Raw genomic sequence first — 144179 nt, 5'->3', positions numbered from 1 at the left:
CGTGAGGACCTCTCCTTTCCAATATTCACAGTATCCGGTACATGCTATGTGTATTTTTTTTAGAATGTGTACAACCTGGTACTTGAATTTATTCCCTTAATCTTGATTTTAAAATATGTTTTTTACATACATTATTTCAATAATGTTGTTCTTCATCTCAGCTATTTTTCATGCTCAAAAATTTACGAATAACGAGGCTGATTTAGTAAACGTGTTACTAAGAAAAGACTTTTTAATATTTACAAGATTTTGATATATTATAAAAATTTATATCGAGAATTCAGTGATTTTGTTTATAGCTGATATTACACATAGATATATTGACAACTTCACTAAATTTTATTCGTTAGGCAAGTGATGATTTGACGTTTTGTTAATTTCGGAGTTGAAAGAGATTTGTTATTCTGGAAATTGTTGTACTCAAAATTAAGCTTTTCAACTCCAAAATATCGTACTCAAAAAGGAAAAAAAGTTAAAGTCATAATTTAGTTTAATTTTTCCCTCAAAATAAACTCTTGAAAAAAATACACCAGATTTGTGAGTATTTGCAATTACAAAATCATATTCAGTCAATTATCATTTTATTCATGATATTTCGAAACAATGACTTTGTGCTCATAATTCTAACTCATTTTTAAAATCAATATTTTTGGCGAGACAAGTCAAAAATTGATTTTGCCGAAATTACAATTTTCAATATGAATAAATTGATGGGATCTAGTGATTATTATGTTAGATTTGCCTACATATAACTTCTGTTATTTCAACTATCCGTGCAAGATGTCTGTTTAATAGAATCTAAAATACCCATATTTATAAAAATGTTAGTCGATGCGAAAGTTATTGCAATGTTTTCTATACATTTGAAAGAAAGTTTCAATACTTTGGATTACAAAGATTCTTGAGTAAAATTTCACACGATGTCTGAAATCCGTAATTTGAAAATTATGAAAGAGATACCTATGTGATAGAGTTCAGCATGATACAATTGATTAAACTAATTATATAACATAAGAATGATTTTGCGGAGTTTTTCAAGTCTCATATTTATTGCCTGATGAATGTCAGAAATAATGTTTATTACTTTTTCATCATAAGAAGAAGAGTAAGGTTTTGATTCGTATAAACTAAAAAATCAACCTTTAGATAATTCACTATCTCAATTGCAAAACAGAGTTTGCCTTATTGAATACCATGCTGTCAGCGCCAATGCGCATAATAATTGATGACCGTTTTTAGTCTCTTATTTCCATTTGAACTTGTAACATCAATTTTAGAAAAGCAGAGTCACTAATAATATGTGTAATGGGCAGCGTGAATACAGATAAAGATACAGAAATGAACTGAAAAAATGAACAAATATTATTCAGAAGTGATTATCACTTCTAGAGTGGAAGACGTAAACTGCATTAAGATCGTTTGCTTTCTGACCAAAACGACATCAAGGCTAAAAATACACATCGAATCCAATTTTTATACCAAAAAAGCTGAGTGGCGGTTTGTTTTTCGTTCAAGAATTTAACTTAAGCAGACGGGCATCAAGATATAAATAGGTACATAAACAAACATATGTCATAAATTAGTTGTTACCAGCAATAATTTACTAGATACTGAAATGATAATTTTTAACAAAAGTTTTCAGTAAAGCTTGTTGATGAGAATTGATATTAGCGCACCACATTTTTCTTATGTTTTGAAAATGACATATCAATGACATCATTCCTGAATATAATGGCACAAACAAATTATACACCAATTTTATTGATGAATTGCTATATTATGATGTTCCGTCAATGTTACGGTCATTTATTTATACCATAACATTTCAGCATACTCAGCATGACGTAAAATGTTTAATTTGTTAATGTAAAGATGTTCTTATTCTGATATCATTGTCAGGTTGGTTCTAAACATTGATATTATTGCACCACATTCCTTTTTTAAATGACATATCAATAACATCATTTCTGACTATAACAGCAGAAAGAATTATATACGTCAATATTACTGATGAATTGCTTTATTATGATGTTCCCACAATGTTACGGTCATTTATCTAAAGTCTAAACCGTAACATTTCAGCATAGTCAGCAGGACAATTTGTACGGTTGTTTAAATTTACCAGACAATAATATTTGTAGATTGTATATTTGTGTTTCGATCTTTTCAGAAAGTTAGAATTTGTTACATATATATGTATAAGCGATATTAGCAAAGTATTTGTAAAATACTATAAAACATTCAAATATATGTTTTATATTGGAGATTATATTTGATTTAGTAAATATGTAATACGGCCTTGCTGAAAAAAAAACATATACGGACCATTTGGGTTATGCAAATTTATTAGCTATTAAAAAGATATCGGATTCATAAAAATATAACTCTTCTACATTTTCTGTCGTTTGCGTTCAAAAAATTATCCCCAGAATTCGCAATTCCTCAAAAAGAAAAAGATATCGAGAGTAAACTGAATTTTTATTTAGCAAATAAAATTGTAAAATATTGATTGATCATTTTAAATACTTATCGAAGTTTGTCTAGGGTTACAGATGAAATACTTTGTCTATATAAGAAGGCACATTCAGTATCGTTTACGTATGAAAAAGTTTAAATGAATATAAAACAAAATCTATGATTTTATTAGAAAATTTTTAATCAGTAACCAAGTAAACCAAATTGAATTACCGGAAAACATTATTTAAAGGCAGCACCTAACTAATGCAATATATTTTTCTAATTTATTATTTTGTAGTCTCATCAAACGAATAGAACTAACTTATTTTTATATAGTTTTGGTAAAGGTAAACGTCCATTTGTACATGCGAACATACATGAACAGTTTTAGGTAAAATTATATTCAAGATGACGCAAATGAAAACGTACTTCATGAAACCCTTTTTTCCGTTTCAAGTTCATTAAATTGTTGTTCAATTAAAAAATTTGACTCTAAAATTAACTTAAAAGTCTGGTTTAATAGATATTCTCTTTAATAATTTTAAATAAAGCTTCCAAAGTAATATTAATAAATTTGGTATACAATTCAATTCAAGAATTTTGGCATCAACAATTATTAATTTCAATAAAAAATTTGCACCCTCACTTACATTCGTTATACGCTTTGGCAGACCGTATCGTTTAGCTTCGACCTGTGTGTTCTTTATTATTTTTTGCGTATGATGGGTTGAACATGAATGCATGGAAAGAATTTTTTTTATACTAGTTAATAAATTATTCAAAATTAGATGAGAAGAATAAAACGCGTAGTATGGTAGAAAAAACTGAATTGTCTCCTATAAACCCATAATATTTCACGGAATCGTTTATTAGAAGAACAATACCATTTTAAAGCTTATTGTACTGTATAATGCCGAAAAAATTGTTAGATGATGGGATTAGAAATAGACTTAAACAGACTGTTTTGTACCAAACATAATATATATTAACTGGTACTGGACTCATAGTCAAACCCATTTGTAAACGTTTTGTAATTGACCACTGAAGTGCGTGATATGGGATTCCAATTTAAGTTTTAGTTGTTTGCAACACTGAGAGAGTACTATGAAAGGAAACTTAGTGCTACATTTCTATATTCTTTCGAGAAAATTCTGAACTAGTCGCAAGTTTTCTGCTGTCGTAAATATAAACATTTTGTATCGGAAGCCGAAGCGTGGCACGATAGTTACATATTTTCCAACAAGCAATATTGTGATGGTAAATACAAGTGGATTAGAGCAAAATGAATGGTAGAACTTTCTAATTCTGAATTTGGTATTTGAAAATTATGAAAAATATGATTACTGACTATTTGTAATTCAATCCTATTTCTAAGTCACTAGCAAAATAAGATTGGCCTGGCTACAAAGTAAAATCGATCATGTGATAGTTTTAGAAAAGAAATGTATCTTGCAGTTGCTGACCTAATGAATTTATTGATTTAAACAAACGCAAAAAAGAAAATGAATGCATGCACAAAATATTCCAATATAGCGTATTTTATAATCACCTTACTTTTTTTACATAAAAGAAAACCACAATAAAACAATCTCAGAATAAAATCCATTAATGTAACGAAGGGTGAAGAGCTCTGTCAACGAATATTTTGTGAATTATTAAAATAAAAATATATTGTGTGAAAAAATTGAAAATTGATCAATCTATTACAACAATTGCTTATTTGCCTTGCGAATAATTAAAAAACATCAAACTGAACGAACATTTTTGTTAGTAAAAATTATTCAAAAATTGTTTTTTTTATATACAATGATATGTGTTAAATGCATGCAATATATTTTAATGGTAATTGCTGTTTAATCAATCCATTGGTTCTTGCTCAAATATGTAGACATATTATCTTCTCACACATCTGCAATAAATAAATATATTATCAGAATGTCGCTCTTATAAATTCAGCTAACTAACTGATACAGTATAATTTCTAAGATCAAGTAGTATTTAAATTAATTAAAAATGGTATAATTAGTAAAAAAAAATCTTGACCATTTATATATATAGTAAAATATTGAATGAAAATAAATCCAGATTCGTAAAATGCCAAAATCACGTCAATTCACTGTTTGTAGACTCGTTACGAACTTGTCAGCCAGCTACAAGCGATTACTCATCATGAAAAGTTTATTTACGTAAAACAACAAAGCTACATAAATATTATAGTTATGGGCACCGTTACCATTGAAAAATAATTGCCCGCTTTAGGTATTATTATCAATAAAGTTAATGTACTTTTTAGAATGTTTGAAAGTTTATACCTGCAAGTCTGCACTGATGTGATAGTCTCAGTTTCAACCCTATTGCTTTTTCGAACTTCAAATCTCATTGCGTATTTGACTTCTTTAGTTGTGTACAGTTGTGTGCTGAGGTCATTGCCAGTAACAGGATCCTTGCATCGAGAAGAACACTTCGCTCGTACAAACATCGAAGGGTATACATTACTAGGGCAACGAATCCTGAAGTCGAATTTATATATATCAAAGCACTGAGAATTTACCAATACTTTACAATAAAAAAACATCAAATGAAAACGTAGTTATCATTTAAACATGTTATCAACCTGTTTGCAAAAACGACAATTACTGTTTTCTTTATTTTTTTGTTCAATCATCAAAAATCAAAGCTGAATATTAAACAAAAGAATGCCTCCACATTTGATAGATTGAAAAATGAAAAAAACTTGACTAGATGTTTCATTAATTAATGCATAGTGCGACAATTTCATAACTCGATTAAAAAAATGAAATATTTCCAATATTTCTCTATTATTTAATAATCTTTATACCAAGCGACGGTACGAAAATGATTGAATAAGGATAAATAGTACGCAAATAGTATTTTTATTCAAATCTAACACGTGGTCATATCGAAAAAAATGTATAAACCAATTCAATGTTACTGGAACGAATCCATCGTAGTCATATCTTGTAGAATGAATGTAGCAAGAATTATTGGTAATAAATCTGAAAAATATTTAAGAACTTACAGGTATAATGAATCTTGTTATATTACTACCTATAAAACATCTTTGAAATTGTATATATTCAAAATTGCAATACTTCAAAGCTTAAATTCAATTGATGGAATTGTAGTCATAATTTACAATAATAGAAAGATATACACGGATATATGTAATTATACTCACTGTTCCACACTCAGTGATTCGCAGTACATGGAGAAAAATAGGACTGTTGTCAAAAATATCTGAAAAACGAGAAATTTAGTCCCAGTTAAACCCTTTTCCAATTGCTTTTATTACCCGCAATTAGGAATTTCTTACCGTAGTGAATGAAAGTTTGTTCATCCTAATATTTCTTCTATCAATCTTTATACACGTTCTGATGTGATTCTTCAAATATATCGACAATTTTATGATTCGTGTCTCTCATTGTGGTCATTTATTTACGTGTACGAACATTAAAAATTGTTTAAACTTTTTTTCATTTAATTTCGGAAAGGATGTGCACAAAATTGTGATTTTTTACATTCGTGCTTAGAAAAAAATTTATTGCTGCTGAATATGCGAAAAATTGATACTGTTGTATCGAACTTATTTTCCATTCGTGAGGACCATTCCCTTTTAGGAATATTTCCCGTATCAGGTACATGCTGTTTATCAGTCTGTCTGTTTAGAAGGAATTTTACAATAATATTGTTCCGCATCTCATCTATTTTTAGGAGGAAAAATTAACGAATAATGAAAGCTGATTTATTAAAACTTGTTACTGAGAAACGACTTTAAAATTTTTACAGGACTTTAATAATACATTTTATTTCTCCAAATTTTAGTGACTTTGTGTATAGCTGATATTACATATAGATATATTGACAACTCCACTAAATCCTATTCGTTAGGCAGGTGGTGGTTTAACATTTTCCTTTATTTCAAATTTGAAAGAGAGATGTTATACTGTAACTCATCAAGTACGAAATCAAGCTATTCAACTTAAATAATAGTTAGTAATGCTAGAAATATAGGTCATAATTTAGTTCGAATTTTCAAAAAAAATCTTGAAAAATAATAAATCAGATTTGTGAGTATTTAGACTTGGAAAATCATATTTAGTCAAAACATCATCTTTCCTATGATATTTCGTAACAATCGCTTTGGATTGTTCTTTATTATTTTTAGCGTATAATGGTTTGAACATATATACATGGAAAGAGAATTTTTCATGCCAGTTAATATTTTATTCAAGTGTACATCAGAAGGAATAGTACGCGTAGTATAAAAGAAAACTGAATTGTCTTCTATAAGTTCGATAATATTTCACCGAATCGTTTATCAGAAGATCAACAGCATTTTAAAGCTTAGAGAGTGTAGTGTGTGACGCAGCTTAAAGTGTTAAGTTGGTTTAAAAAAAAGACTTAGACAGACGGGTTTGTACCAAACAAAATATATATATATTAACGAGTACCAAACTTAAATTCAAAACCATCTGTGAATATTTTGTTATTGGGACAGATATGATTGGCTAGGGTGAGTATGATGGATTAGATTAGCTAGGGTGAGTCACGATTTATTCCGAATGTTTTTATTTCAGCTTTTGTTTACGTGACCAAAAACTAAAAATTCATTGTATATAAAACTCTCATATAAACATGAAAAGGTTAATTCCAAAAATACACGAGTTAATACATTTTTATATAAATAATGATTTATTTATATTTGTTTTACCCTGGAATGTTATCACTACCAATATTACAAATTGGGTTATTTTCGGCTATTTCAGAGTCCTAAACAATTTCACAAAGTATTATCTTTTAAGTATATCAAATGTGATGGATTTGTCTAATGCCCTATTTTCGTAAACAATGTGCCTGGCTTTAATAAATCCAGACCTTTCTGGATAAATACTTATTTCTGTAGACGGTAATATTAAATTCAATTGGAGGCATTATTAAATTATTATTTTTTGTTATGTGTTCCCTTATTACATCAGCAATAAGTTCTGTTCAGAAATACACTAAAATAATGTATTATTTTGACCTAATGAATTTTCACCGAAATGTTTCAATCAATCATTCCAATTTCTATTTTTAATATTAAAATTAACGTGAAAATATGGAATTATAACAGCGTAATATAACAATATTTTAGATGTTTCATAAATCTTACGCGAACTTTAGTTTAAATAAAAATTAGATTTCTGTTCTGAAATTATATTTGAAAACAAGATCAATGGCACATCAATCATGACTCAAAAATTTATTGATAAAATAAATTTTAAATCAAAACGATTGTTTGAAAAATTATAAACAAATGATATTTGACTCTCTGACTTTTCTTATTTCAAATTCTCGCAATTGTGACTAAATACTTTTATTTGTCTCAATGCAAAAATCAATGAAATGTTAATTTTATATTTTTGGCGTTGACACTTTTTGAGCAAGCATTTTCAACGTTGAATAGCTTGATTTCGAATTTGCTAATTTCCAATATTATAACTAGCGGCTTACACTCCGATATCAACGTCAATACCAAGACCTTCTTAACTGAGTGAATTTGTTAATATAACCATATGTGATATCATCTATAAACAAGGTCAGTAATTTTTATAAAAGTAAATTTTTAACATTGTTTTCAGGCTATTGAAAACTAGAAAAATCCCTTAAGAGTACCAAACTTTATTTTAGGTCAATTTTTCATCATAAAAAAGTTAATATGCCCAACAGCAATATTGTAACTTTGAAAAAACGTGTACCAGATTGTGCACATTTTAAAAATATCTGACAGATACGGATATATTTATAACATAGGGATGGTCCTCGCGAATCGAAAATATATTCAGCGAAATGAATACTCAACTCAATTTTTTTATAACTTTTCTAAAAACAGAAGAATCCTAAAGAAAAATCCTAATTTGTTTACCCATATATGAGCTCAATGAGATACACAAAATATAAACTGTTCGATTCATTTGAAAAACCACATCAGAACCTTTATAAAGATTGACAGAAGAAATATAGGAATTGAAATAACTTTTATCTACTACAGTAAAAAATTGAATGAATATTTATAACATACGAATAGGCCTCACAAACAGAAAATATGTTCAACAAAAAAACACTCGTTTCTTTTCTAGTATTCATAAACAACAGCATATTATTCACTCATGTATACGCAAATTTGAAACAAAGTAGCCTAATGAAAACACAGCCTATCTGAGAAAATTTCATAAGAAATATTCGGATTTCATTTTTTCTCACATGATAGAAAACCAGAATAAAATTAACTCAGAATAGTATCTGTCAAGCCACAAAGTGTGAAGAGCTCTGTCAACGGCTTATTGATCGAATTGAAGTACATAAGTGAATACTATGGAAGAAATTAAAAATTGCCCAATTTGCTACAGCTGTTAGTTATTTGCGCTGCAAACCATTAAATATATTAAACTGCAAGCACATCTTGGTTAGTAAATATCATTCAAAAACCTTTTTTTCGAAAAACAATGATATGTATTAAATGCATGCAATATATTTTAATGATATTTGCAGTTTCATCAATTCATTGGTCCTCGCTCAAATATGTAGACGTATTATTTTTTCACACATCGACAACTTCACCAAAATCTATCTGTTAGGCAGGTGGTGGTTTAACATTTTTGTTTATTTAAAGCAAAAAACATAGGTCATAATTTATTTAAAAAAAAACTTTGTGAGTATTCAGAACTGGAAAACCATATTTAGTCAAAATATCATTTTACTTTGCAATTTTGAAACAATCGCTTTGCGCTTATTGCTCTAATTCCTTTTATATTGTCATATTTTTAGCGGAAGCAGTAGAAAAATGATTTTGCCCAGAATACATCTCTCAATGGGAACTGTTGTTTCTAATGATATTTTTGTTAGATTCGTCTACATATACCTTCTGGCACTTTATCTGCCTAGGCACGATGTCAGTTTAATGTGACAACCAGATGGCCGTATTTTATGGGAATGTTTGTCGAGGCGACATTGAAAATTGTGGTAGGGAAATATACATATGTGATAGAGTTCAATATAATAACAAATGACTAAACTAATTATATAACATGAGAATGATTTTGCAGCATTTTTTAGGGCTCGCATTTATTGCATGATAAAGGCCAGGGCTCGCAGCCGCCAATTGGCCATTTTGCAGGGGTATTTTTTAAATTATTTTTTGTGACAACCATTAGGAATAAAAGCTTGACTCATGCACTATTAAAAGCATGAACCAGAGTTCAATTCAGCAATATATCTTTAAAACACACTTCTCTAATATTATTTTTTTTATGCTACAAATTTTCGAAAATTTCTAATAAAAACCTTGATCTTGAGAGATTTTGTGTCCAGTAGAGCGTTAATAAATACACCTAATTATTTCTTTCGATTTCAACCTTTTTCTTAAAGTTTTTGTTCCAACAGATCAATACCAAAATCACTAATATAGCAAGAATGGTTACTCTGAAATTCACAATTGTATTAACAGAATCTTCAATTGACAGTTTTGATGACGTCAAACCTCTAATTATTACTGCACAGGTCCCCCTCAATGCAAAAAATGTTACATTTTTCAACGGAAATGCGCGTAGGAAAACGTAAACATTATAATGCGCGCCGTTACGCGTGAAAATTATCATTAATTTTACCTATGTTTCACATTTGAAATTTCTCCATACCCACATCAAGTAGGGTGCAGTGGAAATCATATTTTTCAAAACACCACAGGGCCAGCGATGGAATGTATGACTGAAAAAACATGCTAAACCAATACTAAGACATCAACCGGCCGTGAAACGTTATCTGGGTCACATCTGCTATTTCACATGTCTGATTCAGAATTTTCAAATCGATGCTATTTATTCAACTCGAACTTTGAGTCGCGTTTTTCTTTTCTCTCGCAACGGTACAATGAGGAAATAAACAGATGAGAGCGATATTAACAGAACGATGCCAATTCCGTTTACTTATATTTATCATAAATATTCGAACCTTTCTCTATATAACTACACGGCCCCCTCGATGAGAATCGGCACCACTGAAAGATTAATAATAGGACATCCACGAATAAATCAAAAAGTAATGGACACTTTTTATTCTTAAATGATAGAGCTCTAAAATAAAACCATCTCAGAAGAAGATCTGTCAAACCACGGCTTATTCAACGAGTAAATTAAAGAATACTATGAAATAAATACAAAATTGTTCAGTTTGCCACAGCTGTTATTTATTTTCGCTGCAAATCATTAAAAACATCAAACAGTAAGATCATCTTGGTTAGTAAAAATTATTCAAAAACATTTTTTTTGAAAAAACAATGATATGAGTTATATGCATGAAATATATTTTAATGATATTTGCTGTTTCATCAATCCATTGGTCCTCGCTCCATTATGTGGACATATTATCTTTTCACACATCTGCAATAAATAAATATATTATCTGAATGCCACCCTTATAAAATTGAATAATGAAATGGTACAAGTATACTTTTCAAGATCAAGTAGTTTCGAAATTAATTTAAAATAAAAATGTACTTAAAAAATTGATAAAAATTGATGGCCATTCATAAAGCAAACCATTGAATATCAAAACACTGAATGAAAAGATCCTAGATTTTTGAAATGCTAAAAACATGTCAACTAAATAATTTTAGACTCGCTGCTAACTTGTCAGCAAGCTACAAGCGATTACTCATCATGAAAACTTTAATGACGTAAAACAACAAAACTACATAAATATTATTGTTTTAGGTATTTATATCAACGAAGTAATTTAATTAATGTACTTTTTGGGATGTTTGAAATTTCATACCTGCAAGTCTTCACTGATGTGATAGTCTCAGTTTCAACCCTATTGATTTTTCGAACTTGAAAACTCATTTCGTATTCGACCTCTTCAGTTTTGTACCGTAATGGGCTGAATTCCTTGCCAGTAACAGGATCTTTGCAACGTGAAGAACACTCCGCTCGTAGAAATATCGAAGGATATACATTACGAGGGCAACTAATCCTGAAGTCAAAGTTTTATATGTCGAAGCAGTGAGAATTTACTAATAATTTACAATAAAAAACATCAAATGAAAACGTAGTTGCCAAGCATCTAAACATGTTATCAACCTGTTAGTTAAAACGAAAATTAAGGTTTTCTTTCTTTTTCTCCGATCATTGAAAATCAAAGCTGATTATGAAACAAATGAATGAATTCACATTAAATTGATTGAAAAATACAAAACTTGACAAGATGTGTCAACAAATAATGCTCAAATGCATACCTATTTTATGATGCGAATGAAGAAAAGCAAGATTTTCATCATTTGTCTACTTTACAATTTTCTTTATACCGATAAAGAGTAGGCTACAAAGTAATATCTTTATTCGAATCTAACACGTAGTCATATTACAAAAAGGTGCAAACCAATTCAATGTTACTGGAACGAACAGGTCGTTGTCATATCTTGTTAATACAATGTAGCAAGAATTATCGTTGATGAATCTGAAAAATAATTTGAAATATATGGAATAATGATATATTACTACCTACAAAACACTTTCAAAATTTTCAATATTGCAAATTGAAACAGCTCAAAGCTTAAATTTAAATGCTCGAATACACTAGTAATAATTTACTACAATAGGAAAATATACACAGATATATGTAATTGATACTTACTGATCTACACTCAATGCTTCGCAGTACACGGAGAAAAGTAGGACTGTTGTCAAACATATCTGAAACACGAGGAATTTATGAAAAGTTTGAAATTCAGTACTCATAAAAGATTTTATGAAAAGCAATCAGGAATTTCTTACCGTAGTGAATGAAAGTTTGTTCATTTTTTTTTTATTTCTTCTCTTAATCTTTATACACGCTCTGATGTGATTCTTCAAATATATCGACGATCTTATGATTCGTGTATCTCATTGTGCTCATATATATACAAGTTTAGGAACAATTAAATTTTTTCGAATATTTTTAATTTTATTACAAAATGGCGTTCACAAAATTAGGGCGTGCTTAGAGTAAAAATTTATTGCTGCTGAATAGGCGAAAAATGGAAAATATTTTATCGAACATATTTTCGATTCGTGAGGACCTCTCCTTTCCTATATTCACAGTATCCGGTACATGCTATGTGTATTTTTTTTAGAATGTGTACAACCTGGTACATGAATTTATTCCCTTAATCTTGATTTTAAAATATTTTTTTACATACATTATTTCAATAATGTTGTTCTTCATCTCAGCTATTTTTCATGCTTAAAAAGTTACGAATAACGAGGCGGATTTAGTAAAACGTGTTACTAAGAAAAGACTTTTTAATTTTTACAAGATTTTGATATATTATAAAAATTTATATCGAGAATTCAGTGATTTTGTTTATAGCTGATATTACACATAAATATATTGACAACTTCACTAAATTTTATTCGTTAGGCAAGTGATGATTTGACGTTTTGTTAATTTCAGAGTTGAAAGAGATTTGTTATACTGGAAATTGTTGTACTCAAAATTAAGCTTTTCAACTCCAAAATATCGTACTCAAAAAGGAAAAAAAGGTAAAGTCATAATTTAGTTTAAATTTTTCCCTCAAAATAAACTCTTGAAAAAAATACACCAGATTTGTGAGTATTTGCAATTACAAAATCATATTCAGTCAATTATCATTTTATTCATGATATTTCGAAACAATGACGTTGTGCTCATAATTCTAACTCATTTTTAAAATCAATATTTTTGGCGAGACAAGTCAAAAATTGATTTTGCCGAAATTACAATTTTCAATATGAATAAATGGATTGGGTCTAGTGATTATTATGTTAGATTTGCCTACATATAACTTCTGTTATTTCAACTATCCGTGCAAGATGTCTGTTTAATAGGATCTAAAATACCCATATTTATAAAAATGTTAGTCGATGCGAAAGTTATTGCAATGTTTTCTATACATTTGAAAGAAAGTTTCAATACTTTGGATTACAAAGATTCTTGAAAAAATTTCACACGATGTCCGAGATCCGTAACTTGAAAATTGTGAAAGAGATACCTATGTTATAAAGTTAAGCATGATAACAATTGATTAAACTAATTATATAACATAAGAATGATTTTGTGGAGTTTTTCAGGTCTCATATTTATTACCTGGTGAATGTCAGATATAATATTTCTTACTTTTTCATCATAAGAAGAAGAGTAATGTTTTAATTAGTATAAACCACAAAATCAACCTTTAGATAATTCACTATCTCAATTGCAAAACAGAGTTTGCCTTATTGAATACCATGCTGTCAGCGCCAATGCGCATAATAATTGATGACCGTTTTTAGTCTCTTATTTCCATTTGAACTTGTAACTTCAATTTTAGAAAAGCAGAGTCACTAATAATATGTGTAATGGGCAGCGTGAATACAGATAAAGATACAGAAATGAAATGAAAAAATGAACAAATATTATTCAGAAGTGATTATCACTTTTAGAGTGGACGACGTAAACTGCATTAAGATCGTTTGCTTTCTGACCAAAACGATATCAAGGCTAAAAATACACATCGAATCCAATTTTTATACCAAAAAAGCTGAGTGGCGGTTTGTTTTTCGTTCAAGAATTTACCTTAAGCAGACGGGCATCAAGATATAAATAGGTACATAAACAAACATATGTCATAAATTAGTTGTTACCAGCAATAATTTACTAGATACTGAAATGATAATTTTTAACAAAAGTTTTCAGTAAAGCTTGTTGATGAGAATTGATATTAGCGCACCACATTTTTTTTATGTTTTGAAAATGACATATCAATGACATCATTCCTGAATATAATGGCACAAACAAATTATACACCAATTCTATTGATGAATTGCTTTATTATGATGTTCCGTCAATGTTACGGTCATTTATTTATACCATAACATTTCAGCATACTCAGCATGACGTAAAATGTTTAATTTGTTAATGTAAAGATGTTGTTATTCTGATATCATTGTCAGGTTGGTTCTAAACATTGATATTATTGCACCACATTCCTTTTTTTAAATGACATATCAATAACATCATTTCTGACTATAACAGCAGAAAGAAATATATACGTCAATATTACTGATGAATTGCTTTATTATGATGTTCCCACAATGTTACGGTCATTTATCTAAAGTCTAAACCGTAACATTTCAGCATAGTCAGCATGACAATTTGTACGGTTGTTTAAATTTACCAGACAATAATATTTGTAGATGGTATATTTGTGTTTCGATCTTTTCAGAAAGTTAGAATTTGTTACATATATATGTATAAGCGATATTAGCGAAGTATTTGCAAAATACTATAAAACATTCAAATATATGTTTTATATTGGAGATTATATTTGATTTAGTAAATATATAATACGGCCTTGCTGAAAAAAAAAAACGGGCCATTTGAGTTATGCAAAGTTAGTAGCTATTAAAAAGATATCGGATTCATAAAAATATAACTCTTCTACATTTTCTGTCGTTTGCGTTCAAAAAATTATCCCCAGAATTCGCAATTCCTCAAAAATAAAAAGATATCGAGAGTAAACTGAATTTTTATTTAGCAAATAAAATTGTAAAATATTGATTGATCATTTTAAATACTTATCGAAGTTTGTCTATGGTTACAGATGAAATACTTTGTCTATATAAGAAGGCACATTCAGTATCGTTTGCGTATGAAAAAGTCTAAATGAATATAAAACAAAATATATGATTTTATTAGAAAATTTTTAATTAATAACCAAGTAAACAAATTGAATTACCGGAAAACATTATTTAAAGGCAGCACCTAACTAATGCAATATATTTTTCTAATTTATTATTTTGTAGTCTCATCACTTATTAGAATAGAACTAACTTATTTTTATATAGTTTTGGTAAAGGTAAACGACCATTTGTACATGCGAACATACATAACTGTTTTAGGTAAAATTATATTCAAGATGACGCAAATGAAAACGTACTTCAATAAACCCTTTTTTCCGTTTCAAGTTCATTAAATTGTTGTTCAATTAAAAAATTTGACTCTAAAATTAACTTAAAAGTCTGGTTTAATAGATATTCTCTTTAATAATTTTAAATAAAGCTTCCAAAGTAATATTAATAAATTTGGTATACAATTCAATTCAAGAATTTTGGCATCAACAATTATTAATTTCAATAAAAAATTTGCACCTTCACTTACATTCGTTATACGCTTTGGCAGACCGTATCGTTTAGCTTCGACCTGTGTGTTCTTTATTATTTTTTGCGTATGATGGGTTGAACATGAATGCATGGAAAGAATTTTTTTTATACTAGTTAATAAATTATTCAAAATTAGATGAGAAGAATAAAACGCGTAGTATGGTAGAAAAAACTGAATTGTCTCCTATAAACCCATAATATTTCACGGAATCGTTTATTAGAAGAACAATACCATTTTAAAGCTTATTGTACTGTATAATGCCGAAAAAATTGTTAGATGGTGAGATTAGAAATAGACTTAAACAGACTGTTTTGTACCAAACATAATATATATTAACTGGTACTGGACTCATAGTCAAACCCATTTGTAAACGTTTTGTTATTGACCACTGAAGTGCGTGATATGGGATTCCAATTTAAGTTTTAGTTGTTTGCCACACTGAGAGAGTACTATGAAAGGAAACTTAGTGCTACATTTTTAAATTCTTTCGAGAAAATTCTGAACTAGTCGCAAGTTTTCTGCTGTCGTAAATATAAACATTTGGTATCGGAAGCCGGAGCGTGGCACGATAGTTACATATTTTCCAACAAGCAATATTGTGATGGTAAATACAAGTGAATTAAAGCAAAATGAATGGTAGAACTTTCTAATTCTGAATTTGGTATTTGAAAATTATGAAAAATATGATTACTGACTATTTGTAATTCAATCCTATTTCTAAGTCACTAGCAAAATAAGATTGGCCTGGCTACAAAGTAAAATCCATCATGTGATAGTTTTAGAAAAGAAATGTATCTTTGCAGTTGCTGACCTAATGAATTTATTGATTTAAACAAACGCAAAAAAGAAAATGAATGCATGCACAAAATATTCCAATATAGCGTGTTTTATAATCACCTTACTTTTTTTACATAAAAGAAAACCACAATAAATCAATCTCAGAATAAAATCCATTAATGTAACGAAGGGTGAAGAGCTCTGTCAACGATTATTTTGTGAATTATTAAAATAAAAATATATTGTGTGAAAACATTGAAAATTGGTACAACAACAATTGCTTATTTGCCTTGCGAATAATTAAAAAACATCAAACTGAAAGAACATTTTTGTTAGTAAAAATTATTCAAAAATTTTTTTTTTTATAAACAATGATATGTGTTAAATGCATGCAATATATTTTAATGGTATTTGCTGTTTAATCAATCCATTGGTTCTTGCTCAAATATGTAGACATATTATCTTCTCCCACATCTGCAATAAATAAATATATTATCAGAATGTCGCTCTTATAAATTCAGCTAATAAACTGATACAGTATAATTTCTAAGATCAAGTAGTATTTAAATTAATTAAAAATGGTATAATTAGTAAAAAAAATTCTTGACCATTTATATATATAGTAAAATATTGAATGAAAATAAATCGAGATTCGTAAAATGCCAAAATCACGTCAATTCACTGTTTGTAGACTCGTTACGAACTTGTCAGCCAGCTACAAGCGATTACTCAAAAGTTTATTTACGTAAAACAACAAAGCTACATAAATATTATAGTTATGGGCACCGTTACCATTGAAAAATAATTGCCCGCTTTAGATATTATTATCAATAAAGTTAATGTACTTTTTAGAATGTTTGAAAGTTTATACCTGCAAGTCTGCACTGATGTGATAGTCTCAGTTTCAACCCTATTGCTTTTTCGAACTTCAAATCTCATTGCGTATTTGACTTCTTTAGTTGTGTACAGTTGTGTGCTGAGGTCATTGCCAGTAACAGGATTTTTACATCGAGAAGAACACTTCGCTCGTACAAACATCGAAGGGTATACATTACTAGGGCAACGAATCCTGAAGTCGAATTTATATATGTCAAAGCACTGAGAATTTACCAATACTTTACAATAAAAAAACATCAAATGAAAACGTAGCTACTATTTGAACATGTTATCAACCTGTTTGCAAAAACGACAATTACTGTTTTCTTTATTTTTTTGTTCAATCATCAAAAATCAAAGCTGATTATTAAACAAAAGAATGCCTCCACATTTGATAGATTGAAAAATGAAAAAAACTTGACTAGATGTTTCATTAATTATTGCATAGTGCGACAATTTCATAACTCGATTAAAAAAATGAAATATTTCCAATATTTCTCTATTATTTAATAATCTTTATACCAAGCGACGGTACGAAAATGATTGAATAAGGATAAATAGTACGCAAATAGTATTTTTATTCAAATCTAACACGTGGTCATATCGAAAAAAATGTACAAACCAATTCAATGTTACTGGAACGAATCCATCGTAGTCATATCTTGTAGAATGAATGTAGCAAGAATTATTGGTAATAAATCTGAAAAATATTCAAGAACTTTCAGGTATAATGAATCTTGTTATATAACTACCTATAAAACATGTTTAAAATTGTAAATATTCCAAATTGCAATACTTCAAAGCTTAATTCAATTGATGGAATTGTAGTGATAATTTACAACAATAGAAAGATATACACGGATATATGTAATTTATACTCACTGTTCAACACTCAATGATTCGCAGTACATGGAGCAAAATAGGACTGTTGTCAAAAATATCTGAAAAACGAGAAAGTTAGGTGAATTTCGAAATTTAGTCCCAGCTAAACCCTTTTCCAATTGCTTTTATTACCCGCAATTAGGAATTTCTTACCGTAGTGAATGAAAGTTTGTTCATTTTAATATTTCTTCTATCAATCTTTATACACTTTCTGATGTGATTCTTCAAATGTATCGACAATTTTATGATTCGTGTATCTCATTGTGGTCATATATATACCTGTACGAACAATTTAAATTGTTTAAACTTTTTTTCATTTAATTTCGATAAGAATGTGCACAAAATTGTAATTTTTTACATTCGTGCTTAGGAAAAAATTTATTGCTGCTGAATATGCGAAAAATTGATACTGTTGTATCAAACTTATTTTCTATTCGTGAGGACCATTCCCTTTTAGGAATATTTCCTGTATCAGGTACATGCTGTTTATCAGTCTGTCTGTTTAGAAGAAATTTTACAATAATATTGTTCCGCATCTCATCTTTTTTTAGGATGAAAAATTTACAAATAATGAAAGCTGATTTATTGAAACTTGTTACTAGGAAACGACTATAAAATTTTTACAGGACTTTGATTAATAGTTTAGTGAAATTGTTTAGAACTCCGAGATAGCTTAAAATGACCCAAATTGTGATATTGGTAGTGATAACATTTCCGGGTAAAACAATTATAAATAAATCAATATTTATATAAAAATGTATTAACTCGTTTTTTAAACCTCAATATTTCAAAATCTAGAGGTGATATCTTTTAAACTGTTTTGAAGACGATTTAACCACGACTCACGTAATTCGTGTATTTTTGGAATTAACCTTTTCATGTTTATATGAGATTTTTTTATACAATGAATTTTTAGTTTTTTGTCACGTAAACAAAAGCTGAAAAAAAAAACATTCGAAATATATCGTGACTCACCCTAGTTAATCTAATCTATCTTTTTTTTCGAAATGTTTTCTGTCACAATAACAAGACATTCACAGATGGTTTTGAATTTAAGTTTGGTACTCGTTAATAAATATTTTGTTTTGTACAAACCAGTCTGTTTAAGTTTTTTTCTAAACCCACTTATCACTTAAGCTGCGTCATACACAATACTCCCTAAGCTTTAAAATGATGTTGCCCTTCTGAAATATTATTGAACTGAAATATTACGGAACTTATAGAAGACAATTCAATTTTCTCACTATACTACGCGTACCATCCCATCTGATGTACACTTGAATAAAATATTAAATGGCATAAAAAATTCTCTCTCCATACATTTCTGTTCAACCCATAATGCGCACAAAATAATAAAGAACAAGGTTAAAGCGATTGTTTCGAATATCATAGGAAAGATGATGTTTGAAACTAAATATGATTTTCCAATTCTAAATACTCACAAATCTGATTTATCATTTTTCAAGATTTTTTTTTTGAAAATTTAAACTAAACTATGACCTATATATCTAGCATTTTTAACTATTATTTGAATTGAATAGCTTGATTTCGTACTTGATGATTTACAGTATAACATATTTTTTTTTTAATTTGAAATAAAGGAAAATGTTAAAACACCACCTGTCTAACGGATAGAATTTAGTGGAGTTGTCAATATATCTATATGTAATATCAGCTATACACAAAGTCACTAATTTTTAAAAGAATAAAATGTATTATTAAGCTGGAACTTGAGACAATTCCAATACATGTGCTTTGCAGAGTCTATACCAGTACATGAGTGCCACTGACATATTAGCAAAAGTAGCTAGCGAAATCATGTTTCAAAATACACAATGGTATGAAAGCTTGTTTAAAAGTGTTTACATACGGTGTGACAATAAATTTGAATAGCAGTTTTCTATAGAAATTTATGCGTTGCAACTATCATTTTTGCAAGGACACAATGCCGTTAGATCAATGAATGAAAGAAACAATTTTTTGCGCATGCAACTACTAGAAAGGCTATCTTAAATAAAGGTCCGCAGCTTCCCCCAGTTCCTTGTATCTGGCCCTCCTGTAATAAAAATTGCACACCCCTGCTCTACAGAACCGGTATCGTAGTCTATGATATCCTAGCAATTACTTCCGACTTAACCACGGAAATCACTGCAATTAATTCTCAATCTTGTTGACGCCACCATATAAAACGTCTAAAAAAACGAATCAGATTCAGATTTCAGAATCTCACAGAGTCCAGAGGATCTTTTGAAATAAATAAAAGTAGCAGTCTTCTAGCAACAACAACAATCTTTAACCACTGAAATTTACAAAACAATTGGTCTGGTAGTTAATGAGAGTTTCACGAAAAGAAGGAAATGAATAAGAACAACAAAAATATAATAACAAAACAATTCATATGTACGATACATTTCGTGTCCAAAATTAGTGAATTAAACAGTAGAATAAATTGTTTAAATCACGGTAGCTATTTTAGAGATTTTAATTGAGCAACACAAAGTGTGATAGGTCGGTGATAATTACCAATATTACAATTCGGTACCAGCGATGTCATACGCTGGCACATTCGGACAAGATAAGAAGGACTAAAGTACGTTAATCGTTCAAGATGTATGTATCTTATATTCGAAATCACACCAGAATTAGCTCGAGTAATGGTTTTAATAAGAGCAAACAAGTGAGCAACGCTCATATATTTGGACACGAAAGCCAAAATAAAAGTAATACCCTCTTAACGACAACAACAATCTTTAAATTTGAATGAAATTAATTCATTAGCCCCGTTGTTCTCAACCAATCTTTTTTGCCTCGAGCCCCCTTTTAAATATTTTCCAACATGCCGCGACCCTCTTCAAAATATATATGTGCTGAATTTGAATATAGATTAGTAGACCCGACAAAACAAAATGATATTAAGCTTTAACGAGTTTAGTCTAAATTGTTATATTGAATCAATTCAAATATTATCAATTATTTTATTATCCCGTTATCACCAAAATAGAACTGTATATCTCGTATAGTTTCATTGTCAATTGAATTTTTATATATTAGAAAATCAACGCGAGGGTCCGCAACACTGCTACGAAAATTTCCTGCCGCGACCGCTACGTTTCTTATTAGGGTATATTTTATTGAAAAAAATCAAAAATAAAATTACTTTGTTCTGCGACCCCCCGAAAAATGTTTCACGACCCCTCGTGGGTCGCGACCCCCAGGTTTGAAATCACTGCATTAGCCGAAGAGAAAAGCGGCCTTTTCATAACAATAAGAAGTGAAATTCTAGCAACAATAAACAAATGGTTCATATGTTCATTTCGTATCCAGTCAACGGCTTATATTTACTTTATGAGTTTGTAAATTGCCTGCACAATGCAGTAATAGATGGGTGTATCCACCGGTGATATTAATGAAATAAGATATGTCTCAAATATTCGGAACGATTAGATTGCACTGGTATAATCGATTAGACTCTTATCAGCTTACACATATCGAGAATAACACAAAAGCAAATACAGGTGAGTTATCAATCATTTTCTCACTTTATAGACAACTGACTAAACTAATCAACCACTAAGGTATTCTTTGTTAAACAAAGAAGAACGCGGATCTCTGTCATCAGTTTATTCTTCAAAATAGATCAGGAGAAATAATGTCCGAAAAAAATTGTCCGATTTGCTTCAGCACTTTATTTGGGCTGCCTCTAATAATTTTAAACCACCAATCTGTGGTATATTGTATGTAGATTGTTTCATGGTAAAGATAATTTATAAATAAATTTTCACTCAATATAACAAGTATTAAAGTAAAAGCATGCAATATAATTTAGTGATAGTTGCTGTTTCGTCGATCCATTGGTCCTTAGTCGAAAATGTAGACAAACTATCCTCTCACACATCTGCAGTAAAAATTTAAAATATATATAAAGAGAATATTGTCAGAATTTAACTCTTATGGTACTTTCACTTGAGACTATGTTAATCTTAGAGTTAGATTAAAATGGTATTACACGTGAACGCATTGTTTTCGATTAATGATTAGTAAATATTTAATGAAAGGAATTGGCGAAATACCAAATCCTCCAATTAAATATGTTTTACATTTTCAAGAATATACAGGCAAATGCATTACAAAATTAGCCCCCTACCTTGTTTTAGGGGAAAGTTGGTAAATCGACAAAGTATGTTGTTTTACGCAATCCAAGTTTTCCTTGAAAATGTTCGATTGAAGAAAGCTGATTTTATAATGTAAGGATTTTGTAACTATATAAATATATATAGGTCGTATGTGCCCTTGTTTGTTATTGAAGAACAGTAGTCCTCATAGATTCAAAAATATAATTTAGATAAATTTACTTTTTAGGATTGTTTGAAAGTTTATACCTGCAAGTCTGCACTGATTTGACAGTTTCAGTTTCAAGGTTCGTGCGTAGTAGACCTCTTTAGTTTTGTATCGTAATGCTCTGATGTCATTGCCAGTCAGAGGATATTTGTATCGGGAAGAATACTTCGCACGTACAAACATCGAAGGATATACATTAGTTGGGCAACGAATTCTGCAGTGAAATTTATAAATGTTATGCCAAAAGTGTCCAAGTTACTAACAAAGACTTTGCATACAAAAAAATCAAACAAAAACTTTCTTACTTTTTAAAGATGTTATCTACTTGTTGGAGGAAGTAGTCCATCGTAGATAAAAATGTCTATTCTTCTTCTTCTTTTATTTTATTTTGTCAATATTCGAAAATCAAATCTGATTACAGAAAAAAAGTTCATCTTTGACTGATGCAAAACTTAACAATGTTTTCCATAAATTAATGTTCGAGTGCATACCTGGTTCAAAATTAACCTTTAAAATAACTTTCAAACTGGCCGATATGTTCAAGTCCTATGATTGGATACAGTAAAAAATTATATACATGGTAATATTATGAAAATGTATAGACCAATCCAGTTTTATTGAAACAAATCCAGCGTTGTCATATTTTACTGTTGAAACGTAGCATGAATAATTGTTGATGAATCTGAAAATTAATTTTACTTTCGCAAGATATAGGTGGTGTTACATTATGCGCAACAGAAAAATATCGAAGATCTTCAATACTGCAGATTGGGAAAATATAAAAATTAGAGCTCGAATTGAAACAATTGAATACTGTACTCATTGTTTACAATATTATTGAAATATACATGGATATGTGTAATTTATACTCACTGATCGAATCTCAATGCACCACAGTACATAGCGCTACAAGTGGGACTGTAGAAGTGGACGGATGAGGATTTTCCCTGTAAATTTATTTTGTTACAATATTTGCGTATACATGAGTAAATATATTGTTGTTTATGAATACGAGAAGAATCGAGTGTTGTTTTTTTGAACCTATTTTCGGTTCGTGAGGACCATCCCTTTGTTATAAATATCACTGTATCTAGTACAGATTTTTTATCTGTCAGATATTTTTTAAATGTGCACAACCTGGTACAAGTTTTTTCGGTCGTCGACTTGAAATGTGCTTAAAAGCAATGTTACAATAATGCTGTCAGGCATATTAACTATTTTTATGATGAAAAAATGACCTAAAAAAAAGGTTGGTACTATGAAGGGATTTTTCTAGTTTTCATCAGCCTGAAAATAGTGTTAAAAAATCACTTTTACAATATGAACTAACGTTGTTGATAGATGATATTACACATGGTTATATAGATTTGACATGGTTAGATAGACACCTTCACTGGAGGCTCTACGTTAAGAATGTCTTGGTATTGACGTTTTGTTGATATCGGAGTGTAAGCCGCTAGGTATAATATTTGAAATTAGTTCGAAATCAAGCTATTCAACTCTGAAAATGCTCGCTCAAAAAGTGTAAACGCCAAACATATAAAAATAACATTTCATTAATTTTTGCATTCGGAACGATAAAAGTAATAAGTCACAATGGCGAGAATTTAAAATAAGAAAAGTCAGAGAGTCAAATATCATTTGTTTATAACTTTTTAAACAATCGTTTTGATTCAAAATTTATTAAAATAATTTTTTTTTTAAATAATTTTTGGTGTGCCATTGATATCGCTTTCAAATATAATCTCAGAACAAGAATCTAATTTTCATTCAATAAATTAAAGTTTCCGTAAGATTGAATGAAACATATAAAATGCTGTTATATTACGCTGTTATAATTCCATATTTTCACGTTAATTTTAATATTAAAAATAGGAATTGAAAGATTGAATGATTGAAACATTTCTGTGAAAATATATTAAGTCAAAATAATACATTATTTAAGTGTATTTCTGAACAGAACTTATCACTGATGTAATACGGGAACACATAACAAAAATAATAACTTAATAGTGCTTCCAATTAACTGTAATATTACCGTCTACAGAAATGAGTATTTATCCAGAAAGGTCTGGATTTATTAATGCCAGGCACATTGTTCACGAAAATAAAGCATTAGACAAATCCATCACATTTGATATATTAATAGTTTTGTGAAGTTGTTTAGAACTCTGAGATAGCCTAAAATAACCCAATTTGTAATATTGGTAGTGATAACATTCCAGAGGGAAACAAATATAATTAAATCAATATTTAAATAAAAATGTATTAACTCGTTTTTTAAACCTCAATATTTCAAAATCTAGAGGAGATATCTTTTAAACTGTTTTGGAGACGATTTAACCACGACTCACGAAATTCGTGTATTTTTGGAATTAACCTTTTCATGTTTATATGAGAGTTTTATATACAATGAATTTTTAGTTTATGGTCACGTAAACAAAAGCTGTAATAAAAACATTCGAAATAAATCGTGACTCACCCTAGCTAATCTAATTCATCATATCTTTTTTCGCAATTTTTTCTGTCACAATAACAAAACATTCACAGATGGTTTTGAATTTAAGTTTGGTACTCGTTAATATATATTTTTTTCGGTACAAACCAGTCTGTTTAAGTCTTTTTCTAAACCCACTTTATCACTTAAGCTGCTTCACACACTATACTTCCTAAGCTTTAAAATGCTGTTGCTCTTCTAATAAACGATTCGGTGAAATATTATCGAACTTATAGAAGACAATTCAGTTTTCTTACTATACTACGCGTTCTATTCCTTCTGATGTACACTTGAATAAAATATTAACTGGCATAAAAAATTCACTCTCCATGCATCTATGTTCAACCCATAATACGCTAAAAATATTAAGAAACAAGGTTAAAGCGATTGTTTCAAATATCATAGGGAAGATGATGTTTTGAGTAAATATGATTTTCCAATTCTAAATACTCACAAATCTGATTTATTATTTTTCCATTTTTTTTTTTGAAAATTTAAACTAAATTATGACCTTTATTTCTAGCATTACTAACTATTATTTGAGTTGAATAGCTTGATTTCGTACTCGATGAGTTACAGTATAACATCTCTCTTTCAAATTTGAAATAAAGGAAAATGTTAAACCACCACCTGCCTAACGGATAGAATTTAGTGGAGTTGTCAATATATCTATATGTAATATCAGCTATATACAAATTCACTATATTTTGGAAGAATAAAATGTATTATTAATCAAAGTCCTGTAAAAATTTTAAAGTATTTTCCTAGTAACAAGTTTTAATAAATCAGCTTTTATTATTGATAAATTTTTAATTCTAAAAATAGATGAGATGCAGAACAATAGAATTGTAAAATTTTTCTAAACAGACAGACTGATAAACAGCATGTACCTGATACGGGAAATATTCCTAAAAGGGAATGGTCCTCACGATTTGAGCATATTCAGCAGGAATAAATTTTTTCTTAAGCACGAATGTAAAAAATCACAATTTTGTGCACATCCTTTCCGAAATTAAATGAAAAGAAGTTTAATTTATTTTAATTGTTCGTACACGTATATATATGACCACAATGAGATACACGAATCATAAAATCGTTGATACATATGAAGAATCACATCAAAACGTGTATAAAGATTGATAGAAGAAATATTAGGATGAACAAACTTTCATTCACTACGGTAAGAAATACCTAATTGAGGGTAATAAAAGCAATTGGAAAAAGGTTTTACTGGGACTAAATTTCGAAATTCACCTGAATTTTTCGTTTTTCAGATATTTTTGACAACAGTCCTATTTTGCCCCATGTACTGCGAATCATTGAGTGTGGAACAGTGAGTATAAATTACATATATCCGTGTATATCTTTCTATTGTTGTAAATTATTACTACAATTCCATCTATTGAATTTAAGCTTTAATGTATTTCAATTTGGAATATTTACAATTTTATTGATGTTTTATAGGTAGTAATATAACAAGATTCATTATACCTGAAAGTTCTTAAATATTTTTCAGATTTATTAACAATAATTCTTGCTACATTCATTCTACAAGATATGACTACGATGGCTTCGTTCCAGTAACATTGAATTGGTTTGTACATTTTTTCGATATGACCACGTGTTAGATTTGAATAAAAATACTATTTTTGTACTATTTATCCTTATTCAATCATTTAATACCGTCTCCTGGTATAAAGATTATAATAAAATAAAGAAATAATGGAAATATTTCTTTTTTTAATCGAGTTATGAAATTGGCGCACTATGCATTAATTAATAAAACATCTTGTCAAGTTTTTTTTTTATATTTCAATCAATCAATTGTGGAGGCATTCTTTCTTTTCATAATCAGCTTTGATTTTTGATGATTGAACAAAAAAATAAGGAAAACAGTGATTGTCATTTTTATAAAACAGGTTGATAACATGTTCAAATGGTAACTACGCTTTCATTTGATGTTTTTTATTGTAAAGTATTGGTAAATTCTCAGTGCTTTGACATATATATATTTGACTTCAGGATTCGTTGCCCTAGTAATGTATATCCTTCGATGTTTGTACGAGCGAAGTGTTCTTCTCGATGCAAAGATCCTGTTACTGGCAATGACCTCAGCACACAACTGTACACAACTAAAGAGGTCAAATACGCAATGAGTTTCGAAGTTCGAAAAAGCAATAGGGTTGAAACTGAGACTATCAGATCATTGCAGACTTGCAGGTATAAACTTTCAAACATTCTAAAAAGTACATTAACTTTATTGATAAAAATATCTGAAGCAGGTAATAATTTTTCAATGATAATGATGCCGATAACTATAATATTTATTTGTTGTTTTACGTAAATAAACTTTTCGTGATGAGTAATCGCTTGTAGCTGGCTGACAAGTTCGTAACGAATCTACAAACATTGAATTGACATGTTTTTGACATTTTACAAATTTAAATTCATTTCATTCAATATTTTACTATATATATATATATATATATATATATGGTCAAATTTTTTTTTACGAAATATATCATTTTTATTTAATTTAAAGAATACTTGATCTTGGAAATTATACTGTATCAGTTAGTTATCTGAATTTATAAGAGTAAAATTCTGATAATATATTTATTTATTGCAGATGTGTGAGAAGATAATATGTCTACATATTTAAGCGAGGACTAATAGATTGATTAAACAGCAAATACCATTAAAATATATTGCATGCATTTAACATATATCATTGCTTTTAAAAAAATGTTTTTGTATAATTTTTACTAACAAAAATGTTCTTACAGTTTGATGGTTTTTATTTTTTCGCAAGGCAGGTAAGCAATTGTTATAGTAAATTGACCAATTTTCAATTTGACCACACAATATATTTTTATTCAAATAATCCACTAAATAATCGTTGACAGAGCTCTTCACCCTTTGTTAAATTAATGAATATTATTCTGAGGTTGTTTTATTCTGGTTTTCTATTATGTGAAAAAAGTAACGTGAATATTAACTACGCTATATTGGGATATTGTGTGCATGCATTCATTTTCTTTTTTGCGTTTGTTTGAATCAATAAATTTATTATGGTCAGCAACTGCAAAGATATATTTCTTTTCTAAAACTACCACATGATGGATTTTACTTTGTAGCCAGGCCAATCTTATTTTGCTAGTGACTTAGAAATAGGATTGAATTACAAATAGTCAGTAATCATAGTTTTCATAATTTTTAAACACCAAATTCAGAATTAGAAAGTTCTACCAACTATTTTGTTTTAATCCACTTGTATTTACTTACCATCACAATAGTGCTTGTTAGAAAATATGTCACTATCGTGCCACGCTTCGGCTTCCGATACGAAATATTTTTATACGACAGCAGAAAATTGCGATTAGTTCAGAGTTTTCTCGAAAGAATATAAAAATGTAGCACTAAGTTATCCTGCATAGTACTCTCTCAGTGTTGCAAACAACTAAAACTTAAATTGGAATCCCATATCACGCACTTCTGTGGACAGTAATGAAAAGTTTACAAATGGATTTGACATGAGTCCAGTACCCGTTAATATATAATATGTTTGGTACAAACCAGTCTGTTTAAGTCTATTTCTAAACCCATCACCTAACAATTTTTTCTGCATCATTCAGTACTATAAGCTTTAAAATGGTATTGCTCTTCTATAAATAATAAACGATTCCGTGAAATAATATAGGTTTATAGAAGACAATTCAGTTTTTTTCTACCATACTACGCGTTTTATTCTTCTAATCTAATTTTGAATAATTTATTAACTAGTATAAAAAATCTTCTTCCCATGCATTCATGTTCAACCCATTATACGCAAAAAATAATAAAGAACACACAGGTCGAAGCTAAACCATACGGTCTGCCAAAGCATATAACGAATGTAAGTGAAGGTGCAAATTTTCTATTAAAATTAATAATTGTTGATGCCAAAATTCTTGAATTGAATTGTATACTAACTTTATTATCATTACTTTGGAAGCGTTGTTTAAAATTATTAATGAGAATATCTAATAAACCAGACTTTTAAGTTAATTGCAGAGTCAAAATTTTTACTTGACCAAAATTTATTGAACTTGAAACGAAAAAATGGGCTTCATGAAGTACGTTTTCATTGCGTCATCTTGAATATAATTTTACCTAAAACAGTTATGTATGTTCGCATGTACAAATGGTCGTTTATCTTTACCACAACTATATAAAAATAAGTTAGTGCTATTCGTTTGATGAGACTACAAAATAATAAATTAGAAAAATATATTGCATTAGTTAGGTGCTGCCTTTAAATAATGTTTTCCGGTAATTCAATTTGTTTACTTGGTTATTAATTAAAAATTTTCTAACAAAATCATAGATTTTGTTTTATATTCATTTAGACTTTTTCATATGTAAACGATACTGAATGTGCCTTCTTATATAGACAAAGTATCTCATCTGCAACCATAGACAAACTTCGATAAGTATTTAAAATGATCGATCTTTTACAATTTTATTTGCTTAATAAAAATGCAGTTTACTTCCGATATCTTTTTATTTTTGAGGAATTGCGAATTCTGGGAATAATTTGTTGAACGCAAACAGCAGAAAATGTAAAAGAGTTATATTGTTATGAATCCGGTACTTTTTTGATAGCTAATAAAATTGCATAACCCAAATGGTCCGTATTTTTTTTTCAGCAAGGCCGTATTCTATCTTTCCTAAATCAAATATAATCTCCAATATAAAACATAAATTTGAATGTTTTATGGTATTTTGCAATTACTTCGCTAATATCGCTTATACATGTATATGTAATAAATTCTAACTTTCTGATAAGATTGAAACACAAATATACCATCTACAAATATTATTGTTTAGTAAATTTAAACAACCGTACGAATTGGAATTACTTATTTTTTGACAATGATATCAAAATAAGAACATCTTCACATCAATATTATTAAACTAAACATATTACGTCATGCTGACTATACTGAAATGTTACGGTTTAGACTTTAGATAAATGACTATAACATTGTGGGAACATCATAATACATCAATTCATCAATAATATTGGCGTATATAATTCTTTTTGCTATTATAATCAGGAATGATGTAATTGATATATATGTCATTTAAAAAAGGAATGTGGTGCAATAATATCAATGTTTAGAAACAACCTGACAATGATATCAAAATAGAAACATCTTTACATTAACAAATTAAACATTTTACGTCATGCTGACTATGCTGAAATGTTATGGTATAAATAAATGACCGTAACATTGACGGAACATCATAATAAAGCAATTCATCAATAAAATTGGTGTATAATTTGTTTGTGCCATTATATTCAGGAATGATGTCATTGATATGTCATTTTCAAAACATAAGAAAATTGTGGGGCGCTAATATCAATTTTCATAAACAAGCTTAACTGAAAACATTTGTTAAAACTAATCATTTTAGTATTTAGTAAATTATTGCTGGTAACAAGTAAGTTATGCCATATGTTTGTTAATGTACCTATTTATATCTCGATGCCCGTCTGCTTAAGTTGAATTCTCGAAGGAAAAACAAATCGCCACTCAGCTTTTTTTGGTATAAAAATTGGATTCGATGCGTATTTTAAGCCTTGTTGTCGTTCTTGATGTCGTTTTAGTCAGAAAGCAAACGATCTTAATGCAGTTTACGTCTTCCACACCAGAAGTGATAATCACTTCTGATTAATATTTGTTTATTTTTTCAGTTCATTCCTGTGTCTTCATCTGTATTCACGTTGCCCATTCTATTATTAGTGACTTTGCTTTTCTAAAATTAAAGTTACAAGTTCAAATGAAGAAAAGAGACTGAAAACAGACATCAATTGTTATGCGCATTGATATCATTGGCGCACACAGCATGGTATTTAATAAGGAAAACTCTGTTTTGCAATTGAGATAATAATTTATCTAAAGGTTGATTTTTTGGTTTATACGAATCAAAACCTTACTCTTCATCTTCTGATCAAAAAGTAAGAAACATTATATCTGACATTCATCAGGCAATAAACATGAGGCCTGAAAAACTCCGCAAAATCACTCTTATGTTATATAATTAGTTTAATCAATTGTTATCATGCTGAGCTTTATCACATAGGAATCTCTTTCATAATTTTCAAGTTACCGATCTCGGACATCGTGTGAAATTTTTCTCAAGAAACTTTGTAATCCAAAGTTATGAAACTTTCTTTCAAATGTATAGAAAACATTGCAATGGCTTTCGCATCGACCAACATTTTTATAAATATGGGTATTTTGGGTCCTAGTAAAACAGACATCTTGCACGGATAGTTGAAGTAACAGAAGTTATATGTAGGCAAATCTAACATAAATATCACTAGATCCAACCAATTTATTCATATTGAAAGTTGTATTTTAGGCAAAATCAATTTTCTACTTGTCTCGCCAAAAATATTGATTTAAAAAATGAGTTAGAATAATGAGCACAAAGCCATTGTTTCGAAATATCATAAATAAAATGATAATTGACTAAATATGATTTTGTAATTGCATATACTCACAAATCTGGTGTATTATTTTCAAGAGTTTTCTTTGAGGAAAAAATTTAAACAAAATTATGACTTTATATTTCTTGCATTTTTGAGTGCGATATTTTGGAGTAGAAAAGCTTAATTTTGAGTACAACAATCTTCAGTATAACAAATCTCTTTCAACTCAGAAATTAACAAAACGTTAAATCACCACCTGCTTAACGGATAAAATTTAGTGGAGTTGTCAATATATCCATGTGTAATATCAGCTATAAACAAAGTTACTGAATTCTCGATATAAATTTTTATAATATATCAAAATCTTGTAAAATTTTAAAAGTCTTTTCCTAGTAACAAGTTTTACAAAATCAGCCTTCGTTATTCGTAAATTTTTAATCATGAAAAATAGCTGAGATGAAAAACAACATTATTGAAATAATGTATGTAACAAACATATTTTAAAATCAAGACTAAGAGAATAAATTCGTGTACCAGGTTGTACACATTGTAAAAAAAATACACATATCATGTACCGGATACTGTGAATATAGGAAAGGAGAGGTCCTCACGAATCGAAAATAGGTTCGATAAAACATTTTCCATTTTTCGCATATTCAGCTGTAATAAATGTTTACTTGAGCACGCCCTAATTTTGTGAACGCCATTTGGAAATAAAATTAATCTTTGAAAAAATCTAATTGTGCCTAAACTTATATATATATATGAGCACAATGAGATACACGAATCATAAGATCGTCGATATATTTGAAGAATCACATCAGAGCGTGTATAAAGATTAAGAGAAGAAACAAAAAAAATGAACAAACTTTCATTCACTACGGTAAGAACGGCTTTTCATAAAATCTTCTATGAGTAATAAATTTTGAACTTTTTATAAATTCCTCGTGTTTCAGATATGTTTGACAACAGTCCTACTTTTCTCCATGTACTGTGAAGCATTGAGTGTAGATCAGTAAGTATCAATTACATATATCTGTGTATATTTTCCTATTTTTGTAAATTATTACTAGTGTATTTGATCATTTAAATTTAGGATTTGAGCTGTTTCAATTTGCAATATTGAAAATTTTGAAAATGTTTTGTAGGTAGTAATATATCATTATTCTATATATTTGAAATTATTTTTCAGATTCATCAACGATAATTCTTGCTACATTGTATTAACAAGATATGACAACAACCTATTCGTTCCAGTAACATTGAATTGGTTTGTACATTTTTGTAATATGACTACGTGTTAGATTCGAATAAAGATATTATTTTGTAGCCTACTCTTTATCGGTATAAAGAAAATTGTAAAGTAGACAAATGATTAAAATCTTGCTTTTCTTCATTCGCATCATAAAATAGGTATGCATTTGAGCATTAGTTGTTGACACATCTTGTCAAGTTTTGTATTTTTGAATCAATTAAATGTGAAGTCATTCATTTGTTTCATAATCAGCTTTGATTTTCAATGATTGGAGAAAAAAAAAGAAAACCGTAATTGTAATTTTTACTAACAGGTTGATAACATGTTTAGATGGTTGGCAACTACGTATTCATTTGATGTTTTTTATTGTTAATTATTAGTAAATTCTCACTGCTTCGACATATATAAATTTAACTTCAGGATTCGTTGCCCTCGTAATGTACACCCTTCGATATTTCTACGAGCGGAGTGTTCTTCACGTTGCAAAGATCCTGTTACTGGCAAAGACTTCAGCTCATTACGGTACAAAACTGAAGAGGTCGAATACGAAATGAGTTTTCAAGTTCGAAAAAACAATAGGGTTGAAACTGAGACGATCACATCAGTAAATACTTGCAGGTATGAAACTTCAAACATTCCAAAAAGTACACAAGTTAAATTACTTCATTGATATAAATACCTAAAACAATAATATTTATGTAGTTTTGTTGTTTTACGTGATTGAAGTTTTCATGATAAGTAATCGTTTGTAGCTGGCTGACAAGTTAACAGCGAGTCTAAAAATATTTGATTGACATGTTTTTGGCATTTAACCAATCTAGGATTGTTTCATTCAGTGTTTTGATATTCAATGGTTTGCTTTATGAATGGCCATCAATTCTTATCAAGTACATTTTCATTTTTAATTAATATCGAAACTACTTGATCTTGAAAAGTATACATGTACCAGTTCATTATCCAATTTTATGATTCAGATAATATATTTATTTTTTGCAGATGTGTGAAAAGATAATATGTATACATAATTGAGCGAAGACCAATGAATTGATGAAACAGCAAATATCATTAAGATATATTTCATGCATTTAACACATATCATTGTTTTTTCAAAAAAAAAATGTTTTTGATTGTTTTTTACTAACCAAGATGTTTTTACTGTTTAATCTTTTTAATGATTTGCAGCGAAAATAAATAACAGCTGTGGCAAACTAGACAATTTTATATTTATTTCATAGTATTCTTTAATTTACTCGTTGAATAAGCCGTGGCTCGACAGATATTATTCTGAGATGGTTTTATTGACCATCATAATGTTGCTTGTAGGAAAATAGATCACTTTAGTCCCTCCATTCGGTTTTCCATACAAAATTTGTACATATATATACGACAACGGAAAATTTGAGAAATTGGCGACTAGTTGGAAATTGTCTCAAAATTTACAAAAGTATAGAAGTAGTTTTCCAGTAAGTTTTCATACAGTGTACTCTTTCATTGTTGAAAACATCAAAAACCTATTATGGCTTCGCTACCACGTACTTGTGTGGGCATGACAAAGTTTTCATTGTTTTTTGATTTATTCTTGCATGTCCCTTCATTAATCTTTCAGTGGTGCTCATTCTCGTTGAGGTGGCCGTATAGTTTTTTAGAAAATGATTCAAATAATCATGATGCACATGAAAAATCTTAAATGCAATAAAGTATGTAATTGTATAGCTGAGCCGTCGTATAATTCTGAGATTTTTATTAATTTGTAGAATACTATTAATTTCAATAACACGAATTTCTCACAAATGAATTCTATGAACGGACCTTGAAGAATTAGAACTTTACGTGAATGAGCTTTTTGCCATGGTATTGGTAGCAGTGTCAATAAAAAATTGAAAAACATGAGGTTACTTAAAATTGAATATACAAAAACTGGTTTAGTATATTGATTGCAAAAAAATTGACGAGCTCGACCTTTCAGCCAAGATCATGTGATGGTGCTGCTATACACACTTCTCTCGGTTGTGCTTAGCCTGTGCTAGATGTGCTAAGGTCCTAGCATGCAACATGATCTATTCATCCAGACCTTTACATCTCTCGTACAAACATCGAAAGGTATAAATTAGTTGGGCAATCAAATTCAGATATATATATATGTTAAGTTAAGGTTTCTAAGTTACCAACAACGACTTCGCATACGAGAGAATAAAACGAAAACTTTCTTGCTTTTAAAGATGTTATCTCTTTGTTAGCGGAACTCTATCGTGGATAAAAATTTCTACTTTCTTTATTTTTCTTTTGTCAATATTCAAATATTAAAACTGATTACAGAAAACGAATTCACCTTCGACTGATAAAAAAGATTTTTTTTATATTTAAGTGGTCGAGTATATAGCTTGTCAAAATTCAATTAACCAAAAGGCAGATTTGAATAATTTCACAATTATGAGATTATTTTCATATCATATTTTTGAAATTTACATAGACATGTGTAATTTATACTCACTGATCGATTGTCAGCGCTTCGCCGTATAAATTTGAGATTTTCCGGGGAAACTAGAATTTTTTACTGTAGTAAATAAAAGTTGGTCTATTTCTATATTTCTGGAATCAAAATAGAACCTTGTAATGTGCCTACAGTCAAATTACAGTATGTGCTGGATGCTACATCATTGTATATTACTACTTGTTTCCTTCCTGATAGGTAGCCTTTGAACCAATTATAACTCTGACCTTAAACGCCAATATGATGCAATTTGGCTAGTATAAGTATAAGTATAAGTATAAGTTTATTTCGACTCCATAATCAGCAATAGACGATAAAAAAATAGATAAAAACAAAAGTAAAAGTAACTGATTATAGAATCGGGAAAGCGAACAAAACCTCGAATAAGGTTTGAAACGTACAGATTTTAGATGGAAAGGTATTGATAAAAGAAGTAGTACGTGTTTGCTCACCCAAAAGTAAAAAAAAAACTCACACACACACACACACAATCATCGAGACATGATACTGTCGGAAGCGAAAAAAGCGAGACTTAAAAGTAAAAAGGAACGAAAATATACAAACAAATAAAAAATAAAAAAATGAATAAATTCTTTTGCCACACCAAATTAATAATTTTATGAGGATTGCCAAATTGGATACCTAATTAGTCAACAAGAGTAATGTATTGTGGATAGAAAAGTATTCCTCAAAAGATATCGTCAAGCTGATTATAATTGGAGTCACCTAATGTCAAATTGCCCAATCAGAATTGCCAAGTTGGATGTATGAAGAGGTGGGCTAGACCTGCTTCACTCATCAAATAGAAGCCACAACAAGCCAAATAACGTCCAAATTATTTTAAATACTATTAATCAATAACAGTACCGGTAATCATAATTAAAATTAATTAGGGCGGTATGATACAGAGGTAGGAAAATTGGTTAAGGGAATATATATGGTGTTTAAGGTTCAAGTAAAGTTTCTAGGGTCATGGATTATAGGCAAGTAACTTTAATTGAGGTTGTTGATCACTGCGGTCAGTTCAAATTCATCACGGATGATTCATCAGTCTGCAAGTTTTGTTGATGTATACACCTTTCATGTTGACATAGATAGCATTTGAATTGATCATCATGACGTCCTGAAAAACGAAAAATATATCTGCGAGTACAATATTCAATGATTGCAAATAAGGAATCAATAGAAAACTACCCTACACCTTTGAGTGGAAGTTGTTGAATTGTGTAAATATTGATTAATATTAATTAAATATCATTAGACTGCTAGTTGAAAGACCTGAGAAAGAAGAGATTGTGGTTGGGACACAAGAGAAATTGTTCACAAACCATGCAAAAACCTTTCGATGTCGGTCAAACCACACACATGTATGCCATTATCTTCATTAGTCATTAACATCACACTAACCCTTACACATTTGCATGCTATACACAGCATAAATTCGACCAAGGATAAAAACTTTGTACACACGCAGGACACAGCATAATGTAGGGGAGAATCCAAATATACCTCGACTGGTCACCTAATTACAATATTAGGTACAGGAGTTAAATTATACCGTCTACAACCCTCACAATAAATCACACCACCCAAACAGAAAACAAAGTACACGCATGTGGAATATCAGAAACCCAACATTGAAAAAAAAGGAAACATGCGCATGCAGATATCAGAATGTGAACAGCCATATTGAGGAAAATCTTATGCTATAGAACAAAATAAATGGCCAACTAGAATGCAAACAGATGGAGAGAGCTCAACTGCTTGTTCAAAATTAATTAGTGATCTCAGAAACAATAACAATAGGGGAGAATCCAAATATACCTCGACTGGTCACCTAATTACAATATTAGGTACAGGAGTTTAATTCTACTGTCTACAACCATCACAAAGAACCACACCACCCAAATACTGAAATAGAAAACAAAGTTCACGCATGTGGAATATCAGACACCCAACATTGAAAGAAAAGGAAACATGCACATGCAGATATCAGAATGTGAACAGCCATATTAAGGAAAATCTTATGCTATAGAACAAAATAAATGGCCAACTAGAATGCAAAACAGATGAAGAGAGCTCAACTGCTTGTTCAAAAATAAATTAGCAATCTCAGAGACAATAACAATGTTATGGCTGTTCAACATTCTCATGAAAACAATAAGTATGTGCAAGTGCTGAGTGTCCCAACTTATGTCATGGTCTTTCTTTTGAAGTTGTAGCTAATTACATATGAAAAATATATAACAGTGTGATTCTAATAATAAATTTTAATATTTTGATACCAAGTAGGACTTGACTTTTTTCTGAAAAGATTTTTTGGATTTCAATGTCTTTAAATTCAAGGGGAGAGAATTCCACAGCTTGGGCCCAGTATAACATAAGGCATGCTGGCTCACAGATGTACTCATAAAAGGTATGAACAGGTTGGAACTACTTCTTCGATTGGAAGTAATTTTAGTTAGTATGTCGTCGAAGCAGTTTGGCAAGGAATTGTTATGGAAATCATGGACTAATGATAATACTTCAAATTTCATTATATCTTCAACTTTGAGTATATTTAGCTTTTTATAGAAATGGTTTACACTTTCACGTTTAACTTTCCTAAAAAGAATTCTTAAAAAATTATTACAAATACTTTGCAATTTTGAGACAAGTGTTTTATTACCATGGAGCCAGACAGAGCAACAATATCGGATATGGCTGAGTAGTAATGATTGAAACATTGCTAGTAAAGCTGATTGATTAACACACTGGGATACTTTGGCAGCAACTGCCAAGTTTCTTTTTGTTTTACCAATAACATGCAATATGTGTGATTTCCAAGACAGATTTTCATCGAAGATAACTCCTAGAAATTTTATTTCTTTCACTCTTTCAATTTCATTGCCATTGAGCAGCAGTGGTTTTGTACAACTCACACTTTTATGCTTGCTTGGATGGAATAATACAAATTTAGTCTTGTTAGCATTAAGAGATAATTTATTAACTAACATCCAGCTATGAATGTTGGCTAGTTCGTAGTTTGCAACTGTGAACAGATCTTCAAGGTTTTCCCCATGAAGAATCAAGTCAGTGTCATCAGCAAACATGATTGACTCAGAGGATTTCAGACACCTGGACATGTCATTAATGTAAGCTAGAAAAAATAATGGGCCAAGTAAAGATCCTTGTGGAACTCCGTGCTTCATGACACAAATATTTGTAGAGAATGAGTTGTCATATTGCACAATTTGTTTTCTGTCTTGCAGGTAGCTCCTGATCCAATTGAATGGGACGCCTCTAATTCCATAGTGATAGAGCTTACTTAAAAGGATGGAATGGTCAATGGTGTCAAATGCTTTTGAAATATCAAGGAATATTCCAATTGCATGTTGTTTGCCTTCAAAAGCCTTGGTAAGTTTGTGTACCAAAACATTAGCAGCCATAGCAGTGGAGTGTTGCTTGCGGAAAGGTTCAAAAACATACTAAGAGTATACTCATTCTTTCCAAATCCTTCTAAAATTTTACTGACAAGTAGGGATGTTGCATGACATGTTGAGTAATTTTGGCGGAAGCCAAATTGCTGGGAATAGAATAAATTGTTTTGGTCTAGGAAATGGTTGAGTCTCTTGTACAAAGTTTTTTTCTAGAATTTTGGAAAATGCAGGAAGTGAGCTGGTTGGTCGGTAGTTTTTTTTCACATCCTTTGCATTTCCTTTTTTTGGCAACGGAAGGACTCTGGAGAATTTGAACTGGTCTATGTGTTTACCAGATTGTAAGGAGCAGTTATGCAGATATGCGTGAGAGCACAAATACAATTCCAGGGTATCATTCGTATAACTCCAAAGGGAATTCTATCTATTCCACAACTGGTTTGGGGTCGATAAGATTTCACAGAACATTTTGGACTTCAAAAGCTGTTGTCGTGGCAAGGAACATGGGGGTTTTACTGGGATGTCCCATATATTGCTCAAAGTCATCCTTTCTAGTATAAGTAAACCGTTCGATCATTTTATTTCCAATTGTAGAAAAGTGCGAGTGCATGCATCAACCCTGGGCGTCGCTGTTCGGTAACCGGTTTAGTTTTTTCGACTTTCCTATGGCGGTATGGAAGCATATCAGCAGTTCTCGTGGTCAGAAAGTCGGCAAATTTCGTACGGCGAAAGTGGGAAATTTTTCCATATCCTACCATATATTGTAATACAGAAGTGACTCGGAACAGTTGGTATTTCAATATCATGAAGAATGGGTCATCGTCACAGGACCCGGAAAAGTTATGACATTCGCGAGTTGTCTATTATGAAATGTCCGTGTACCGGTACCGGTAGTCGAATTGTAGGCCACCCGATGAGGCTGCTAGTACAGTAATTTACCAGTACCGCTCATGATTTTCGGGTAATTGATGATAAAATATTTGGGTTTGCCTTTCGTCCGCGGCAACCTTGCTGCCGGTCCGCCAAATATATTTCAATATTTATATATTATAAGTAAATTGCAAAATACAAAGTATGGACCTTTCCCCGACCTTTGATCCCGAAAAATTCTTCCTATACTTTACCATTGCAAACTTTCGGGTCTTATTTTAAAAGTGATTTCGCGAGTCACGGTAGCGCCTGTAAATTGAACTATTTGTTTCAAACCATACGGTACCGCTATAGGATAGGATTTACATATTTATCCCGCGGGAGAGGAAAGCCGATAAGACGGCTTATCTATATGCCGAACCGCGGCCTCTCGTCCGGTCATCATTCCAAGTCGGGTACCGTACCGGTGTGCAGGTATGGGATTAGTTTAGTCATATTGTTTGTTTTCGGAAGCATGGACTTCAGGACTTGGTGGTGGAGGAAGCCGTACCGTAACCGACCAGCGGTTACCGTACCTGAACCACCCAACGAACGACGGCGAGGAGTCCAGCAATCCTCTCGCACATACCCATCCCTGCATGGGATTCGAACCCGCCAACCCACGCAGAGTAATTAGAGGTGCGGTCGCGAGCGTATTTCTAACGCTTTGCCCGTTCAGCCACACCGCCGCACCAACTTGTTAAGCCAGGCCAACTAGAAGTGCATGGGGTACTAAACCCCAAAAACCTATAATAAATTGCTACGGTAATGCCCAAGAAAGAATATGGAACGACATTCATCGTGACAAAAATTACCCTCCGGTGAAAGAAGTTGACCTAGGTTTCTTGGCTGTCAAGCGAGCTAGGTTTGACAAGGAAGCAACATTGACCAAGTTCGGGTTTCTGTCGTAGGAAAAGTCCGCTCTCGGATGCAGCTATGAAGTGGCATATCAGAATCTCATTCACTACTTAACAAGAAAGCCGAGGTCAGACTTCTTCACACAAGCATTTTACTGTACAACAGTTACCGGCAGTTAAAAAGCATTTAGTTCCTAGTCTGGGGTCTGGTTTCGCATTCCATAAAAGGTCGTGAAACATAATACAATCCAACATGTTTAGGTTTTTGAAAAAGCGAACAGTGGGCCACGAATGCAAAAATGATTCGGAACGGGGCCATAAAAGGTTGAAACCACTGCTCTATGGGGTGTTTTGACGTCCTAGTAACTAGTGACGTAATTTTTGGATAACTGACTCAGGAGGGAGTTAGGAATACATATGCAAAAATGTTTGTATCACGCCGACTAGAAGTAGGTTACCGGTACGTCGTTTGGTAAACATGTGCCCATCCTGCCTGCCATCTGCCCATTGAGCCAACAGAAATTTTTGAAATAAATACCTGAATACGGTATAGCCTATAAATATTATTCATCTAGCAAAAAATGCAATCTGTATCGTGGTATGAAACTACACGAGACCCACGCTTTGGACTGTAGACCTAATTCAGAATTTCTTGTTTGTAAAATCAGTCGTTCAAAGTAATTATATTCTGATTCTAGAAAATAACCATCTGGTATTATATAATATTTTTCGAGGTTTCTGATAATCAGATAGATTTTTTTTTTTATGGAGTTCGGAGATGGATGAACTTGCGGTGGCGAGCGTATTCTCAACGGGCTAAGCGTTAGGAATACGCTCGCCACCACACCTCTAATTACTCTGCGTGGGTTCGCGGGTTCGAATCTCATGCAGGGATGATTATGTGCGAGAGGATTGCTGGACTCCTCGCCGTCGTTGGGTGGTTCACGTAACCGCTGGTCGGTTACGGCTTCCTCCACCACCAAGTCCATTCTTCCGAAAACAAAACAATATAACTAATCCCATACGCGACTCGGAATGGTAACTGGACGAGAGGCTGTGGTTCGTCATATGGATAAGCTGTCTTATCGGGTTTCCTCTCCGCCGGGATAAATATGTAAATCCTATCCTACATAGCCTTATGGTGATGTATTTCTGTCACTGCAATATTATATGAGTCAGTGAGTGTATGATGATGTATGAGCCATCTCTTGCTCAGGCAATATGCATTGTTCATCGATCAACAAAATATTTGCATCAATTATTAAGCCTACCAGAGAGGGCTTTTTGGATTACTGTTCCTATTTCATCATCGTCATTGCTTTAATTGGAGTAGCGAGGGTATGGATTGGTGGATCAACAATGAGAATTAATTGCCCCCAAGAACTTTTTGAAAAGTCTGACCAATTTCCGAAAGAATTTGGCACTTTGGTATATACATCCAGGCCATCACCTCTTCAATCTGATTTGGAAGAAAATGAAGAATTATTATCAGGAAATGGGAAGTTTAATGAATTTACATCACCAGGTGAATATTTTAATATAATTTTGTAAATTTTTGCACTGGCTATTGTATAAAAGATGAGATAACAATATCTAATAATTTTATTCAACCATAGAAGTTTCATTCTTCAGTTCTCACCACAATCAGGACACATATTACCCTTCTGTCTGTGAATTCAAATAGACTACAAAGAATAATACATTTTAATCAATGAAAGTTTACCTGGTCTTACTACTTACTGAATACAGCGCAAAACACCGCAAACAGCGCGAAACTGCACAAAACAGTGTGAAACAGAGGGAAACAGCGCAAAGCAGAAAAAAAATTTGCGATGAGTTGGGCCACCTTTTTTTTTGAGGTACCACGGCAGCAAGTTAAAAACACAAACCAAGGCTGTAATGGCAGGTCTGCCCCTGCTGGTGACACATTTTGGGTACCATAATTTAGAACATTTTCCATTTGGATACAGCTTTGATTGATTTGGCTTTAGGGTTAGGGTTATATGAAAAAAAGTAGCTAAAATTTCGCATGATGACCTAGAATCCGGTACATAACCTTTTAAATAATGCCGGAATTGCGCCATAAAACCATGGCGAGAGGTGCCGTGGTTCTTTCGCGGCAGGAGGTGGTAATAACTGCATCTCGTGTTTTGCGCTGGTTTCCTTGTATTTCGCGCTCTTAGCGGTGTTTTGCGCTGTATTCAGTAAGTACGGTAATAATATCACCTTTCAAACTTTCTCTATTTTCATATCATTTCAAGAAAATCTGAAAACAGTGGGTGTGCTTTATTCAAAGTATATTGATAAGGAGAATCTTTCATACCTTTTCGAATCATTATTTGCGCTATTATCATATTTGGCAACACTGAATGATTAAAATATATTTTAAATTCTATTATAATGAATTGAGAATAATTCGAGAGTTGTGTGTTTTATAAATTTTTACATGTTCACTGTCACTACTACATTTACTGCTAGTGTTTCATAATATGCAGTGCATCTAATATGAATCTATGATGTTTGGTGTAGAATAGCCATCTCTGCTTTGACTTATATGTACTTCATTATTCAACAATACATTTTATCTTGACAGATAATGTAGGTGTGAACAAGTTGAACGAATCATTGAATGAATCAGGGTCAATTGTCCAATGTGCAAAATATTATCAAACAGTATTTGCTTATATTCTTCTTGTTGAATCTACTATTCTACTGTTTTCAGGATTGATATGGGACAAGGTGTGTAACTAACAATGAAAGCAGATTTTATGTCAAGACGCTGATGTAGTAGCATAGCATCAACTAAATTAATCTAATTAATTAATCTTGAAGCTATGCTTACCAAAGAGTTTTGGTAAAACGTTACTGGAGTTTACTCATTACAGATTTCTTCAGTTAATAAAGCCACACTTATCAAGCTTTTTACAGCTCAAATGAATATGTTGCAAATTGATCCTGTCAACTATAACTGTAAGGATATTATAATCATGATTTTAACTTGCTTTTTTTTATTTTTAGGTACCTAAAGTAACGCACACTCTAAAGAGATTCACTGAAATTGTTGAGGAGTGCCAAGCAAGTGACTGGGTTAAAAATGCATTAAACATAATCACTGATAAACGTCAATCTTCTGATATTTCTCAATCTCTCTACTCGGTTATAAGCAGTGAAAATGTGAGCAAAGTTGTTTTCCATTCAGTTATCATCCTATATCTTAAATGTGTTTATTAACAGATATCTAATATTTGTTATTGCGAAATCATCTAGGCCAACCAAGGGAATAATATTTTAGTAATGAGGGCGTATGCCAGCATCCAGTGATTATTAAACAAATGATATATCATGAGGATATTGCAGATGACATAATACCGTGTATAATATGTTCAACCAGGATTATCGACAAATCTAATCTGTTCTGCTGTATAATAAAAAAATAGGATATCACCTATAATTTCAAGACACTGGTTTATGTAAAAATATATTTGGCTCAGTTTGTCCATAATTCTTGTTTAGAGTTGAAGCATTCTACTGCAGACTTCTATATATAAATATTAATGACATCAATGCAAAATCTTTGGCCAACTTTTTGGATCAAGTAGCATATTATGGCATATATCAGTACTTTGTTATAATAATATTTTACATAATACAACTCTTTACAGACAATTTATGATATGAAGTCTTTACTCGACACATTATTTCATCCTAATGGAGACTATAAAGCTAAAGCAAAAGCTAGACATTTATATGAGAAAGTACAGGTATACTGTTATAAATATCCAATAAATCTGAAATATGTGGATTAGGTTACTAGGCAAATTAAGTACAGCATAGTGGAGCGAGTCTTTGGTTTTGAATCAGATTATGTGTGGTTTATACAAAATAAAATTTTGGATCAATTTACAGTTATTGTTATGAATGGCATATAGGCAATTGATTGCATTTATTTATATATCATGATAAGAACTATCAATGCAATGTATGTATATTCTGTTAACTATTTGTATTCTGATATATTAGTGTTTTCTTGTGTATCGTCACATATAAAAATTCGCATATAAGCTGACCCTACAAATTGTTGTTTGTTACATTGTTAGTGCGATCAGAGTTATGAGCATACAAGCTGACCCCTTAGTTTGGCCACATTTTTTACTTTAAACTCGACCTATACGCGAGGATATACAGTATTTCATGGAAACCTGAATTTTAAATTCAATTGTGATATTTTAGACTTCTTTTTCAGACTTTCTGTGAAAGCCATTCAGTGCAAACAAATATATGGAACACATATATAATCAAGTCACTGTTACAATTTATTTTATGGATTACTATCTTCAATATTAATCTTGTTTTATTTGTCACTCTCGAATTTTATTATATATGTCCAGAAGATTCTATAGTACCCTGTGATCATGATACATTTTTAAGGTAAGAAAGTGATGTTTTTTTTTTTCATTTTTTAACTCTTAATGAGTGCTTGAAATTCCAAATTTTATATGAATGTATTTATTCTAAAAATTACAGATTTTGCTGAATAAGGCTACATTTTTCAACTTGTTGAGAAAATTGAAAAAAAATATTTCAAAAAAATTCTCTTCTATATACCTATGCGCGTCTATATTCAAATATTTTATTGCTTTAAATTTCAATACCAGTTATTTATAAATGAAGAATGAATGCTGAAATATATAGATAGAGAATAGGCAATTATCAAAATATTGTTTCTTTGAATCAAAATATAAACCGGAGGTCATTTTGCCACATGGAAAAAATTCAAAGTAATTAGTTAGAAGTTATTAGTCATTTCATAATTTAGCATCAATTTGTACAGTAGTAAGTAGATTTTTTCACAACAATAGTTTAGCAGAACAATTCTTTTTTTATTTAAATTAGTTTTTACATTGTTTCTGTCAAAGAGTGTTCTTGTTACTATGGATTCATATTGACTGGTTTATTTTATGTTTTTTTGTAAGTTCTCGATGTCTATTTTTTAGAATAATTTGGTTTATGGGTCAAACTGTGATTTTAATTTATGGTGTATTCAACTGTAAAACATTGAAATGGATTAATGAAAAATCAATTGTGAGACGAAGATCATGCTGCAATATATCCAGGTAATATATTTTCAATCTGCTTAAATGATTTATATACCTCATTGATGTAGATTTCCAAGTTTCACCTAAAATTCTAATTTAGGGATATTTTTTCAAATGAATATTGGAGTACCCAATGTTTAGATTTCAGATGCTTTGTTTTATAGCTGCTTACGAAGACATAGAACACTGTATACTTCAGATGATACACCACTGTTGACTTGCAGGGCTTTCAGGTCAGTACTAACTAACAAAGAAAAATTCTTCATAAGTCTTATTTCCTATAAACTTCATTTTGCTGTATTTCTGGGCTGATTGAAGGCTTGGCACCCTTACCCGCAGCACTGGGCTTTACAGGTCAACAATTACAACTATTCAAAACATCAGCTTATTTTCTTCTCTAAGATCGCATATGAATTTTCATATTCAATCTGAGCTAATAACTTACAATACCTTTTCAATTACAGGTTTTCTGATAATCCTCCAGTATTTAACGATGTTGCAATTTTACTCCATTTATTTGAAGAAGCTTGTCCTAAAATTCTTCCTTATTTTGTTGTTTTTATGTTTCCTGAATGGAAGGAAAAACTGACGTCATTTGCAAATCCAGGTTTTATGTTTTGAATTTTGAAACTCAATTTTTACTTGAGTAAAGGTAGCCTACTCGTGTCGAATTAATTACACAGATATTTGTTCATCGATCAATATTAAGCATATAGAGGTAAATTGAATGAAGTAGAAAAAACTTAAACTAATAATGATTAAAATATTAAATAAAACAGACATGGTTAAAGATATATCGACAACTGACTTCATAACATAGTTTTGATTGTAACTGGACTTTTTTAAACACCCTGTATACTAGTTTCACTTTTCATATCTGGAGCACGGGGCTCTATTCATATTGGCGAGCTGTGTCTAATATATCTTAATTTAGGTAAAAAGCAATTCTACCTTTATATTTGTTAGAAAAATTTTCAATGATGATATTTCATCTTCAGTGCAAATGTCGGAAATGCCCTTAAGATCATCTATGCAAATGTTATCCGGTAGACCTCCCCCAATAATTGAAATCACTGACATTCCACTACTCCCTGAAATAGAAGAAAATAACAGACCAGATGTTTTAAAAAAGAAGGAAAAACAGCCATCGGTTACATTCTTCATTGAAAGCGAACTAGAAGATTCTTCTCATATGCTATCGGTGAAAAATGATACGAAGACTCAATCTTTTCATACTAAAAAAGTATCATCTGCATATCAATCTGCTACTCTTCCTGCAGTTAAATTTTCACCCCTCACCCAAATCATTGATTCCAACAACTCCAATCATAACGCAATAAGTAATTCTTTCGAAACATTCCCAAATTATATTAAAGAAATCGATTTGTCATCAACTTCAAGAAATCATGTTGTACCTGTAAAAATACAGTCTGGTTCAAGTGTCATAAATGGTGATGAATTGACCACTCTCATCCACAGAACTAGTTCTGCTGACAGTGACTTAAGATCACTCAATGCCACAGAATCAAATTCAGGTGATGCTTCTGAAACCCATCCATTGTTAGACTGATATCATCAAATGAATTTTTTTGGCATATTATTGGCTATTCAGGATATGCAGAAATGAACCGCAATGCAATAGATAGACGCAAAATGTAAAATGGATCTCTATACATTACCAGTTTGCCAGACATCCGTGGTTTTTAAATGTAAAATACACATATATTTTTGGGAACCACTTACCGTACTAATTTTTGTAAAATTTATAGAGCTGTATTTTGCTATAGAATTACAATTGTACAATTGAAATATTCATCGTCATTTATACCGATGTTTTCAGGTCCTGTTATTGTACAACCTTCGCATCACAATATATTCACCATTAATACATTTAAATTAACTTTTCTATCAAATAAAATCTGATGCACCTCTCCTACCGACTCACTAGCCAAAAACCCAGATGCATTATTTTTTCTTTTAATTTTATATCTGTCACTGTCATATTGGTACTACTGTATTTTAATAATGTCTTCCACAGTTTTTAATGCTTACTAATTGGAATACTGATGCATTGGTGCATCATCTAATCTTTGCTGCACAATTTATCTACACATTTGAAATAATCATAAATATAAAAACGCTATTTTCGATGGGATAATTTATTTATAATTAAGATTCTTTGAATATTTCTGTGTCATTGTTCAGTATTCTTAAGATTTGATTAGTTTTGGAGTTTACCGCGGTGGCCGTCGTCTTAGAGACCACTTCTGCGTCGGCGCTAAGATATGCATTGTCGGCGAACGAAAACTAGAATACCTACCCCAGCTTGTTGAGAACCATCGGTAAGAAGCAACACATTACAATTACTTAGGAATTTTTTTGATTGGTTTAGGTCATAGGTACGTGGGCTTGAAGCGGTCAAATTGGGGACCTATGGTCCGCGGTCGCCGGTCCGCGGAAAGGTTACTGCCGGTCCGCAGAGAGGTGACACAAAAACGGACAAGGCCGTAATAAAACCTTCACAATCTCACCACAAACCCTACGACTAAAAAACAGCACCCAACAGTAAATCAGACAAACACAACACCAGGGGTCGGAAAAAATGCGGCCCGCGAGCTAATTTGTTGCGGCCCTTGAAAGACCCGACATTTAATAAATAAAACAAAAATTAATCTCAAATTTAATATTGTCTCTACACGGGTTTATGCGGTGACAAGTGCTGCTGTACGGCGCTTCTTATGTAACAAGTAGCGTCGGTTGTATGTCGTTCGAGTTAATTTTGATTTTTAAAATTTGAAAATGTCTGGAAAACGGAGCGACGCGGGTCGACCATTCCAAAGTGCTTGAACGGAAAAATATTTTTTTTTCTTGCGCATTTCAAAACCAGTTTGCTTGATATGCCCAGTCAGCATCGCAGTTGTTAAGGGTTTCAATGTTAAACTCGTCATTTGACGAACTCTATGAACTCGTCATAGAGCATCATTTGGACGACGAATTGTGATAAAAACATCATCTTTCACATTGATAATAAGTATATAAAAACAATGTATTGTTGGATAATAAAGAAACGCCACATATACATCTCATTGGGACAGACTTTCAACACAGCAATAGCAGTGTAGCAATGCGGATGCGCCATAATTTGAAGTTTAATTATGGTAGCGATTGTTCGAAGGCGGAAATATTGCGGCCCGCGCGCTACCAGAAATGTTTATATTTGGCCCGCAAGTACATTAAGTTTGCCGACCACTGCATAACACTATTGAGCAACATGTCTGATTTCATACACAATTGCCATGTCAGTATGTCGCAATGATGCTGGGTCGATTGTTTTCTTTACGCCCGTATAAGAATATCTCTCATCAGTCCGACTAAGATCTCCCCAACAAAACATTGTTAACTTTCCCGAAATCTTAATGTGAGGCCTGGTTTTCAATATTGATAACTACAAAAACGAAATAGGCTGGAAGTAAGAAACACGTTACGCGTGTCAATGTCGACCATATCTCGAATATGGGAACAGTTAATGGCCATCAAACAAATACAGACATCACATTAAATAGCATCACCGTCATTTTTAGTATATTGTCAACATAAATTTCCTAATGCGTATAACTTATTGCATAAGCTTAGTTCGTTTGTATAAAGGTGGTCCGCCAAAAGTTTGGTCAAGCTTTACCGGTCCGTCACTTGAAAAAGGTTGCCGACCGCTGCTCTAGCCTATGCTAATTGTTAGAGTCCTTTGTTGCAGCAATGACATTAAACAACATGATGCGCAACTCCGGCATTTTTGTCCGAAGATCGTATTCGATAGCACGCTCCAATGCACATACTTGACGAGACGAAAACGAGCGGATGTGTGCTGCTTTCAAGGCGTAGCACGAATGGTGTTCGTGTCTGCTTTGACAGTTGTTGTCGATTTTAATGATATTTTTGAAAGTTGGGGTAAAAAGAAATCGGTAAAAGGTAAGGTGAATACTATTGTTGTATATCACACCCGGGCATCGCACTGTTAAGTACATGTGGGAAAGCCAGCCTTTGTCAAATACTACGAAGTTATTAATTCAGTACGGTACGTAGTTGCCCATTTGCCGAAATTACATATTTACTTACCCCTTATGGTTTCAAATAGTTCATGCACCTCCAGTTAGATTTTTTTAATCAGTGAGGATATATACTCATTGTTGATTGCTGCTCATTGTAACATACTATTACGCATTCACTTTTATTTGCGTATTGAATCAAAGTGTTAACAAGTTCACCTAACATTTCACTCATACCGGTCTATATTGTATAGTCTGTTTTTTCAAGTATTTGGAGCCACGAATGCTTGTAATTTTGGTTTATATACCAAATTCAGTAAAATATTTTTTAAATAAAACATGAGATATTGGATTTATTAGCTTTTCCATTCTGAATCATATAGACTGCTTTATTTAGCATTGTGAGACTCTTGCAGCACAAGAGGCAATAGCAGAAATAGTAAGTATATCAATCAAGAAATTAAGCCGACATAAAGCAAAACTTTCAACTATTCGTCTAATCTCAATTTCCTATTATTTATTCACAGGACAACTATAGCAGACGGGGAGATATCAGAAGTCTGGCGACATATCAGTGACAGTGTGATTCCAAGAAATATAATGCAATTGAAAATTGCAATAGAAAAACAACCTATGGAGGCATGCAAAGACATTTGACCCTCCGGTAGAGTTGTGTATGGCCCCCACATCCTGCAGGGCTTGAGGAAAATAACTAAAAATTCCAAAGCGTAAGATTGCATAAGCGGTCTTATTTGTAAAAAGGCACAAAACACGCCAGACATACTTAAAACAGCTTTGGAAATGAGGATTACGGGTACCTCACTGCACCTGTGTTATATTTGGTTCATCAACTTTTGGTAGTACTATAGAAGAAATTCCGGAAGGGGTATAATCATCATTCATGATAAAATACTATCATATATTTTTTGAACAACTTCAATCTAGACCAGGGATCTCAAACTCGCGGCCCCAGAGAACTTCCAGTGCGGCCCTCGAACGCTTAACAATAATTGTAATAGTATTTTTGAAGCTTTTTTTTTTTTATCCAAATGTAATAGATTTTTCAAACTTTCTAAAGTGAAATTGATTATTCACACAGAAAACAATTTACTGAAAGTAGTTTTGGAATATTAATTTTTTTGTCTACATTTTGACCCAATTAAGAATACACATCAAGCTAGCAAAAGAATACTTGAATAAAACACTTGAGTAATTAAATTAAACGCAAAGTACATGAAGAAGGTGGCATTTTCAAAGAAAATGGGAGTTGTAACATTTCTGCTCTTCACAAAATTCTGAAGCACATTGTTTAATTTGTCATATTTCCGTCAATACAATCAAAAAACACAATAAGCTCAGCAGTCAATATGACAAATTCGAAGACCAACTTCGAACAGAAAATTTCCATGTGTTTGTATATTAATATAATTATACAACGACTTAGTTACTAAAAATCAATATCAATAATAATTCAAGCAATCCTATGCCACGCAATGTAGTGCGAAATGTCTTGTCGAAAAAATCTGTCATTTGTTTTTTTACTGATCTATACATGAAATGATAAAAGTAACTTTTTTGCATTACTGGAATTAATTAAACATTCGTAAAGATCCAGATAAACCCATGATCATGTGGCCTCGTTAGTTAGAGTTGGTACTATAAAATCATTTCAGACTGGCCTTAGTATGCTGGTGACACAAAAAAGATGCCAAACGCCAGGACAAATGTAATTATTAAAACATTGAGTTTATACTGTAGTATTTTTGTTAATTTTAGGTTCATATATTTAGATTAAGTTATTTTTAGTGTATGTATTATTCTTTCCTTATTCAAAGCTTGTTCAAAAATGATTTTGATGGTTGTACATAGAATTTTACGATTTTCTATAATAAATACTGTAACTTGCAAATGTTGCAATAATAGTGGAATGCAAATATTAATATGTAATTGCATTTGAAATTGAAGAAAATAATAAAACTTAATCCAACTGTTTAGTTGCATCACAATATATGTCACAAACTAAAACTATCTTAAAAATATCTTTTAAGTATACATTATCAAAAACTGTTTGCGGCTCTTTTTACAATTTTCAAAATGCAATGCGGCTCTCGAAAACCCATGAGTTTGACACCACTGATCTATTCTAGACGATTCAAGCATTGCTTTGGGAAATTATATCACTTCAATTAAATTGAAATAATCTCGCTATATTAAATACAAAATCGTTGCTATCATAAAGGTAAACCAATTCAGCCACTCGAAATATATTGGCCTTCACAAAGCAATGGAGGCAAATTTGAGAGTTCATGAGCTATGAACATTTGTTCTTTTCTTTGTCTTGAACTTTCCATACTCCACAGCCCCTATTAATTTTTTTTAATTTTAATTACCATGTGATGGTCATACATATCTTTAACTTGTATTTTCTGTCATGATGTATTATCTCAATGTGCCAAACTATTAATTAGTGTGCATATTTTGCTTCCAGATGACATAAATGTATTGTCATGTTTATTACCTCAGCTTGGAGTATTGACAAGAAAAAGGTGCCAGTAAATTAGGTAAAAAAATTTTCAACTCATTGTTATAATCAGAATTCACAATCAATAGGAATTATAAACAGCCAACAATCAGTGAGAATTATATGCGAAATCCCTCAGAATAAATTTGTCTAAAATCGGAGGAAGGCAAAAAATATGGGTAGTTTCCATCCACACAAGCATTTCAAGAAGACTTGCTCGAGCCAAACTAAATGAGCATCGTCAGGTGATCGGTAAGGCTGCAAGTTGAATTCAGCCCTGCAACCTCCTGCATAGAAGATAATATTAATTAGTGGGCTATGAGCTAAATTCCTAAATTTAAACAAACCTATCTACGATGCATTATGTACCAGCAATGTTACCTACGATTAACTGAATATGTAATATGTCTAATAAATTCACCTACAAAAGCAAGTTCGATAGGTGCAAACTTTGTGTTATGGAATTGTATCGCAGCACAGTTTTGTATGACACCCTCTTTAAATGAAATTTCAATGATTAAGCGCAAACATAAAAATTACTAACTTTGAACTTTGTCATTATCTGCAAAATGTTCCACACAAATCTTTCCGCTATCGCGTTTGTAATCTTCTCTGATAAAAAAAAACGTCTATGATGTCCAGAATTGCTCTTTACAGCTTGCCTGTTATTCCAGCTTTCCAAGTAAGCAAAACTTTTTAGATATAGAGATTATTTTGTTTCGTTACAGGCGCAAAAAGGCAGGTACTACACGTAAAAAAGACGCCGAGTAGCAAAAGCGAGCGGAAAACGGACGCGAAAGGCGACGAGAAATATGTGCATTGGAGCGTATCATGAAATACAATGTTTTGCCTGTAGTCTTATGGAGTGACGTCAGAGTTGCCTATCATGTTGTTTAATGTCATTGGTTGCAGAGACGCCACAACCAATTTGTTATGACGCCAAAATATAGATTTCGAGTTCATGTATTGACATTTTTCTCATAAAATGAAGGCATTACGTGAATACTGTCCGGTTATGCCTAGCATACCTTGTTTTAAAGCAGGGGTCGGCAAAATACGACCCGCGGGACAGATCCGGTCCGCGACGCTTCACTGAATTATATTAACAGCTGTTTTGACGATTATATTCTTTACGTAACAGAATTTGTTTAGAGACACTAAATTATATTATAACCTGACAAGTATATAATTCACAATCACTCGTTTAATGAGCCTATGAATTGATTATAATTAGACAAATGGCAACAAAACGTAAAAAGTTGATGCTAAGTGCAAATGGTTTAATGGCGCAGAAAACACTCAGTCTTTGCACGCTGCTTGAAATTTAACTGAAATCTGTGTGAAAATATGTGATTCATTAGCCATTCCCTCGGTTTCAAACTTTCTAAAAATATGTGCGGCCCGCAAATGACTTTAATTTTGGCCCGCGAACGACACAAGTTTGTCGACCTCAGTTTTAAAGCTTGAAGTGATAGAGTTTTTCAAGATTATACAAACTCATTCATTTGATCGCATTTCAATTTTTGCAAGGTGGTTTCGTCGCAGGGTCGTTCACGTAATGGCTTATCGATTGCGTCTTACTGCGCCCACCACTGAACTACAGCTTGAGAAAGTGTGCATGAGCCTTTATCGATATTTGTGGCGTTTAAATGGATTTATTGCAAATATGTAGCGCTTGGCAAGTATTTACATCCATTTTTCCTCAACCTATTTAATACAAAAAATCAGATAGTACTGGCTACGCCTATGGCTCGGATATTTATTGTGAAGGTAAGCGAGGGAATGTTTCAAATTCCGTGTTGTTTTCTTGCGCGACTAAGATTCAGGTTTTCAAGGCAATTTGTGCATCAAAGGTCAAGAAGACTTTTTTGCAGGAAACTCATTTTTGTGATCATGCGAGAGCCTTAGACTGTCGTTAATAAAACTGCGACCTTGACCCCTTTTGTGGTCAGAGATCGATTCTCAGTAGGCCTCTGGCAACTTTTGACTGTTTGTAACGCCGTATCTTACCGATAGCGTTGACGCTACGCCCGCTTTTGAGCTTTAGTTAGTTCGAAAACGGTTCCCGTAGTTCAAGAACACTGCGTTTCAAGAAGTTATAACAAACTGTTTTAGTTTTTAAAGTGCCAAAAAAATGTATAGCGTACGGTAAATTTTGTACAACAACTATCCTGCCCTCAGAGCGTTTTCAAAATATTGGGGGAAAGGGCTCATCAGAAGACAAAATTTGGAAAATGTAAATTTTTGCAGTGAATGTAATGGCTTGTCAAGCTCAGCAGAGCCATTTCTGTTTAAAAAAATTCCAAAATTAACCTCGAAAATACTACACTGAGATGCAAATAGCTAAGCGAAGACGCCGGAGAGTGAACTTTCGATACTCGAATTCTTTCTATAATATATTACTGTTTTCCATGCCCGATCTAATAATTCTCTTGCATGCCCGATTCAGACCGCTAGACGATGACATAAGGACAGTCGTCTTCCACGAAGTTGGGTCAAGGTAAAGTAAACACAACCATCGTATGTAATGAGTTGAATCGGACCGATGTTTGCACTGTTCAAATAATCTTGACCATATTTCCAATGGTATAGATTTAAAGCAGCGTGAATGTATTTCAATTTAAATAAAAAAATTCACAGGTCATATCAATTAAAAATTTGAAACAATACTATGATAAAAAAAAATAATGTATATAATAAAAAAGTGTTATGTACGTTTCCAAAGCATAAAAATGGATAATACATCTGAAAGCATGTATAAAAGTACTAGTCAATTTTGCTATATAATCTGTTTTGCACCAAAATTGTACAAAAAAATATAAATGATCAGGAAAGCGAAAAGTTACAGTCAATACGGTTTAATATGTTTTCACGAGAACTCAACAACATTCAAAACTGTTTCTGATAGAGGTATATGATATGTCTCTAGAGATACATTCTTCATATATAACGGTGTTAGTCAATTAATCAACCGTCAATGTTTTCAAGTTTAGACACGGTGAGTTGTCCACTTTTGCGCACAGAAGTCGCCATTTAGTGCTTTCAACGTTATCGACATTATTTTGTTATCGTACGGGGTTGCAAGGATTCAAATTAACTTTACGTATCCAAGGGAACCACAATACTGCTTTTCAGTGACTTTTGTATTTTGCTCTGGGACATTAATTATAAATGCGAATGTAGGAAAGTACCAAATTAAAAAATAATCAAATTAGAGATACCACTTTATGTTTAGCGAACAATAAATACAAGCAATAATCGACAACAATAAATAAGTATAAATAAATAAATATGAATAAATTTTTTAGACATTGAAGAAATGTTGATTTGAGAGTTGTCAATTGTTCATTAACCAGTACGATTAGCTAATTCAGAGAATTTTCATGAAATGTGTTGGTGAAGAAGAGGATAGAATAAATACATTGTCTTTTAATTTTATTCCACTCGATTTGAATTGCTATTCGTGTTCCGCGCTATCATGATTTTTGTCGTCTCTTGACGCATCTGTAGAAATAAAAAGTGTTTGTAATATTTGTTTCGACAATTTCGACGTTGCGTAAAAGCGTGTTCAATTTTCACCTTATAAAAATAATTATGTTAACAACCTTATTATTTAATAATTTTGTACAAATTTAGTATTAGAGCAGTATCTCTTGAAATTCGTTGATGAAAAATTCGGCCCGAAAAACGAAATTTTACGAGCTTGTCAAGGGAACATAGTTTTATTCGCATAATTTATTTGCAGAAACTATTATTTTATAGAACGCGTGTATTATTCTATCAGAAACTACTTTGTGCCTAGTTTTATCTATATGTGCCATGCACCCGGTTGACAGTAAAATGCAAACAAATAGTTATACAAGTATCTGTGTCAAAGTATCTAACATGAGGCACAGAACTTTCAATTGGACACTTCGCGCATTTTATGAAATCCTTAGATTTTGTCTTCTGAAGATTTGACTTTGAGGTTTTGAAAAATATTATCTCACCTGCATCCAGCAGTCAATTTTATTTTTTCAATTTTTCCGTCTCTGTTTTCATACTCTCTGTAATAACAAATTCTTTCAACCTTGTATAATTTACCAGGCTTCTTCTTTTTTGTCACAGGGTCTCGACATTTTTTATCGCATGGTTTGTCAATTATTTGTGTGACATTCAAGTTACGGCAATCGTACCTGTATTTGAACGATTAAATAAAAATTTAAATCTTGAAATATAAAATTTATTTATATCTATACTGATTAAAGATCTCGAAGTTTTCCGTTGGATGCTTTGCCATTTGCGAATCAATTATTAGTGTCAAGTACTTCAATTTTACTAAAATTAAGTAGGCTACATTACTTACTTTCTAATTTCATGAGGTACAAATCCCTTTTCATCTCTCTCGATTTCTTCATCAGTTGAGGTGCAGTATTTTCTAATAAATCTTTTCCTATAAAAATAAAATAATATTAATATGTTTATTATCATTGTTTTCCAAAGTGCTACGTGTTTGAGCATCGGATATATTTTCTATTATATAATAAAAAAAGATAATGTATTCCAAAATTGGAATAGTTCAACGTAACTTTTGCAATTTGACCTATTTTTTGCTGCAGTCTGAAGCATAGGTATTTTAGATCGTTTTAACAATCGCTAAATTTTGTTATTCGGTCATGTACAAAAACAATATTCATGAACGGGGTTAGTTATTTTTCCAAATTTACAATGTATATATATATATATAAATATCTGCTTTATACTTTAATTAAAGTTTTGATTTAAAATTATTGCATGAAATATACTCACGACAAACAAGTTAGTCCTTTTCTCATCTTTGCAGCTTCTACAGGACCACTTACTACAACAAGTAAAATAACTCCAAACGAAAACCAACAAACCTGAATTCAAAAAAGATGAATTAAGATTACTGAATTAATAGTACGAATAATGCGCATCTATGGTAATTGCCTACGACTGGGAGGTTATAAATTCAAACATTAACTCGTCTACCGTAGACTTAAAAGCAAGTAATACGTTAGTACTTTGAATTTTGACTTCTGATAATAGTTGAATTTTATCGTTAATGCAAATACCTTCTTCATCGCTGTTGCTTTTGCAGATAAAACTTGAACTGCAATAAAATTTCAAAAAATTCACTGACACTAAAAGTCTCTGCTTAGTTTCAACCAAATGCTGGATTAAATGAATGTATTCCATGATTGGTAACTTTTATACCCTCTGGAATGCTGTAAGAAACATGTTCATATTGTGAATTAAATATCAGCCAGATCCCTGACGGGGATTCCCTTCTTTGCTTTCCAAAACCCACACCCACGCCTCCTCCGCCGCGGGCCGAGGCCCCGTCGCAGTTGTTCACGTTGGAAATAAAGTGAGCTAACTATGTTCTCAAGATTGGGAATTTCAGTTTGCAAAAAAAGGAAACACGCACGGCTTTGAGACGACGTAGCTTTGCGTAACGCGAGAGGTTTGTGTGTAGTTCTCTCGTTTGTATTCCTAGAGTCAATCGTCATTTTATATCGCGACATGAGATAAATAATACAATGTGTTCTTCGTCGTGCATGGGCGCACTGTGAAAAACTTTGAATATGATCTTTTTAACGTGGACCAAGTGATATCTCGTACTATGTGATACTAATCAGAAATTATTCGTTTCATTGTCGTGATGGCTGACGAATACTAATCAAATTTACTACGTTAATGCGAATTTTGGCCAAGTCTACTTTGAATGTATCGCAGTCACATCAAAATACAATTATTATGCGCATTAGTTTATTAAATATTGTTTATAATGATTTTTAAATAGGATGGATAGGAGTATTTCAGATATTTTACGCAATTCAATTAACGTATTCATACTTGATAAATTCACAAACATAAAGGTTCCGCCAGTCCTATAATTTTTGATATATACATTCATATCCTAGTTTTACTACTTTTAGATCAACATATCTTGAGAGTACACAATATAGGAAATTCCATCTATTTAACATTGCTTCTACATGTGATTGGCTACAAACTTTCTCAAATGTTTTGGTAATAAATAAAAAAAAAAAAAATTTCAAAAATAATGCAGAATGGTGTACTAGTGGGCGTTGATGACGTCACTCACCAACAAATATGTCAAGTGATGGAGGCGTTCAGCGTTACTCCCGACAACACGTGGAAAAATATTTTATCTCAAATTGGGACATGTCTGTCTTGATTAACCACACGGGTTCACGTCACATTTCACCGTGATCGGGCTGTTGACTATGTCGGTTTCTAAATTTATCTACACCTTTATGTACCATATAGTTGCTGATGAAACATGAAACTATCGCCAATGATTGCGCTCACTTTTTTTATCGGGATATTACCCATCTGCAACTCGCAGCGTCCATACATCTGACAAACAGACTTTCACAATTAGCTGATTTATTTTTGTAGCGTACGTTCTTCAACGCTGTGCAAATGTTTCATAATTGGCAAAAAATCTTTACGTGAAATTAAAATCATATATGATCGGTACAGTTTCTATAAATTACAATATTTGGTTTAAGTAAATAACTTTTCCCAATTGCATGTCAGCTTATTATATTTTTTTGTAATATGAATAAAAAGACTACATGTGTACGTTCATATTAAATCCAAATTTCATTCTTCGCACACGTTATATTGCATATTTTTCTGACCTATAAAACTAATTTCGTTCCCCTTCCATGTTAAACATTCTTCATTATACATACAATTTCTCAACATATTTAAACCAAAGACCATAAAAATGATAATATTTTCACATTTTATTTGCATAAATATTGCAAACTCACTAATATTATCTCAATATTCGTCAAAAAATTACATCATAAGTTCCGATGCCGGGAAAATTATGATAGTGTATTAAATGTAATCATATCACATCCATAAATGGCATTCTTTGGCTTCCTCTAACACTAAAGCAATGTGTTAGGTGTGATCAGTTGTAAATCATGAACGCAGAACTCCATATTATACTCAAAAAAACTACTCCATTCAATATGTTGCGTACGTCCGGTAAAGCAAATACAAAAGTACCGTGATTAAAAAGTAGAATGTAGATATATCTACCGGCGGGATTTCAAGCCACGTGATGCGCTGAAATGATAATTATTTATAGGTATATTTACATTATGAGTGATATACGTAGCCATAAAAATATTTTGTAATTCAATATTGAATCAACATAACGATTACCATTAAGTGTGGAGTGTAACAATCGTTAATATCTGATCAGAAATTGAATACAATACCCTTGTCTGAAATATGGTTCTCTGTTTAAAGACACTATAGAACAATATATTGTCATATATTCTTGCTTGGGGCAGTTTTATTATGAAAAAAAAATTAAATAACTTTCTAAATTTGAATTATCTAGCAAAAATGTGACTGTTTCGTGTTATTTTATTATGTTTGATCTTGGTATTATAAATAAAAAACTGTTGCTGATAAATATTTCCCTTGTGGTAAAGTATTCTGTCCATCCCGCAAAAAGAATTAAATTTTTCTAAATTGAACACGTTAATTTTGACATGTATAGTAAGTAGCGCAAGAGGAAAAGTCATGAGTTGCTTGGACGGGACCTTGTCTTTGAATATTGGACCACAGCAAAAAGCTAATTTTGACACGAAATGTACATATGTATCGTTTTGTTATTAGCAATTCAAATATTGAAGTCGTTATGTGCCGGGTTTGAGGGTGCAGTTATATGTTCGGTTCAAAATTACACTTAAAGGGTCTGAGTATGCCAGCTTAAAAATGGGTATTCAGTTTGAAATGGATTATCCGAATATATAAGAATTACCCTTGTATGAAACATTAACTTTCCTAATTTAGTCCCACGTGTATTAAAGAATCAATACAAACAAACTCTTATGTGTGGGTGTACAAATATAAATATATCACTTCGATGCATACCCAAAAATAATAAAGCAAATTAAGTCCCACTTCGAAATGTAAAATTTTTTATGCGCTGCACCTATTGAAGATTTTGCGATGGGCGGAATTTCCAATGGTAGGCGTGTACTTTGTTATCGTAATCTATTTACCCCACATTGTGAACCATCGATGCGAGAGCTATTTGAACAATAACCGCGTGCGTGTTCGACGTTTGGTTATTTCCTCTTGCGTGAAGAGAACGCAAACAGACAATAACTAAACGTTACAGGGTTGAAACTGGGTCATAGTTACACTGGGCAAATAAGACAGTGTGATATCCTTACAGCTAACCGTGAATAGCCGTCGATACACTTCTGGTTGATTGTTCAGTTCGTTCTCAAAGTAATCATAAATTGAACTATTAATTCTGGTCACATATATGCTTGTTTCTTCGCTCGTCAATATCTCCCAAACCTTCTTGCGTGTAGCGCTGTTAGAATATCCGATCTTTTTAAAATTATTTTGTCGATTCATTACAATATGCCAGTTATTTCCTTTCAAAACCGAAAATTTGTTATAATAAAGGCAGATCTGGCAGAGTTGATAGGAAAGCTTTTTATTGGAGATACTGAAACTCGTTTCAAATTTTTATATAAAATGTATAAAACCACGGGTATATTATCACATGGTATTTTAACTAGCCGATTTTCAAAAATGTACATAATGATATTTCCATTTACTGAGCTAACATTGTAGAACATCTAAAAAAATTTAAAATAAAAAAAACCTTATTATATATATATATATCTCGGAGAGAATGAATTGAAGTTTGCATCAGATTTGTAATATTCTTCTCTTTTGTTAAATATATCCTCCCAATTGTAAAACGATATTTTAATTTAATCACATTCGACATATTTTTATTGTTTTTTCGTGACGAAATAAACTATATTTGTCTGGGTGGTGCATTAACAAATAAAATACGTCGCACGATTGAATCCAATATCACGTGGATTACGTGTTGCGAAATTTAGCATAAGAGATAATTGATAGTCTGCCATTTAGTGTTAAATAAATTCGAAAAGTCATTTCAAATAAATTATAACTTGACAAGCTTGAACCACGGAAAAGTAACACCTGTGAGGTCTATATCTGTTTGAATGAAATAGAACTCTACCAGGTGATTCCCCGCAATCGATTGAATTACGAGCGATATATTTCGAGAGAATTGATGACGAAATCGCTCAACAGCTGATCTAAGGTAGCGCGGTATCAATCGTAACGTCAATGTGTGTAACCAGAACAGTATATTAGTTTGATAAGCTTTGACCCGTAAGTCACAACCACAATTTAACCTCCGAGTCAACTTGAGATTTTTTCGCTCACTTAAACCAAATAGACGTTTTACGAATATACCATTCACAAAAATGCGCTCGGTGGATTAGAATTCAATTTTGTATTCAGTCGGGAAGTAAAGGATTTTTCAAAATTTAATAAATTTTATAATACAAATTGACTCTGTTCAGTGTACTAAATATCTAATCTAAATTCAAGTAGAAATAACTTTACTTCCACAGTTTCAAAATTATCGAAGAAATAACCATGTCTTGTGGTGGATATTGAATATAATTGTCGTGAATTTGATTGTTTGATGTCACTAAGAAAAAGAAAAAATTATTTCGCTCAACATCAGAGATCTATTATTTTGAAAGTTTCCCAAGTTGTGTCTTTTTTGTGCGTTTGAGAATTTATGTTGGAAAATCAAACTATTCCAAGTAAATCAAGATTCGCGTATGCACAGTCATTGTAATATTTTACACCGTATTATAGATAATGGGTATCACCGGCACTCGAACGCAAAATCTGAAACCTACAATGTCACCAACAGACACCCATTTCAAATTGCTACTCTTCATGGTGCTTCATCCTGAGTGCACAAAGTAAAAGCAATTGTTTTTTGTGTGTGTGTTCATAAGGGTGGCTACGTTCTAATATTACTACGCATAAGATCAATTGCCATCACCCTCCGTAGTTTCCAAGTATTGAATTTCGACAGTCAAATATCTGATGTTGAACATTTTCAGAAGGATTGGTAAAGGACATCTATTATAGTGGCGTTTGTCTAGCTTGCTTTTTGCTTTGGTCCAAATAGAAATTAAAAAAGAAAAAACTAAGGTAGAGAAAAATTGTTTTTAAATTATTCTCGAACTTCTCGTTGAATATAACCAAACCAATAATTGTATATTAAACTTGTAATCGACCTAAAAGTTTATTTATAATCAATTATCAAGTTCAATCTAGAAGGGATACCACAACTATAACGTCTTTCTTATATCCGCAATTTTTAAGTTGTGGTCGATTGCTTTTACCTATTATTATTTTCAAATCTTGTATATATATTTATTGTGACTTTTTAGTCTACATACCAACGCAATTTAAAATTTACATTTCAAGTCCTTTACGCTTTTCATGTTGAGTGTTTGAGATTTAGTATCGTGTGCCCTAAGAAATTAGCAATTACTGTAACCTGTTATTACTATTTTCCCATCAATCTCTTCTCTCTTCGAAGTAATGTGTTTGGTGTAATTTCTTATTTGAGTAATTGGCGAAAGCTTTATGCTTCATGGGTAAGAATTACATATTTGAATAGTATTTACCAGCATTGGGATATTTGTTGTGGGAGAAAAGCAATGTTTTGATTAGGGCGTCATGTCTTCACCATTAAGTCTTACAACATAGAATTTTGCGCGCCGGCGGCATCAACCTACTTGTCTACATTTAACATATTAGAAGATTGGAAAACAGACAGCCTAGCCGCGTAGGTTGAACCATTCTAGTAATTCCTCAGAATGAGGTATGCCTAGTTCACAAACTCATTATATGGTTTCCATAACCTGAGGGTCCCTCGAAAAATATTTCAGTTTCAACCAAATAATAATATTTTTAGGTTGGAAAGAACCGACAGTTTCATGAAACATAATGAATCAAAATGATTCTGTTGTAGTACATGTGATTTGGTTACAGAACGTTTCTGATTAATGAATTTCATATTTGGAAGTGTAGCAGTTTTAGACATATACGCTTTTGATGGCATGCGGGGAACATAAGGTAATACTCTAAGGATTGTAGATTTGTTTAGACAAAATGCATCAAATTAGGTTATTATTAATTGAAAAGCTAAATCAATTGCCTGTCGAGGAACCAAACAATAAGAAATATAGTAATGGGGTGTACAATGGCATTTTGGCACACCCGTAGTATGTGTACCAGTTTAGGGTTAGGCCATAATTTTATTCCGATTTTCTTTATTTTAGTTCTATCACGAGTTTGGGACATGTCTGTGTAAGCCAAGGGAATATAGCCCCCGCCCATAGGCTTCAGTCCCTCTACATAACTTGATCTAAAGTAGGCGAACAAAATTAGTTACCTCCATATTGGTACACATACTTCTGAAGCGCCGACATTTTTGCAGATATTATGCACACGCCTATCTGTTGTAGTGCATTCCGACTGATGTCATGGACATGTAATCTAGAATTTATAGTATTCGAGGCCAACAGAGTTGGACCCAATACTATTGCAAAGTGCTTAATTACATACTATAATATTATGTATATTTGTACTTAAAAACACTGGTGTAATCGTTCTACTAAATTTACTTTATAAACTTTGTAACAATAAGTGTAATATCATGCTGATACAGATGAGCAAGAGGTTTTACTATTTGTTTATGAAGCAACTCTTTCGTGCTTTGTGCAACTAATATGGGAGTTAAATTTCATCAAATGTTTGTTGACGAACTATCAGCATTCTATATTGATTTGTAGATAAAAGTAGGTATTGGAAGGAAATTCATGAACTGAGAGTACATTCTAAAATATCCCAAATAGTTAAGAAACCAGTGGTAATATGATCAACAATTTGTAATATTTAAACATTTTTTTATTACCAGGTTTTGGTATTGATTTTGTATATGACGTTTAACCATCTGAAGTCAAATGCGAATGCTTACGATCCTGAGTGAGTATCTGAGATTGTCAGAGTTCGTTTATCACTACTTGCTATTGTTGATTATCTGCATGATATTTTTTTTTATCTTTCAATTTCAGTATTTTATTTATTTAGGTCAGAATTCGCAAAACAGTTCAACTGCAGAATCATTAGCAACGAAATGATAAATAATGGTCTCGCTCCATTTAACTTAAAATGGTGAGTATATGGTTATCATATCAATTTCAGAGCCAATCAGTCGCATTCCAGTATATAGTTTCATAAAGATACATTTTCTATGTATTTTTCGTGTATTTATGTAAGTAAACAAACGGACATTCTTTAGACCAGGGTTTCCCAAACTTTCTAGGCGCGGACCCCTGTTTGTGAATCTTATCTATGGCGGTTCCCCATTATATGTCGTATTAATTCTTGTGCCTGACCGACGAGGAAGGATAATGTTTCATTCACAACAAAACAATGCAAACGGCATTTATGTGACGGATACGCTTGCTTTTCACTGCACAATTTATCAATTCCTGGCGCAATTTGTGACAAGCAAACTCCGACTCTACATCAAGTCTCGTCCAGTATTTTGTCATCAAATTGGTAAGAGCTGAAAATGCTGCCTTACACATGTAGGTCGTTGCAAAAGGCAAAAAAAATTAATTTCCTTTTCTAATAGCCGGTGATATTTTTCCGCAACCCTCAACTAAAAAGATGCAATGGCTTTTTTATGAAATCAATCATTGAAGATCATTCAGACTCTTATCATATCGCAACTGTCGCAAAGCTACAGGTGTCCGAAGACTCCAGCTTGGGAAACTCTGCTTTGGACAGACAAAATATTTTACATAGTATTCAAACATGTTCATTTAATCGTTTCTTACGATATTTTTTTAGGATTGAATGCGATAATTTATTTCCGAGTGTTTTTATGCATGCCACCTGCATGACCCGATGTCAAAACCCACGAACACAATCATTTCTTTCTTTAAGAAAATACCGAATTCAGCCTATTGAAGCTATTTATAGCTTCGAAGCAAGAAGAAACTCAAAAATATTCGTTATGACGAAAAGGTTGATTAGAGGATGCAGGTAATTTCACATGTATGCTTGAAATTAATACAACTTTAGTATTATATTATAAAATTATCATCTCATATGGCTTTCTTTTTATGATTTAGATGTGTTCTCAGATGGCGGGAGAAGCATTACTCAAGGCGTTGGCCTGCTAGAACTTCTTAGAATAAATTTCATTGTAATTATATATTCAAAAGTTTGGGAAATGTTATTTTATCGTTTTTATCATTTCAAATAAAATCATACCTATTTTTCATATTCCTGCGAATTGCTGGGCTGCACTTCGCCAGTTGATAGAGAGGTGTCGTACATAGGCTGAGACCATGAAGCAGGCTTTGTTAATGCTTCTGTCTCATTATAATTAGGAAAAATCTGCTACGTTGAAGCAGATATCTTAAAAGAAACAGAAAAATATTTGAGACATAGGAAAAAATTAAGTGCCCAATTAAGGGTATATATATGCACAAACCAGAAGAAACCTGTAACATTGCTCGATTTGCATCGGTATTTGTCCATAACGGCAATGATATGTATTATGCGTATTTGAAAAATCAAGTCTGGCGTCATATCATGACCTCGTAATTTTCAAATCATGGAATGCCACTCAACGAGATCCGGGGTAGACCACTGACAGAACCGTATTTAATAATAGACTTCAAAACAATGAAATTGGTCATTAATCGATGCAAGGACTACTATACAAAAATAAACGTACGTTCCAGTTATCTGGCGTCATAGCAATATGAATCATTTCCGAGGCTGCGTACAGCAAGTAGTTTCATATTGCCTTTAAATAGAGATTTGTTATTGTCAATGGATATATCAATAATCTCTAATATTTCCCTCTAATATTTTATAAAATCCAGGCATGCCTAAAGTTAGTTTGCTGTTGTTGAGTCACTCAAATTTAACTTCGAATAAATTTTGTTCAGATATTTACGTCTGTTATACTCTAAATGACGCAGACGTACATATACGTAAGAGACAACAATGGTAAATGTATTATTATCATCAAACTTTTAGACAGAATCCCAAGACTTGGTATATTTAAAAAAAAAACAATTAAACTGGGTGAAATAGAAACTAGAAAAATGGTAAGTATAGTCAAGAAAGTGTAAAATTTTGTCTACTAAATTGGTTGCTTGTCGTAGATTTTGTTTATCAGTTTCCCGTGGATATTTTTTGATTTTTATAACTGAACATGGAAAAAATAGTGATTTTATAATAAGTGCTACATACTATTCCCCTAAACGAAGTTAAGTTCAACAGTCACTTACACAGGCATGTATACTGTTGGAGTTCTTGATTAGGTATAATATAAGATTCTTTTTACTTCTAGTGGATACTGACTAAAATTTACTTTCCGAATTTACATTATTGTCGTAATTAGGTCAAAAAATTGAATTAACATATTTCCTAGTCATAACTGATTTTCATAGAAATGCTTCAACAAATATTTTCAGAAATATTGCTTTGACATTATGGCGTACAATGCAATTCAATGCTTGAAAAGCATCTAATTCTCTTTTTGAATTAATTCATTAAAAGCCAGACATAACTAGCTTATGCAATTTAATATCGCAGGTTAATTTAGATGCTTTTCTCTTAATATATTGCATAGCGGTTATTCATAGTGGTTTTATATCAAGCTGAGTAATCTTGATTCAAGCCTACCAGATTTTACATCAATCGAGATTTCACATAAAACGTTATTGACTTTTTTTTGCTCCATTTTTTAAACAAATGAAATTCATGCAAGTTTTTGCTAAACTTCAACCTAATTTATAACGTACAACCTCTGTAGATAGTTTTTTAATTCACCACTTTAAACACTAGAACTGATTGTTAAGTAATTTCCAACTACTGTATTTTTACAACATTATTATTTTTTTATATGTGAAAATTTTAAACGAGAAACTAGTATTCTTGAGATATATTTGGATGGTATATTTTAGTACCATCTCTTTCGTTTGTACACATACACATTTTTATATGAGAGAAACGACATATAAATTTAGCAAAAGGATTTGCCAATCAGCGCACGATTATACCTACATTACATATTCTTCATTAAAGTCTGGACATTGTTAACGAGTATCTATCTATATGTATATTTATTGTTAGTAACGGATTTATGGGGTCACGTATTCTATAAGATGTTGTATCTTAGTTAGGAATACTTGGAGATTGAGATTCATAATTAAATACAAGATCTTAAATAACCATATAAATAAATATAGACACAAGGAGAAATGCCTATTAGTCATTTTTATAGAATGTTGAATTGTTCAAAAATACTCTCCGGACGCCTATCATCACTTTAAACACCAATAACTTCCATGTGTCCTGTTTAGGCACCTTACACAGAATTAAAACATTGCTGGGATTTTACTGGACAAATCCTATAACATTCCGTCTGTGACCAACCAACGCTGTGACGTATGATACTTGGACGTGATATTAATGTAATTAGCTGACGTATTGACAGAATGAAGTGAACAAATTAGTTCCGTGTATTCCGAAATGTGTAAAAGTTTACAAATTGTTTTATGAACACGCTAAAAAAATATAGGTGATGCATACCTTTTATTATTATAGGTAGATTTATTTGTTGTATTCTCATGTAAAACTCTATTTTTAAGCGTATATATAGAATAAAGTATTACTTAAAAATTAATACAATAAATAACGTTGTCATCGGTCCCAATAATATTGGTAAGTTCAATTATCATTATTAAATGACAAATTAACTGTACGTATGCCAACAACAAAAGTCGTACGTTCAAAGTGTTATTGGCGAACGAAGTGGGTATGATATGGTCAGAGGAAGTATATTACATTCAAAAAAATGAACAAATAGTTAATTGATTGGTTATTCTGTAAAAAGTAGAAAACGGTACAGTAGCGAAACAGCCCAGGGAAGTCTAATGCACGAAAGCGGCAAAATTTAAGTGACAAATTGCAGTTGCGCACTAAAATTTTCCTTCTCTCCGAGGAGTTCTGTTGAAATTACAACATTTAATAGAATGCTTCTTTACAGGGGGATAAATTCGATTTCCAGCATATTGAAAAATAAAAATTTAAACACGCCTATTCAATTGTTCAAATAACTACTTTAAAATGAGAATAAAATGCCAATGGTTGAGAAAATATGACATTGTCGATTGTAGACTTTAAAGCCTAGCCTATATAAAAAGTATTTCCGTTATAGTTTTTTTAAAATCACTTTTATTTGAAAACTACCCATAAAACTGGCTATGACATGTGTACTACAGAGGTACTGATAATGTTACTACAGGCGGCACTGATTCGGTCAAAACGAGATAGCGCGAAGGCAACGATGACATCATTCAGGGAAACTCTCGTTTGCTCTTTCTCTCGAAAGTGCACGTGCTGATATGCGTAGAACGGGGGCGTCCCTGTATACTTGAAAGAATATTACCATAGTTTGGAAGTAGTTTTCATCGCGGTTTTTTCCACCAATCCCAGCAAGAATATAAATAAGCACCATCTGCTACCACATTATTTATTTACATGAAGATTAGACAATCACTCCATACGCTCAAAATATCGCGGATGATATATAGAAATGCCAGCTAAATTGTTGTCACCAAAAGTAAGTAAAGATTTTGTACAATTATTCTTAGGTTAAAACTTTAAATATTTTTTCATATAGTATAATGTAAACAAGTTAATAACTCGTTCCTAACTTACTTTTAGGTGTTCAAGACACTTGCAATATTTGCAATGACTTGCGAATTATTACATTTGATAACCGGAGCGAAAGCATTTGATCCCGAGTAAGTATGTAGCACATAAGTACATTTTATACATACAAAGTACAGAATCGCAGAATATCACTACTATATAGTGTATTTTTTCATAAAATTGATTTATACAAGCCTATATATCGTAATACGTGATCAAAAAGCCTCTTTGCGATTTTTTCTCAGGTTAATCAATCAATATTGCGACTGACTAGCAGCATTTGAATAGCAATTGTTGAATGTTGAAACTGCAGTATCCATACGACTAATAATATGCTTAAAGTATTTGAACATTTATTTTGTAGATCACAGTTCGCGAAAGATCATAAGTGCAATATTATAGACAGAATTGTGAAACGAGATGGGTTTGCTCCTTATAAACTGGAAATGTGAGTAACTCAATTTATTATTTTCCACGGAGTCCAATTATTTAGTATGAAAATTTTAATTCAAGTAAATGTGAGTGTTTTTGCTTGTTCTGGAAGGTAATTTTTGGGTCGTGTATACAATGAGGGTATTTTGAGCAAATAAATTATTTACTTTTTATTCGCTATATTTTAGTGGCACATTGAATATTCTCAAAAGTAATAGATTTAGCTTCACTTTTATTTTTCACCACCTTCCGCTTTACTTTGCTTCCAATAAAACAAAAATGCAGATATTACAGCTATCATAAAACACGTAATGAATGTCTTGGATTCGAAATACGTACTTGTTTATAATTGTTTACAAAACATCAACTTCTTAATATTTAAAAAGTTTCATTGTATTTATATTTTACCTTAAATTTTACAGTATCGAATGTGTCAACACCTCACCAAGTATTTTCGTTGACGGAAAATGTTGGAAGTTTTGCAAAGATCCACGAAGTAAACGAAGTCTTACTCTAAAGAAGTATCACCCAGTACCCATTGAATCACTCGTTGAATTAACAGTCAGAAAAGATGATAAAGAATACAGCCACACTGTCAGAGTAACTCAGGCATGCAGGTAAGACCGGTCTTTGATCTACTAAAATTGAGTTGTCCAACTTTACTCCTCTCAAGCAACTACTATTTTAATTTTTCGTGTATTCGTAAAATATGTCGTGAATATATTGCCATTTACTTAAAGAATAAAGAACATCTTGGCATATTCACATGTGCTTTAGTCTATAAAATGAGCTTTTATAATATTCCTCAAAAAATTTGCTGATCGACAAAGCTTAATTTTAGAGTTATTGTAATGGTTCTATTTTTTCCCCAAATCAGGTGCGTAAAGACAAAAAAACATGATGGTTATTTACAAAATGATCACTCAGGAAACGAAGTAGACAGCACCACACCAACTGTGGAGATCAATCGCTAATTCTGCAAGAATGTGATCAAACAGGGCGTACGAATGATACGGCATATGGCATTATCACTGAGTATATTAAAAACACTGTAATCAATATTATGTTATCTCGTCAAAACTTTTTTTTACATTAACTAACATTTGACAAGTCACAAAAGCGTCACCTGCCTTTTGTGATGTATCTAAACAGTCTAGAACTTTGACACCTATTTTTTATTTTTGAATCGTTGATTTGACTATTTTATTTATTTATTGTGACGTGCCTCAAACGTAATAGTCACATATTGAATTTCGAAATATGTTGCAATATACCAATTTTTGATAATGCGGCGTTTCAACCCTCAAACTCTGTATAAGGCTCAATTAAATGTCGGATCGGGTTTTGCCCACCAAATTTATTGCAGATCAAGTGAAGTGCTTCCAAATTATGGTTCCAAATGTACTAAACTATACTATAAACTTTTGTAACTAACAGTAGTAGTAATTAGATAAATTTATATATATTAATTCATTATTGGATAAATTCATTTATATATTTACGGAAGAAAGTTATTTAAAAATTTTTGTATACTTTATGTTTACATGGATCATTTTTATCGTGTTGTTCTATCATTTTATTCTACAGCCTACAGTTTGTTTAATATTAGCGAGTTTTGGTAAGATTCCACGTATTTTTTTGAGAAATTTATTTTTATATTGTTATTAACTTAATTTATTTAATATATTTATTGCATTAAAAAAAATCATAGTATTTATTGATTTCGTTTCAAAATTTTTCTTTTTCGAATTACGACACAATTTACAACTTTTGTCTATTTTATTTGAAAATAAATATATATTTAATACAACAATGTATGGTTAGTGCTATTCTAAAGTTATTAGGAAGTCCAGAACCAACACAAGCCTACTGCTCACTATTACTATATGATCGTTTACATATATATTCAGCTATTTCAGATATTTATCTAGCATTTATTCTTGTTAGACAACGACAACAATATATGGACAAATTGTTCATGATGGCGTCTAATATTTTTATGACGTACCCCGGGATTTATTGACTAATATTTGTTGCATTGTGCACTTTATTCACAAAAAAAATTCATTTTACGTCACTTCACGAAAAGTACTGCAGAATATTACAACAATGATTGACTCAACCAGTCGACTGACTCAAATTACCAAAGTAGCTGCGACGTGTTTTCAGGCGTATTTGCTATATTTACTAGGTTGAGGATGTCTACCATATTGAACTCGTAAATTTAGCAAATGGGTGAATTTTGATGAATGATCTTGTTGACGAGTATCGATACATCGTGTATTTATTTAACACTGGAAAATAAAAATAATTCCGGTATTTCCAACAGAATCACATTAAATAGATATTTATTAGTGTATTTATGCATGGCCAAACGTAGACATTGCACATGTCAAATGCATGATTTTCGATTTGTTCAAAATAATTTCGAAGTTTAATATTCTCTGGGGTTGTGCACTTTACAGAGGAGAAACGCACTTCTAAATATATTGCAGCATGCCGGAGCGTTTTTAAATGTATGAGTCCATCTGAATTTGGAATACCTCATGCTTATAAAATATGATTAAAAACAATAGTTAATAAAGATGAGTAAAAAGTAACTTATCGCATGTAACTTCTGTGATATGGTATAGGTATAGGTTGTAATCAATTTTACGCAATGTGTTCACCACTGGCTCCGACAATAACACAATAATAGTATTACTCTGGGCACATTAGTACATTACCTAAATTTGATGATACAATAGTAGCTATGTCGTTATGTTGTATATTTTGTATAAGCAGTATATTACAACATCCAACATTGACTATATTATCCACAACAATTTGGAAATTATAGTGAGGTGCTTTTGCGATGTAAGGGAAGCAGAACCCATAGGTTAGATGAGTGTTCTTTGTTGCCCTTATAAGGAAGTAGATGAACCCCTCAATTCCTTTACATTATTACCTGTTAGAACAATCTTCCGTATAAGGAGTTTTAAGATCGAACAAACAAAATTGAGTGAAAGCAGGTAATCATTTTGCAAAATGACGATTTGATCAAAATGTTAAGTTATTTTTTCATCGAATATTACATAGGAAACATTATGAATGTGCTCCTTATATTGAAAGGCGTATAATTGATATGTGACGTGTCCGTCTTTCCGTTTTCAGAACTACTCAAGTATTGTCGAAATCAGTCGTGCGTGGTATAAACTATTTTTAAAACTAGTAAACGTTCGATGATGACAATATGTATATTGAATGTTAATTTTGTCGTATTAGCACATGCATAGATTACTTCTGCAATAGTATAATATTAATTTACATGTCATGATTTGATGCGAAAGTACGATTACAGTTTATTGCTTTTTCTATGCTCTCTAGCTCTGAAGGTAAACAAAATAAAATAAAACAAACTTTCAATAAAGAACACGTATTAACAAGGTAGAATGTCAAGAATGTATTTACTTACATACGTTGCGTTGCCGAGTCTCATCGATTAATTTATTTCCGTAACGCAATTGAAGATATGAGAGATGGATTTTAACATAAATCAGAATGTCATAACCTCATAATTCGTATTAAATTTTTATTCTAGTTAATTCTAATAAATAAATATATATTTATATATATATACATTGATTAACCGTGTAATTCAAATGGTTTTGTTGTCAAAGCTTGGAAGACGTCACGTAGTGAAACGAGAAACATTTGTAAGTCCATGTTGGTCGACGGTTCGTCCGGTCGGTGCGGTGGGAAATCACAGGCACAGCCTAAGTCTATGAGCTGTGTTGCTAAAAATTGTCCATATTATGTTTTATATTCGTGAGGATTTTTACGCCAACAGAGCGCTGAAGTTTATAAAAATAAATCTTTTATTTGATACCGGGTTATCCGAATAGGGAATTATTTTACCCTGAGGCTAATGTAGTTCAAATGTAATGTTTCACGGTTCGCATCATGTCTAGCATATGTGTTATTGGATATATATATAAATATATTCAAATTTGTAGGCATGTTTTTATTCAATATCATTTATTCATATATATAATTATAAAAAGTTTAACAGTTCAAAATTCAGAACAAATGATCGCGATGATATAAAGCATCACAAACTTGATATGTCTGAATGAATATTGCAAATTTAAAAAAGCATGTACAAAGTAGTACAAAAATTGTGCAAAAAATTTATACAGTTTCTGTTTTGCAAAAAAAACAATATACAATAATATATCACAGCGGAACATAATTTTATATTATATATTAAAATTTCACGTGGTGTATGTTTTTTTTACATAAATATTAAAGTTATTAAATAAGTTATCACTTCAACAAGTTAGCAGTTTAAAATTTACTATTTCCATTTATGGCAAGAGTCAGGTAAATTTCAAAACATGGCAATATCATTTATCAGGTATTCCGACCGACTTTTACCATTCCTGCATACATATTATGTTAAAATCCAGAAGGATGAAAACAGAATATTTGGCGGTATAATATATTCAAATACAATGAAACATACAGGGTGGGCCGAAAAAAAGAATGGTAAACTTGTTTTGGCCCACCCTGTATATACAGTTATTGTAAATACATGCAAGTTAGGATAAGTAACACAGTGTTTTCAATGACTAAAAGAATTACGATTGAACCCCCACGGTTGGTAAACTGAAAGTTCTTTCATCGAGTGTTTTAAAGATTCTCCAGCGATCTTGTCTTTTAGTTATAACACATCTGAAATAGTGATTTTACTTTATTTGTAAGGATGTATGCAATGCAAACCCTGCTTGGTTTTACAGAAATTTCTTAATTTTTTATCTAGAAGACAACAACGAAGTGGTTGTTATCTCATTAGATGACATTCTGTTTATTCATTACGAGATAATAAGATTAAGATTTTATCACAGTTTCAACGTGAAAATCATAAATAAAATTTTCGCAAAATAATTCAATTATCTATAATTGCTAGTTTTTTCTCTACTTGCTTGAAGTTTGCTTAGACTTTTGGTAAAATAAGTTAAAGTCATAAATTTAACTGACCTGCAAGCTCTTATTATTCTCTCGGTATGCGTGAACAATTTTCCACCTCGTCGCACTTGAAACACCATGTAGGAATAAATAGGTTTAGGTCGAAATCTTGTTAGTGGTAAATTTCTTCTTACTCGAGGTTGTCGACATTTCAACCAACATGTCGCCTCCGTGTATACTGAAGGCGAAATGTTTTGGCATTCGATTCTGAAAACATAAAAATTATTTTATTATTTTGTTCATAATTTCCCGAGAAATACATGTAAATAAGGCATTTGTTCACGTGGATATATTTGGACTATTTAATATATTGAATCCCTCACTAGAAATAATATTATATATTTTACAATTCAAAATCTGGTTTTTTATTTCTGTAATATGCTTTCAGTAGACAAATATCGGTGCAGAGACGCATAAAAATTAAAGAGCTGAAATAACTAAAATCTGTGAATTTATAAATTTTAACTAAGGTACATAAATGGTTAATAATTGGAAATATGTTAGGTTTTTCGAGTGTAAACTTTTTCGTCTTGGAGTTATTGTATCAATCTGATATCGAACAAGTACCTGTACACTACAGTACCGTATGGTATGTACTTTACAAACTAAAGTGCTTACACAAATACAGTGTATGGTGCAAATCCATCCCGCTGAGTACCGTTGTCAATTATTTTACAGTTATGCGCTTTGGAAAATTCAGATCTAAAATAGAAAAAACGATGACTTCAATATAAAATTAAAGTTCAAACATGAGAAGGCTTGTTTTTAATTTTACATTTTTATTAAATATCTTTTGTACAAAAGCAGCATTAGAAAATATAAGATTGGTGACAAAACTGCGATTTTGCCCTTCCTTTGAATGAAAAATTAATTGCCAGGTGACAACTTTGTGGAATAAGTTATAATTCTGTCACAGCCCTATTTCGTATACTACATTCAACGGTTTATTGAATACATTTTTCTTCTCACTCAAAAACCTTAGAGCGCAGGATTGGACGAAGAAATCTAGTGCAAATTATTAAAACAAAAATGTATATAAGTCAGCGTACTCACTCTGGATCAAAACACGTAGTCACATGTAACACGAAGAAAAGACATAATACGAAGACAATTGTGCGTTTGACGATCTGAAACACAAATATATATTTATGTATATATAATAAAGGAAAGATGTTCACAAAATAAGAGATAATAATAATATTACTATTCATATAATATTAACGATCTCAGTGAATATTACAAACTTCCTCTAAAGTATAATAGTGAAACAGTAAAATAGTAAAACTTATAGAGAGGTATTCGTAGTAAAAAATATCATATATAAGAAAAATTATATTATACTGTAAATGTCTTTGGTTCTATCTAGGTCTATCATTGAATGAAAGCACAAATTAAGTTTTATCCATAAATTATTTTTTAAGTTAAACTACAGAATCAACAATTTTTTGTGAAAATTGTTTATTATTGTTCCGATTACTTTGTTTGTATTGTATGAATTTTGTAACAATAATGACGATATTTTTAGATAATAAAACATATTTTCATACATATTTTACCAAGACAAACTATTTGCAATTAGGTGATAAATTGATTTCCTCATTCTTTAATATCATATCCGTAAAATACTCATACATATTGTATTATACTGCACAAAATGTAAGTTATATTTGAATTCAAACATTACCTTCGTTACTCGTTGAGCGGCACAATATTCCATTCTGAAATTGATACTGAAAGCGTTTTGTAGCAAAGTATATACTCAAATAAAATTTGATGATGACTCGATTGTGTAACATTCGTCATTATATACTATTCTGTGTTGTGAAAAACCCCAACTGGACAGCTAGGCAAGAAATACAACAGCCCTAAGGGCAGTAACCACACGCCGGATGAAAGGATTTTTGTGTAACTCTTACTTCTTTTGTTTAAAAAAGTTATTTTCGTGAGAAATTGTCTATATTACATCACTGTCTAACAAGCAATGAAGTCATTTTACAAGTGAGGTAATTTTTTATGTTCAACGGAAAAAATCTTTAAACTTATCTATTAAAGTATGATCTGGAATATTTAAGGCAATATTAATAAATTTCAAAATTGCGCAAATTTTTTTTATTTTTCTGAAACCAATATGAAGGAAGGGTGGAAATAGTAATAAATTCAGGTATTTTTGTAAGTCCTAGTGCACAAATCATACAAAGCATGTTTTATCATAGAGTTTAATATTTACCCTTTGGATTTCTACGGACAATAAGCAATATTAACTGATTATTACTATGAAAATGTGTGTATGATGTAATCAAATGAAATATCTAAAATATAAGTTTTGAATTTAAGACGTATCATCAATTTTAACTAAAAACTTTAACTAAATTTCAGCGCGCGTTTTTCCGAAATAGTTTGTAGACGATTACATCATCTGTTATAAATTCTTCTCTCGTTTTCCCACGCTATTCTCTCGTTTTTTGTTTCATCGGTGGGAACTTGTGGCGGTAATTCCCCGGGTGGATACACCTACCGTAGTTTTGTGATTACTCGATTCGAAAATAGAAACAAAATGAAATGTTACGACGCAACGACACGGGCCTGAATAGTGAAAGAATTGATACTGATATCAGTACGTTCGGTGGACTATATGATTTTAAATCTATGTTCAAGTATTACAACCCAAGCAAAACATATAATTTTTACCTTTCATGTTTCTTCTCATACGATACGTAGATACATTTCGATTTTGCAAGCACTACTTGACAATTCTCTTTATTATAAATCGAATTTTGTATATTGGGATAAAGTATATATTAAAACCCGTATTGAATTGACCATGGTGGTAAACAAGCTTTGTGAATAGTATAATTTCTTTCTTGAATAATGGAACGGGACATTTTATATTACCTATATACCAACTTCATCCGCTGCTTCATCATTTCAAACAAATTTGTAATCATCACGGCATCAAAAGACTATAAATTACTTGTACATTAACAACACCTTTTGATAAAATTACAATGCCGAAACCAAATTACTATTTACGTATCTCAACCTATTTACGATTCCAGGAAAATCTGCCTCAAGCATAAAGTTTATTTATTTTTTAGTAAAACAATATATGGTTGCTGTCGTGTTTGTCATGTTTTAAAATAGATTTGTGAAACATTTACAAAGTTTAGATTTCGATTTTAAAAAATATTACATTTTATAAAATTCTCGATGCGGGCCAGTTTTATGAAATTTTCCACTGAAAGTTCTAAGCAATTTTCTGCGCGGAAGCGCATTTATTGATCAGTATCGCAACGTGCGTGCGTTCTTATGCTTTTCAAACATGGTCCATATCAATAAGTAATGACTTATTGTTGTCAAATATAGGTAATATATCTTATAAGCCTTCTATCACGAATTCGGTATATTAGAAAAATCAATCGAACATTTATTTCTTAAATAATATTAAACTAAGCGTGACATAAAAACATGTTCACGCCAGTCCATGTGAGTACAAATTGAAAAAGAATCAATAATGCAAAATAATATTAAAAAAGTAACAAGTATAGTTTATTAATTCTTGCCGTTGCTCGTGATTCTAAATATTATTTTTTAATATTTTTTTAAAACCATCAAGATTCCAAAACTGGATTTCTACACAATTAACGGCACACATTAGTTTTTGTTTTTCATAAATTCATATAAATGAATTTTAAAATAAAAGATAAAACATTGTCTTTATATAATAACTTAATTGTAAAAAAAAACTGAAATGCATCATTAAATAATGATGGTAATATTCAGAAAGCATGGTTGTACATTAAATATTATTTGTTTGGAAAAAAAACTTATTTTTGAGCATTTTGTTACATAGTGATCCCATTTACCCATACTTTGAAATAAACAGATTGGTGAAAATTATTTTGTGGGCTACTAATTATGAGATTGCAATTTTCTTCAAGGGATAATCATTTATAATTTTGGTGATATTTGCATTGATGCAAGTGCTTACTAACTTTAATTTCGAAGGGTTATACAAAATGGAAATATACATATCAATATAAAAAAAACTACGTTTTTTTAGATTGCTCGAAATACATTGCTTTTTATGCATGCGCATAGGAAATCAAACATTTCATGATTAGCTCGTGTTAGCATCGGGACGTCTGCCAAAAAGGCCTAGGGAATATTGATATTTCCTATTTCGGACGTCATGGAAACACCTCTTGATGATATCATAAGCCACAATATCAACAGTATTGAATTAGTTACGTTTCGTGTTAGTGCCTGCATATTTATAAATAGGTAAGTCTGCAAAAAAGGCCTAGGGGAAATCAATGCTTCCAATTTTAAAAACCATAAAAATTACTTTTGATGATGTCACAGAAAGCTGTGTTTACATCATTGTTTAAATTACGTTTTGTGTTTTTATTGTTTTTCATTGAACAGATTCACACGAAAAATAAACCTGGGAAATATAACATGCTTTGCTTTTTTTTATTTGTTGTTTCGAGACGATGTAATGGCGGAACGAAACACGAAAGCTTATCAGTATATCGAAAAGTGAACTTGGAGCTCATATACTGCCATGAGGCAATCTAAAGTTTTCACTCAAAAATACAATCACAATCATTTAATTGTATCTATTGTTTTGTAATGTGTGTTGTGCTTAAGTGATGCAGTAACTATTATAAAATAACGATTTTGGAAACTTCGGTATATTATTTTCATGTGGAATATTTCAAATTTTAATTTATCCGCGTGGTTGTTAATTTTTTACACAGCTCATATACTGTTATGTCCTACTCAGATTCCTCTATCCATATTCGCAGCATTTATTTGTTGTAAGAAGTAATTAACTGCGTGTAACGCGCATGACGACCTAATATGTCTTACTACATTACATATAGCAGCAGGAAGTGTCCTCGGGGAATATATAATATTCTTTCTAGATGAAATCAATTACTTTTTATTTTATCATGGCAACTGTTTACATCATCAACTTGATTACGTGTGTTTCGTTAATTTTGCTATTAATATTATAAAATGAGAACCGTAAAAATAATCGGGGAAAGTTAGCATTCAATTCGATTCCAGTTGCGCATAAATTTAGAAAATATTCAACCTAACTGAGAAAAATATCTTAGAAGTTATTAAATGCTTTGATGGTGAAATTGAATTCAGTTTTTATTGACAATTGATACTTTTAAATCACCGGAATGTTTTTTTTATATCTACAGAAATACATGCTTCAAGTTCCATTGCGGTTATGCCTCAAATGGAAAGAAGAAGTATATTTACAATTTCTGTCCACAATGAATATCATGTTCGTAAATGTATTCATGACAGAAATAAAGGTTCATGACAGAAATAAAGTCAATGAAAATCGTACATTTTTAAAGTCAGTTCAATGAAATCTTTCGATTCTACCTATTAATTACAATAATCCTAGAAATACTTTCAAATAGACACCCGATAGAATGTTTTAAATTGTATGTTTCGATTATTAGTTGTGTTTTGTGAACATCTATACTTTGACTGCAGAATTGAGTGCTCCTTTGTTTAGTATTTTCTATTACGACGTTGATATATTTGTAAATTGTATCTCTAACACAAAAATGCATAGCAATGCTGAAGAGATTGGCGCTCAAACGTGGCGGAGGGGAAAAGCTTGATAAAATAAAACGTTTTAAGCTTTAAGCTTTTAAGTGATAAAAATTTGAACTTGATTGATTCATAATTTGCTAAGAAAATTAGTATTTTAACAACAACAGCAGCTTAAATCTCAACAGTAAAACCTTGATTTTATTAAAGCTACCCATAGGTTGAATTCGTATTGTAAAGGTAAATCTAGAAAATATAATGAATTTATCATGTATGGGTTATATAATTTAGATATAATTGAATTAATCATGACAGAGTAACCCCTGTTCTGTAAATTGTGGTAATTTGTGTAGTAGAATAGAGCACAAACCGAAGTGGCCTCACAAACAAACCGCAGTGAAAAATTCGTATACATGGCAATTTTTCATTTCAAAAAGACATAGCACTGCATGATATGTAGTGAAAAACTTCCATATACCTGAAAAATTTCAAAAAAGATTTTTTAAAAATTTGAAATGGAAATTACAAGTTTTTCAAACTACCTTAATAGCTTAATTTTTAAGACTGTTATATGTTTATTGAATAGAACGTTTTTGATCTTTGAAATCTAAATCCTTATTCAGGTATTTTTATACGTGCGCATAATTTATGAAAATGAAGTATACTGTTTGCAGCAGCTTTTTTTATAAAAAATTCAGGTTTCAATATCGCGATATATTCGCATTTTTAGAAAAAACATTTTTATGTTACCCTAACCGATACCCGAACAAACATCGTGCAATACCCTTGATTATACGCTTTTAAAGATAATTACTATTACTGCTAGCGTATATGTATCTCCATCATAATTTTCATTCGTCTGCTTTCGATGTAATATTATCATATTACCACGTCATAGCCAATATATTTCATCTGCATTGTATTTATTGTAGAATAAAGTAAAATCAAAAACGGTTATTAAAAATCTTAAACAAGCAGAAACGTAAACGCTAATTTACTATAACTGTAGTTTTACAATCTCAATACTATTCAATCTAAAAAAATATAAAATAACACGACATTAAAAAACAATATACTTGAATTATGAATTATACTTCTACATTACTAGAAATATGGTTCATTTATGATTTTTTGTTTTTGCTTTTTTTTTTCGTTCTTTCTTTGGCCAGTTCTTGTCTTTTGCTTTCTTCCATGCTTTTGTTTTGTTTGTTTTCCCCGTTTAATGCATCTAGTATCCCGAAGTAATTGAATACATTAAGTTTTTATTATGGCAACTTTATTGTTGCTCAATATTTAACTAATTAAATAAATATTTTAAAAATTAGGAAGCTAGCATTTTATGATTTCAATATTGCCTAATATTGATATAAATAATACGATTCACTTCCAAATTTATTTACCCTCATCTTTAGGAATAGGCGAGCTTATATAAATATATAAGTTCAATTTTTCACCTGCATGAAATTGTTACGGAAAGCTCTATTTTTCCTTCAATTCTGCTGTCAAAAGTTTGAACACAAGAAATTGGGTCCGGACGATATTTTTTCTTTGACAGCAGTTTTCCCGTCCGAGGATCTCGACAAGTGGAAGAGCATGTTGCGTTTGTAAATTCAAAATGCTTGCATTTAATTCTAAAAAATTTATTTTTGTAGTTATATTTACTGATTTGCTTAACTTGAAGTTCTAGGCTATTATCAGATGGGAGAAATGAAGGCGTCAACAGACACTGTAGGAACTGTGTATTTATGTGAAAAATGAGTCAAAGATGCCAGTAAGTAGCGGTTGACAAAAGACTTGGAACAAGTTAGATCAAAACTGTCAAATTAAAATTCGAAGAGAGAGATTCTATCAAAGCGAAAGTTTATTTTTGACACCTTTTTTTCTTAGAAAGTTCCTTGGCAAAAATCTCTACATTGTATAAATAATATCTAACAGAAAATCTTGTGAAACTACCAACAACCATTTTTGATGAAGAAAGAAGAATGTTCTGACAAATAAACTTTTAAACTAAAAAATTAAATTAGGAAAAAAACTCACTGTTTTGTGTAGTAAGGAGCAAATCCGTTTACACGTCTATGTGTATGTGTTACTAAGCATTCGTGAGCAGAAGACAACGGAAAGCTGTAATAAAATGAAACTATTTAGATTTGTTAAACAATAAGTCTTATCTGAGTTTTGAAACAATGAAGAAGATGACGTCGAAATTGATTGAATATATTTATCAATTTCCCGTTGTATGAATGTAGCCTACGTTCATCCGATTTGAGCTGGATAGTGTGGTATTGTATGTAAATATATTATTAAAATTGCAAATCCAAATATCAACTTGAATTATTTGAGCATAACGAATTTGGTCATGACAACACTTGAATACATGAAATAATATACTTACTCAGTACCGGACGCTGGTGTTGATGGCACTATTGCGTAAAGAAGAAGCAATGTCGCAAAAATCTGCAACAAAAAGTAAAACCAGATACTTCAGTCAGTTAGCTTTTTTAAATTAAGCATTTTAAATTTCTAACATGCTAGTCAATAGTTTAAATTTAAATATTATAATTTAATTTAGATACTGTTGATAATAATCCTTACTTGTAAACATGACCTTTCCATTTTAGACCTATTTTTGCCGTTGCTCTATATTTCATAAAAATGATGCTGTTCGTCTTTCGGGCTGCATTAAACAAGGTATACCTAGAAAAGGCATCGCACTCAATTTAAAGCCAGAGAAGCAATCAAAGGTCCTAAAACTATGTAAATATTGTTTTAATTAACTGAAAAGCCATCGAATCACAAGTCATGTATATGATTTCATCTGTCAAACATTTCTTTTGGTATGTTTGTTTTATACAGAGAAATATGCTATCATTAAGCCTGATATTTGTCTTTAATTTCCCCCTATTCTGATCAGCTTCATTCGTGTGTGCTTAAACATAGAGACACAAACCAAATATGCAGTCAACGTAATTAGCTAGCAAATTTTTATATGCATATTGTACTTTGACTTGTCGATTTATTGGTCTTCCATTCCAAAACTTATATTTTAACTATATTATCTGATGAAATATTGCACAATTGTCTTCTTTTTTGATATATTTAGCTATTGTGTCAAGGTCATTAGCCAAGGTAGGCGGAAGCCTGGGGTCTCGGGTCTTGGGGGCCTCGGCATTTAATTTTTAATTGTTTCATTTATATTTTCTCAGGTTGTTTTTGACCTTCAGTTACAGCTTTAGTTACAGCTGGGTTTCTTAAACTTGAAGTTTATTTTGAATTTAACTTACTGTACAATCTATTTGGGTTATTAATGTACGTATATTGCCTGAAATTTCGTATTTCACAGAATTCAAAATTTGATTATGACGCAATAATGTATTTAACATGCCATTCAAAAGCCTACCAAGTCGACATAATTGATTCCATGGATCTTTGTGACGCATTCGTTAAAGATGGTTCTCACAAATGAAATAACCTAGGACAGTGCTTAATTGTCAACCTTTTTCGAAATGGCATACCCTTCCACAATGCTGGTACACCCCAGCCATCACACATTTTTATTCGATAAAAAAACACAATGTTTAGTTTATATGTAATTGATTTTTCTTGGGCGATTTTTCATAACAAAGATGATTATATAGAACCTTTGATAATGCCCGCTGCAAATTTCCACAAAATTTTGACTACCATGAAAAATCAGAAAAGAAATTACTTTTTCCGTAGACGCAAAAAAAGCTCAAATAGGATATTAGAAATTTCATGTCAATGTCCAATTTATTAAACTACAGTCTCACTTAGAGTGCAAAATTCCCCGTGAGTATGGTATATATTTAGTTCCGCTAATACAAACAATAGTGAACAATAATAATATAGTCAATAATGGGGAAGCGTTACAAAGAAATATTTTAACAATTTTTTGCAAAAGATTTTTATTATCCTAACGTTTATGCTCTTTCATAAAGACATTATAGAAAAAGATATAATTTACAAAAAAATAAATTGGGGTATCGCACTCATTCATATGGGGGGATTTTTATATCTATTACTGGCGGGTCAAATCAATACATCAATTTCAGATCAAGTAAGTTTACATTTAAAATAGGTCGCTTGGAATTTGTACATTCGAATTATTTGCTTTGTAACAGTATCTTTAGAGTTTATTGTGCGCGGGTCACTTCAACTAGCATCGGGAACACGTCATTGTGATATTTGTCTACAATACATTTGTCGAGTTGCATCAGCTGATTTGTGGTTCTCTCGTTTTATTACACTTTTTCCTTATGATTCTCGACAACGGGGGAATGTATTTGTGTGGACTTTCCGCTTCGCGATTGACCTCAATGCTTGCCATGCTGGTACATTTTCGACATCCTGCTGCCGTCTACCTTTTAAAGCTGTATTCTAAAGTTGTATCGACGATGGGAATACCACTTCATTGAAATTTGGCATAAAATAGAAAAAATATAAAATAGCATAAGAAACAAGTACTTAATTCTCGACACCAACTTCACCCTGCATTTGTCCGCTCCATAAGAGCTTCATAGGAAAGTAAATGTGAAAAACATTAAAAATCAATCTAATTCAAAAATGTGAAGACTACTTAAGAGGATAATTTCATAAAATCCGTAGTTATACACATTTATTGTAAAACTATATATTTACTAAAATAAACCTCGCTAACTTAGAGGTCAGTCGACTGAAATTTATTCAGACCCAAAACTTGTGATTCGATATGTAGTGAAATTATCTTAATATTACTATTACGTCTTTGCGATATAACAATCGTATTACATAAGGCGGCACTGTGTACAGGTTTTTACATGGAAATTACGAAAGTGCTAATAATGGCTGCATGCGCAAACAGGTGTCGTAATGGTCATTTTACTTTGGCCGGAATTTCTGCTCTTAGCGATTCGGAACACAGACCTTTTATTGCTCTTAATCTCAATGTAACCATCGATGATTTCAAATTGACATACTCAATTGACAATCGGCTCACTGTTAGAGCTATTATAGAATCCCGACGATTTTTGTGACACACACGTGTAATTTTAAAGTTTCATTGTTGAGTTAGAGTTATTCGCCGCGTCTTCTGCGGCGGCTTTGTATAAAAGTCGGCATGATAGGTTTTCAAAATAATACGATCCATATTTGAGTAATATACATTGCATAATATAAAAGGTATAAGCAACATGAAACATAAGCAACATTTGAAATAATACGGAACTCAAAATATTTCAGCACATATAATAGATAATAAGCAAAAACTTGATACCTCCGTAAATCAACAATTATTATACACTTCAATGAAGTAACAAATCAAGATTGATTTACTGCTAAAACAATAAAATAGAATACTTTTCTAGTTTTTAAACTATGCGTCAAACACGGCCATTTGCTCAATTAGGTATTCTGTTGAAAACGTTAGGTGAAATTACGAGTCATTGGTATTTTTTCTTTTTTTTTCCTCGCCGAGCTTTTCTATCATTGCTTATCCCCTTCTTTGTCCCCTTCCTACAAATTCCTGGCTACGCAAGTTATCAACTTTCACGCATCTTCAATGAGTAAATATAAAATTTGGATTAATCCTTTTGTTTTAACTTTTTGTCGTTTCAAATAACATTATTATTTTTATTTTCAAAATTATTCGGGATGTTAGTGAGAAACCATTCCAGAAGCATGGAATATTACCAATATAAATATAAGTAAACACCTGCATGCAACTGTCAATGTTTGTGTAATCGATACGTTTCGGCTTCCAAAATGTTCCACGTAGACTACTTTTTCTGGTTTGTATTCTCTACCAGACAGAAGTTTGCCGTTTTGAGGGTCCTGACATCTTGCAGATGAACATGTCGCGTTTACAAACAATGATGGTGAAAGATTTCTACATTCAATTCTGAAAGCATTAAGTAATTGAGCTACTTTGGGCTATGATATACAATGATATTGCAAATACGTATAAAATGGTATTAGAAGATATTTCACTTACTTTTCTACGTAATAAGTTGCAAATCCATTGGTCACTGATTCCGTTTCGACAACTTTGCATTTGTGCGTGTTTAAAAATTCTGAACTGTTAACGTAAAATGTGACAGTAGATTAAGTTTGTGTGAAAAAGTAATAGAAAAATGGATTTATAAATTAAATATATAGTATTTCTAATTCTATTCATATCTATTTGAGGAATTACGATTTGGAAGTTCAACAATAAAAGTATTTTTGATTTATAATTATGAAATCCTCACGTTTAGAAATTAAGTTTAGATAATATTTAGACTCTTACTCGGGGTCAAATGCTGATATGCTCAAGACGCAAATGGTGAAAATAGTAGAAATCTAAATATAAAAAAATAGGTTTATATTTCCATTTACCGACTTGAACATTTGAAGATATCTACTGTCTCAATAAGACGATAAAATAAACATTTGATTACTGTGCATTAAATTTTATCGACTATGTCACGACAAAATTGCTCCGATTTATTGATCATTGTACTCGGTATTATAACTGTAAAAAATCGAGTATAATTTGAATAAATTTTGAACTATTTGCTGTGATTAGTAGAAATTCTTTAGGAATAATATATTAAAAGCTTTCGAGGTAGGTTTAGGGCCCGAGATATGACATTTAGGCTCAGAATTATCTTGACTTACCCTTAACTGGATTTTTAAGTTTGCCATCCTGGTCAGTTTTTATCATGTAAAATTTAAAAGAAAACTCCAACGTTTGATCCAAGTTGTAAATTCAGTGCGTATGTCTGTTTTTCAATCTTTTTCAATGATGTCAATGTCTTAATGTCTTTTCGTAGAGTGATATTTAGGAGATACTTTCCTAGAATTTATACCTATCTAAGTGGATATTACCAACCCCAAAACGGGAAATTGCCAATATAAATATTAGCCAAAACTGATATATTTTGGTAAATTGAACAATTATAGTATATTATAGATATTTTTTTTTTGATGGCGGTTATTTTCCGACATGCTAAACAAAAGTCATTCAGCGTGAATCGTACGTGGGTTCAGTGGAATATTTGTGTTAGATATGATGTAACAATTGATAATACTCTGTCCTCCAGTAGCCCCAGTCAATGTTCAAGTTTGAACTGACTGTTAACTTTTGTCCTTCGATGTGAGGTTTATCAAATTTAAAATCGTTAGAGCGTAACCCACTCGCTGGTGTTTAAATCTACCTGAAATTTAAACATTTTTGCACATGCTGTTGGTATCGATTCCGTGTTTGCGCTATTATATTTTAAAGAATATTTCGCCCACAAAAAATTTCGGAAAAAATTTGGAATTCCCTTTCCCCTATTATGATTGTTGAAATTAATGAAGTACTGCAAAATAAATCGAATATAACTAAACCAGAGAGTAACATACTCTATCGTTTATGACAAAACGTCTGAAAATAGAATTCAAGGTCTAAACTTCGGCTTTGCTTTTCTAATCTCCATTATGTTAGTATCATAAATTTAAGAATGTTGAGATTGCATGGTTTGTCTCGAATGTATACAAATGTAACGTGAATCATAATAAATAATGTTCACGGTTCAACATTCAAAACCTAATTCTATCACATGACTGACGTGTAGTTCATGGTTTAATGTAATTAGCCCTTTGACAAGATTTGTTTTGATTTCGTAACAGTATAACCCAAAATAGGCCTAATCGTGACATAAACCAATTTAGTTTGATATTGAATTATTCAACTTGGTTTTAAATGTGTCACGCATGTACAAACGGGCAAGTAAGGTCTTCTCCATATTGTAACATTATTCTCTCGTTTTAGTATCATTTCTCTCGTTTGTATGTCATTTTGGGGAAATTAACTCGAGAATTCCTTTTCTAATTATGTGAATAAAATTGTGTTAGAAAAGGTATATACATAAAATGAACAGTTATATAAAACGCCTTCAAATGAATATCATATAACAATATATTACGAAAAAGAATCAGATTCGTAATCCAAAAAAGACTCCCATGCTGAAGATATTATATATTTTAGGTCCATTTATCAATTCTAGTAAATCTGAAACTGATCATATACTAATTTTTGCGCGGTAAATATTCAAGCACAAATTATGCGCTAAAGATATTTAATGTATAATGTTTTATGAATATCTATTTGATAAATGTATTCGAACTTTTATTCAATGTAAAATTTAACTTCAAGTTATTGAAAGTTGCAAATTTGCTGATTTTCGATTACAAGCTTGAATGGAAAATAAAAATAAAAATTACTCTAAATTGAAAGACTGGGTTGAGCTTATCGAACTAATTTTTAGAAATTATTTGTCTGTATTTTATTTAATGTATAATATACTTCATTTTATGTTTCGACGCATGAGTATTGTTATTATCCGTGTAAGTAGATCCCATTGTTGTTTATTAATTTAAATCTACGGCGTAAGACAAGCCTCAATATTTTCGTCAATTTCTATTGAGCAATGCAAAAGCGATACATAAATAGTTAAGGAAAACTTATTAGGGATATTTTGCAACAAAATTTCATGAGTCCAAAGTCGCAAAATTTACCTTTTGGACATTAGACGCAACTTAGTTGCATCATTAGATTAATTACGTCGTACGCATGGTTTCTAGATAAATATCAATCATGGATATCTGTGACCTAGTATAAAACCAGGGAAGTTTTATATGTTAAGCTGGTGAGCGATTGTAGTTCCGCAATTTTAGAACCAAAACATGTCCGGCAATATCTATTTACTTGGCTATAATTAGGAATATTTCACTACATGTTGCAATATTGTAAGCTTCATATTATTCACAAGCTATGATACCACTTCAAAGCTCAACGTAATTCTTCATATTACGGGGAAAACCGTTAAGCCATCAAGGTCCTAACGCTTTCCTAAATTCTATATGCAACTGAAATTTGCATGATGATTGGCATTTGTATTACTGAATTTTTGAATAAGTATTTCTTTGTATTCAAGGTTCACATGTAATGTAATCCAAAACCTCATACATTAGAACATTTTATAATAAAATTTGCAACCAATTATACACAATATACTTTCTTTCAACGTCAAGTTAGTAATGACGAATGTTTCTACGAAAATCTCATAAATATAAGTGACTACTAGATAAATTAAAGTGTAATAAATAAAATGAGAGCATAATAGAAGCTATGTGCGAATAAATATTAAATAAGGTTTTAACATTGCATACACGAGGGAAATTTAAATAGTAAAAAATAAAACTAGAATCTCATAATGCTGTCCTTGAATAATATTCTCCTTTTCACCATAAAATATCTTAGCAGTCAATTTCAATATTATCTCTGTATTCGTCAGAATATCTGACACACCTGGAAAAAGATTTCTTTTAAATTCAAATAATTTATTAATTGCTACTTGATATATAGTGTGTAAGAATTTAGAGATTTAGACTTTTCTACATCTAAATTTTTATGAAATTAAAATAGAAACTAGACTTAATTAAAATAATTTTATCTTGATATCTTTCCTACTGCTTAAAATGTGTTTTATAAGCAAGCATATCTGATAATTAGCAGTAACATCAGATTTTCCCTACCAGAAAAAAAACACTAAGTGAGAGAGAAAACTGGGTTAAAATGTTAAAAATATGGTACTCCAGCGGTATGTGTACCAGGTTAGGGTTAGGACATATTTATATTCTAATTTTATATATTTTAGTTTTATTACCAGTCCCATTGCCAGCTTTTAGATAGAATCACATAAGAAAAATAAGCAAAAAATAAAATGTTTTACTTGCAGCCCTTGGCCAGTTTAATTCTAATTTTTGAAATTTGTCCTCTTTTTCGGATTTGAAAAGTTTCACAAACAAGAATCGGTTGCTGTTGATATATTTCGGATAAAAACTGATTAGTAGAAGGATCTTTGACATCTTGTAGAACATGTTGTGTTGGAATACATTGAAGGAGAGATATTGCGTCCACAATCAATCCTGAAAATATTAGCATTAAAGATTACAGGTAGAGCATTTGCGCAACTTTATTTCTTATATATTATATTCTGAGTTGAATTTTTCATTTTTCGTATTTTGATTGCTGCACTTGTAGTGTTACTTCTAAAAAACAACATTTGTAATTTATTTTGTTTTACTTACCATTGCAGGGTGTAGGGAGCAAATCCATTGTTATATTCAATATCCAACGTTTCCAAATGCTTGCAATCGTACAGTTTTGAAAATTCAGAGCTAAAATCAATATATTTGAAAAAAGTTAAAAACACGTAATAACAGTTTTGTACATCAAAGTAATACCTGTTTAATTTGATATAAATCACAAGAAAGTAGATAATACAATTACAACTTACTCAGGATCGAATGCTAATGTGTTGTGTCCAAAAAAGTGTATCATAGTAATAATCATTGTAAAGATTTTTGTCTGTGAAAAAAAGAAATCGGAAAGTTTTAAACAACACAATGCGTATATTAGAACAAATATATTTGAGATCTAACAAAAATTATAAAACTTACGGCTGTGCTAATAAATGAGATCTTCATGTTTCTTTGTCTTTTCTCCAAAGTAAATTCTCCTTTTCTTCAACACACTGGTCAGATTTCTTACATTTCTCATTAGCGCGCGAGTGTTATTTATACAGAAACTTTTTCCCATATTTACCTTTAGTAATATCCAAGTTTTTACCGGAGTATAAGTTAATTTGGAAAAATATTGTTTTGATACAGGAAAACCAATATTCCCTACGTATAATATCTTGGAAGGTACTTTCCAAATTACGTAATCGCAACTTCGATTGGTACTGCAGGTTTCTACAAAGCATTACGAATGACACTCCTGGGATTGCGCATGCAATTTGATCTGAAATTCTTCTGAACTCTCTGTATGACAGCAGCATGAAAAACGAGAAATATGCCATCACAAAACGCCATCCAAGTTAATTCACAACGTGATTTTCAACAACAATTTATAAAAAAAATATCCATTTAGCTATCATCTTTGTTATTTTCAATATTTTTAGAATGCATGTTCATGTTGACGCATATTTAAAATGAATTAAATTGAAACGATGTTTGTGTAGAATGTAGATCGTTATTTTTTGAACTTTTCATTATATTCCATTTTATAATATTTTAATACAGGAAAACAATCTGAATTGGATACCTTTCATTCAATTTAGAACACCTCGTGACAAACGTCTTTATAACAAAGTAAGTAATTCGGGTACATTCAAATCTTGCAACAAACTGCGTTGATAAAAACTGCTGAAAACTTGACGTATGTCATCTCAGTATCTTATTCGTCACGTAGAACGTGAATAACATTTACGTGTTGATTGCATTCGAAACCAATGTCGTCTAATTACTCCCTGAAAGCAATAGTGGCATTTAAAATTCGTGGTGATGCAACAAGCATATTTAGTTGAAATAATTGCGCTTTGGGGAATACAAACGATTTCACTAGAGGCGAATCATATCGTCAACAATCATCCGTTGTTTATTATTGTATCTAAAGTTCATAATTTGCTTTCTTGACAATGCGAATAGATATTATATCCTCCTATACTATCTGTGATATGGAATAAACATTTTGTTTTGTGATCATATACATACTAAATGGCCGTGTCTATGCCTCCCTGTTCATTGTCGGGTGAAATTGATCACTTTTAGTTAGTAATGAAACGTTCTGAATTATAACAAAAGAGAAGAAGCATGTCCTATCGCGTTATGGGAGTTATTAAGAAGTGTGGAAAAATTCTTTTAAAGCATGATGATATTTGGCAAACAAGATTCGGTAGTATGCACCAGATCGTAATAAAGAATCAATGATTAAGCAAATGACACTTGATTTTTTTCCTACGATTAAACATATCTTTGACTGTCTTTGATTATGCCAATTGGATATATATATATATATTTATATGTTATGAATATGTAAGTACATAAATAAGGAAAAAAATAATATATATACATATACACTTTCAAATAAACATATGTTCTTCAAATGCATTAGAATAAATAGGAGGAGAAGAGTTTCTTGTTAAAGTAATAATAAATGATGTCATTAGACGCTTCTTTCGTGATTTGCAAAGTAATGACGAGGAACACGCAATTTGAGATCTTTGTAAAGGTTTCAAAACGATCTACTTCAGAACGACTGTACCAACTAATGTATTTTCGTTGTCGCTAGAAGGCTATTACTTTTATTTGTTTCAAAAATACCTGCGGCCTGTGTGGTATACGGTATTTAATGCATGTGTGATCCCGTCATAAAAATTAAAAATTACACAGCGTGTGGAGGTTTTCGCGTTCTGGTGGTCAGTCGAAGTCTTGAAGACTATGAGTACCGAATTGATACCCGTACTACTTTGTTGTGGCCTACGTGACCGTATATTTGAGCACTAATATCTTGTTATTTAAACCATTCTAACCGATATTCGATTATGGAACTTTCTGCTTGCGGATGCAGTTGTTCTATTTCACAAGCTATTATGTTTAATATATAGTAGCACTAGTGAATAAGATATTAATAGTATAAGTTCTAACACGTGCCCTCAGTTTATTTTTTACGATAAATCCTCCTGATTTCACTGCAGTTAATTACAATACAAATGATATTTCTGCTCAATATATAAATGTTTATTACAATGGAAGTAAACTGTTAAATAAATATTAATAAAACTTTTTATTATGAAGATACTAAAAAATATAACATTTTTAAAATATTTTTGAGTGCAAAAGATTGATTAAATAAATAAAATACTTGTATAGACTAAAAGAGTACATTTCTTTGTAAATAAATTAGCAATTTTCGAATACTATTGCATATATTGCACAATTTTCCCGTAGAAATATTGCAACCCATCGTGTATGCAGTATTCGTCAATAAAAAATAAATATAATGTGAATAAAATTGCATAATGATAAATAAATAAATGAAATATTAATATAAAAATATAAATTTTTAAATAAAAATCTTTAACATAAAAATGGAAAATATTTGTGCGTTCGTCATAGTTATCCAGAGCTACGTTGCATGTGTTCGTTGTAATATCATTTCTTTGTTATCAACACATGACGCTATATGTATTACTAGTTGCAGTTGCAGCTTCCACACAACTAGATAAAATGAAAAAATAATAAATTAAAATTGATAGCTTATCCTGTAGTGTTAATTGAAATGTAGTGGACTTGTTTTTTAAGAAATCCCTATTTACTTTTTACAATGTTAAAATACTTCAACCAAAAAAATGTTGAGTAAAAACTAATTCACCTGCACCCTTTTACAATTGCAACAGATTCTTTGAAAATTTTTCCATTTCTCCTGACCTCAAAACTTTCACATGCAAATACAGGCAGCTGTCGGAAACTTGAAAGAGGTAGAAACTGATTTGTTTCAGGATCTCTACATCTTAGTGGACAAGTCGTATTTGAGTATGTTGAGGGAACCATGTTCGTACATTCGAACCTTTACAAAATCACAAGGATCATGTTAGTGTATATACGGTATAAGCACATTATTATTTTTCCCATGAATGATGATATGTTGGAGTTGAGATAAAATTGATATTTTACCTCAACAATCAACTTCAAATTATACAAACTGCGGAAAAATGTTCGATGAATTAATAATTTTTAATATAATATTTCTATCAAGAGCAGGCACAAATCAATCTCAGTTATTTCTTACCATCTCATGGTATGCGGTGCATATCTATCATTTAGTTCAACATCCAGAAATTCTTGACAACGATGATTTTTTGAAAATTCCGCCCTGGAATTGAAATATTATAGAACGTTAGGTAATACTTTTGAATTATATTCATACAGCAATTGTATTTTTTCAAAAAAAAATTCTATCAAATTTGAATTAGGTTTAAATATGATGGTATGATTTAGTTAGATGATATAGTGCTAATATATAGCGCAGAGAAATTACGGGCGACTTGATAATACACGTCCGGGTAACAAACAATACAGATTGTACCTTGGATACATAACGAGCTTGACTTGTGAGCCGACTAAACTAAATATGCATTTATAATGCTTCACCCACGTTACGAAATAACCACACAAATTCGATCTACTTACCCTGAAAGGGCCATTGTCGTACTCCATGCAAACATAGTAAGAAAAGCCAATAAAGTCGCAGAAGTTGTCTGTGAGAACAAAAATATACAACATTAATATAACTTTAATCACATACTGTATGCCGATTTAAAAAAAAAATCCATTACCATGTTATTAGTGCAGGAATTCATAAATTATTTCTTCTCGCTTTTTCTTGTTTTGTTAGTTTCATCTGTTTAATGATTTTAATGATAATTCGACCGACATGCGAGCTTTATAAAGCTTTGATCGATACATTGCGAAATTACTTTCCTTTTTTTTCGTATCTAGGAATATTTTTAAAAAAAAATCTGGCTTTAATACTGGAACTCTGATTCTTTTCCGGTCTATTTTAGGGCGCTATTTTATTTCGAATGTTGCAGTCACAGCAGTCGACAATATTGGGGCTTTCCTTTAACACGTGTGTAAGAACGAGAGAATATTTACGTAATAGGAGTAATATTCTCTCGAATTTCACTGTCACGATTTTTCACGTAACGATCTTGACGCACTCATTGATATCATACCAATATAATATATTATTATTAACTGCACACATTTCAATTTCAGAGAATATGCCGAATACGTAATCAAGACTGTCTGTGCATGCCAGCCAATTTCCGCCTTTCGTTATTCTTCTAGGAATAGAACATTACCGTTAGAAATTGTGCACGAATTTGTGAAACATATTGTCTCTCAGGTCCATGATCACCATAAAGACGATTTGATTAATTAGCTATAGCATATGTTTTCAAAGATGTAGACGTAAATTCCATTTTATTGTCACACTGGTGCTTCCATATTACAATGCCCAAGTAATATTTGAAAGGTTTTTTATTACAATACCCTAGGTATTGTTCCGCCAGGGTAAAATTATTAGTCAACAATTTATAAAAGTATCTAAACATAGATGTTTCTATAAACTATTTCAAATTGATAGGTATATACAGACCGGTATTTCACAAAAGTTTACACTTCTGTACTAGTACATTTCCAATACGTGACAAATTTGTTGTCGTAGTAATTCCTCGCGCAAATAAAAGATTATCTCACGACAATGTTTTTCAAATTAACTATTTTTTGGTATATGACGTCAAGAAGAATACTGCGTTTTAAATAACTAAACAGTGCGTATATAGTATATATATTTGATGGAATTCGAATGTAAAAAATAAAACCAGATTATGTGCAAAATGATATAGACAAAGTTCAGTTATTGGTATGACATTGTTATATACTAAGGTCTTGAAATAATATTCTTAATATCCCTATGCGCAGGCATTAGGTTCTATTTTTAGAGTAATGCGATGGAATTAGTATCAGAAATAATACTCTTAAAATAGTAAGTATACTTGCCTAAATTTTGCGCAAATATACGTTTACTTTTGAAGAAATTTATTTGCTGAAACTAAAATACTTTTTTTTTCCTAATATATTTTTTGAATTAACAAAACTCCAAATGCCTACATAATAATGATTTTGTACTCATTTGCTTAAAATTGGTGCTAATTTATTTAAATACCTTCTAAAACTATCGATTGCCAAATAATGTAAATGCACAGCCTCGAGCGCAATTCTGACCTGGGAAAATTAGGCAAGAATCATCGACTTTAAACGTTGGGGTTAATCCAACTACAAGGTAAAATTTATTGATATTTAGACAATATTTTCAAATCAACATCTAAGTAGGGGTCGCCATTCTAATACTCAATACGAACCACCTGTAATTTTACTTGTCTCTATATATTTTTAGAATTGTAATTTAACTTCATTTTAATCTGCAATCGCAACCCAATGACAAGAATTGAAATGACGACATTGAATTACTTGAAGCAAAACCTGATCAAAACAGCCAATCAATTAAATAGTCATAATTAAATTTGACGGCATTTCGTCATTTATATTTGAGCTTTGTTTGAAGCATTTAAACGATTTATAAATATGTAATACTTTATTTTTATTTATATATTAGATGAAATTTTACGATTAATTTAAGTGAATATAACGTAAATTTGTTATAACAAGACTGTATAAATATTAAATTTGGATTAAGTTTTATACACAATTTACTTCGGCTCTCTCTCTCTCTCCCTTAGGTCTGTATAGTTTCTGTGAGAATACATACTTGCATACAATATTATAATGTATCATGTTTTAGAATCAATGCATTTAAACAAAACAATTGATTCACTCAAAAACCAAAGCCCTCAAAGACATGTTTATAAACTCGGCCTTCTTATCTGAGCCTATATCATAGTTCACTTTGATAAAGCCGATCTTTTGTTATGCAAAAAATAATTTATTCAAAATGAGTGGCAGCACCAAAATAGCAAATATTCCGAACATATAAATTTTTGTACCATGAATTCAATAAAATTAGTTGAAATAATAGCCAATAAAATTTTGGTCGCTCAACAATATAAAAATATTTAAAAACGTGAACAATTGTCAGTGGAAATAATAAATAGATAAATAATAAATATACGAAAATATAATAAATAAGTTTTTTAAATATTTTATATGATTCAACACTGACGCAAACTTGGATTCCGCAAAATAATATTGTATTCCATATATATATGTATGAATACAATAGAAACAAAATGTCAGTTTCAAATAATTTTAACTTTTGAATTAGGCATGAAAAAATAGATAAATAATACAAAAATATATTAACAGATAATAAGTAACTAAACAATTTCAAATTCAACATCGTCTGAACAATTTGGCAATAGAGCATTATTATTCTCTGTGAGCTTTTCTTTCTTTTTTTCCTCGACGAGATTTCTTGTCTTTGCCTTTTCCTCGTTTTCGGCCCTTTCTTCCTTTTCGCCGTCTAGTCAATTTTTCGACTTTGACACATCTGAAGATAAAAAAAATTAAATTCCGGATTACTTTTCTAGTTTGAAATTTCATTGCATATAATACTACAAATGGTATTGTATTCTCTATGTGTAAGTTAAGCACTCAAGGAGGAATTATCATGCATGTTTTATTTAGCATACCTTCAAATGTTTAATCAATTTTTAATAGTTGACTGGAAAAAATAAAATTAACAAAGTCTTATTCGGAATGATCTTTGTTGAACAAATATTATGGTTTACTTTTCAATATTGTGTTTGTCGATATATAGTTGCTCAACTTTTATTGAGACGTTGAATATTACATCAATCGTCTGATTTTAGTTAATACTTTTGGTATTTTAGTGATTTAAAAATATGATATAAAAAGGGAACATACCTGCATGCAACTGTTAGTGATTGTGAAAGTTTTCCACTGAGTCGACTGTCAAAGTTTTGAATATACAATACTTCTTCTGGTTCGTATCTTTTGTCAGACAAATGTTTTCCTTTTATAGGTTCGCGACATCTTGTGGATGAACATGTTGCGTTGCGGAAGAAACTTGGCGATAAGTTTTTACATTCAATCCTGAAAATACGAATACCGTAAATGAATAAATTGTAAAATTATATTGAGTTTTTTAATGGTAGGGAGGAATACATTTATTTGCATAAGGGCTGTCCTTTTTTTGAAGCAAAAACTAAATATGTATTGCCCTTTGTGACAAACCTGTTGACACTGTGTCCATCTAAAAGTATATTAATATGCCGAGTGTTGTTACTCAACCGGAATAAGGAATCACTAGCTTTATAATAAACCAGATACATAAATCAAACACGAGGAAAATTCAGGCTCATTTTAACCCCCTCTTGTAAATTTGAAATATGCACTGGGTACTCACCCATGCACGTAATAGGAAGCAAATCCATCATCTACTTTTTCTGATTCGACAACTTCGCAACTGTGAGCTCTTATAAACTCTGAACTATAAAAAAATAGAATTTGTTAATAAGCCATACGATATTGTTGAAGAGCATTTGAATTATTTGCCAATATCTACAAAATATGCCGTTTCATTAATACTTTAATACTGGATATTTATTTAATCTATTTTAAAACGCCGATAATACGAAAAATTAGTGAACATAACTAAACACTTACTCAGGGTCAAATGAAGATACGCTGATAAGATAGATGGAGCATAATGCAGCAATCTAAAAATAAAACCCACGTTAAAATTTTATATTAGCACTCACATGTACTTATTATTCAAAAATATGATGGCACATGAATATATATCATTATCAATACAACCATATTTTACAAAATATTTAGTACCATCTTCTCTTAAAAAATTACATATTATATCATCTGGACATGTACTAGAGCCTGTTATAATCATACTACTCCGTCGTCATATTCAGCCTACAGATCAATATCGGTCACAAATAGGCTACATGTACATTTACGAACAGTTATTTTATTAGAATACGATCAGTCCCATATAAAACCGTCAATCACTAATGCACATAATTCATGTTTCTTATGGTATGATATTATTTCTACGGCTTACCTTGACGTAAAGCTTTAAGCTTGACATTGCGGTTGAATATGCTTTTCTATGTTATAAATAGTGAGTAGAATTCTCGATATTATAAACTCGTAGTCTGATACCTTTCTATGTACGATATCTCGTTTAACTGCTTTGATGAACATTCTGTCTTGTCGTTTATATATCTAGTTTAGCGGATAATACATAATCTAAATAGGGGGTTTCAGCCGAATCTCACTTTTTGGTTAGCAGTATAGTATAGTTATCGATTTAAAGCGGCGATAATTTGACGAACAAATACGGCTTTTCCGTGAAGGTTATTCCCCACGACAGACGAGAGAACGATATAACGACAGCGTAACTCAAGCGTGAGATAATAAGTGTTTTTGTGGTGACGATGATGTAACCATTTTTAACGATGTCGGTAAGTATTCCGCGCTAATATCCCACGTGAGATACACAAAGTTTACTTTCTTTACCGCTGTGCTACAGTTCAACTAATATTTTAAAATCGGTAAGCTTTATTGGGTACAGATCACAAATATATCATGCAATGAATGTCAAAAATGATTATATGATTCTACATAGCTGGGAATATTCTTGATAACTACCATTTGATTGGTCTTCGCAAACAATACAGTCACGCCCACGAAATATTTCGAAATATGAAAAGTTACCGATGGGGTAAAGCCCTTTTACGATAGCCACAACATTCCAAAATCTAAGTGAGAAACCAAATAGACCGACTCTGATGAAATCGAACGTTATTAAGCGACAACTATTTCCAAATTTGAAAATAACATCATTTCTAATTTGCTATTGTATATGACGAAATATTTGAATATGGAACGTACTTTACCACTGACAAACTTGTTGACCTGTGAAAAAACTTGTACCAACGTCAGATCACGTGGAGTATTTAGGATTAAAATAAAGCATTGGACAATATTGTATTTATGAATAAAAACATAATCCACGCCAATTAACGAATATTCTGTTCTTAAAGTTCATTTTTCAAAACCAGTGTCAATGATTTCGCTTATTCATGACCAGTCCCCCGTATGCAAAAAAATGATTTACATTAATAAATACTCGATCCTGGTGTTTTATTGTGCTGAGAATAAGTCTCATTGTGGAAAGCTGTAGTCCAGCGTTTCTCAAAATGTGTTCCCCGGAACACTACTGTTTTGCGAGCTACTTTGGAGTGTTCCGCGGAACAGTAATCGAAATTGCAATTAAATTGGCCGCCATGGCGATCTTGGTCGTACTTCGACGCCTCTGGGTCGTAAATTTGTCTTTCAACTGGCGAATAAAGGCAGACAGGCCTTGCTATCTAAGCAGGTAAACAGGTCTCGTGCCAGTATGCAAAGCATGGTATTTTTGTGAACCGTTGAATATCGTTAACTATCGGCCTAGTTTTTCAATTGGTAAGGTTGAAGTAAACTTTTTTATTTTACAATAGACTAAATTTTTGGAGAGCACCCTTTTCAATGAATTGTTTGAATAAAGCTGAAAACCTCAAAAGATGTCGCGATAAGCCAGTTGTGCAAGTTGAGCACAAGGTAAATCCATTACACAATTCTTTCATTATCAATATTACCTTCTTATTTTTTGGTGTTCCGCGTGGCGAGATAAAAGCGTAGGTGTTCCGGGAAAATAGGTTTGGGAAACGATGTTGAATGTAATCAATAAACGGGTCATTTTCAACCTTTTAGACGGAGTGGAACTTCTATGGAATATTCTGGAGGTTTGGGGAACCCCAATACAATAGTTTACAATACGTTATTTTACACACCTATCTACAGTATACTTGTAAGGCTGCAGGGCTATATAAATTTGTATAAAATATAAATAAATATATATTACACATTTATACAATCATTCTCTAATAATGTGAAACTGTCAAAACACAATGATACAAGTTTAATAACATTTGCTATACCCGTGAAAAATTATACTTAATAATGTAAACTTAATCCTGAAATGTAACTGCGGAACTCCGTCGTCGAAAACCCCCCCTGTAGAGTGTGGGAAATGTTGGAAGCCAATTATTCATCTTTTTTCTCTCATTTATGAGTATTGCGCTGGACAATTTAAATATCTTGAATTGATGTGACGCCAAGTATCACGAAGCCACTCAAATGCATTTGGAAAACTACGAACAAATTTTTGTTATCACATTAATACGGAGATATTATATATATTATACACATATACACTACAAACGCCGGTTTTATGAAAAAAAAATCTAATTTTACGTCATACCATTAATTGACGGCTCATTTTACTTTGGTCTATAAAAAATTTTAAAGTAGCTTTTGTTATCGTGGATTTGAACCATTTTCTGTCTATTTTTACTGCTTATAACGTGAATTTATCTCAATCTCACTTTAAAATTCAAAAATACATTGCATCAAATTCAAAAGTGAATGAATACACCCACCATATTCATTTAAAACCATTAATGGTACATAGACGTTCCAATTTGAAAGTTATCAAATAGAGGGCCAGAGAACGGTGAGAAAATGTAATGTCATTTTATCAACAATTATAAATTGCCTCTCGTGTACCCCCTAGCGGATAGAACATAAACACGAAAGACATTAGCATGTAAGATTCGTCGTATACGTACAACCTTTTGTTTAAAACAGGAGTCACATAAAAACATACTACAATAAATCAGCAATCTAACGAATTCCATTTATAAAATATTAATTCATTCACTTCACTGAATTATAGTAGCACAACAGCTGTTTTGACCAACAGAATGATACGTAACAGAATTTATTGTGAGACACGTGTACCCTGAATTATATTAAAATTCATAATTCCTCGTTTATTGAACTCGTTTAATTAATGGCAACTAAACGCAGAAGAGGTGATGCTAAATACAAAGGGTACAATGGCGCCGAAAATATTCAAATGAAATTTTTTGAGATGCTATGCAATTTTTTGAGATGCATTGAGAAAATAAATCAATATTCTATTCGAGAGATGTATCACTGCTTCATTTTTATTATAAAACGTATCATCCGTTCGGTTTTCAACTTTCTAAAAATATGTGCGGCCCGTCAATGACTCGCACCCCTTAATTTTGGCACGCGAGCGACAAAAGGTTTCCGACTCCTGCACTAAAGTCTGTAATAAGCATGAGGTTATTCTCCGTGACAGGTGAGAGAACAATATAACGAGAGCGCAGCTCAAGCATGAGATAATAAGTATTATCGTGGTGACGATAATGTAATCGTTCTTACCGCCGTAGGTAAATATTCCACTCGCACTCACACTTCACTCATAAGCAAAATCCCTCAAAAAACGGTTATTAACTTATCCACTCAACTTTTTCATATCTACAACTATATCATAGATGCCCATGTTATGCAGAAAGTAATTCATTTAAAATTATTAGAAGCACAAATATAACAAATATATTAAATTATGTAAAGTTTAGCACCATGACTTCGATAAAACCAGTTGAAATAATAGCTAATAGAAAACTATAAATTTGGTCGATTAAAATTATAAAAATATTTAAAAGAAGGAACAATTTTCAGTGGAAATAATAAATAGAATTGATAAATAAATACATGAAAATATAATAAATATAATTACTTTTGAAAATATTTTATACGATTTAACACTGAAGCAAACTTGGATTCCCCAAAAAAATATTGCATTTCATATATATGTATGAATATAGTGAAAACAAAAGTCAGCTTTAAATATTTTTACCTTAAACGAAATCATGAAAAAATAGATAAATAATATATAAATAATAGATAACAAAACATTTTCAATTTCAATCACGTCTGAATAGTTCGGCAATGAAGCACTATGAGTCTGTGTGAGCTTTTCTCGCTTTTTTTCCTCGACGAGATTTCTTGTCTTTGCCTTTTCCTCCCTTTCGGCCCCGTCCTCCTTTTCGCCGTTTAGTCAATTTTTCGACTTTGACACATCTAAAGTAAAATATTAAATGTTGGTTCACTTTTATTGTTTGAAATTTCATTATTTATGATGCCATAAGAAGTATTGTATGATCTATTTCTAATTAATAAGGCGAAGAGGAATCATACACCTTTAATATAAGATACTCTTTTGAAATCTAAATTAACTTTTGATAGTTGACTGAAAATAGAAAAAACAAAACAAAATCATTTTCAGAATGATCTTTGTTGAAAAACATATTATAGTTTACTTTTCAATCTTGTGTTTATCAATATATAGCTGCCCAACTTTTGTTTTATTGAGAGGTTAAATATTACACCAATTTCTTATGCTAGTTAGCATTTTTAGTATATTGGGTAATTTAAATATTGCAATAAAATATGAAATAAAAAACATACCTGCATGCAACTGTTAGTGATTTTGTGAATTTGCCATTTAGACGACTGTCAAAGTGTAGTTTAAACAATACTTCTTTTGGTTCGTATCTTTTGCCAGACAAGGGTTTTCCATTTATAGGTTCGCGACATCTTGTGGATGAACATATGGCGCTTGGGAAAGAACTTGGCTCTAAGTTTATACAATTAACCCTGAAAATACGGATATCGTAGATGAATGAATCGTAAAATTTTGCAAGGTTTTATAAAGGGAGGGAAGTATAAATTAGCTAGTTTATTCTCCAAGCAAAATATAAAAAAGTATTGCTCTTTGCGACAAACATGTGGAATCTGTGTCTAGCTAAAATTATATTAATGCCGAGTGGTATTACTCAGCCGGAATAAGAATATCACTAGCTTTGTAATAAAACAGATAAATAAATCAAAGCACGTAGGAAATTCAGACTCATTTTTACACTGTCTTAGAAAGTTGAAATATGTATTCGGTACTCACTCATGCAAGTAATAAGAAGCAAATCCATCATCTACTGTTTCTGTTTTATTGACTTTGCAGTTGTGAGTTCTTATAAACTCTGAGCTATAGGAAAAAGATAATATTTGTTAAAGAACCGTACGATTTTAATGAAGAGTATTATTTATACGAATAAATAGACATATATACCATTCCAAAATTCTGTATGAATGTTATTTTTTAACAAAATAAATAATTTTTTTTAAATTCTTTAGCACCGCACTAGTCAGAATTAATTTTACCCTAAATTATGCAATGTATGACATTTAATTAATACATTAATACTAGATATTAGTTTAATAATTCAATCTATCTTAAAACGCCGATAAATATATTACGAAAAATTGGCGAACATAACTAAACACTTACTCAGGGTCAAATGAAGATACGCTGATAAGACAGACGGAGCATAATGCAACAATCTAAAAAAACAAAAACCTCGTTAGACTTTTATATTTAAACCTACATATACTCATTACTTAAAAATATGATGGGACACAAAAATATATCATCTATCAATAGAACCATATTATACGAAAATTTACATAATATATCATCTGGCCATTTACTAAAGTCTGTTATAAGCTTATTGTTCCGTCGTCATATTGAGCCTACGGATGAATATCGGTCACAAATATAGGTAAGTTTACAAAAAGTAATTCTTTAGAATACGATCATTCCCGTATGAAACCGTCAATTACTATAATGCACGTAATTCATGTTTCTTATGGTCTTATATTATTTCCTTAGATTACCTTGATGTAAAGCTCCAAGCTTGCCATAGCGGTTTGATAAACTTTTTTTCTTCAAAAATATGAGTAGTAATCTCGATATTATAAACTTGTAGTCTGATACCTTTCTACGTACAATATCTCGTTTAACTGCTTTGATGAACATTCTGTCTTGTCGTTCATATATTTAGTTTAGCGGATAATACATAATCTAAAGTGGGGTTTTCAGTCCAATCGCACTATTTGGTTAGCAATGTAGAATAGATATATTGATTTTGAAGCAGCGATAATTTGACGAATAAATAAATACGGCTTTACCGTAAAGGTGATTCCCCGTGACAAACGAGAGAACGAGAGCGTAACTCAATCGTGAGATAGTAAAATGTTTCTGCGGTGACGATGATGTAACCATTCTTACCGCCAAGTGAGATACACAAAGTTCATTTTCTTCTTCGCTGTGCTAAAGTACAATATCATATTTCAAAATCTGTAAGGTTTATTAGTTACGGATCACAAATATATCATGAAATTTTTATATGATTATATATGTTTGCGGATATTATTGATGAAGGCCATTTGATTGGTTTTCGCAAACATTACAGAGTTACTGATAGGGTAAAGCCCTTTCACGATAGCCACAACATTCCAAAATCTAAGTAAGAATCCAAATACACCGCTTCTGATGAAATCTAACGTTATCGGACGAAGTAGAAAAATACAATTTAATTATTTCCGAATTTGAAAATAACATCATTTCTAATTTGCTATTGTATATGACGAAATATTTGAATATGGAACGTACTTTACCACTGACAAACTTGTTGACCTGTGAAAAATAAAATTAAGACTTGTACCAACGTCAGATCACGTGGAGTATTTAGGATTAAAATAAAGCATTGGACAATATTGTATTTATGAATAAAAACATAGGACACGCCATTTAACGGATATTCTGTTCTTAAAGTTCATTTTTCAAAATCAGTGTCAATGATTTCGCTTATTCATGACCAGTCCTCGTCTGCAATAAATGATTTACATTAATTAATACTCGATTCTGGTGCTTTATTGTGCTGAGAATAAGTCTCATTGTGAAAAGCTGTAGTCCAGCGTTTCTCAAATTGTGTTCCTTGGAACACTACTGTTCTGAGAGCTACTTTGGAGTGTTCCGCGGAACAGTAATCGAAATTGCAACTAAATTGACCGCTATGGCGATCTTGGCCGTACTTCGACGCATCTGGGTCGTAAAATTGTCTTTCAACTGGCGACATAAGGCAGACAGGCCTTGCTATCTAAGCAGGTAGACAGGTCTCGTGCCAGTATGCAAAGCATGACATTTTTGTAAACCTTTGAATATCGTTAACTATCGGCCTAGTTTTTCAATTGCTAAGGTTGAAGTAAACTTTTTAATTTTACCATATAGGCTAAATTTTTTGGAGAGCACCCTTTTCAATGAATTGTTTGATTAAAACTGAAAACCTCAAAAGATGTCGCGATATGCCAGTTGTGCAAGTTGAGGCACAAGGTAAATTCATTACACAATTCTTTCATTATCAATATTACCTTCTTATGTTTTGGTGTTCCGCGAGGCGAGATAAAAGCGTAGGTGTTCCGGAAAAAAATAAGTTTGGGAAACGATGTTGAATGTACTCAATAGACGGGTCATTTTTAACCTTTTCGGTGGAGTGAAACTTCGACGGAATATTCTGGAGGTTTGGGGAACCCCAATACAATAGTTTGCAATACGTTATTTTACACACCTATCTACAGTATACTTCTTGTAAGGCTGCAGGGCTATATAAATTTGTATAAAATATAAATATATATTACACATTTATACAATCAATCTCAAATAATGTGAAACTGTCAAAACACAATGATACAAGTTTAATAACATTTGCTATACCCGTGAAAAATTATACTTCGAGATGTAAACTTGCGGTAATCCTGAAATGTAACTGCGGAACTCCGTCGAAAACCCCCCTGTAGAGTGTTGGAAATGTTGGATGTCAATTATTTTATCTTTTTGCTCTCCTTTATGAGTATTGCGCTGGACAATTTAAATATCTTGAATTGATGTGACGCCAAGTTTCACAAAGCCACTCAAATGCATTTGGAAAACTACGAACAAATTTTTGTTATCACATTAATACCGAGATATTATATTATTAACATATACACTACAAACGCCGGTTTTATAAAAAAAAATCTAATTTTACGTCATACCATTAATTGACGGCTCATTTTACTTTGGTCTATTAAATAGCTTTTGTTATTGTAGATTTGAATCATTTTCTGTCTATTTTTACTGCTTGTTACGTGAATTTATCTCAATCTCACTTTAAAATTCAAAATTACATTGCATCAAATTCAAAAGTGAATGAATACACCCACCAAATTCATTTAAAACAATTAGGGGACCAAGACGTTCCAATTTGAAAGTTATCAAATAGAGGGCCAGAGAACGGTGAGAAAATGTAATGTCATTTTATCAACAATTATAAATTGCCTCTCGTGTACTCCCTAGCGGATAGAACATAAACACGAAAGACATTAGCATGTAAGATTCGTCGTATACGTACAACCTGTTATTTAAAACAGGAGTCACATAAAAACATACTACAATAAAAACAGCAATCTAACAAATACCATTTATGAAAAATTACTTCAGATGCTGTAATATTATGATACAAATCAATGAGAATCTGTTTAAAATTTAAAATTAAAAAAATAATAATCTAATAAGGTGCGACAATGAAACGCACATTTAAAGGACCTCTGGAGAATTTATTGCAAATTACGTTACCTAGAACACGTCAAGATGACTGTGAAATTACTCAACACTTACTCAGGATCAAATGAAGATACGCTGATAAGACAGATGCAACATAATGCGACAGTCTAAAAGCAAAAACGTTTAAGTTTTATATTAGCACTCACATTTACTTATTACCTAAAATATATCACGTATCATTACAACCATATCATACAAAATATTTACTACCATCTAAGTTTACATCTTATATCATATGGACATTCAATAAAGCAGGGGTCGGCAACCTACGGCCCTACGCCGGATCCGGCCCGCGGAGTAATATAACCCGGCCCGCGACACTTCACTTATAGTAGCAAAACAGCTGTTTTGACAAACAGAATGTTACGCAACAGAATTTATTGTGAGACACGTGTACCCTAAATTATATTAAAATTCACAATTACTCGTTTATTGAACTCGTTTAATTAATGGCAACTAAACGCAGTAAAGTTGATGCTAAGTCCAAGGGGTTCAATGGCGCCGAAAATATTCAAAGGGACTTTTTTGAGATGCAATGAGGAAATAAATCAATATTCGATTCGATAGATGTATCACTGCTTGATTTTTTTTATAAAACGTATCATCCGTTCGGTTTTCAACTTTCTAAAAATATGGGAGGCCCGCCAATGACTCGCACCCCCCAATTTCGGCACGCGAGCGACAAAAGGTTTTCGACTCCTGCACTAAAGTATGTAATAAGCATGAGGTTATTCTCCGTGACAGGTGAGAGAACAATATAAAGAAAGCGCAGCTCAAGCATGAGATAATAAGTATTATCGTGGTGACGATGATGTAATCGGTCTTACCGATGTGGGTAAATGTTCCACTCGCGCTCACACTTCACTCAAAAGGAAAATCCCTCAAAAAACGGTTATAAACTTATCCACTCAACTTTTTCATATCTACACCTATATCATAGATGCCCATGTTATGCAGAAAGTAATTTATTTAAAATAATTAGAAGCACCAAAATAGCAAATATATATAAATATGTAAATTTTTGCACCATGACTTCAATAAAACTAGTTGAAATAATAATTAATAGAAAACTATAAATTTGGTCGATTAACATTATAAAAATATTTAAAAGAAATAACAATTTTCAGTGGAAATAATAAATAGAATAGATAAATAAATACATAAAAATATAATTATTTTTGAAAATATTTTATACAATTTAACACTGAAGCAAACTTGGATTCCCCAAAATAATATTGCATTTCATATATATGTATGAATATAGTGAGAATAAAAGTCAGCTTTAAATATTTTTACCTTAAACGAAATCATGAAAAAATAGATAAATAATATATAAATAATAGCTAACAAAACATTTTCAAATTCAATCACGTCTGAACAGTTCGACAATGAAGCATTATGAGTCTCTATGAGCTTTTCTTGCTTTTTTTCCTCGACGAGATTTCTTGTCTTTGCCTTTTCCTCCTTTTCGGCCCCGTCTTCCTTTTCGCCGTTTAGTCAATTTTTCGACTTTGACACATCTAAAGTAAAATATTAAATGTTGGATCACTTTTCTAGTTTGAAATTTCATTATTTATAATGCCATAAGAGGTATTGTATGATCTATTTCTAATTAACAAGGCGAAGAGGAATCATACACCTTCAATATAATATACCCTTTTGAAATCTAAATTACCTTTGATTAGTTGACTGAAAATACAAAAAATAAACGAAATCATATTCAGAATGATCTTTGTCGAAAAAAAATTATGGTTTACTTTTCAGTCTTCTGTTTATCAATATACAGCTGCCCAACTTTTGTTTTATTGAGAGGTTAAATATTACACCAATTTCTTATGTTAGTCAGCATTTTTAGTATTTTAGGGATTTCAAATTTATACTAATTATGTTGAAAAGGGCCATTGTAATTTAAATATTGCAATAAAATATGATAAAAAAAAACATACCTGCATGCAATTGTTAGTGATTTTGTGAATTTGCCATTTAGACGACTGTCAAAGTGTAGTTTAAACAATACTTCTTTTGGTTCGTATCTTTTGCCAGACAAAGGTTTTCCATTTATTGGTTCGCGACATCTTGTGGATGAACATATGGCGCTTGGGAAAGAACTTGGCTCTAAGTTTATACAATTGACCCTGAAAATACGGATATCGTAGATGAATGAATCGTAAAATTTTGCAAGGTTTTATAACGGGAGGGAAGTATAAATTAGCTGGTTTATTCTCCAATCAAAATATAAATAAGTATTGCTCTTTGCGACAAAAATGTGGAATCTGTGTCTAGCTAAAATTATATTAATATGCTGAGTGGTATTACTCAGCAGAAATAAGAATATCACTATAGCTTTGTAATAAAACAGATCAATAAATAAAGCACGTAGGAAATTCAGACTCATTTTTATACTCTCTCGTAAAGTTGAAATATATACTCGATACTCACTCATGCAAGTAATAAGAAGCAAATCCATCATCTACTGTTTCTGTTTTATTGACTTTGCAGTTGTGAGTTCTTATAAACTCTGAGCTATAAGAAAAGATATTATTTGTTAATGAGTCATACGATTTTGTTAAAGAGTAATATTTATACGAATAAATAAGCAAATATACCATTCTAAAATTCTGTATGAAGGTTATTTTTTAACAAAATAAACATTTTTATTTTCAATACGTTTAGCAACGCACTAGTCAGAATTAATCCTACCCTAAATTATACAATGTATGCCATTTAATTAATACATTAATACTAGATATTAGTTTAATAATCAAATCTATCTTAAAACGCCGATAAATATATTACGAAAAATTAGCGAACATCACTTAACACTTACTCAGGGTCAAATGAAGTTACGCTGATAAGACAGACAGAGCATAATGCAACAATCTAAAAAAACAAAAGCCTCGTTAGACTTTTATATTTAAACCTACATATACTCATTACTTAAAAATATGATGGGACACAAAAATATATCATCTATCAATAGAACCATATTATACAAAAATTTACATAATATATCATCTGGCCATTTACTAAAGTCTGTTATAAGCATATTGTTCCGTCGTCATATTAAGCCCACGGATGAAGATCAGACACAAATATAGGTAAGTTTACGAAAAGTAATTCTTTAGAATACGATCATTCCCGTATGAAACCGTCAATTACTATAATGCACGTAACTCATGTTTCTTATGGTCTTATATTATTTCCTTAGCTTACCTTGATGTAAAGCTTCAAGCTTGCCATAGCGGTTTGATAAACTTTTTTTCTTCAAAAATATGAGTAGTAATCTCGATATTATAAACTTGTAGTCTGATACCGTTCTACGTACAATATCTTGTTTAACTGCTTTGATGAACATTCTGTCTTGTCGTTCATATATTTAGTTTAGCGGATAATACATAATCTAAAGTGGGGTTTTCAGTCCAATCGCACTATTTGGTTAGCAATGTAGAATAGATATTGATTTTGAAGCAGCGATAATTTGACGAATAAATAAATACGGCTTTACCGTAAAGGTGATTCCCCGTGACAAACGAGAGAACGAGAGCGTAACGCAATCGGGAGATAGTAAAATGTTTCTGCGGTGACGATGATGTAACCATTCTTACCGCCATGTGAGATACACAAAGTTCATTTTCTTCTTCGCTGTGCTAAAGTACAATATAATATTTCAAAATCTGTAAGGTTTATTAGTTACGGATCACAAATATATCATGAAATTTTTATATGATTATATATGTTTGCGGATATTATTGATGAAGGCCATTTGATTGGTCTTCGCAAACATTACAGAGTTACCGACGGGGTAAAGCCCTTTCACGATAGCCACAACATTCCAAAATCTAAGTAAGAATCCAAATACACCGCTTCTGATGAAATCTAACGTTATCGGACGAAGTAGAAAAATACAATTTAATTATTTCCGAATTTGAAAATAACATCATTTCTAATTTGCTATTGTATATGACGAAATATTTGAATATGGAACGTACTTTACCACTGACAAACTTGTTGACCTGTGAAAAATAAAGTTAAGACTTGTACCAACGTCAGATCACGTGGGGTATTTAGGATTAAAATAAAGCATTGGACAATATTGTATTTATGAATAAAAACATAGGACACGCCATTTAACGGATATTCTGTTCTTAAAGTTCATTTTTCAAAATCAGTGTCAATGATTTCGCTTATTCATGACCAGTCCTCGTCTGCAAAAAATGATTTACATTAATTAATACTCGATCCTGGTGTTTCATTGTGCTGAGAATAAGTCTCATTGTGAAAAGCTGTAGTCCAGCGTTTCTCAAACTGTGTTCCTTGGAACACTACTGCTCTGAGAGCTACTTTGGAGTGTTCCGCGGAACAGTAATCGAAATTGCAACTAAATTGACCGCTATGGCGATCTTGGCCGTACTGCGGCGCCTCTGGGTCGTAAATTTGTCTTTCAACTGGCGACATAAGGCAGACAGGCCTTGCTATCTAAGCAGGTAGACAGGTCTCGTGCCAGTATGCAAAGCATGACATTTTTGTGAACCGTTGAATATCGTTAACTATCGGCCTAGTTTTTCAATTGCTAAGGCTGAAGTAAACTTTTTAATTTTATTATATAGGCTAAATTTGTTGGAGAGCACCCTTTTCAATGAATTGTTGGATTAAAACTGTAAACCTCAAAAGATGTCACGATAAGCCAGTTGTGCAAGTTGAGGCACAAGGTTAATCCATTACACAATTTTTTCATTATCAATATTACCTTCTTATGTTTTGGTGTTCCGCGAGGCGAGATATAAGCGTAGGTGTTCCGGAAAAATAAGTTTGGGTAACGATGTTGAATGTAATCAACAGACGGTTCATTTTTTACCTTTTCGATGGAGTGGAACTTCTATGGAATATTCTGGACGTTTGGGGAACCCCAACACAATAGTTTGCAATACGTTATTTTACACACCTATCTACAGTATACTTGTAAGGCTGTAGGGCTATATAAATTTGTATAAACTATAAATATATATTACACATTTATACAATCAATCTCTAATAATGTGAAACTGTCAAAACACAATGATACAAGTTTAATAACATTTGCTATACCCGTGAAAAATTATACTTCAAGATGTAAACTTGCGGTAATCCTGAAATGTAACTGCAGAACTCCGTCGTCGAACCCACTCAAATGCATTTGGAAAACTACGAACAAATTTTTGTTATCACATTAATACCGAGATATTATATTATGAACATATACACTACAAACACCGGTTTTATAAAAAAAAAATCTAATTTCACGTCATACCATTAAATGACGGCTAATTTTACTTTGGTCTATAAAAATTTTTTAGTAGCTTTTGTTATCGTGGATTTGAACCATTTTCTGTCTATTTTTACTGCCTGTAAGGTGATTTTATCTCAATTTCACTTTAAAATTCAAAAATACATTGCATAAAATTCAAAAGTGAATGAATACACCCACCAAATTCATTTAAAGCCATTAAGGGTACCTAGACGTTCCAATTTGAAAGTTATCAAATAGAGGGCCAAAGAACGGTGGGAAAATGTAATGTCATTTTATCAACAAACATAAATTGCCTCTCGTGGACTCCCTAGCGGATAGAACATAAACACGAAAGACATTAGCATGTAAGATTTGTCGTATACGTACAACCTTTTGTTTAAAGCAGGAGTCACATGAAAACATACTACAATAAAATAGCAATCTAACGAATACCATTTATGAAAAATTACTTCAGATGCTGTAATATTATGATAAAAACAAATCAATGTGAATCTGTTAATAATTAAAAAAAAGGTACTCTAATGAAGTGCGACAATGAAACGCACATTTAAAGGACCTCTGGGGAATTTATAGCAAATTACGATAACTAGAACACGTCAAGATAACTGTGAAATTACTCAACTCTTACTCAGGATCAAATGAAGATACGCTGATAAGACAGATGCAACATAATGCGACAGTCTAAAAACAAACAAACAAGTTTTCTATTAGCACTCACATTTACTTATTACCTAAAATATGATGGGACACGAAAATATATCACGTATCATTACAACCATATCATACAAAATATTTACTACCATCTAAGTTTACATCTTATATCATATGGACATTCACTAAAGCAGGGGTCGGCAACCTACGGCCCTACGCCGGATCCGGCCCGCGGAGTAATATAACCCGGCCCGCGACACTTCACTGAATTATAGTAGCAAAACAGCTGTTTTGACCAACAGAATGTTACGTAACAGAATTTTTTGTGAGACACGTGTACCCTAAATTATATTAAAATTCACAATTACTCGTTTATTGAACTCGTTTAATTAATGGCAACTAAACGCAGAAAAGTTGATGATAAGTCCAAAGGGTTCAATGGCGCCGAAAATATTCAAAGCGACTTTTTTGAGATGCTATGCAATTTTTTGAGATGCAATGAGGAAACAAATCAATATTTGATTCGAGAGATGTATCACTGCTTGATTTTTTTTATAAAACGTATCATCCGTTCGGTTTTCAACTTTCTAAAAATATGTGCGGCCCGCCAATGACTCGCACCCCTTAATTTTGGCACGCGAGCGACAAAAGATTTCCGACTCCTGCACTGAAGTCTGTAATAAGCATGAGGTTATTCTCCGTGACAGGTGAGAGAACAAAATAACGAAAGTGCAGCTCAAGCATGAGATAATAAGTATTATCGTGGTGACCATGATGTAATTGGTCTTATCGATGTGGGTAAATATTCCACTCGCGCTCACACTTCACTCATAGGCAAAATCCCTCAAAAAACGTTTATAAACTTATCCACTCAACTTTTTCATATCTACACCTATATCATAGATGCCCATGTTATGCAGAAAGTAATTTATTTAAAATTATTAGAAGCACCAAAATAGCAAATATATTAAAATATGTAAATTTTAGCACCATGACTTCAATAAAACTAGTTGAAATAATAATTAATAGAAAACTATAAATTTGGTCGATTAACATTATAAAAATATTTAAAAGAAGGAACAATTTTCAGTGGAAATAATAAATAGAATTGATAAATAAATACATGAAAATATAATAAATATTTTTACTTTTGAAAATATTTTATACAATTTAACACTGAAGCAAACTTGGATTCCCCAAATAATATTGCATTTCATATATATGTATGAATATAAAGAAAACAAAAGTCAGCTTCAAATATTTTTACCTTTTAAACGAAATCATGAAAAACTAGATAAATAATATATAAATAATAGCTAACAAAACATTTTCAATTTCAATCACGTCAAAACAGTTCGGCAATGAAGCATTATGAGTCTGTGTGAGCTTTTCTCGCATTTTTTCCTCGACGAGATTTCTTGTTTTTGCCTTTTCCTCTTTTTCGGCCCCGTCCTCCTTTTCGCCGTTTAGTCAATATTTCGATTTTGACACATCTAAAGTAAAATATTAAATGTTGGATCACTTTTCTAGTTTGAAATTTCATTATTTATAATGCCATAAAAGGTATTGTATGATCTATTTCTAATTAATAAGGCGAAGAGGAATTATCATACATCTTTAATATAACATACTCTTTTGAAATCTAAATTAACTTTGATTAGTTGACTGAAAATAGAAAAAATAAACGAAATCATATTAAGAATGATCTTAAGAATGAAAATTATGGTTTACTTTTCAGTCTTGTGTTTATCAATATATAGCTGCCCAACTTTTGTTTTATTGAGACGTTAAATATTACACCAATTTCTTATGTTAGTCAGCATTTTTAGTATTTTAGGGATTTCAAATTTATACTAATTATGTTGAAAAGGGCCATTGTAATTTAAATATTGCAATAAAATATGATAAAAAAACATACCTGCATGCAATTGCTATTGATTTTGTGAATTTGCCATTTAGACGACTGTCAAAGTGTAGTTTAAACAATACTTCTTTTGGTTCGTATCTTTTGCCAGACAAAGGTTTTCCATTTATAGGTTCGCGACATCTTGTGGATGAACATATGGCGCTTGGGAAAGAACTTGGCTCTAAGTTTATACAATTAACCCTGAAAATACGGATATCGTAGATGAATGAATCGTAAAATTTTGCAAGGTTTTATAAAGGGAGGGAAGTATAAATTAGCTAGTTTATTCTCCAAGCAAAATATAAATAAGTATTGCTCTTTGCGACAAACATGTGGAATCTGTGTCTAGCTAAAATTATATTAATCTGCTGAGTGGTATTACTCAGCAGAAATAATAATATTACTATAGCTTTGTAATAAAGCAAATAAATAAATCAAAGCACTTAGGACATTCAGACTCATTTTTTATACTCTCTCGTAAAGTTGAAAATATGTACTCGATACTCACTCATGCAAGTAATAAGAAGCAAATCCATCATCTACTGTTTCTGTTTTATTGACTTTGCAACTGTGAGTTCTTATAAACTCGGAGCTATAAGATAAAGATATTATTTATTAAAGAACCGTACGATTTTGTTGAAGAGTATATTTTATACAAATAAATAAGCAAATATACCATTCTAAAATTCTGTATGAAAGTTATTTTTTAACAAAATAAATATTTTTTTTTTAAATCCTTCAGCACCGCACTAGTCAGAATTAATTCTACCCTAAATTATACAATGTATGATATTTAATAAATACATTAATACTAGATAATAGTTTAATAATCCAATCTATCCTAAAACGCCGATAACTATATTACGAAAAATTGGCGAACATCACTAAACACTTACCCAGGGTCAAATGAAGATACGCTGATAAGACAGACAGAGCATAATGCAACAATCTAAAAAAACAAAAACCTCGTTAGACTTTTATATTTAAACCTACATATACTCATTACTTAAAAATATGATGGGACACAAAAATATATCATGTATCAATACAACCATATTATACGAAAATTTACATAATATATCATCTGGCCATTTACTAAAGTCTGTTATAAGCATATTGTTTCGTCGTCATATTAAGCCTACGGATGAATATCGGTCACAAGTATAGGTAAGTTTACAAAAAGTAATTCTTTAGAATACGATCATTCCCGTATGAAACCGTCAATTACTATAATGTACGTAATTCATGTTTCTTATGGTCTTATACTATTTCCTTAGCTTACCTTGATGTAAAGCTCCAAGCTTGCCATAGCGGTTTGATAAACTTTTTATCTTCAAAAATAAGAGTAGTAATCTCGATATTATAAACTTGTAGTCTGATACCTTTCTGCGTACAATATCTCGTTTAACTGCTTTGATGAACATTCTATCTTATCGTTCATTTATTTAGTTTAGCGGATAATACATAATCTAAAGTGGGGTTTTCAGTCCAATCGCACTATTTGGTTAGCAATGTAGAATAGATATTGATTTTGAAGCAGCGATAATTTGACGAATAAATAAAGACGGCTTTTCCGTAAAGGTTATTCCCCGTGACAAACGAGAGCGTAACTCAATCGTGAGATAGTAAAATGTTTCTGCGGTGACGTTGATGTAACCATTCTTACCGCCATGTGAGATACACAAAGTTCATTTTCTTCTTCGCTGTGCTAAAGTACAATATAATATTTCAAAATCTGTAAGGTTCATTAGTTACGGATCACAAATATATCATGAAATTTTTATATGATTATATATGTTTGCGGATATTATTGATGAAGGTCATTTGATTGGTCTTCGCAAACATTATAGAGTTACCGATGGGGTGAAGCCCTTTCACGATAGCCACAACATTCCAAAATCTAGGTAAGAATCCAAATACACCGCTTCTGATGAAATCTAACGTTATCGGACGAAGTAGAAAAATACAATTTAATTATTTCCGAATTTGAAAATAACATCATTTCTAATTTGCTATTGTATATGACGAAATATTTGAATATGGAACGTACTTTACCACTGACAAACTTGTTGACCTGTGAAAAATAAAGTTAAGACTTGTACCAACGTCAGATCACGTGGGGTATTTAGGATTAAAATAAAGCATTGGACAATATGGTATTTATGAATACAAACATAGGACACGTCGTTTAACGAATATTCTGTTCCTAAAGTTCATTTTTCAAAATCAGTGTCAATGATTTCGCTTATTCATGACCAGTCCTCGTCCGCAAAAAATGATTTACATTAATGAATATTCGATCCTGGTGTTTTATTGTGCTGAGAATAAGTCTCATTGTGAAAAGCTGTAGTCCAGCGTTTCTCAAACTGTGTTCCCTGGAACACTACTGTTCTGAGAGCTACTTTGGAGTGTTCCGCGGAACAGCAATCGAAATTGCAACTAAATTGACCGCCATGGCGATCTTGGCCGTACTTCGACGCCTCTGGGTCGTAAATTTGTCTTTCAACTGGCGACATAAGGCAGACATGCCTTGCTATCTAAGCAGGTAGACAGGTCTCGTGCCAGTATGCAAAGCGTGACATTTTTGTGAACCGTTGAATATCGTTAACTATCGGCCTAGTTTTTCAAATGCTATGGTTCAAGTAAACTTTTTAATTTTACCATATAGGCTAAATTTTTTGGAGAGAACCCTTTTCAATGAATTGATGGATTAAAACTGAAAACCTCAAAAGATGTCGCGATAAACCAGTTGTGCAAGTTGAGGCACAAGGTAAATCCATTACACAATTCTTTCATTATCAATAATACCTTCTTATTTTTTGGTGTTCCGCGAGGCGAGATAAAAGCGTAGGTGTTCCGGGAAAATAGGTTTGGGAAACGATGTTGAATGTAATCAATAGACGGGTCATTTTCAACCTTTTAGACGGAGTGTAACTTCTATGGAATATTCTGGAGGTTTGGGGAACCCCAATACAATAGTTTGCAATACGTTATTTTATACACCTATCTACAGTATACTTGTAAGGCTGCAGGGCTATATAAATTTGTATAAAATATAAATACATATTACACATTTATACAATCAATCTCTAATAATGTGAAACTGTCAAAACAAAATGATACAAGTTCAATAATATTTGCAAATCTAATAGTTATTTGAATATGTTTAAACAATATACCCGTGAAAAATTATACTTCAAGATGTAAACTTGCGGTAATCCTGAAATGTAACTGCGGAACTCCGTCGAAAACCCACCTGTAGAGTGTTGGAAATGTTGGAAGCCAATTATTTCATCTTTTTGCTCTCCTTTATGAGTATTGCGCTGGACAATTTAAATATCTTGAATTGATGTGACGCAAAGTATCACAAAGCCACTCAAATGCATTTGGAAAACTACGAACAAATTTTTGTTATCACATTAATACCGAGATATTACATTATGAACATATACACTACAAACGCCGGTTTTATAAAAAAAAAATCTAATTTCACGTCATACCATTAATTGACGGCTCATTTTACTTTGGTATATAAAATTTTTTAAAGTAGCTTTTGTTATCGTGGATTTGAAACATTATCTGTATATTTTTACTGATTGTTACGTGAATTTATCTCAATCTCACTTTAAAATTCAAAAATACATTGCATGAAATTCAAAAGTGAATAAATACACCCACCAAATTCATTTAAAACAATTAGGTGTACATAGACGTTCCAATTTGAAAGTTATCAAATAGAGGGCCAGAGAACGGTGGGAAAATGTAATGTCATTTTATCAACAATTATAAATTGCCTCTCGTGTACTCCCTAGCGGATAGAACATAAATACGAAAGACCTAAGCATGTAAGATTCGTTCTATACGTACAACCTCTTGTTTAAAACAGGAGTCACATAAAAACATACTACAATAAAATAGCAATCAAACGAATACCATTTATAAAAAATTACTCCAGATGCTGTAATATTATGATACAAATCAATGTGAATCTGTTTAAAATATAAAATAAAAAAGTAATCTAATAAAGTGCGACAATGAAACGCACATTTAAAGGACTTCTGGGGAATTTATTGCAAATTACGATAACTAGAACACGTCAAGATAACTGTGAAATTACTCAACTCTTACTCAGAATCAAATGAAGATACACTGATAAGACAGATGCAACATAATGCGACAATCTAAAAACAAAAACGTTAAAGTTTTATATTAGCACTCACATTTACTTATTACTCAAAATATAATGGGACACGAAAATATATCACGTATCAATACAACCATATCATACCAAATATTTACTACCATCCAAGTTTACATCTTATATCATATGGACATTCACTAAAGCAGGGGTCGGCAACCTACGGCCCTGCGCCGGATCCGGCCCGCGGAGTAATATAATCCGGCCCGCGACACTTCACTGAATTATAGCAGCAAAACAGCTGTTTTGACCAACAGAATGTTACGTAACAGAATTTATTGTGAGACACGTGTACCCTGAATTATAATAAAATTCACAAATACTCGTTTATTGAACTCGTTTAATTAATGGCAACTAAACGCAGAAAATTTGATGCTGAGTGCAAAGGGTTCAATGGCGCCGAAAACATTCAAAGGGACTTTTTTGAGATGCTATGCAATTTTTTGAGATGCAATGAGGAAATAAATCAATATTCGATTCGAGAGATGTATCACTGCTTGATTTTTATTATAAAACGTATCATCCGTTCGGTTTTCAACTTTCTAAAAATATGTGCGGCCCGCCAATGACTCGCACCCCTTAATTTTGGCACGCGAGCGACAAAAGGTTTCCGACTCCTGCACTAAAGTCTGTAATAAGCATTAGGTTATTCTCCGTGACAGGTGAAAGAACAATATAACGATAGCGCAGCTCAAGCATGAGATAATAAGTATTATCGTGGTGACGATGATGTAATCGTTCTTATCGCCGTAGGTAAATATTCCACTCGCGCTCACACTTCACTCAAATCCCTCAAAAAACGGTTATAAACTTATCCACTCAACTTTTTCATATCTACAACTATATCATAGATGCCCATGTTACGCAGAAAGTAATTTATTTAAAATTATTAGAAGCACCAAAATAACAAATATATTAAATTATGTAAAGTCCAGCACCATGACTTCAATAAAACCAGTTGAAATAATAGCTAATAGAAAACTATAAATTTGGTCGATTAACATTATAAAAATATTTAAAAGAATGAACAATTTTCAGTGGAAATAATAAATAGAGTTGATAAATAAATACATGAAAATATAATTATTTTTGAAAATATTTTATACAATTTAACACTGAAGCAAACTTGGATTCCCCAAAATAATATTGCATTTCATATATATGTATGAATATAGTGAGAACAAAATTCAGCTTTAAATATTTTTACCTTAAACGAAGTCATGAAAAAATAGATAAATAATATATAAATAATAGCTAACAAAACATTTTCAAATTCAATCACGTCTGAACAGTTCGGCAATGAATCATTATGAATCTCTATGAGCTTTTCTTGCTTTTTTTCCTCGACGAGATTTCTTGTCTTTGCCTTTTCCTCCTTTTCGGCCCCGTCTTCCTTTTCGCCGTTTAGTCAATTTTTCGACTTTGACACATCTAAAGTAAAATATTAAATGTTGGATCACTTTTCTAGTTTAAAATTTCATTATTTATAATGCCATAAGTGGTATTGTATGATCTATTTCTAATTAACAAGGCGAAGAGGAATCATACACCTTCAATATAACATACCCTTTTGAAATCTAAATTAACTTTGATTAGTTGACTGAAAATACAAAAAATAAACGAAATCATATTCAGAATGATCTTTGTCGAAAAAAAATTATGGTTTACTTTTCAGTCTTGTGTTTATCAATATACAGCTGCCCAACTTTTGTTTTATTGGGAGGTTAAATATTACAGCAATTTCTTATGTAAGTCAGCATTTTTAGTATTTTAGGGATTTCAAATTTATACTAATTATGTTGAAAAGGGCCATTGTAATTTAAATATTGAAATAAAATATGATAAAAAAACATACCTGCATGCAATTGTTAGTGATTTTGTGAATTTGCCATTTAGACGACTGTCAAAGTGTAGTTTAAACAATACTTCTTTTGGTTCGTATCTTTTGCCAGACAAAGGTTTTCCATTTATTGGTTCGCGACATCTTGTGGATGAACATATGGCGCTTGGGAAAGAACTTGGCTCTAAGTTTATACAATTGACCCTGAAAATACGGATATCGTAGATGAATGAATCGTAAAATTTTGCAAGGTTTTATAACGGGAGGGAAGTATAAATTAGCTGGTTTATTCTCCAATCAAAATATAAATAAGTATTGCTCTTTGCGACAAAAATGTGGAATCTGTGTCTAGCTAAAATTATATTAATATGCTGAGTGGTATTACTCAGCAGAAATAAGAATATCACTATAGCTTTGTAATAAAACAGATCAATAAATAAAGCACGTAGGAAATTCAGACTCATTTTTATACTCTCTCGTAAAGTTGAAATATATACTCGATACTCACTCATGCAAGTAATAAGAAGCAAATCCATCATCTACTGTTTCTGTTTTATTGACTTTGCAGTTGTGAGTTCTTATAAACTCTGAGCTATAAGAAAAGATATTATTTGTTAATGAGTCATACGATTTTGTTAAAGAGTAATATTTATACGAATAAATAAGCAAATATACCATTCTAAAATTCTGTATGAAGGTTATTTTTTAACAAAATAAACATTTTTTTTTTTCAATACGTTTAGCAACGCACTAGTCAGAATTAATCCTACCCTAAATTATACAATGTATGCCATTTAATTAATACATTAATACTAGATATTAGTTTAATAATCAAATCTATCTTAAAACGCCGATAAATATATTACGAAAAATTAGCGAACATCACTTAACACTTACTCAGGGTCAAATGAAGTTACGCTGATAAGACAGACAGAGCATAATGCAACAATCTAAAAAAACAAAAACCTCGTTAGACTTTTATATTTAAACCTACATATACTCATTACTTAAAAATATGATGGGACACAAAAATATATCATCTATCAATAGAACCATATTATACAAAAATTTACATAATATATCATCTGGCCATTTACTAAAGTCTGTTATAAGCATATTGTTCCGTCGTCATATTAAGCCCACGGATGAAGATCAGACACAAATATAGGTAAGTTTACGAAAAGTAATTCTTTAGAATACGATCATTCCCGTATGAAACCGTCAATTACTATAATGCACGTAACTCATGTTTCTTATGGTCTTATACTATTTCCTTAGCTTACCTTGATGTAAAGCTTCAAGCTTGCCATAGCGGTTTGATAAACTTTTTTTCTTCAAAAATATGAGTAGTAATCTCGATATTATAAACTTGTAGTCTGATACCGTTCTACGTACAATATCTTGTTTAACTGCTTTGATGAACATTCTGTCTTGTCGTTCATATATTTAGTTTAGCGGATAATACATAATCTAAAGTGGGGTTTTCAATCCAATCGCACTATTTGGTTAGCAATGTAGAATAGATATTGATTTTGAAGCAGCGATAATTTGACGAATAAATAAATACGGCTTTACCGTAAAGGTGATTCCCCGTGACAAACGAGAGAACGAGAGCGTAACGCAATCGTGAGATAGTAAAATGTTTCTGCGGTGACGATGATGTAACCATTCTTACCGCCATGAAAGATACACAAAGTTCATTTTCTTCTTCGCTGTGCTAAAGTACAATATAATATTTCAAAATCTGTAAGGTTTATTAGTTACGGATCACAAATATATCATGAAATTTTTATATGATTATGTATGTTTGCGGATATTATTGATGAAGGCCATTTGATTGGTCTTCGCAAACATTACAGAGTTACCGACGGGGTAAAGCCCTTTCACGATAGCCACAACATTCCAAAATCTAAGTAAGAATCCAAATACACCGCTTCTGATGAAATCTAACGTTATCGGACGAAGTAGAAAAATACAATTTAATTATTTCCGAATTTGAAAATAACATCATTTCTAATTTGCTATTGTATATGACGAAATTTTTGAATATGGAACGTACTTTACCACTGACAAACTTGTTGACCTGTGAAAAATAAAGTTAAGACTTGTACCAACGTCAGATCACATGGAGTATTTAGGATTAAAATAAAGCATTGGACAATATTATATTTATGAATAAAAACATAGGACACGCCATTTAACGGATATTCTGTTACTAAAGTTCATTTTTCAAAATCAGTGTCAATGATTTCGCTTATTCATGACCAGTCCTCGTCTGCAAAAAATGATTTACATTAATTAATACTCGATCCTGGTGTTTTATTGTGCTGAGAATAAGTCTCATTGTGAAAAGCTGTAGTCCAGCGTTTCTCAAACTGTGTTCCTTGGAACACTACTGTTCTGAGAGCTACTTTGGAGTGTTCCGCGGAACAGTAATCGAAATTGCAACTAAATTGACCGCCATGGCGATCTTGGCTGTACTTCGACGCCTCTGGGTCGTAAATTTGTCTTTCAACTGGCGACATAAGGCAGACAGGCCTTGCTATCTAAGCAGGTAGACAGGTCTCGTAACAGTATGCAAAGCATGACACTTTTGTGAACCGTTGAATATCGTTAACTATCGGTCTAGTTTTTCAATTGCTAAGGTTGAAGCAAACTTTTTAATTTTATTATATAGGCTAAATTTGTTGGAGAGCACCCTTTTCAATGAATTGTTGGATTAAAACTGTAAACCTCAAAAGATGTCGCGATAAACCAGTTGTGCAAGTTGGGGTACAAGGTAAATCCATTACACGATTCTTTCATTATCAATATTACCTTTTTATTTTTTGGTGTTCCGCGAGGCGAGATAAAAGCGTAGGTGTTCCGGGAAAATAGGTTTGGAAAACGATGTTGAATGAAATCAATAGACGGGTCATTTTCAACCTTTCCGGTGGAGTGGAACTTCTATGGAATATTCTGGAGGTTTGGGGAACCCCAATACAATAGTTTGCAATACGTTATTTTACACACTATATATAATCTAATATAAAATATAAATTTGTATAAACTATAAGTATATATTACACATTTATACAATCAATCTCTAATAATGTGAAACTGTCAAAACAAAATGATACAATATCAATAATATTTGCAAATCTAATAGTTATTTGAATATGTTTAAACAATATACCCGTGAAAAATTATACTTCAAGATGTAAACTTGCGGTAATCCTGAAATGTAACTGCGGAACTCCGTCGAAAACCCACCTGTAGAGTGTTGGAAATGTTGGAAGCCAATTATTTCATCTTTTTGCTCTCCTTTATGAGTATTGCGCTGGACAATTTAAATATCTTGAATTGATGTGACGCAAAGTATCACAAAGCCACTCAAATGCATTTGGAAAACTACGAACAAATTTTTGTTATCACATTAATACCGAGATATTACATTATGAACATATACACTACAAACGCCGGTTTTATAAAAAAAAAATCTAATTTCACGTCATACCATTAATTGACGGCTCATTTTACTTTGGTATATAAAATTTTTTAAAGTAGCTTTTGTTATCGTGGATTTGAAACATTATCTGTATATTTTTACTGATTGTTACGTGAATTTATCTCAATCTCACTTTAAAATTCAAAAATACATTGCATGAAATTCAAAAGTGAATAAATACACCCACCAAATTCATTTAAAACAATTAGGTGTACATAGACGTTCCAATTTGAAAGTTATCAAATAGAGGGCCAGAGAACGGTGGGAAAATGTAATGTCATTTTATCAACAATTATAAATTGCCTCTCGTGTACTCCCTAGCGGATAGAACATAAATACGAAAGACCTAAGCATGTAAGATTCGTTCTATACGTACAACCTCTTGTTTAAAACAGGAGTCACATAAAAACATACTACAATAAAATAGCAATCAAACGAATACCATTTATAAAAAATTACTCCAGATGCTGTAATATTATGATACAAATCAATGTGAATCTGTTTAAAATATAAAATAAAAAAGTAATCTAATAAAGTGCGACAATGAAACGCACATTTAAAGGACTTCTGGGGAATTTATTGCAAATTACGATAACTAGAACACGTCAAGATAACTGTGAAATTACTCAACTCTTACTCAGAATCAAATGAAGATACACTGATAAGACAGATGCAACATAATGCGACAATCTAAAAACAAAAACGTTAAAGTTTTATATTAGCACTCACATTTACTTATTACTCAAAATATAATGGGACACGAAAATATATCACGTATCAATACAACCATATCATACCAAATATTTACTACCATCCAAGTTTACATCTTATATCATATGGACATTCACTAAAGCAGGGGTCGGCAACCTACGGCCCTGCGCCGGATCCGGCCCGCGGAGTAATATAATCCGGCCCGCGACACTTCACTGAATTATAGCAGCAAAACAGCTGTTTTGACCAACAGAATGTTACGTAACAGAATTTATTGTGAGACACGTGTACCCTGAATTATAATAAAATTCACAAATACTCGTTTATTGAACTCGTTTAATTAATGGCAACTAAACGCAGAAAATTTGATGCTGAGTGCAAAGGGTTCAATGGCGCCGAAAACATTCAAAGGGACTTTTTTGAGATGCTATGCAATTTTTTGAGATGCAATGAGGAAATAAATCAATATTCGATTCGAGAGATGTATCACTGCTTGATTTTTATTATAAAACGTATCATCCGTTCGGTTTTCAACTTTCTAAAAATATGTGCGGCCCGCCAATGACTCGCACCCCTTAATTTTGGCACGCGAGCGACAAAAGGTTTCCGACTCCTGCACTAAAGTCTGTAATAAGCATTAGGTTATTCTCCGTGACAGGTGAAAGAACAATATAACGATAGCGCAGCTCAAGCATGAGATAATAAGTATTATCGTGGTGACGATGATGTAATCGTTCTTATCGCCGTAGGTAAATATTCCACTCGCGCTCACACTTCACTCAAATCCCTCAAAAAACGGTTATAAACTTATCCACTCAACTTTTTCATATCTACAACTATATCATAGATGCCCATGTTACGCAGAAAGTAATTTATTTAAAATTATTAGAAGCACCAAAATAACAAATATATTAAATTATGTAAAGTCCAGCACCATGACTTCAATAAAACCAGTTGAAATAATAGCTAATAGAAAACTATAAATTTGGTCGATTAACATTATAAAAATATTTAAAAGAATGAACAATTTTCAGTGGAAATAATAAATAGAGTTGATAAATAAATACATGAAAATATAATTATTTTTGAAAATATTTTATACAATTTAACACTGAAGCAAACTTGGATTCCCCAAAATAATATTGCATTTCATATATATGTATGAATATAGTGAGAACAAAATTCAGCTTTAAATATTTTTACCTTAAACGAAGTCATGAAAAAATAGATAAATAATATATAAATAATAGCTAACAAAACATTTTCAAATTCAATCACGTCTGAACAGTTCGGCAATGAATCATTATGAATCTCTATGAGCTTTTCTTGCTTTTTTTCCTCGACGAGATTTCTTGTCTTTGCCTTTTCCTCCTTTTCGGCCCCGTCTTCCTTTTCGCCGTTTAGTCAATTTTTCGACTTTGACACATCTAAAGTAAAATATTAAATGTTGGATCACTTTTCTAGTTTAAAATTTCATTATTTATAATGCCATAAGTGGTATTGTATGATCTATTTCTAATTAACAAGGCGAAGAGGAATCATACACCTTCAATATAACATACCCTTTTGAAATCTAAATTAACTTTGATTAGTTGACTGAAAATACAAAAAATAAACGAAATCATATTCAGAATGATCTTTGTCGAAAAAAAATTATGGTTTACTTTTCAGTCTTGTGTTTATCAATATACAGCTGCCCAACTTTTGTTTTATTGGGAGGTTAAATATTACAGCAATTTCTTATGTAAGTCAGCATTTTTAGTATTTTAGGGATTTCAAATTTATACTAATTATGTTGAAAAGGGCCATTGTAATTTAAATATTGAAATAAAATATGATAAAAAAACATACCTGCATGCAATTGTTAGTGATTTTGTGAATTTGCCATTTAGACGACTGTCAAAGTGTAGTTTAAACAATACTTCTTTTGGTTCGTATCTTTTGCCAGACAAAGGTTTTCCATTTATTGGTTCGCGACATCTTGTGGATGAACATATGGCGCTTGGGAAAGAACTTGGCTCTAAGTTTATACAATTGACCCTGAAAATACGGATATCGTAGATGAATGAATCGTAAAATTTTGCAAGGTTTTATAACGGGAGGGAAGTATAAATTAGCTGGTTTATTCTCCAATCAAAATATAAATAAGTATTGCTCTTTGCGACAAAAATGTGGAATCTGTGTCTAGCTAAAATTATATTAATATGCTGAGTGGTATTACTCAGCAGAAATAAGAATATCACTATAGCTTTGTAATAAAACAGATCAATAAATAAAGCACGTAGGAAATTCAGACTCATTTTTATACTCTCTCGTAAAGTTGAAATATATACTCGATACTCACTCATGCAAGTAATAAGAAGCAAATCCATCATCTACTGTTTCTGTTTTATTGACTTTGCAGTTGTGAGTTCTTATAAACTCTGAGCTATAAGAAAAGATATTATTTGTTAATGAGTCATACGATTTTGTTAAAGAGTAATATTTATACGAATAAATAAGCAAATATACCATTCTAAAATTCTGTATGAAGGTTATTTTTTAACAAAATAAACATTTTTTTTTTTCAATACGTTTAGCAACGCACTAGTCAGAATTAATCCTACCCTAAATTATACAATGTATGCCATTTAATTAATACATTAATACTAGATATTAGTTTAATAATCAAATCTATCTTAAAACGCCGATAAATATATTACGAAAAATTAGCGAACATCACTTAACACTTACTCAGGGTCAAATGAAGTTACGCTGATAAGACAGACAGAGCATAATGCAACAATCTAAAAAAACAAAAACCTCGTTAGACTTTTATATTTAAACCTACATATACTCATTACTTAAAAATATGATGGGACACAAAAATATATCATCTATCAATAGAACCATATTATACAAAAATTTACATAATATATCATCTGGCCATTTACTAAAGTCTGTTATAAGCATATTGTTCCGTCGTCATATTAAGCCCACGGATGAAGATCAGACACAAATATAGGTAAGTTTACGAAAAGTAATTCTTTAGAATACGATCATTCCCGTATGAAACCGTCAATTACTATAATGCACGTAACTCATGTTTCTTATGGTCTTATACTATTTCCTTAGCTTACCTTGATGTAAAGCTTCAAGCTTGCCATAGCGGTTTGATAAACTTTTTTTCTTCAAAAATATGAGTAGTAATCTCGATATTATAAACTTGTAGTCTGATACCGTTCTACGTACAATATCTTGTTTAACTGCTTTGATGAACATTCTGTCTTGTCGTTCATATATTTAGTTTAGCGGATAATACATAATCTAAAGTGGGGATTTCAATCCAATCGCACTATTTGGTTAGCAATGTAGAATAGATATTGATTTTGAAGCAGCGATAATTTGACGAATAAATAAATACGGCTTTACCGTAAAGGTGATTCCCCGTGACAAACGAGAGAACGAGAGCGTAACGCAATCGTGAGATAGTAAAATGTTTCTGCGGTGACGATGATGTAACCATTCTTACCGCCATGAAAGATACACAAAGTTCATTTTCTTCTTCGCTGTGCTAAAGTACAATATAATATTTCAAAATCTGTAAGGTTTATTAGTTACGGATCACAAATATATCATGAAATTTTTATATGATTATGTATGTTTGCGGATATTATTGATGAAGACCATTTGATTGGTCTTCGCAAACATTACAGAGTTACCGACGGGGTAAAGCCCTTTCACGATAGCCACAACATTCCAAAATCTAAGTAAGAATCCAAATACACCGCTTCTGATGAAATCTAACGTTATCGGACGAAGTAGAAAAATACAATTTAATTATTTCCGAATTTGAAAATAACATCATTTCTAATTTGCTATTGTATATGACGAAATTTTTGAATATGGAACGTACTTTACCACTGACAAACTTGTTGACCTGTGAAAAATAAAGTTAAGACTTGTACCAACGTCAGATCACATGGAGTATTTAGGATTAAAATAAAGCATTGGACAATATTATATTTATGAATAAAAACATAGGACACGCCATTTAACGGATATTCTGTTACTAAAGTTCATTTTTCAAAATCAGTGTCAATGATTTCGCTTATTCATGACCAGTCCTCGTCTGCAAAAAATGATTTACATTAATTAATACTCGATCCTGGTGTTTTATTGTGCTGAGAATAAGTCTCATTGTGAAAAGCTGTAGTCCAGCGTTTCTCAAACTGTGTTCCTTGGAACACTACTGTTCTGAGAGCTACTTTGGAGTGTTCCGCGGAACAGTAATCGAAATTGCAACTAAATTGACCGCCATGGCGATCTTGGCTGTACTTCGACGCCTCTGGGTCGTAAATTTGTCTTTCAACTGGCGACATAAGGCAGACAGGCCTTGCTATCTAAGCAGGTAGACAGGTCTCGTAACAGTATGCAAAGCATGACACTTTTGTGAACCGTTGAATATCGTTAACTATCGGTCTAGTTTTTCAATTGCTAAGGTTGAAGCAAACTTTTTAATTTTATTATATAGGCTAAATTTGTTGGAGAGCACCCTTTTCAATGAATTGTTGGATTAAAACTGTAAACCTCAAAAGATGTCGCGATAAACCAGTTGTGCAAGTTGGGGTACAAGGTAAATCCATTACACGATTCTTTCATTATCAATATTACCTTTTTATTTTTTGGTGTTCCGCGAGGCGAGATAAAAGCGTAGGTGTTCCGGGAAAATAGGTTTGGAAAACGATGTTGAATGAAATCAATAGACGGGTCATTTTCAACCTTTCCGGTGGAGTGGAACTTCTATGGAATATTCTGGAGGTTTGGGGAACCCCAATACAATAGTTTGCAATACGTTATTTTACACACTATATATAATCTAATATAAAATATAAATTTGTATAAACTATAAGTATATATTACACATTTATACAATCAATCTCTAATAATGTGAAACTGTCAAAACAAAATGATACAAGTTCAATAATATTTGCAAATCTAAGAGTTATTTGAATATGTTTAAACAATATACCCGTGAAAAATTATACTTCAAGATGTAAACTTGCGGTAATCCTGAAATGTAACTGCGGAACTCCGTCGAACCCCCCCCCCCAGTAGAGTGTTGGAAATGTTGGAAGCCAATTATTTCATCTTTTTGCTCTCATTTATGTGTATTGCGCTGGACAATTTAAATATCTTGAATTGATGTGACGCAAAGTATCACAAAGCCACTCTAATGCATTTGGAAAACTACGAACAAATTTTTGTTATCACATTAATACCGAGATATTATATTATGAACATATACACTACAAACGCCGGTTTTATAAAAAAAAAATTTTATTTCACGTCATACCATTAATTGACGGCTCATTTTACTTTGGTCTATAAAATTTTTTAAAGTAGCTTTTGTTATCGTGGATCTGAAACATTATCTGTCTATTTTTACTGATTGTTACGTGAATTTATCTCAATCTCACTTTAAAATTCAAAAATACATTGCATGAAATTCAAAAGTGAATAAATACACCCACCAAATTCATTTAAAACAATTAGGTGTACATAGACGTTCCAATTTGAAAGTTATCAAATAGAGGGCCAGAGAACGGTGGGAAAATGTAATGTCATTTTATCAACAATTATAAATTGCCTCTCGTGTACTCCCTAGCGGATAGAACATAAATACGAAAGACATTAGCATGTAAGATTCGTCGTATACGTACAACCTTTTGTTTAAAACAGGAGTCACATAAAAACATACTACAATAAAATAGCAATCAAACGAATATCATTTATAAAAAATTACTCCAGATGCTGTAATATTATGATACAAATCACTGTGAATCTGTTTAAAATATAAAATAAAAAAAGTAATCTAATAAAGTGCGACAATGAAACGCACATTTAAAGAACCTCTGGTTAATTCATTGCAAATTACGATAACTAGAACACGTCAAGATAACTGTGAAATTACTCAACTCTTACTCAGGATCAAATGAAGATACGCTGATAATACAGATGCAACATAATGCGACAGTCTAAAAACAAAAATGTTAAAGTTTTATATTAGCACTCACATTTACTTATTACCTAAAATATGATGGGACACGAAAATATATCACGTATCATTACAACCATATCATACAAAATATTTACTACCATCTAAGTTTACATCTTATATCATATGGACATTCAATAAAGCAGGGGTCGGCATCCTACGGCCCTACGCCGGATCCGGCCCGCGGAGTAATATAACCCGGCCCGCGACACTTCACTTATAGTAGCAAAACAGCTGTTTTGACATACAGAATGTTACGCAACAGAATTTATTGTGAGACACGTGTACCCTATATTATATTAAAATTCACAATTACTCGTTTATTGAACTCGTTTAATTAATGGCAACTAAACGCAGAAAAGTTGATGCTAAGTCCAAAGGGTTCAATGGCGCCGAAAATATTCAAAGGGACTTTTTTGAGATGCAATGAGGAAATAAATCAATATTCGATCCGAGAGATGTATCACTGCTTGATTTTTTTTATAAAACGTATCATCCGTTCGGTTTTCAACTTTCTAAAAATATGGGAGGCCCGCCAATGACTCGCACCCCTTAATTTTGGCACGCGAGCGACAAAAGGTTTTCGACTCCTGCACTAAAGTCTGTAATAAGCATGAGGTTATTCTCCGTGACAGGTGAGAGAACAATATAAAGAAAGCGCAGCTCAAGCATGAGATAATAAGTATTATCGTGGTGACGATGATGTAATCGGTCTTACCGATGTGGGTAAATGTTCCACTCGCGCTCACACTTCACTCAAAAGCAAAATCCCTCAAAAAACGGTTATAAACTTATCCACTCAACTTTTTCATATCTACACCTATATCATAGATGCTCATGTTATGCAGAAAGTAATTTATTTAAAATAATTAGAAGCACCAAAATAGCAAATATATATAAATATGTAAATTTTTGCACCATGACTTCAATAAAACTAGTTGAAATAATAATTAATAGAAAACTATAAATTTGGTCGATTAACATTATAAAAATATTTAAAAGAAATAACAATTTTCAGTGGAAATAATAAATAGAATAGATAAATAAATACATTAAAATATAATAAATATAATTACTTTTGAAAATATTTTATACGATTTAACACTGAAGCAAACTTGGATTCCCCAAAATAATATTGCATTTCATAAATATGTATGAATATAATGAAAACAAAAGTCAGCTTCAAATATTTTTACCTTTTAAACGAAATCATGAAAAAATAGATTACTAATATATAAATAATAGGTAACAAAACATTTTCAATTTCAATCACGTCTGAACAGTTCGGCAATGAAGCATTATGAGTCTGTGTGAGCTTTTCTCGCTTTTTTTCCTCGACGAGATTTCTTGTCTTTGCCTTTTCCTCCTTTTCGGCCCCGTCTTCCTTTTCGCCGTTTAGTCAATTTTTCGACTTTGACACATCTAAAGTAAAATCTTAAATGTTGGATCACTTTTCTAGTTTAAAATTTCATTATTTATAATGCCATAAAAGGTATTGTATGATCTATTTCTAATTAACAAGGCGAAGAGGAATTATCATACACCTTTAATATAACATACCCTTTTGAAATCTAAATTAACTTTGATTAGTTGACTGAAAATAGAAAAAATAAACGAAATCATATTCAGAACGATCTTTGTCGAAAAAAATAATGGTTTACTTTTCAGTCTTGTGTTTACCAATATATAGCTGCCCAACTTTTGTTTTATTGAGAGGTTAAATATTACAGCAATTTCTTATGTTAGTCAGCATTTTTAGTATTTTAGAGATTTCAAATTTATACTAATTATGTTGAAAAGGGCCATTGTAATTTAAATATTGCAATAAAATATGATAAAAAAACATACCTGCATGCAACTGTTAGTGATTTTGTAAATTTGCCATTTAGACGACTGTCAAAGTGTAGTTTAAACAATACTTCTTTTGGTTCGTATCTTTTGCCAGACAAAGGTGTTCCATTTATAGGTTCGCGACATCTTGTGGATGAACATATGGCGCTTGGGAAAGAACTTGGCTTCAAGTTTAGACAATCAATCCTGAAAATACGAATACCGTGAATGGATGAATTGTAAAATTGTGTAAGGTTTCACAACTGGAGGGAAGTATAAATTAGCTATTTTATTCTCCAAGCAAAATATAAGTATGTATTGCTCTTTGCGACAACATGTGGTATCTGTGTCCACCTAAAATTATATTAATTGGCCGAGTGGTATTACTCGGCAGAAATAAGAATATCACTATAGCTTTGTAATAAAGCAGATAAATGATTCAAAGCACGTAGGAAATTCAGACTCATTTTTTATACTCTCTCGTAAAGTTGAAAATATGTACTCGATACTCACCCATGCAAGTAATAAGAAGCAAATCCATCATCTACTGTTTCTGTTTTATTGACTTTGCAGTTGTGAGTTCTTATAAAGTCTGAGCTGTAAGAAAAGATAATTTTTGTTAATGAGTCATACGATTTTGTTAAAGAGTAATATTTATACGAATAAATAAGCAAATACACCATTCTAAAATTCTGTATGAAGGTTATTTTTTAACAAAATAAATAATTTTTTTTTTAAATCCTTTAGCACCGCACTAGTCAGAATTAATTCTACCCTAAATTATACAATGTATGACATTTAAATAATACATTAATACTAGATATTAGTTTAATAATCCAATCTATCTCAAAACGCCGATAAATATATTACAAAAAATTGGCGAACATCACTAAACACTTACTCAGGGTCAAATGAAGATACGCTGATAAGACAGACAGAGCATAATGCAACAATCTAAAAAAACAAAAACCTCGTTAGACTTTTATATTTAAACCTACATATACTCATTACTTAAAAATATGATGGGACACAAAAATATATCATCTATCAATACAACCATATTATACGAAAATTTACATAATATATCATCTGGTCATTTACTAAAGTCTGTTATAAGCATATTGTTTCGTCGTCATATTAAGCCTACGGATGAATATCGGTCACAAATATAGTAAGTTTACAAAAAGTAATTCTTTAGAATACGATCATTCCCGTATGAAACCGTCAATTACTATAATGCACGTAATTCATGTTTCTTATGGTCTTATATTATTTCCTTAGATTACCTTGATGTAAAGCTTCAAGCTTGCCATAGCGGTTTGATAAACTTTTTTTCTTCAAAAATATGAGTAGTAATCTCGATATTATAAACTTGTAGTCTGATACCGTTCTACGTACAATATCTCGTTTAACAGCTTTGATGAACATTCTGTCTTGTCGTTTATATATTTAGTTTAGCGGATAATACATAATCTAAAGTGGGGTTTTCAGTCGAATCGCACTATTTGGTTAGCAATGTAGAATAGATATATTGATTTTGAAGCAGCGATAATTTGACGAATAAATAAATACAGCTTTTCCGTAAAGGTTATTCCCCGTGACAAACGAGAGAACGAGAGCGTAACTCAAGCGTGAGTTAATAAAGTGTTTCCACGGTGGCGAAGATGTAACCATTCTTACCGCCACGTGAGATACACAAAGTTCATTTTCTTCTTCGCTGTGCTAAAGTACAATATAATATTTTAAAATCTGTAAGGTCTATTAGTTACGGATCACAAATATATCATGAAATTTTTATATGATTATATATGTTTGCGGATATTATTGGTGAAGGCCATTTGATTGGTCTTCGCAAACATTACAGAATCACGCCCACGAAATATTTCGAAATTTAAGAAGTTACCGAAGGGGTAAAGCCCTTTCACGATAGCCACAACATTCCAAAATCTAAGTAAGAATCCAAATACACCGCTTCTGATGAAATCTAACGTTATCGGACGAAGTAGAAAAATACAATTTAATTAGTTCCAAATTTAAAAATAACATCATTTCTAATTTGCTATTGTATATAACGAAATATTCGAATACGGAATGTACTTTAACATTGACAAGCACGTTGGCCTATGATAAATAAAGATTAAAACTTATACCAATGTTAGATCACGTGGGGTATTCAGAATAAAAATATCGGACTGGAAAATATTATATCTATGAATACGTATATAATACAGATCATTAATCAATTTTGTTCGTTCGTTCGTGAATTCATTTTAAAAAATTAATGTCAATGTTTCGCTCATTTATGACCCGGTCAATTATAAAATAATTTACAGCAATAACCACTCGATGTTGGTGTTTACTTTTGCTGAGAAAAAGTCTAATTGTGACAATGCTCTAATCCTGCGTTTCTTAAACTGTGTTCCCCGGAACACACCCACTGTCCATCCTTTTCAATGGATTGTTGGCTTGAACTGAAAACCTCAAAAGATATCGTGGTGAGCTGGTTGTGCAAGTTGACGCACAAGGTAAATCCGTTACACAATTCTTTCATTATCCATTTTACCTTCCTATTTTTTGGTGTTCCGCCGGGCGAGGTAAAAAGCGTAGGTGTTCTGCGACGAAAAGTTTGAGAAACGATGGTAAATGTAATCAATAGACGGGGGATTTTCAACCTTTTTGGTAGAGTGGTACTTTAATGGAATATTTCAGAGGCTTGGGGAACCACAATACAATAGTTTGCAATACGGTATTTTACAAATTTTTACAAGGCTGTAAAGATATTGTATAAACTATAAATATATATGTATACAATCAAACCTAAAACTGGCCAAACAAAATGATACGAAAAATGTAAAAGTGTAATAATATTTGCAAACCTAATAGTTATTTGAATATTTTTAAACAATAAACCCGTAAAAAATTTTGATATTAAGATGTAAACTTACGGTACACCTGAACTGTAACGGATGAACCTTCAGAGTGCTGCGGAATTCGGGTCGAAAACCACCTCTGTAGAGTGTGGAAAATTTTGGAAGCCAAATATTTCACAATCACATTAATACCCAGATATTGTATTAAGCCCATATACACTACAAATGCCGATCTTATAAAATTAAATCGATTCTAACGTCATATCATTAATTGACGACTCATTTTTACTTTGGCCTATAAATTTTCTCAAAATAGCTTATGTAATCGTGGATTTAAACCATTTTCAGTCTATTTTGCCCCGCTTGTTACATGTATGTTATCTCAATCTCACTTTAAAATTCAATTATTCATTGCATGAAATTCAAAAGTGAATAAATGCAGTAGTAAACTCAACCCAATTCATTTTAAACAAATAAGTGTAACTACAAGTTACAATTTGAAAGTTATCAAATAAGAAGGTTTAAGAACGACGGCAAAATATAATCTTGTTTAATCATCAAACATGAATTGCCTCTCGTGTATCATCTAACGGATAGGAAATAAAAATGAATGACATCAACATGGTTGATTCGCCGTATGTGTACAACCTTTAAAACAGGAGACATATAATAAAAACTCCAATCTAACGAATACAATTAATTGAAAATTACTTCAATTGCTGTATTTTTATCATATAAGTCAACGTAAATTTGTTCAAAATTAAAAAAAATTCTGAGGATTTTATTGCGAATTACGATCACTCGCACACACCAAGATAACTGTAAGCTTTTGTAACTTGGTGTGAGGGAGGGAACTTTGTGGTTAAATTGGGTCCGCTACATATCACGAGAGATTACTTCGAAAAACACTATTAACTTTCTTTTCATAAATCAATTATTACATCATAATTGAATGATTATGACGAAACAATCCATATTTTTAGTTGCTATAAACAAAAAAGCACAAATACATAAAATTCATTTCACAATTACCTTCGTTGCATCAGGGAGAAAAGATGACAGACAGCGATGAACAACGCGTGAAACCGCAGGTTCCTTTGGATTTCGATAGTTTATCTGGACCAAACTTACAAACTGTTTGTCCGGTGCCACCCATGCCCGATATGGCTTATCCTCAGCCGTATCCATACGCTCTGATAAATGGTGGATTATACGGGGAAAATGAAGGTGGAAACAGGTTGTTTTATCAAGGACAATTGGATGATAAAATACCGGCAAACGCTTACTTCTCCTCATATCAGACACCCTACAGATATTATACTCATATTGCATATCCTTCTCCAGTACGAACTACAAACGTAAAACGTCGAGGCGGTCGTACAAAAAGTGAGTAAATAACAACGACAATAAGGATCGGATTAATGTTTTTTTAACGTGTTCACAATTGAATGACATCGCAGACTTAATACTTCAAAATTGGATTTTATTAACCATTTACTGAACCTCTAAAAATGATTCTCCGTTTATATTTTTTTATTTTGGGAATTCAAGTTTTTATATCTTATTCAAATAAAAATATTAAAGTTAAAAAAAAAATTGTGCAAATTAGAGTAATTGATTAACCGTATTTTTTTTTCATTTTATTTTAGAGCAAAATTGAACGTAAGCGTAACTTCTTTTGATTAGAAAATTAATTTAACGTCAACTTGTATTTTCATTCTTCTAATTTGATCCCTACAAAGAGTATAGACATTGAAATATCAAATTATATTTATGTTTGACTTCAAATATTATGTCAACGGAAATTTATTTTAAATTCTAATTACAAGGTGGAGCAGAATATATAAGTAACATTTAATCAAGCGAACTTACGTTATTTGTCCCAATTTGTTCTCAGCAATATTTAAAAAACACATCGTTAGCATAACACAATAACCACCTATGAACATATTCAGATTTTTAATTTGATTCTGGGGAAGATCAACTAAAAAAAATTCACTTTATTGTATCACTAAGTTATCGTCAGTAAGTTTATATTATAATATATTATATTGATTGTTAGTATATATATATAATTATGAATCGCTTGTGAGCTTCATGCTTCCTTTTCATACAGGTCGAGGAGTATCGCGGGTAAAATACAATACGAAGAGATCCATTGACAAAACTACTACAAAAGAATATCAGGTTATTAAAACTTACACTGATTTTTTTTTTATCATTTGTGCGACAATAATTCACAATTTTTAACATTTTATTGACAGCAACCTTCGGACATTATGTTAGATAATTTGAACTCTGCCATACCAATAACGAAAACAGGCAAAAAACGCGGAAGAAAGCCTGGCAAAGCAAGAGTATCCACCGCCAAAGAAATACCTGGATTGACGAGAGTGAAAAGAAAGTACGTGCGAAGAAAAGTAAAAGAGAAGCCTATTACTGATATTGTTCAACTCACAGAGAGTTTGGTAAAACTTCTACTTCCTCCAGAAAAAAATAGTTCTAAATCTCCGGAGTTAGATGACATTTTTATCGAAGAACTAGAGAATATGGCTTGGTCTACAGATGAACTACCCCAAGGTAAGTGTATTCAGAAATAAAACTTCCGAAGCAATTAGTTTAGACAGGGGCAAGTCTAGGAGAGGGCCATAGGGGCAGTCACCCCGGACAGGATGTTGTAGTGGCAGTATATCCAAACTGTACACTTCGCTCTCGTTGTTCAATTTGATTATTTAATTATTGATTAATAATACAAACCTTTGACTCTTTTCACATTAATTCGCAGAATCTATAAGTTGTTTTCTCCCAGAATCATGTGATATGTACTGCTTTGTAGTATAAAACGAACATATTGGTATTATTAAATATTTTTTAAATACATAGCTACATATCTTTAAAATATAAAATTGGAAACTGAATTCAATAAAGTTTAAAAATGAATAAACTGATTTTATAAAGCAGAGGATGGACTGAGCGAAGATGACGTAAACGCTTTTAATGATCTCATTAAAGAACTTTCATTAAACTCTGACAAAAAGAGTCGATATGAAAATGTTAATTCAAAGAAAAAATCCTGCGGAGACAAGAAAGGTAAAACATATCAATTCTACTACATTTTTAATTAGCTAACAATGATTTGATTGTACCAACACTACTTGTGAAACATAGAACATTTTATTGCCAACCTGGCATCATCAATGAAATAGGTGAAAGAATCTTCGTAAGAACAGGACAGCATTGTAACCGATGGGCTCGACAGCAATTGAACATTTTGTATACCGGAAAAGGTTACTTACAAGCGTCGTAACAAATCAAATATTTATAAATGATATTAAGTCGTTGGCCTAGCCTATGCTATCAAATATATATCGAAAATCTAACAATTTTCTCTAAAGATAGACTATAAGCTTATACCCTGATAAATATCCTCATAAATATTTAAAAATAATAACAATTCTATTCAAAGAAATTTACATAAATAGATTTTTAAAAAGGTATTATTTTTATAACAACAATTCATCATTCTTTGGTCTCATATTATACTAGCTTCTAATACCTAAATGTGTCAAAGCAAGTTCATATTTAAGGGCACGTGACATGTACTGTTATCGTTTTGCTGTAAAATAAATATGTGATCTAGAACTTATACTTATACCTACTTATACTTAACTAGTTATGTTTATTTATTTAGGTGGAAGGACTAAAGAAGAAAAATCGGAGAATAAAAGACAGCAATCGAGCGGTATTACACCAAGAAAGAACATACTAAATTGCCGCTGGAGGGCAATGCGGAGTAGAAAATCTATACTAGACAACGATTTTGGAAGTTCAGCCGTTCCACCTTCAACCGACACTTTCAATTGTAAAGTAGGAGGGAAATGCTCAAACAAATGGCAATTATTACAGGTATCTATAGTTAAATAGTTAATTTTTTCATCATTGTTTCGTTGGCTCAATGTGTTACGCTTCATTGTGTGCAATGGGATAAATTCAATGAGAACGATTTACATAAAAAACATAAAATATAACTATACCGGATTTCTACAATCTGAAATTTATACTATAACCTTGTAAATTTGATACCACAACGCTACTATTTCAGTTAAAGGGAATTCTTTCTGATTAACCTTTAAATCGTATGTTAAAATATATACTAGATGTCGAAAAGTGAAGTTGGTATTTCATAAAAATTATACTATCATTCGCCAACAAAAAGCAGTATTATGAAAAGCTGCTGTCACGAAGTGGACCTAAGTTTTGTCAAAAATTTGTTGTTGTGTTGAAATTCTATTACTTGTTGTCGTTGTCGAAAAATCGCTTTCTCTTCAACTACTAGACCAATTTTCAGTGGTTATATACTGTTGTTGTCGCTAGAAGGCTATTACTTTCATTTGTTACTAAATTTCCTATGAATCCCATGATATCTGACATTTCATCCAAATTGGCCGCTTTATTTTTTTTTTTTATGAAAACATCTATTTCATTCCGTCAAGGGCGATGGTCCTCCGTTCTGATTTGGCAAACTCGATGCTCAGACACAGTGTGAGGCTCGTAGGCTACGGGCACTGCTGTTATTTATTGGATCTTCGTGTACATATCAAACAAACTTATTCAATTACACTTCGATTTAAATATTACATCACAATATAGGCATACTATATTTAATTCCATTTTATAATAACTTGAATATAATTTATTTCTGTCATCAGAGACATGTCCTAGGAAACAAAGTTGTTAAACAACTACGAGAAGAGCGACAAACTGAAAGACTTATTAAAGTACTTTGCAGCACCCCACAGAGAACATTGAGAGCGAGAAATCGTGAAGTAAAGTTGTTGTTTTTTTCATTCAGACCTCATGTCAACAATTATCATTGGGAGAATAAAACGATTTATTATTACCTCATTTCTGATTTCAAATATATACATATAAAACCAACAGATAAATAAAATCAAACAGATATTTCAATCTCAACTGAGTTAAAACAAACATACATTGCTGGTTGAATTGTTTGTAATTGTAACTGTTGTCTATTGTTGGACAAGGAGTGACCCATGGATCGTTTTGTAAAATCCAACTAATTGACCGGTCTTGAAGATTATTGTGATCGCTAGTGGGATATCACTTTTTCAGTCTTATATCGAACGTATTTTAAATTTTCAAAGTCATTACTATTTCAAAATCTCACTGTTTTATTCTGAATAAGAATATTATTCCGTCATGTTTGTTCGCATCCGCAGATCTTTTCACCAAGCTTCTACCACGCTAAGGTCATGTCGTGCTGGTACGCACTGCATTGTTTGTATGAAAGTCAGGATTTACCAATATTCAAAATTTATTTATTAACATTTAGGAAGGCGATATGTCTGCTCATGATACATCTGCAACATCAAGCGAAACCGCAAGTCCAGACAAAACTGCGTCAAGCTGGATTAGCCTTAGTGATACTAGTTTTAATATAACTGGACAAGGCGCTGAATTATGTGCAATTCCTCACGGAGATTCAAACCTTCCTCCAGGTTATTTTTCTGTCGATGGAGGAATCTGTCCTGATATTGAACCAACATTTCTTGTGTAAGTTTGAGAAGAAATTTTTTTTGGATAAGCGATATATTCTATATAATACTCTACATAACAATTTTAAATTTAAACCTAATTTTTTATGAACCAAATCTTTAAGACGATCAAACAATTTTGTTTTGCATACATCAACTTCACAAGGGTTACAAATGAAAAAATAGTAACAAAATAAACATTTAGTCAAAAATAGAACAATCAACTTATTAAGCTATTGAAATAAGGATCACTGGAAAGCGCAAAATGACCACAGATGCACTATATGGTTGGGATTTTTAAACAGTATAATTGAAGAAAATCAAGATGAGAATTGTAGCATGAACGGCAACTGCAAATATTCGATTGCGATACATATATATTATTAGTAGCGATTCGAAGACAATATTCAGGTCACTTAGAATTTAAAAAATTAAAAATGATTTGTTAAATTGTTTTAGATCATCATCATCATCGTATAATGAAGTTCACAATCGGAAAGAGCCTCTCAACAATTCAAACCAATTGCTATATTCCAACCAAAATTTCGTCTCTCCAACCAACTGAATTTGTTTCAAACCATTTGAGACTTTTGAGCATTAAACATTTGAGATACATGAGATAACATACTCACATACACTGGGTATAAGGGCGAGATATAAGATAACATATCTTACTCTCAATATTATTGAAAAAAAATCTTCATTTATGCATTATTGATAACGAATCTTTTATATACCTTTAAAAACATTCTTCATTGTTTATGTATTAAACTTTTATAGTTTGTAACTACAATACTTTGTGTAATAAAATTTTTTTGGAAAACGATGTCTGAACTACTTTTCTGAAATGTTATTACAGACGAATGCGTGAATGATTTGTCAGTATAAATATTTCCATTACACATTGATCTGATTCAAACCTAAAGCAAAAAAATCATTAAATATTTCATAAGTTTCACTCATTTTTTTATATTGAGAGGTCGCGATTTTTATAGACTATATAATTTAAAAGTTTTGGAGGTGAAGGTGATGAAAATTAACTATCTACATTCCAACATAACTTGGGATTCACGACAAATTGCACGTTACATTGACATTCGAAATGGAACAAAACAAAATTCACTTGAAACAGTAATGTTTGACAACTATGATCCCAAATAAGCACATTCTTATACCAGTGAAGGAAAGCAGACTGAAGAATTTTGCTTCAAATATTCTGAAAAAAGTTGACGAGATTTTAGTAATTCTTCACGTTCTTTTTTAATAGCCTCAAGTTCCTTTTTAACCATCCATTTCTGGAAGGCATCATTCGATTTTTGCAATTTGTTGATTTCTTTCTCATCGACGGATACTGATACTGGTAAAGGTGTTTCTGAATTTCGACGCATTTGACGAGTAATGTTAGAACCATCAAAAATATTTATGCTGTCAAGGCCGGATCGACGCACTCTTATCTCCGACGTTGATTCTTTATTGGCGTTGTCATAATTTATCTGTTATAAGAAGAAATTCCCATGCAATATGTTATAATGATGTGCCAACTAAAATATAAATTGTCTTTTAATTTTAGCTATAAATGCTCGCCCCTCCAAAACAAAAAAAAATCCTAATAAAAATAATCGATTTTGGTCGGACGAACGTTACGGAAAAACATTTGTGTTATTGTGCATTTGGACTCTTGAATAGCATAGAATATCATTTTCACATAATTTTAGTCTGGATAACCTTACAAAGTTACAACAGAAGCTCAAAATTTAGTTTTAGTTCCGAATTTCAGAATATATAATATTTTTAAATGCTTTTCATGACCACATAATATGAAATCATCTAATATTTTTTCATTGACTCGGTGGAAACATTCATACTGGACGGACAACCTAATATTTGATTCCTGATTACTGATATTGCATAATAAATAGGGATTCAGAAAAATATACACGATTAAGTTTATTTGTATTCAAATATTTAAACAAAGATTAGTACTTGATATCCTGTACGTTATCATTTTTAAGCGCGATTTTGATATGACTCGAATAGTTGAACAAAAAACTCACCGACTGTCTTTCCGTTTTTTGTCCTAACCATTCGGTAAAAGAAATTCTTCGTTTCATGTTGTTCAATCTTTCTGCTTCTTTGGTTTCTAAATCTTCCTTCTCTTTTTCCGCGATTTTCAATTCTTCGATCTTTTTCCGCATTTCAACATTTTTATTCCACTCTTCAAAAGTAATACTATTTCTTCTCGTTGTTAACTCAAGAAACTTTCTCTGTTCCTATAAGCATCAAAAAAAATTTCACTAGAGAATGAATAATGAAGTTGATAAATATGGAAAATGTGAAGTTCCATTTTCCGTCAATATTAATATAAAATGAAATATAACTCTCCGGTTGTTTCAAGTTCTATCGTTAATTAAATTAAAAAGGTGAATAATTTTATGCAGTATAGAAATAAATGAAGGGTCGCAAGTAGATTAGGAGCAATTTACTGTCCGAGTAAACTAAATCAGCATGTGTGATATGAATAATCGGAATACTAGGAAAAATGAAGAGTGTTGATCTTTATCAAAAAAGTTTAATGTTTTTAAGACGAAGAAAATAACAAACTATGTTTTGAATATTTCACCATTGCATTACTTACATCCGATTCCTGTTTCATTTTTTCACGTTTTGATCTTTCGTGCACCATTTTACACCATTGTTCAAACGTCAGCTTCTTCTTGCCAGGTTCACTGAAACGTGAATCTAGTGAAAGTCGTCTTGTACGTGGAGGTGTATATTTCACATCACCAGAATATTCTACTCGTTTTCCATTTTGAAGATTGATGTATGATGTTTGTACTGCGTTTTTAGATACTTCATCTTCTTCTTGAATTTTAGATGGATAATTAATTGATGAACGGTGAAATTTTAAACGATTTAAATTATGCTGCATGAGAACTGCGGGTTCTGATCTTCTTCTTCTTCGTAACATTCCAACATCGTTTTTTGGGTTCTCAGCCATTTTTTAAAAAAGCTCTAGAAGCACTGGCAATTATAGCTATATGGATTTGTGAACAGATGTTTGCTTCCTTTTAAACAGAATACCCGAGCAATCACGAAAAAGGTTTTACGTGGAACGATGTACACAATTAAACCACAAGGATAGCAAACATGTGTCATCCACGGGA

The 144179-nt window shown here is 31.5% G+C and overlaps 16 protein-coding genes and 3 long non-coding RNA genes across 20 annotated transcripts; 6 read left to right on the top strand and 13 right to left on the bottom strand.

Annotated features, from left to right (window-relative positions):
* Positions 1 to 4253: 4253 nt before the first annotated feature.
* LOC144428125 (uncharacterized) lies at positions 4254 to 4962 on the bottom strand. The gene is made up of 2 exons (XR_013478110.1): positions 4770 to 4962; positions 4254 to 4366 (listed from the first exon to the last, which is right to left on the bottom strand). It is a non-coding gene; the product is annotated as an uncharacterized LOC144428125 (long non-coding RNA).
* A 5905-nt stretch (positions 4963 to 10867) lies between these two features.
* LOC120338063 (uncharacterized) lies at positions 10868 to 18461 on the bottom strand. The gene is made up of 5 exons (XM_078116745.1): positions 18361 to 18461; positions 18208 to 18266; positions 17948 to 18025; positions 17321 to 17518; positions 10868 to 10895 (listed from the first exon to the last, which is right to left on the bottom strand). The coding sequence occupies exons 1-5, from the start codon at positions 18382 to 18384 to the stop codon at positions 10880 to 10882; spliced, it is 375 nt and encodes a 124-aa protein (XP_077972871.1). The 5' UTR covers positions 18385 to 18461; the 3' UTR covers positions 10868 to 10879.
* Positions 11238 to 12334, bottom strand: LOC120338098 (uncharacterized). Its single transcript, XM_039406034.2, has 4 exons — positions 12288 to 12334; positions 12148 to 12206; positions 11893 to 11970; positions 11238 to 11487 (listed from the first exon to the last, which is right to left on the bottom strand). Exons 1-4 carry the CDS (start codon positions 12309 to 12311, stop codon positions 11238 to 11240), a joined length of 411 nt encoding a protein of 136 aa, XP_039261968.2. The 5' UTR covers positions 12312 to 12334.
* A 7671-nt stretch (positions 18462 to 26132) lies between the features above and the next one.
* LOC120337758 (uncharacterized) lies at positions 26133 to 27941 on the top strand. The gene is made up of 5 exons (XM_078117254.1): positions 26133 to 26222; positions 26317 to 26375; positions 26559 to 26636; positions 27065 to 27262; positions 27672 to 27941. The coding sequence occupies exons 1-5, from the start codon at positions 26148 to 26150 to the stop codon at positions 27685 to 27687; spliced, it is 426 nt and encodes a 141-aa protein (XP_077973380.1). The 5' UTR covers positions 26133 to 26147; the 3' UTR covers positions 27688 to 27941.
* Positions 27942 to 32495: 4554 nt separating this feature from the next.
* On the top strand, positions 32496 to 33850 carry LOC144428270 (uncharacterized). The gene is made up of 4 exons (XM_078117255.1): positions 32496 to 32538; positions 32716 to 32793; positions 33199 to 33396; positions 33775 to 33850. Exons 1-4 carry the CDS (start codon positions 32510 to 32512, stop codon positions 33788 to 33790), a joined length of 321 nt encoding a protein of 106 aa, XP_077973381.1. The 5' UTR covers positions 32496 to 32509; the 3' UTR covers positions 33791 to 33850.
* Positions 33851 to 41558: 7708 nt separating this feature from the next.
* Positions 41559 to 47733, top strand: LOC120337934 (uncharacterized). Its single transcript, XM_039405844.2, has 9 exons — positions 41559 to 41976; positions 43045 to 43190; positions 43470 to 43625; positions 44114 to 44212; positions 44695 to 44879; positions 45446 to 45565; positions 45712 to 45780; positions 46012 to 46154; positions 46546 to 47733. Exons 1-9 carry the CDS (start codon positions 41673 to 41675, stop codon positions 47115 to 47117), a joined length of 1794 nt encoding a protein of 597 aa, XP_039261778.2. The 5' UTR covers positions 41559 to 41672; the 3' UTR covers positions 47118 to 47733.
* Positions 47734 to 54721: 6988 nt separating this feature from the next.
* Positions 54722 to 57449, bottom strand: LOC120337841 (uncharacterized). The gene is made up of 5 exons (XM_039405737.2): positions 57187 to 57449; positions 56900 to 56991; positions 56457 to 56543; positions 56101 to 56286; positions 54722 to 55615 (listed from the first exon to the last, which is right to left on the bottom strand). Exons 1-5 carry the CDS (start codon positions 57193 to 57195, stop codon positions 55588 to 55590), a joined length of 402 nt encoding a protein of 133 aa, XP_039261671.2. The 5' UTR covers positions 57196 to 57449; the 3' UTR covers positions 54722 to 55587.
* A 6511-nt stretch (positions 57450 to 63960) lies between these two features.
* On the top strand, positions 63961 to 65295 carry LOC120337101 (uncharacterized). Its single transcript, XM_039404822.2, has 4 exons — positions 63961 to 64024; positions 64130 to 64213; positions 64898 to 65092; positions 65182 to 65295. The coding sequence occupies exons 1-4, from the start codon at positions 63978 to 63980 to the stop codon at positions 65240 to 65242; spliced, it is 387 nt and encodes a 128-aa protein (XP_039260756.2). The 5' UTR covers positions 63961 to 63977; the 3' UTR covers positions 65243 to 65295.
* A 3280-nt stretch (positions 65296 to 68575) lies between these two features.
* LOC120338230 (uncharacterized) lies at positions 68576 to 70946 on the top strand. The gene is made up of 5 exons (XM_039406178.2): positions 68576 to 68693; positions 68798 to 68877; positions 69150 to 69233; positions 69640 to 69834; positions 70095 to 70946. The coding sequence occupies exons 1-5, from the start codon at positions 68667 to 68669 to the stop codon at positions 70189 to 70191; spliced, it is 483 nt and encodes a 160-aa protein (XP_039262112.1). The 5' UTR covers positions 68576 to 68666; the 3' UTR covers positions 70192 to 70946.
* Positions 70947 to 73354: 2408 nt separating this feature from the next.
* Positions 73355 to 76014, bottom strand: LOC120338292 (uncharacterized). Its single transcript, XM_039406270.2, has 5 exons — positions 75909 to 76014; positions 75278 to 75351; positions 74843 to 74926; positions 74237 to 74431; positions 73355 to 73930 (listed from the first exon to the last, which is right to left on the bottom strand). Exons 1-5 carry the CDS (start codon positions 75939 to 75941, stop codon positions 73837 to 73839), a joined length of 480 nt encoding a protein of 159 aa, XP_039262204.2. The 5' UTR covers positions 75942 to 76014; the 3' UTR covers positions 73355 to 73836.
* Positions 76015 to 80824: 4810 nt separating this feature from the next.
* On the bottom strand, positions 80825 to 81925 carry LOC120338096 (uncharacterized). Its single transcript, XR_013478116.1, has 3 exons — positions 81842 to 81925; positions 81259 to 81435; positions 80825 to 81032 (listed from the first exon to the last, which is right to left on the bottom strand). It is a non-coding gene; the product is annotated as an uncharacterized LOC120338096 (long non-coding RNA).
* A 7659-nt stretch (positions 81926 to 89584) lies between these two features.
* Positions 89585 to 90343, bottom strand: LOC120337102 (uncharacterized). Its single transcript, XR_013478118.1, has 4 exons — positions 90287 to 90343; positions 90124 to 90194; positions 89915 to 90004; positions 89585 to 89752 (listed from the first exon to the last, which is right to left on the bottom strand). It is a non-coding gene; the product is annotated as an uncharacterized LOC120337102 (long non-coding RNA).
* A 2205-nt stretch (positions 90344 to 92548) lies between these two features.
* LOC144428101 (uncharacterized) lies at positions 92549 to 94070 on the bottom strand. The gene is made up of 5 exons (XM_078116797.1): positions 94006 to 94070; positions 93860 to 93927; positions 93459 to 93542; positions 93042 to 93236; positions 92549 to 92887 (listed from the first exon to the last, which is right to left on the bottom strand). The coding sequence occupies exons 1-5, from the start codon at positions 94027 to 94029 to the stop codon at positions 92836 to 92838; spliced, it is 423 nt and encodes a 140-aa protein (XP_077972923.1). The 5' UTR covers positions 94030 to 94070; the 3' UTR covers positions 92549 to 92835.
* A 2440-nt stretch (positions 94071 to 96510) lies between these two features.
* On the bottom strand, positions 96511 to 98397 carry LOC120337097 (uncharacterized). The gene is made up of 5 exons (XM_039404817.2): positions 98292 to 98397; positions 97880 to 97932; positions 97620 to 97703; positions 97118 to 97306; positions 96511 to 96740 (listed from the first exon to the last, which is right to left on the bottom strand). The coding sequence occupies exons 1-5, from the start codon at positions 98316 to 98318 to the stop codon at positions 96620 to 96622; spliced, it is 474 nt and encodes a 157-aa protein (XP_039260751.2). The 5' UTR covers positions 98319 to 98397; the 3' UTR covers positions 96511 to 96619.
* A 3692-nt stretch (positions 98398 to 102089) lies between these two features.
* On the bottom strand, positions 102090 to 103903 carry LOC144428251 (uncharacterized). Its single transcript, XM_078117210.1, has 5 exons — positions 103877 to 103903; positions 103491 to 103543; positions 103104 to 103187; positions 102614 to 102802; positions 102090 to 102226 (listed from the first exon to the last, which is right to left on the bottom strand). The coding sequence occupies exons 1-5, from the start codon at positions 103901 to 103903 to the stop codon at positions 102103 to 102105; spliced, it is 477 nt and encodes a 158-aa protein (XP_077973336.1). The 3' UTR covers positions 102090 to 102102.
* Positions 103904 to 107863: 3960 nt separating this feature from the next.
* LOC144428250 (uncharacterized) lies at positions 107864 to 109883 on the bottom strand. The gene is made up of 5 exons (XM_078117209.1): positions 109857 to 109883; positions 109471 to 109523; positions 109083 to 109166; positions 108590 to 108778; positions 107864 to 108163 (listed from the first exon to the last, which is right to left on the bottom strand). Exons 1-5 carry the CDS (start codon positions 109881 to 109883, stop codon positions 108040 to 108042), a joined length of 477 nt encoding a protein of 158 aa, XP_077973335.1. The 3' UTR covers positions 107864 to 108039.
* Positions 109884 to 119992: 10109 nt separating this feature from the next.
* LOC120338200 (uncharacterized) lies at positions 119993 to 121857 on the bottom strand. Its single transcript, XM_078117208.1, has 5 exons — positions 121809 to 121857; positions 121423 to 121475; positions 121034 to 121117; positions 120541 to 120729; positions 119993 to 120116 (listed from the first exon to the last, which is right to left on the bottom strand). The coding sequence occupies exons 1-5, from the start codon at positions 121833 to 121835 to the stop codon at positions 119993 to 119995; spliced, it is 477 nt and encodes a 158-aa protein (XP_077973334.1). The 5' UTR covers positions 121836 to 121857.
* Positions 121858 to 136473: 14616 nt separating this feature from the next.
* Positions 136474 to 141740, top strand: LOC120337773 (uncharacterized). Of its 2 annotated transcripts, none has more exons than XM_039405656.2 (8): positions 136474 to 136846; positions 137577 to 137647; positions 137725 to 138040; positions 138422 to 138550; positions 139152 to 139366; positions 140170 to 140286; positions 140814 to 141034; positions 141475 to 141740. In XM_039405656.2, exons 1-8 carry the CDS (start codon positions 136516 to 136518, stop codon positions 141578 to 141580), a joined length of 1506 nt encoding a protein of 501 aa, XP_039261590.2. In that variant the 5' UTR covers positions 136474 to 136515; the 3' UTR covers positions 141581 to 141740. The 2 variants fall into 2 exon arrangements, with proteins under 2 accessions (XP_039261590.2, XP_077973379.1); XM_078117253.1 differs by having other exon boundaries at positions 138419 to 138550.
* A 196-nt stretch (positions 141741 to 141936) lies between these two features.
* Positions 141937 to 144035, bottom strand: LOC120337775 (uncharacterized). The gene is made up of 3 exons (XM_039405659.2): positions 143651 to 144035; positions 143070 to 143285; positions 141937 to 142508 (listed from the first exon to the last, which is right to left on the bottom strand). Exons 1-3 carry the CDS (start codon positions 144011 to 144013, stop codon positions 142185 to 142187), a joined length of 903 nt encoding a protein of 300 aa, XP_039261593.2. The 5' UTR covers positions 144014 to 144035; the 3' UTR covers positions 141937 to 142184.
* Between the last annotated feature and the right edge of the window lie 144 nt (positions 144036 to 144179).

The sequence above is a fragment of the Styela clava genome, chromosome 10 (genome assembly GCF_964204865.1).
Source record: "Styela clava chromosome 10, kaStyClav1.hap1.2, whole genome shotgun sequence".
NCBI classification, from domain to species: domain Eukaryota; kingdom Metazoa; phylum Chordata; class Ascidiacea; order Stolidobranchia; family Styelidae; genus Styela; species Styela clava.
This window is presented reverse-complemented; position numbering and strand designations above follow the sequence as displayed.

Excerpts from the sequence above, each read along its gene's own strand:
- LOC120338098 (XM_039406034.2), bottom strand. The coding sequence starts at position 12,311 with ATGAACAAACTTTCATTCACTACG. Across the intron at positions 12,207-12,287 it reads ACAAACTTTCATTCACTACG|ATATGTTTGACAACAGTCCT; the intron begins GTAAGAAATTCC and ends CTCGTGTTTCAG. Across the intron at positions 11,971-12,147 it reads GAAGCATTGAGTGTAGATCA|ATTCATCAACGATAATTCTT; the intron begins GTAAGTATCAAT and ends ATTATTTTTCAG.
- LOC120338063 (XM_078116745.1), bottom strand. The coding sequence starts at position 18,384 with ATGAACAAACTTTCATTCACTACG. Across the intron at positions 18,267-18,360 it reads ACAAACTTTCATTCACTACG|ATATTTTTGACAACAGTCCT; the intron begins GTAAGAAATTCC and ends CTCGTTTTTCAG. Across the intron at positions 18,026-18,207 it reads GAATCATTGAGTGTTGAACA|ATTTATTACCAATAATTCTT; the intron begins GTGAGTATAAAT and ends AATATTTTTCAG.
- LOC120337758 (XM_078117254.1), top strand. The coding sequence starts at position 26,148 with ATGAAGAATCACATCAAAACGTGTATAAAGATTGATAGAAGAAATATT. Across the intron at positions 26,376-26,558 it reads GAATCATTGAGTGTGGAACA|ATTTATTAACAATAATTCTT; the intron begins GTGAGTATAAAT and ends AATATTTTTCAG. Across the intron at positions 26,637-27,064 it reads GTTCCAGTAACATTGAATTG|GATTCGTTGCCCTAGTAATG; the intron begins GTTTGTACATTT and ends ATTTGACTTCAG.
- LOC144428270 (XM_078117255.1), top strand. The coding sequence starts at position 32,510 with ATGTACTGTGAAGCATTGAGTGTAGATCA. Across the intron at positions 32,539-32,715 it reads GAAGCATTGAGTGTAGATCA|ATTCATCAACGATAATTCTT; the intron begins GTAAGTATCAAT and ends ATTATTTTTCAG. Across the intron at positions 32,794-33,198 it reads GTTCCAGTAACATTGAATTG|GATTCGTTGCCCTCGTAATG; the intron begins GTTTGTACATTT and ends ATTTAACTTCAG.
- LOC120337934 (XM_039405844.2), top strand. The coding sequence starts at position 41,673 with ATGCATTGTTCATCGATCAACAAAATATTTGCATCAATTATTAAGCCT. Across the intron at positions 43,191-43,469 it reads CAGGATTGATATGGGACAAG|GTACCTAAAGTAACGCACAC; the intron begins GTGTGTAACTAA and ends TTTTATTTTTAG. Across the intron at positions 45,566-45,711 it reads TCATGCTGCAATATATCCAG|CTGCTTACGAAGACATAGAA; the intron begins GTAATATATTTT and ends TTTGTTTTATAG.
- LOC120337841 (XM_039405737.2), bottom strand. Across the intron at positions 56,544-56,899 it reads AAAGGACTAACTTGTTTGTC|GAAAAGATTTATTAGAAAAT; the intron begins GTGAGTATATTT and ends TTATTTTTATAG. Across the intron at positions 55,616-56,100 it reads AAATTGACTGCTGGATGCAG|ATGCGTCAAGAGACGACAAA; the intron begins GTGAGATAATAT and ends TTATTTCTACAG.
- LOC120337101 (XM_039404822.2), top strand. The coding sequence starts at position 63,978 with ATGACGTTTAACCATCTGAAGTCAAATGCGAATGCTTACGATCCTGA. Across the intron at positions 64,025-64,129 it reads GCGAATGCTTACGATCCTGA|GTCAGAATTCGCAAAACAGT; the intron begins GTGAGTATCTGA and ends TTATTTATTTAG. Across the intron at positions 65,093-65,181 it reads AGGTTGATTAGAGGATGCAG|ATGTGTTCTCAGATGGCGGG; the intron begins GTAATTTCACAT and ends TTTATGATTTAG.
- LOC120338230 (XM_039406178.2), top strand. The coding sequence starts at position 68,667 with ATGCCAGCTAAATTGTTGTCACCAAAA. Across the intron at positions 68,694-68,797 it reads CTAAATTGTTGTCACCAAAA|GTGTTCAAGACACTTGCAAT; the intron begins GTAAGTAAAGAT and ends ACTTACTTTTAG. Across the intron at positions 69,835-70,094 it reads AGAGTAACTCAGGCATGCAG|GTGCGTAAAGACAAAAAAAC; the intron begins GTAAGACCGGTC and ends TCCCCAAATCAG.
- LOC120338292 (XM_039406270.2), bottom strand. The coding sequence starts at position 75,941 with ATGGAATATTGTGCCGCTCAACGAGTAACGAAG. Across the intron at positions 75,352-75,908 it reads CCGCTCAACGAGTAACGAAG|ATCGTCAAACGCACAATTGT; the intron begins GTAATGTTTGAA and ends TTTGTGTTTCAG. Across the intron at positions 73,931-74,236 it reads AGAATAATAAGAGCTTGCAG|ATGTGTTATAACTAAAAGAC; the intron begins GTCAGTTAAATT and ends TCACTATTTCAG.
- LOC144428101 (XM_078116797.1), bottom strand. The coding sequence starts at position 94,029 with ATGAATTCCTGCACTAATAACATG. Across the intron at positions 93,928-94,005 it reads ATTCCTGCACTAATAACATG|ACAACTTCTGCGACTTTATT; the intron begins GTAATGGATTTT and ends TTGTTCTCACAG. Across the intron at positions 93,237-93,458 it reads GCACCGCATACCATGAGATG|GTTCGAATGTACGAACATGG; the intron begins GTAAGAAATAAC and ends GATTTTGTAAAG.
- LOC120337097 (XM_039404817.2), bottom strand. The coding sequence starts at position 98,318 with ATGTCAAGCTTAAAGCTTTACGTCAAG. Across the intron at positions 97,933-98,291 it reads GCTTAAAGCTTTACGTCAAG|ATTGCTGCATTATGCTCCAT; the intron begins GTAAGCCGTAGA and ends TTTTATTTTTAG. Across the intron at positions 97,307-97,619 it reads GCTTCCTATTACGTGCATGG|GATTGAATGTAAAAACTTAT; the intron begins GTGAGTACCCAG and ends TCGTATTTTCAG.
- LOC144428251 (XM_078117210.1), bottom strand. The coding sequence starts at position 103,903 with ATGGCAAGCTTGGAGCTTTACATCAAG. Across the intron at positions 103,544-103,876 it reads GCTTGGAGCTTTACATCAAG|ATTGTTGCATTATGCTCCGT; the intron begins GTAATCTAAGGA and ends TTGTTTTTTTAG. Across the intron at positions 102,803-103,103 it reads GCTTCTTATTACTTGCATGA|GGTTAATTGTATAAACTTAG; the intron begins GTGAGTACCGAA and ends CCGTATTTTCAG.
- LOC144428250 (XM_078117209.1), bottom strand. The coding sequence starts at position 109,883 with ATGGCAAGCTTGAAGCTTTACATCAAG. Across the intron at positions 109,167-109,470 it reads GTAACTTCATTTGACCCTGA|CTCAGAGTTTATAAGAACTC; the intron begins GTAAGTGTTAAG and ends CTTTTCTTATAG. Across the intron at positions 108,164-108,589 it reads TCACTAACAATTGCATGCAG|ATGTGTCAAAGTCGAAAAAT; the intron begins GTATGTTTTTTT and ends ATTTTACTTTAG.
- LOC120338200 (XM_078117208.1), bottom strand. The coding sequence starts at position 121,835 with ATGGCAAGCTTGAAGCTTTACATCAAG. Across the intron at positions 121,476-121,808 it reads GCTTGAAGCTTTACATCAAG|ATTGTTGCATTATGCTCTGT; the intron begins GTAAGCTAAGGA and ends TTGTTTTTTTAG. Across the intron at positions 120,730-121,033 it reads GCTTCTTATTACTTGCATGA|GGTCAATTGTATAAACTTAG; the intron begins GTGAGTATCGAG and ends CCGTATTTTCAG.
- LOC120337773 (XM_078117253.1), top strand. The coding sequence starts at position 136,516 with ATGACAGACAGCGATGAACAACGCGTGAAACCGCAGGTTCCTTTGGAT. Across the intron at positions 138,041-138,418 it reads TACAGATGAACTACCCCAAG|CAGAGGATGGACTGAGCGAA; the intron begins GTAAGTGTATTC and ends GATTTTATAAAG. Across the intron at positions 139,367-140,169 it reads ACAAATGGCAATTATTACAG|AGACATGTCCTAGGAAACAA; the intron begins GTATCTATAGTT and ends TTCTGTCATCAG.
- LOC120337775 (XM_039405659.2), bottom strand. The coding sequence starts at position 144,013 with ATGGCTGAGAACCCAAAAAACGATGTTGGAATGTTACGAAGAAGAAGA. Across the intron at positions 143,286-143,650 it reads AAATGAAACAGGAATCGGAT|GAACAGAGAAAGTTTCTTGA; the intron begins GTAAGTAATGCA and ends TGATGCTTATAG. Across the intron at positions 142,509-143,069 it reads AAAAAACGGAAAGACAGTCG|ATAAATTATGACAACGCCAA; the intron begins GTGAGTTTTTTG and ends TTCTTATAACAG.